This window comes from Cebidichthys violaceus, unplaced genomic scaffold, assembly GCF_023349555.1.
Source record: "Cebidichthys violaceus isolate CVI_PGR_0920_01 unplaced genomic scaffold, fCebVio1.0.p SCAF_9, whole genome shotgun sequence".
NCBI classification, from domain to species: Eukaryota; Metazoa; Chordata; class Actinopteri; order Perciformes; family Stichaeidae; genus Cebidichthys; species Cebidichthys violaceus.
In genome coordinates, this window is record NW_027176975.1 from 16,716,171 (window position 1) to 16,860,349 (window position 144,179).

Genomic DNA, 144,179 nt, shown 5'->3' on the forward strand with positions numbered 1-144,179 from the left:
CGTGTAATCATGAACCATTACAGAGCTGCATCAATGGTGCATCAATGGTGATGAAGCCACAAATGGGTGTCCAATACGCTGTTTGGGTGTTCAAATAGGTTTGGCCTTGACGTGTTGGATAAATAGAGCTCTACTGTCTCTGATCACCTAACCTTATTAGCTGTAAAATGTTTGTAGTACATTAGTATAGTAAGTTATATTATGCTTCATATTTTGTGTAACTTCTAAGCATCTCATATATAAAACTATCACAATAACCATTTCAGAATATTTACCTTTACCCTTACGTGTTACAAGTTGTCGTTTTTCTCAACATCACTGACTTATTCCTTCAAGATATAGATAAGAAACATAAGGAGAGGGATCAGCTGCTGCAGGTGGTGCAAAGGTAAGACACTGGCAGGTGGATTGACATGGGGGAACACGGGGATTCACAAATCACATCAGGACTTGCATTTTCAAATGCCTTTTCATTCTGCAGGTGGCTCCTCTGGGCGCTCTGTGCCCTCTGGAGGTGTGTTGGGGTCCAGGAAGTCTGGGTGTTGAAGCTCCTTCAGGTATATAGGGGGGGTGAGAATGTGGGTGGAGCCTAAAGGGGAGAAAAGCCTTAGAAAGTTCTGAATCCTGAATCCTTGATTATTATGCATTTAAACTGTATTCCATCCAAGTAGAAGAGAATGTTTCATCAGTAATGTTTAATTTTAAGACATTTACATAGGAATAACATTTTGCATCTACTGTGTACTGTATGTGCTATTTGACTGAACATCATTGAATATAAAAGGGTGTTTAAATGTACTGCTTTCTGTCCATTGAACTCACCAATCAGGGCCTCCCACTTGCCATTGGCCTGAGTGACCTCATAGACGCAGCGCATCTCGCTGTACGTCATCCCTCCAATAATAAAAACAATGATCCTGGGCCCCGTCTTCATCTCTGTGGGGCCCCTGTTCTTGTGCCAGTTACCATAGCGAGCACTGGAAGATGTAAAACAAGGACAAAGATAAGCATTCACTGCAACATATTGAAAAGCAGTGATTTTGTTCCAATTCAGGTAATTTTGTTCCCTTAGAGTCAATACTGCAAAACTCTTATTTACAATGACACAAATGGCTCAAATCTACTTAATCTATATTTTAGTTATTGAAGCCATTTATTAAAGTAATATGTTACCTAAAGTGTACTCATAGCAGTGACGTGCGGTGAGGTTCTTGGCTGGTGAGGCACTGACACTACATAAGTCAGATTTACAAATATATGAACCCAATAGAGTAGCTTACATCACCATTCAATTGCCAGCTTGCACATTGACTACTGGTTGTTTTTCATATCAGCATTCTTTACACACACATAGGTAAGGAACATAATTGATTCCACCGGGAGCGTGTGCGCCGCGATCTGCCCCACCGACCTGCCCCACCGACCTGCCCCACCGGGAGCGTTTCAGAAGCGGAGCGCTCGCGGGCACCACCCGCGAAAATCGTGAGATTCCGCGATAATCTGCGTAACAACCCCGGATGTATAAAGAGAACAACAAACACATAAAAGGTTAATTTACCTGTCTGACGTTGAATTGCTGTTGATTTGGTCATATTTCCTTGTTTTTTGAAACATTTTTAAGCTTGGCTATAGAATCTTAAATTTTTGTGGTCAAAGCAAAATATAAGAAGAAGAAGAGAAGTGTAGAAGAAGAGCAATGACAGAACAAGCATAAACCCGATCCGTGGGCTCTCTCATGCCTCTTCTTTGAGGCAGAGTAGTGTTTGCCTCTCTGTGCTTTTTCACTGCGGTTTCTGTTAGATCAACAACACTAAATAGGTTCTACATATAATAAAAGTGTCTACAAATATTACAATGGTGACAAACAATGAGAAAGCAAAAGGCACGCGCTCAACCAGTTAGTGAGGGATTGCGCAATCTGAGGTGAGGCACAGCTCGTTGCTGACTCACCTCACGTGTCTCCTCTGTTTGAACAGGACATGCACTAATTCAGCGATTTTGATTATAAAAATGCTTGAAATGATTGGAATCATACAGAAATTACATTTATAGCACAGATCAGGAGAGACATATTCATATTTATTTTATTTTAGAATTATTTGTTTTTTACTTGTCATGACCGCACGTCTCCCCTGACCGCACGTCCCTGATTCATAGTATTAAAACACAACACACCTTGATGGAGCGCTGGCTTTGGCAGATGCTTGTCTCTGGGAAATGTACGGGTATTGCTTAGTGTCAAGTTTGTCCTCAATGGCGTCCTGTGGGAAAACATATAAGTTATATTAGTTTGCACTAAAAACAGACCCATGTTAGTTCTTACCTAAAATACTACAGGATTCAAATTAGAGGGGGAGCTGTGTAATGAAATATTCACTAGGCTCCTGTTCAACTCATTGTAACATTTTAACCATCACTAAACTACAGGATTTGCTCTCTCATAGACATTTCAAGGGAAGAATCCAAAAGAGAATACCAGAATGCCATTTTTAGTAATCTATTATACAATACAAGGACGTAGGTTTAGGACCGGATTTATATTACAAGAGTAGCAGAGTTTGTAAAAAAAATATATGTAATTGCGGCTGTAATTATTACTTTGGTCGATGTTTAAAATATATACATACGCACTCCAGATGCCAAGTGAGCACCAACCAGGATTTTAACGTTTACGGTTGAAAACTGGGTGATATTCTGTCTGAACGTCTAAGACCTATTTTCAGCATCTCTTCAACCGGCTAAAATGCTGTTACAGTTCAGTCATAGGTTGAAAGAGAGTTTGATGTTGGTTACTGTGAACATATTTCTCTAAAGTCATATTACACTGGTCGACAATGTGGAAATGATAGAAAAAATACTGCACCCTGCTCATTGTGTGGCAATGCCACGTCATCACAGCGACTGCCTGCCAGTGGTGATATGAATGAGATATAGCATTTCAACAAAATTTGCAATAGCCTACTAGAACATGCATTTCCTGCAGAAAATGCGTGTGAATGCTGACAGCTGAGATTGAAAAGCATTACTGGAGATACAGTATTGAAGCACAAAGGCATTGCACTGCACTGCTGGAAAACCTGGGAACTGAAATTTAGAACTGGAAGAATTAGAATTGTAAACCCCTGTATGTCTAGACACTGGTGGTGATGGTGAGATAGAGAGAATGCTGCCATTATAACAAATAATGAAAAAAGTTTAATACAAGCATACCCAGAGATTGATACTTAAAAAGCATAAAGGTTGAAAATAAGTACTTTAGTATTTATGCGTTTTTATTATGTATTAAGTCTGAGTTTGTGTGAGTGAAAGAGTAGAGGTAGTTATAAACCAGAAACATTTGAAGGTTTGAATCTGTTAACAATTTAAAAAGTAGAGAGAGAAAGGTCCCAAAATGAGCTCAAGGGCAATGCACCAATAAGAAACAGGTCTAATCAGCTGATCAAAATCCATTGTGTTTCTGTTTCTGAGTCATTGTTGGGCCTTACTGTGAAAACATAGATACGATACCTCCTGAAAAGGACACCCACAGTAAAAAACTGTAAGTTCAATTCATGAAATATCTTCATTTGAGCATCCCGAGACGTTGATGAAGACGTAGACGTGTCATTTGTGGGGATACAATCAAAAATGACCGATAACTGGTAGTTTTAAAAGTGGCCACCTTTGCATTTTTTGCTCAAGACTTTTAGAGGCGAAATAAGATTACAGCAGGTTAGATAGAAGGACTTTCTCTGCGCTTTGAGGCAGAGAATTCAAAAAGTGAAGGTCCTTCATTAAATAGACACACCATCTGAAAAAAGAAATATATGTATATATATATATATATATATATATATATATATATATATATATATATATATATTAGGGCTGGGCAAGTTAACACGTTATTATTGCGTTAACGCAGTAATATAATTAACGCTGACAATTATTTTATCGCGCATTAACGCAGTTTTTATTATTATTAAGTGGACATTTTTAACACAAGAAGTGGGCAGCGAGCGGTGAACAGCTATGTGTGTGTGTGTGTGTGTATGGTGGTATGGTGTCTCTTTCTTCTCTTCCTGCCACCCCCCCCTCGCTACAGGATGAAACGTAACAATATCAAAATACATATTGTCGTGTTTTTAAATAAACATATAAGCATGTGAAAAAAAACTGCTCTTAACTCAACTCTTTATTAGCATAACTTCACATGAGACTCCCTCCAGGTTCACATGCTTCACCTACATTCCCCTGGGTCCTAAGTCCCTCCAAACAGCTTCTTATCACCCTCTATGTACCAACGCACATTTATAACAAATACCACACATATTACACGGTAATCAGCATGTAATATGCGTCTGACCAAAATACCAGAAAAAGGACAAAATAAATGATGAGTTTTTAAAGTTGTTTTTGTTTGTAATATGTATAATAATCATATCATTTAGTTATCACTACTGGGAATTTAACAAACATAAAAACATGACATAGGTTCTCAGTTTTCAAGGTGTATATTTCAAATTGCATCTATTATACACATGAAAATAAAGTTGTGAACACCGGCTGAATATCTATTATCAGAATCATTATAACTGTATTTTAACTACTGTGTAAAGGGAATACTGCTGTTAAAAAGAACCTTATTTGTTTAAAGTGTTTGCAAACCAAATGTTATTGCACTTTTGTTCATATAGTAGTACTTTAAAATACATGTGCGCAAAACACTACTTTTGAATTCATTATTGAATTTTGCACATAACAATGAGATTAATCGCAGAAAATCATGCAATTAATCGCGATTCAAAATGTTAATCGTTGCCCAGCACTAATATAGCACTAATATAAAATGCTGTCATGGAATCAAATCCATGTCACTAATATATATATATATATATATATATATATATATATATATATATATATATATATATAAGTGATATTTCATGTCAAATAGTGACAAGTCCATGTCACTAATATATATATATATATATATATATATATATATATATATATATATATATATATATATATATATAAATATATATATATATATTAGTGACATGGATTTGATTCCATGACAGGATTTTTGCACATGTTGAGACACCCCACCCACAAGAGAATTGGGTTTTGGCAGCTAGCTCGTTAGAGAGTAAAGTAACCTTATAGCTCAAGTTAATTCTATAAAGAAGTGATTTACTCCTGTTGACCAAGAAGAGCAAGGATGTGAATATCCTGAGCTTCCTTACTGGTGCTGCTCCTCACTGTGGAAACTACAAGCTAGCTGCTACCAAAACCCTGTCATCAATGTCTCTGTTCCCGTCGACAGCACTTGCATTAATTATAACTGCAGTGAGGTATGAACCAGTTTATCTGTCTTATATGTGTTTATTTTTGACATAAAATGGATTCAGAAATTGACAGCATGTGTATTTGTATTGCAAATGTTGTTGAAATTCTAATATCACCACTAATATCACCACTAATATCACCACTTATGCTTCATTCAAGAAAACAGTTTGTCTTATTTGACACATTACCTTACAAGAACCAGTGCCACATTTTAAGAACCAGTGCTTGATATGGCATTATCAAAATGTGAATGTTAGTTAAATTATATATATATTATAAAAGATAAATAATTCACAGTGCATAATGCTTGGTAACCAAAGAGCATGAAACGTACCTCAATGAGATCCTTCATGAGAGGAGTCCACCTGGACAGCTGGTAGGTCTGCTCACTGATTCGCTCCTTACGATCTGGCTTCTTGGCTTTTTTGACGGTGCCCTGTGATGCAACAATGCTGATTACTCATTGGCCTTCACAATTCACACATCATAAGCATTGCTGTATAAACCGTGTATACTCATCAACCCATTACATTCAGTAGTAGTCAAATGTTTGCATTTACCTTGTTGAGCTTTGTTGTTTCTGTTTTTAGCCACGTGTTTATTTCTGTGCATGTACATTGAGAGTGGTGAAATACCTTCTATCTGTTCACACTTACCTGTCCATTAAAACAGATTGTGATTGTTTTCATTATTTAGAAACAGTGTGAATAAGTTGTAAATGAAAGTCTTTTTAAAAACTAGGCCTTTACACTAAGAATTCTTCAGTTCGCGTTGATCGTCACCTGTCATCAGTTTCGGTGATGCCTACACATTTGTAACCATCTCATCAAACATGCTAACACTAAGGGTTTACTGTTCCCACCAAACATTTCCTCTTGGCTTTTTCTCTATTCAGGCATGCCCATAGAAATCATTTTTTACATCATACAAGTATTGTGTGTTTATCATATATCTTCTTCCTTTGTTCCATAGAGGTCCATTGTTGTCCAAAAACTATTAAAAACACAATCAATGAGCCACACTGTTGCACTGGATGATTCGTATATCCTACTAAAAGTTACTCCTCATTTGTTATGTGTTTTCCTACAAATGTCCAGCAACACATTTCAATTTCCTTTCATTACATTTATACAGTCTTTTCAAAATAAACTTCCGTCTTCACAGGAAACAACTTATATACAGGCAACAAAACTACTACGTTAGAAAGATATGGTCTTAATGTGCTTCATGATGAGACACTGAGGTCCTGGGGCAGGATAGCTCACCTCAGACACAATGGGAAGGCCCATGTGGGCCATGTTGGAAATGATGTCACTGTCCTCTGGTGGGATGTTAGCATGCTGAAGGAGCTTACACAGGTTCTCCTCAGTCACACCTGACACACACATGCAGAGACACAAACACATGCAGCATAGGTTTCCAGTCTATACACACATGCATAAGAGCATGCACACTTACAAACATGGTGAAATGCATGCAACCACAAGGAAAACTGAGAATAGATCAGAACTAAAGAAACAAGAAAAAATATGAATGCATACATATTTAAGAGTGTGCTTTTCTGCTTTTGTCACAATAATGCAGGACAGTAGATGTCTGACCATTCTTAAGGAAGATGTAGAGCAGGATAATGCGAATCTTGTCAGACACACTGACGGTGGCATCCAGTAGAATGGGTACAATGAGTCTCATGGGATCCTTGATCTTCTCTCCCTCTGCATCTATGCCCATTGCAAGATCCTTAAAAACAACGGAGGGCAGAAGAGAGCAAAGCTCAAAATGAGTTCCACATAAGTTCCATTTGAACAATACACAGGATCGGGGGTTTCTGTGTAAACATCTAGCTTAGAAGTTCCTGTATGTGGCTTCCAGTAGGGTCAGCAGGAAGCTGTCACATTCCATCAACAAACCCCTCTACTTAAACACATTTAACAATTAAATTCATCTCCCCATTTTAAGTACTTAAACATTCTATACAGGCGATGGATAAAATACTTTGTTAAGAAAAAGTTCCAGTCTGTAACTCACCCTTAAACTGCAAATTGACACATTTACATTTTGGTTTGTGTAAACAAACACAATACCGTGTGTTAATTAGTTGGCTTTAGATGTGCTAGCAGGTGTATTTTTGAACTTTTTGGACGGCATCAATCTATTAGCTATGTAAAGTTAACTTCCATAATGAACTTCCTGTTGTTTTAGAACACTGGCATGCACCTGTCCCCTCCACATCTCTTTACAACTCTTCCAGGTTTGAAACATCTGTACCAGGCTAACCATGTCCTGACTGAAGCACATTCCCCACATCAGCCATACATAAATGCTGCCTTTAGCTGCTTATGCTGGAACGTCACATTGATTTGATTCTTTCACTTTCCACATTATAACTCAGTCTATGTTCTAACCATATAACAAAGGCATCTGTTTGACTTACCTGCTCTACACGACACAGTTTGTCCACGGTGCCCTGGTAGCGGTTCATACAGTCTTCAGCCAGGTGGAGATGGGTTGAATACTGAATAAATGAGAGAGGAGAGATGCTGTTGGTAACCATTTTTAACTTGGCCTTTGTAGCTCAATGAGTGATACACCAACTCTGCACTGGTTGGCCAGTTTAATTTGAAATGCTCGTGGTGCTGTGGATGAACACACTTAACCAACTCTACTAAATACAGCAACATGACATGCTGTACAGGGACACTTCAGAGCTTACCTTGCTGAGCTCTTTCTGATACTGAGGCATCTTCTTCAGCATCTGAGCCAGTTCCTTCATGGTGGTCTGAAAGAGGCAGATGAGTGATGTACTTTAGTGATGGTGGGAGGGATGAATTGACAGACGAGGACAGAGAGACGGGGACACAAGTCCCCCAGTGATTTTCCTTTGGTGTATGCTGGACAGCGCGCACTCGGAGGAGCGCGCAGCATTTTGCGTTGGTGCTGATTCAGTGCGCGAGGCAACCAATAAAATAGGTTTGTGTGGACGTTACCTAAGGCTGTGTTTGTGCTGAGGAGGAACTGCGAGTGGCAAAGACACGGCTTCAAATAGTTATATCCAAAAATGTGCATTACAATGACGAGGATAATTCTGCCTGCACAATGAGTACTTTTGCTTTGATACTTTAAGTACATTGCACTTCATCTACATTTGAATTAAATCCATCATACCACATGCTTTTCATTTAGTTAGGACACAGTGAATGCATGTATGCAAAGGAAATCAGTGTGTGATGTGTTTCTTGAGTTCTTGAATCTGAGTCCTTTTTCAGTCTTTGTTTTTTTTGTTGGCTTCTCAACACATTCACAAATTACAGTTACTGTCTCGTGGTTTCAAGCCTAAGACAAACAATGACGCTGCACTTTACATCCATGAGTGTCCAAGATCTCATCACTTCATCATTTTAATCAATAGACATTTGTGTGAGATTTGTGATAATTAATCTCAACGATTAAAACATGGGTTGTGAGGTCAAAGTGACTTTTGATCAGTTATTCCTTTATTCGTAGTAAATATTTGAGTCAAATTTGAACACATTCCTTCCAGGCGTTCCTGAGACATTTTGTTCACAAAAATTAAGTATAATGGCAACGCCCTGCGTTTGGACGAGGGTACTACATAATGGCGTCCAAACACATTTGCTCTACACAGGGAGACACTATGAACTTAACTCAAAATTTCAATGGCGCTAATTTAGCTTTTCTGTGTTGTATCGGGTGGTGCGAATAACATACGTCCATTCGCGTCTTTGCATTGACTCGAGTCAATGCTCTGTAAACCAGAGTGATACAGTGGGTCCTCTACCTTTTCTCCAGTGTTCATCTTTTTGCTGGCAGAGAAGTCTTTCAGAGAACGAGTAACAGCCCTGTGCAGACGAAAGAGACAGAGACAGAAAAGGACGAGAAAATCAGGAACTAGAATTATTGTGTCGCGGTTGTATGCTTCCATTGACCAGTCAAGTTGCAGCTTACATTACATTTCCGTCCATGTCATCATTTTTTTACATTAGACATTTGTGTGAAATGTTCACAATTAGCATATTAATTATAGAGGTTCTTTTTTATTTTTACATCCACAATTTCATAAAAAAAAGAAAGAAATGTGACAGCAGAGGTCCAGAGGCCACAGACCTCTCCTCTACTTAGTAGAAAAGAGAAATAAGCTGGGTTATGGCCTTGTTATGAGAAAAATCCACCACCAAAATAAAACCAGTAAATTCAGCAGTGCAAGTGGATGTTTGTGGCAACTTTGTAGAAATTCCCTTCAGATATTTTGCGTTCACGAGAATGAGACGGACAACCCAAAAACATAATAGATAATTTATGCCAACAACACCTTCCTCTCCCACAAACCTGATGCTCTGTTACAGAGCTGTCACAGAGCATCTTTACGGTTGCATACAAAATGCATGGAGACATATGGGAAATGCTCATTGTCAGCTTTGTGACAGTGCTGTAGGTTTGTGTGGTTGTTTATCCATGCCATGAGTGTGTATGTGTGAGTATAAAGTCAAAGCCACCCACGTAGACACTTCTGCGATGTGTTTGTGTCTCAGAGTCAGCCACAGGTCATCATCCTCATCCAGCACTACTTCCTTCATTCTCGTCTCTCCCATCCCACTGGTCTCAAAGCTGACAGAAAGGGCGATACAGGGTTATAAATACAAAAATATGCAGATCAACACTGAAAAATGTTATCATCTTGATGTTGTGCAGGGCATTCGTTTAATTTCTGCTTATCCTTTGGAGGGCATTTGTTTATGAATCAATAGAGCATTTTTCATTTGAATAGAATGAGCTGTTGGAGGCGGAGACCACTGACACCACTGAAATATATAACTCAAAACTAAATTCACAATAATGACAGTAGCAGCTTGAGCTCAGTGAGGCAGCAGCCATCACGTCTTTACCTATAGACGTCCTTCTCCACACCCAGCAGGTCGTAGGCCATGGCCTGCAGCGTGAGCTCATGCAGGACAGGTGACACAGGATCAAAGCCACGATCCAGAATGAGCAGCTGAGTACGAGACTTGTCTGGACCCTAAATGCAGCAGAGCAGAAACACAACACTACCCATACTGTGGCGGAATCACAGATGTTTGTACTTTGTACATGCAGCTCATTCAATAGTGCATGAATTACACAGGATTTGATCAACTGAAGTCTGGTCATTTTGCTAACCACAGACGTTGGGTATCCATTCGCCTTCCCATCTTTTGAAAATGTATCATTGCAGCTGCTGAATATTGTATATATTGTATACATACAATCTCCAAAATTCCAGTTATTATGAACAATAAAAACTGCCTTAGTTTTAACTCAATGACTAGTTATTGGTTCTTTTGAACAAGTCTCTAAACCAATAAAGGAGCACATAATCCTGTCAAAACCTCAAACTCTACAAAAGTCAGATGTAGCATGATTTTACAGTTTTATTACCCAACAGCCAGAGTTGAATATTTCTGGGTATGGATCAATGTAATCTGCTTATTTTGCCAGATTGTGCTTGGGTAATGTTTATCAGATGAAATGATGAATGTCGATAAATATTCACATACAAACGGTTCTTCCCATTAGTAAATTGTCTTCCCTACCTCTCCCATGGTGGGGTCATCAGCCTTGTAGCCGTCTAGCTTCTCCTGTAGCATCTGGGCCAGAACTGCACAGTCTTTGTATTCCCTGAAACGACAGACATTCATCAATTCAGCATCAAACGTGAACATGCTGATGATATGTCTATTGATCATAATTTCCATAATAATCTGTTTGACTAGAACAACAAGGTGAGCAAACTGTACTTAAACTTAAACTCATTTAAACATGTGCTTAAGTATATTTTGAGTAGAAATGTCCAGTGGTTAACATCTCGTTCAGTTTGTGTTCCTGAGAGTCCTGTGTGGAGCTGTAATGATTCAAAGACCATCGCCTGCTGAGGCCATATTTGCATTGAAAGTTCACCAAAGTTGAACTACACGTGAATATGAATATGGGAATGTGCTTCACCACCGGAAGCAAATGTTTTTTGTCACTTTGCTCAGATTGTTTGGAACTGAACGGAGGGCAAATGTTAATTTTTAAACATGTGTGACCGTGCCTTAAAACCCTGAAAACATCAAACTGTTTTTTGCCATGTTTCAAGCATACAGGCCAATTTCACAATGCTGCTGTCGTTGGATTAAATATAGATCAGTGACTGTCAGAGTGGAAACGTACTCTGGCAATTTAAAGTGGGGTGGAATTACCTGCACTCTTGTGGCTCACATGGTACATTCAGTATAATGCACGTTTCCACGGCACTAATTCCATCACAACTAGAACAGAGTGAAGCCACGCTCACCTGTCTGCTGCTCTCCGTTTGTCTTCTCTAACAGACAAAGGGTCCGTCAGCAAATTATAGTGATTATGCTTCAAACTGCTGGACAAAAATCTATTTCAAACAGCTGCCCAGAGTGTTTAGTTTTATTGTAGTAAATAATTAGTGAATGAACATAGTATTTTTGAGAGTAGAAACTGGTGAGTGAGTATGACATGACTCTGGATTTATACTGATGGCATTAGTGCTATAGTAAAAGAGAAATGTATCATGAAAATGAGGTAAGCCTGGAAGATGTTGTGAGTTTATATTAACCAGACAACATGGTAAAATAGAAATTAAGAGCAGTGGCGGATAAGTTAGTTAAGCCGCTCTTGAGGATGTATAGTACTATGCATCTGAGCTACTGAAACCACAGCCACAATGTGAACATCCAGTTGGCTTTATCGTCTCATTTCAGACAAAACGGGGCAGAGAAACCAAAACCAAGCAGAGGAAGTTGCACGTCATGTGGGATGCAGCATACTGCAGCAAATGAAAATGTTTGCTTGTGTAATATTCCCCAGACACGCGTCAACACGACTAGCAGTCTGATCAAAACTTAAAGGTAGCGTTGATCACACCAATGCTACATATGAGGGCATTAGAGTGAAGAAAAAAGGATTATTGAAAAGGGTTGCTGGCTGCTCTCACACTCTGTATCGGACTCCAGGATACTCTTTGAGAGTGGCACAGAGGGTGGCGATCTGCTCAGCACAACGCTCCAGCATGTTGTTCTTCACGTCAGCCTTAAAGGGGCTGTAGAAGTCCTGAAAGGCATCCACTTTGTCCAGGGAGAAGACCTGGATACAGAAGACATGACAGAGACACAACATGAGATCCATTCTGGACCCCAACATCTAACTTGATTAGTGCTATACTGTTTATCTATGGGGAGATCTTAACCTGAAGTTGTATTTGACACAGGTATGCATTATTATACTTTATTATACACAGCTTTAATGAAGAGCTTTGGTGATCGATGATGATCTAAATGACGTTATAAATAATTGTTCCACTATGCTTGATTGATACTTCTTGAGTAAATACAATATTTTGGATTGAAAAAGATAAAATAATAAATACAAACAAATAGTCCACCACAAGCTTCTGTCTAAAAGTAGTGGCAATGACACTAATTAAATTCCACACACACTGACTCAAAAACACACAGATGCATATACTCATCTGTTACTGACTACATCACTCGATAACATCCCTATGCTTCATTTTGTCCCACATCTTATCTGTGCTCTCATTGGTTGCAGAGAATGAACATTGGTTCTGTCAGCAAATGCAATGAAGGGATGAGAGCGGGGCAGGGCTGGTGGGACGTGTCCCTCCCTCTCGGGATTAAAACTGCAGGACAACAGCAGAGGATTTAAGGCTAAAGCTGATCCAACTGAACACACTGCTGGTCTGATCCTCTTCAGCACAGTTTCTCCATTTATTGACGTGCAGTAAAACAAAGAATACACACACCGAGAGATAAGAATCACGTGCCAGAGACATGATGCATTCCCTTCCATGACCTGACTTAATCAGTTCTAAAAAGTCATATTTGGTTAATATGAGATATTAAATTTGCTACATGCATCGCAACATAAAATGAAGACAAGTAGATATTTTATCAGATAACATCTTTGTGACCTTGTAACCAGTACTGTAATTCATTAAAAAAACATGAGACATTACTGTTTTACTGTATCCATCCTCCTCCAAAATGTCCATGTGCAGTACACACACACACACACACACACACACACACACACACACACACACACACACACACACACACACTCACACACACACAGGGTTCAAATGATGCAATAGGAATACCCTAGACTACAAACTCCACTCAAGGGAGAGGCAGGTTTCTCTGCAGGCTTTACACACTGACTGAACTCCATCCAGACCACATCGTATCTGTGGTAGACAGTAATGAGCAGCTAACGTGGTCTAATCCCAGTCTACATCATGTTTACCTGAGATTCATAGGGCAGAAAGGCGATGTGGATCTCAGTCAAGGCCTTCATGGCTTTGGAGGCGCGTGATTTGGTCAAAAGTCCAAACAAAGTTTCTGGGATTGCTGGTGAGAATCACAGAATAACATGGTGGCTTAGTGAGAAGCTAAATAAAATAATGTCAACGTTATGTCAATCAAATCATAAAATATTGAATTTACCTCTTGTTGATAGATACAATAAGGTTGTTTATACATAGAGGTCAGTTTAACACTCACAGGGAGTACTACACAACTTATGAAAATAGTTGTATAATGTCTGATGTTAATGACAAAATAAACAACCCTGATGATGTCATCAGTCATTTAGCTCGACCTGGAAGACTTTTAAACAAAGGTCTACAAAGTGTGACATGACGTTTAAAAGAGCATATTGAGTTGCTTTATGGGAACAGTGAGATCCAGCAACACCAGATAAGTTTGAGGATCCTTCACCAGACCACACAGTCTCTTCAAGGCTGCTGGTTAATTGGTAGAGATGAATGCTGCTGTCAGGTCAGCATTTGGGTCTATTCATGTCCACCATTGTTAATTCAGATCAGGTCTGAGTGTCGTTAGGTCCCTTTCAGATTCGGTCTAATTTATAGGATTCAGAGGTTTTGTAAGCCTGTGGGGAAGTCTAATCCATTAACCATGCAGCCACACATTGCAGTTTTTATGGCAAAATATCAAATTATGATTAAGCAGTGTACTTATTGTATGGGGATAAAGGTGTACCTTAGTTATTTGAGTTATTATTCATGGCAGAATGGATTTACTCACTGTCAGTGAAGAAGACGTGAGCTCCTCGGTACCTCGGAGACTGCGGGTCTCTGAAGTCATCAATCAGACCCTCAACAGACTGAGACAGCAAAGAAAAATGTTTTAGCTTATGAACTGATGTAAAAGGGACAACAACAATTCTTCATTCTCTTCAACAAATTGTTCAAAGAAATATTGAATAAAATCCCAGCTTGTTTCTAACTTTTATCAACATGACTATTAACAGAACAACGGGGCAGTGGTGGCCTAAAGGATAAAGGAGCAAGGTGCCCTTGAGCAAGGCCCTTAACCCCAACTGCTGCAGTGGAGCTGCTCAGTGGCCAGCAGGTCAGACTGTGATTGTACAGCTTTCAGGTGTGATTATGTTACTGGATTAATGTGATCTGATCAGTGTGTTCCTGAAAAAGAGCAATACAAATATTGCAAACTTTATAACCAAACTAATAATAACACCCACTGGAACTGCATTTTTAGGTATTCAGATGACTGTTACTGGACAAAACAGAAAACACTGTAGGATGAAGAAAGTCAAGGAGAGACTGTATGTGCTGTTCCATAGAATCCTAACTGTCTGTATAGGAGCTGAATCATGTACCTCATCTGAGGGTGTGATCAGGTAGATGGCCTCCATGCTGGGAAGAGGCTCACGGCGCTTGGTTATGTCTTCTACAACTGGAGAGCACAGGAACACAATCATCAAAGCTCAGCTTTTAGCTCGATTAGACTTGAACTAAGCTTCGGAACCTCTCTGCCCTGCAGAATCCTGCACGGAGGACCGGGACTGTCCTTGAATTCCAGCAAATATTTCAAAACACTGAAACATTTAAAAGGTTGCTGAGATTTCTCTCAAATGTAACATCAAGTTTTGAAATATATCTTTGTTGAGCGTCACTTGAAAAATTGTCTTAACCATTTGTCTTAACCGGTGCCAGTAATAGTCAGGGCAGTATGTTATTTGTGTATATATAATAGTGCTGGGCAACGATTACAATTTTTAATCGCGATTAATCGTATGATTTTTGCGATTAATCTCATTGTTATGTGCAAAGTTCAATAATTAATTCAAAAGTAGTGTATTGCACACTTTTATTTTAAAAGTACTACTATATGAACAAAAGTCCTATAACATTTGGTTTGCAAACACTTTAAACAAATAAGGTTCTTTTTAACAGCGGTATTCCCTTTACACAGTAGTTAACATACAGTTATAATGATTCTGATAATAGATATTCAGCCGGTGTTCACAACTTTATTTTCATGTGTGTAATAGATGTAATTTGAAATATACAATTTGAAAACTGAAAACCTATCTACGTCATGTTTCTTTTATGTTTGTTAAATTCTCAGTAGTGATTACTAAATGATATGCTTATTATACATATTCCAAACAAAACAACTTTAAAAACTCTACAAAAATAATTTAAATGAATCATTTATTTTTTGCTCTTTTTTGTATTTTGGTCAGACACATATGCAATGCTGAGTGCCGTGTAATATGTGTGGTATTTGTTATAAATGTACGGTGGTACATAGAGGGTGATAAGAAGCTGTACATGTATATATACTATATATATATATATATATATATATATATATATATATATATATATATATACTAGCATGATGCCTTGTAGTTGTGTAGTTATCTGTGGCTCCAGGGGTCACTGAGGATGTGAATGTTCATAATCATTCATTAACACGGTCAAATTGGTGGGGAGGATTTCTACAAATTTGGTGAGGGAACGTTTTTCACATCAGCAACAGCACTTGCTGATGTGAAAAACTTTTCTCTTGCCAAATATATATATATAATATCATAGGATCTAATCTATATAGTTCCTATAGCTGTAATGCATTATAATGGTTTTATAATGTATTCGGTCACTCCTAACCCACCAGTTGGCAGGTGGATTTTAAGGTTAAATCTATGCAAGAATAACACACAAAACAGTTTGAAATGAATGTTTTTGTTCAATGTGTCATAACAGAAATTGAGTACTTCAATCTGACACAACTTTTTGATGAACAACTTAATAAACAAATTTGTCCCCAAAAACTCTAAACACTAAATCGACTCAAATTATAGACCTGAAACAATTCTACTTTACTTGTATAACTATACAGTGCTATATGCAAATTAGAAGGCATTGTTTAGGTATGTTTATAATGTTTCATAGACATGGGAGTCATAGAAAGTGTTACCAACATTTGTTTTGTAGACTAATCTTGTCTAATCATTATTTGCCTGACAAAAGTGTAATGCTTCTAAACTGTATTACTGTAATGTCACCAGCATCATTTAGCCCTTTACCACGCTGTCAGTAAATACTCTTGTATCTAATGTGCCTCAAATCTCAGTGTAAAGATCATTTTAGCATTTTCCTATTTCTCTCCTACATTACAGTACCATTCGTTCCCCCAAAAGGAGTCGCAACCTTGGCAATTGGTGCTTGATGGCGTAATACCAGTCTGGTCCATAAAACAGACAGATACTTAGGGTCTGGTATAATGTTAAAAGTCAAGTCAGGCCAAAAATTTCTATGAGGAAAAAGCCAAACCTAATACTATCTTTGTTGAGCTTCTAGAGTTGGTGACAGTGCTATGACCTAGATGTTTCTTTCTGGGTGAAATAATTGTCCTGTTTTAAAGGAACATTTCAACATTTTGTGAACTGGGCTTTATGCGTTCTTTGTTAAGAGTTTATACCATGGCCACTGGGACTTTTCAATTCTGATTGGCTGAAAGGTGTGGATTAAATTTTAGTAACCGGATACCGGCTTCATGATGTGTGTGTGTGTTGGGTTACATCTCTAAACTAGAATGTGCATTCTCTACAGAAAATGCATGTGAGAGCTGTTAGTTGCTGCTCTCAGTAGCTGCTACAACAGCAAAGTCTCAAATCTTTTATTGCCACCTACAGGGGAATTGTATCAATTGTGTGCTGCAGACTTGTTGTGTAAAACTTTACTGAATTTGGTGACCATATAATATTAGATATAATAATAATATTAATATCACCCACAACCCCCTTTGTCAGAGGAAACCTAATGTAAATGGGTATTTAGTAGTGTTGATGGATTCAGTTCCTAATCTTGATATTTTATTTGAATTCTTTATTGTGTTATAAACATGTATAGAGACTGCTCTCTACTGGTTCAAACCCGGCCTTTGCAGTAGAATCTTTCCATTTGGATCAGCCTCATATTTTGCTCTCTGCATGCACACATTCAACCATAAATGGTCAATGCATAGCTCTCCAACAATGTTGATGCGTAAATGAGCCTGCTGATCAACGGCTCTTTATGGTGAATCACAGCAACTTCCGAGAGGAAGTTGCTTTGATTAACCATAAAGATACCGAAATGGAGGTGCTTGTGGGTGCGCTGGTCCCTGAACAACAGTGCCCTCCTTAGTCCTCGCATTACAAGTGTCACTGCAATATGTATGTGTTTACAGCAATCAGACTGATTCATTGCAAAATGATTGCAAAAATAATTGCAAAATGATAGTTTTCATTTACACATATATATATATATATATATATATATATATATATATATATATATATATATATATTATATAGCTGACCACGAGTGTTGGTCGTCAGGCCCTCTCCTCTGTGCTCTGATCTGCAGACAGAGCTGATGAAATATGAAATGGATTTGATTTGCTCTATATTACATTACATTACATTACAGTCATTTAGCAGACGCTTTTATCCAAAGCGACTTACAATTCAGTATCTACACACCGAGACGCAGCTATGAGAGCAATTTTGGGGTTAAGTGTCTTGCTCAAGGACACATTGACATGAGACTAGCAGAGCAGGAGCCAGGGATTGAACTTTTCAAATTGAAAGGTGCTTATGGAATAGTTATGGCTCATCGAAACTAGTACAAGTAACACTGTTGGTTTCAATGTTTAGGATAAAGTGATCCATAATAAACGTGTGATATGAAGGGAAATTACTGTATGAACATTTAATTTCTCGTTCTGGCTTCTATTCACCACCTCACCATCTGCGTCCTATTTCCCTTGTCTCAATAACATGCGTATGCATGGGTCACAGTTTCAATTCAATTTCAATTCAATTTATATTTTATAGCCCAAAATCACAAATCACAAATTTGCCTCAGCTTTACAATCTGTTGACATGTGACATCCTCTGTCCCAGGATCTTCACATCAGAACAGGAAGAACTCTCCCAAAAACCCTTTAAAGGGAGAAAAGTGGAAGAGACCTTAGAGAGTAACAGAGGAGGATCCTCTATCAGGACGGACAGAAGTGTGATAGATGTCATGTGTACAGAATAAACAACATAACAGAGTTACAACACTATATATATAATATATATATATATATATATATATATATATATATATATATATATATATATATATATATATATATATACATGTGATCTAATGTGATCCACTGTTTCAACAAAACATGAATGTCCATAAATACTTCAACTGAACAGTCTAGCAATGAATCGCCCGTATGGTTGTGGTCATTAATAGATCCTCTTAGCTGAACTAAATTTGATGGACAGTCCTTGCACTACATTTGACTAAACTGATGTCACAGCTGCAACACAATTCAACTTAGGTGACCTGAGTGGTACTTACTAGTGATTCCCTCTGACATGATATCTGTCATCTTACAGCAGGACGAAATCATCCTCATACTCAGCTTGTCCACCACCAGCACCTAAAACATAATTGCACACAGCAGGGGCCTTCATGAGGATTTGATTTTGACATCTTAAGTGGTTTTATTCATATCCAATGTCAAGATCAAAGGGGAATGATGCCAAACTTGATCAGAATGACGGGACCATTACCTTCCATTTTCCTTTTTCTCTTGCTTTCTTGATGACATTGTTCATTATCTCTGCAAAGAAGGACAATGTTATTTCAGTTCAATTTAGACATATGCATAAAACCTGGATTTCACATAACACAATCATTCCTAACAGTATAATGTAATCAGACCCAGGATTGATTCACCATCAAAAGCAAATAGTCACAAAATGTGTGTACATGGACACAAATGTTGTTTCGTTCAGCTTAATTTTTTTTCGGGTCTTAGGACAAAACCTGGTGTCTCTGGATCTAGTGAACATCCAGCCAAAAAGAAAAACATGACTGCAGGTTATTAGAGAGATTAGGGAGGGAAGTACCCGTGGATCACTCTGCCTTACGAGATCCAAACAAAACATTTTGCATGCCAAAGTGACCACGGCCATGCCTAACTCCCTGAACTGAATCGCACCCATTCCCATCTGATCAATCTATTTGTATCGTTTAGTAGTTTTCTTACAATAAATGCCAACTTGTTGAATTTCTTTGTTTTAGTTTTAATGTTCTTTTCAGTTCTTTTTTTGCTGCAAGTAGGAGTTTTTCTTCAAGGCTAGACCGAAACTCAGGGGTGCACAGTGGGGAGAGCGATACTTGCACCCTCCGTATTGTACATAGATCACGTTTACAGCAATTCCATTCAGCAAGTTATTTTTCAGATAAATACCTGTGACCACCAGCAGCAGCAATATGTGTTTTATATCTGCAGTCTCTTGCTTTTTGATACCATGAGTCATTATTCAAATCCGGACTTTAAATGATCTTCTCTGTTTTTGAGTTACAGTTGTGGTCAAAAGTTTACATACACTTGTAAAGAACATAATGTCATGGCTCTCTTGAGTTTCCCCGTTATTTCTACAACTCTGATTTTTCTCTGATAGAGTGATTGGAACAGATACTTCTTTGTCACAAAAAACATTCATGAAGTTTGGTTCTTTCATGACTTTATTATGGGTTTTAACAGAAAAAGTGACAAAATCTGCTGGGTCAAAAATATACATACAGCAACATGAATTAGCAATTTTGATGACTTAGAAAGTTGTGTCAATGAAATGAGCTTCATAGCATGGCCTCTTAACTTCTTGTGAGTGATTATGAGTGACTACAGCTGGTGACTTCTCTGAGGCCATTTAAATAGGGCTCATTGGATACAAACGCCCACAAACGCTACAATGGGAAAGTCAAAGGAGCTCAGCATGGATCTGAAAAAGCCAATCATTGACTTGAACAAGTCAGGAAAGTCACTTGGAGCCATTTCAAAGCAGCTGCAGGTCCCAAGAGCAACAGTGCAAACAATTGTTTGTAAGTATAAAGTGCATGGCACTGTTTTGTCACTGCCATGATCAGGAAGAAAACACAAGCTATCACCTGCTGCTGAGAGAAAATTGGTCAGGAGGGTGAAGAGTCAACCGAGAACCACCAAAAAGCAGATCTGCCAAGAATTAGAAGCTGCTGGAACACAGGTGTCAGTGTCCACAGTCAAGCGTGTTTTGCATCTCCATGGACTGACAGGCTGCCGTGCAAGAAGGAAGCCCTCGCTCCAAAAGCGGCACCTTAAGGCTCAACTGAAGTTTGCTGCTGATCACATGGACAAAGATAAGACCTTCTGGAGGAAAGTTCTGTGGTCAGACGAAACAAAAATCAAGCTGTTTGGCCACAATGCCCAGCAATATGTTTGGAGGAGAAAAGGTGAGGCCTTTAACCCCAAGAACACCATGCCTACCGTCAAGCACGGTGGTGGTAGTATTACGCTGTGGGGCTGTTTTACTGCCAATGGAACTGGTGCTTTACAGAGAGTAAATGGGATCATGAAGAAGGAGGATTACCTTCAAATTCTTCAGGATAACCTAACATCATCAGCCCGAAGGTTGGGTCTTGGGCGCAGTTGGGTGTTCCAACAGGACAATGACCCCAAACACACATCAAAAGTGGTAATGGAATGGCTAAATCAGGCTAGAATTAGGGTTTTAGAATGGCCTTCCCAAAGTCCTGACTTAAAATCCCATTGAGAACATGTGGACAATGCTGAAGAAACAAGTCCATGTCAGAAAGCCATCAAATTTAACTGAACTGCACCAATTCTGTCAAGAGGAGTGGTCAAAGATTCAACGAGAAGCTTGCCAGAAGCTTGTGGATGGCTACCAAAAGCGCCTAATTGAAGTGAAAATGGCCAAGGGACATGTAACCAAATATTAGCACTGCTGTATGTATATTTTTGACCCAGCAGATTTGATCACTTTTTCTGTTAACCCATAATAAAGTCATGAAAGAACCAAACTTCATGAATGTTTTTTGTGACAAAGAAGTATCTGTTCCAATCACTCTATCAGAGAAAAATCAGAGTTGTAGAAATAACGGGGAAACTCAAGAGAGCCATGACATTATGTTCTTTACAAGTGTATGTAAACTTTTGACCACAACTGTAGCTATTCCACACAGATGTAAGCATATACAGTAATGCCATAGTGTCTGCTGCTAATACATTAAAGGGATAGTTGGGTGTTTTTAAGTGGGCTCGTATGACGTACATAGTACACAGTCAGTGTATTACCTACAGTACACGGCAGTCAGCACGCCCCCAGTTTGGAGAAGCAGAGTAATACCGGGAGCATGGGAGCAAAGCAATGAACTGCTATGGACGGGGCTGCAAAAAAACACATTTTAGGCACTTAAGAGAAAGGTTCAGCTAAAAAAAGTATGTATGCTATATTTAAAATATTTTCTGATGGGAAACTGAACAAAAAACTTAAATGTATGTGTGCTCTGTTGACAAAAAAAAAGTTTTACTTTCACTTCAGTTCCCCTTCAGAAAATATTCTAAATATAGCATACACATAAACTGATATTTACTGATTTTTGGTAGCTGGTAGAATACTTTTTGTTGCTGCCCTCATCCACAGCAGTACATTGTGCTGAATGCAGCCTACTGTAGTACATTGCTCATACAAAACATGAACTACCCCTTTAAGCAAATCTCCAAAACACTTTTCCTCAGGACTGTCAAAATAAATTGTGTCAGCAGAATTATTACAGGGAGTTCTCACTTTTTGTAAATGTCCTGACTGCTTTTGTCACAGAATGTACAATTATGGCATTGTTGAATGTGATTCTGATTCAAATTCCAAACAACTTTATTAATTCCACTAAGGAGAAATTAGTAGCCGACAGTTTGTACTGATGTTGGCTGTTATAATGTTGACTTTACCAAAAATAATCAGTGAGTCCCGATTGATCTCTCCCTTTCTTCCAAACTATGCACTGTGTATGTACTAGAAAACTGTAATAATTATTAAACGGCTGTTTCTCTTAATATCTAAGCATTTTCTTTACATAATGTGGCAGGAGAATTTATTAGAGACAGAATATCATAAGGAGGTATTCCTGAGGTGTAAATCAAACTGAAGACAGAATCCAGTATTAGTGTTGATGAGGAGCATCCCAGTTTCTGTCACTGGGGGTTGAAGCATCTGTCCTGTCTGTCCCACTGAATATGAAGGAGGGACCAGCCCACTGCAATCACTGCCTCTAATCTGCCAATCCTCCCAATCCTCTTACCCCTTCCACTGCTCCCCACCACTATTTCTGGGCCGATTCTGTGTCAGCGGATGTGACGTCGCAGGGAAGCAGCATCACTGACTCTCACTCACACACACACACACACACACACACACACACACACACACACACACACACACACACACACACACACACACACACACATCCTACAAAAATAAATCAACATGTCCCGGATCAATCGAGAGCCACGGCGACATCTCACTTGAAGAGCTGCTCCTAAAGTGTCATGAGGACAATATCATGATAATAGTAAGATGCCTTGTGGCTAATCTCAGTATTTTTAAATGACATATATCTCTAATGTCACAAATTTAAAAAAACAAGTTGATGCGATTTATAAAAAACATTTCCATAAAGGTGAATCAGATATTTCAAATCCCACCTTCTCCAGTCAGCAAGACCTGCGTGTCTGAGGAAAGCTGGTGATGACTACATGTGAATGGTCCTGTTTATCCAATTGGTCAACAAGATTAAGTGGAAGTGTTAGTGAAAGAATGGGATGCCACCTGACAAGAAGCTTTCACAGGCAGGTTCTGATCCAGGTTTATAGTATTGTATTTTATCACAATCTCTAGCTGTAACTCAAATCAGTGACATGATAGAAGAGGAGCTTGTACTGTTCATTGAAACATTAGTTACAACACTGTCTGACTGGCTGTAACCTCCCCAACCCTGCCACAAGCACTACTGTGTCCATTTTGTATGAAAAGACTGTATTCAATCTTTTCAAATAGGGTGTGAACAAACCGTACACATAGCATCTTGATTATTTCTTCTGGAATACCTGGTATTTTACCACACAGGCACACACTGTACTCAACCTGACAGCACCAACAGTACACAGTGTTAAGCTTTATTAGGCAGCGTCTTTTGTGGCCAACCGGAGGGCACCCAAGAGAGCTCGACACAGACCCTATACGCTTGTGCAAATTCGGCAAGGCCCCGACCTTTCCCGTGTGCCAAAGCGGGTGTCAATGTTTACAACTTTGATGATTTAGTGAAAAAGGAAAAGAAACACCATGAGAGTGAATCAGATCAACTTGTGTTCTCTCCTCTCCAAGTTTGAAGTCAGATAACAGTGACGGTACGTTGCTGTGCTAGCTTGCAGGGCATCTGTCTCTACGTCTGTCTTGCTTACATCTCTTGCTCTATTCTTTCTTGCATGCCCCTCAGTCACTTCCAAGGCTGTTCTGTGACTTTTTGTTTGAAAAAGTGAAATACTATTTAATACATTTGATGAATGCCAACGGACAATAATGTTTATTAATTGCAGCTCAGAAAAGATAGTTGATGGTAGAGGTGACCCTCCTTAAAGGCACACGTCATTTTAAAACAAGACAATAATTATCTCATCTCTCAGTCCAGCTACAACTCTGACTAATGCAAGATGGGAAGTTTAACATTTAAAATGTTGATAAGCTAGCCATACTGGAGGGCAATATGAGCATGCAAATCTCTCAGTAAGAATAACCATCAAGTAGCCTATTCAGCCAAAGCCTATTATAGTTTTGGCCTAGTATAGTATACATTATACTATTATAAATAGTATAATGTATACAAGTTGGGGGAGTCAGTTTGAATGGGCCTAATGCAGCTGTTAAATAATTCAAAATAATATTATTATTTATACTTTACATATTTTTTGTCAGCAGAGGAAATGCAGTACAAGCTCAGACATCCAGCGGAGACAAAGCTGTTATTATTTTCTACATTTTATATTTTTGACAATCTATTATTAATTGTTTATGCTAAAATGCACTAATCTTAAGACTCTGTAGGAAATATTCTATTTAATAAACGTTCTGCTCTGCTCTGCATAGATCTACGTATTCTTAGATGTTTTAAAGGAGGAGGATTGTAGTGGGAGCACTCAGGCGTGCGACTGTGTGGCAACGGCAAACGGTTTACATGGCTAATGGTTCAGGTAAGAGGGCTCCTTGGCAGAATTTAGCTTGGGGCCCCAGGGAGATCAGGGCTGGCCCTGGTGCAGGTACTTACATAAAACTTAACCTCTGCATTTCAACCATCCTGAACATTTAGGAGCAGTGGGATGCTGTTAAGTGCCTGGGGAGCAACTTGGGCTTCAGTATCTACAAGTCTCTTTACCATTGCCATTTAACTAGCCGATTGTCTCCAAGAAACATTATCTTACCTCGAGCTATCAACATATAAACAGGATAGTTTTAGTGTGATATTTTTTGATAATGTTTGTTTGATGTGTGCCTTTTGGAGCAGCTTTTTCAACTGACTGATTACTATAGTCCCCGTGTTGAATGTGAGTCAATTGGTATATGTTTATATGATCAATTCCAAGTCTTTTTGAGAATATGCACTACTGCGCACAATAAGTGAAATGAGGGGGGCCTTAAGTTTGATCCTGCATTATTACCTGAAGAGGGTCAAAAGTGAGGCTCATTAAAGTATGATACAGCAACCCAGTTTCAACTCACAACTCTCCCATCAGCCACATTATTAGATGCTCAGAGCAACTGACATAGAATAATCTTAGTTACGTAGTGAACGCCTATGAGATTCACTGAGTATCGGCGTTGGACCTTATTCAATTTGCATACCAGTCTCATGTGGGAGTGGACGACGCCATCATCTACCTGCTGCAGCGAGCTCAGTCGCACCTGGATGGAACCAGTGGCTCTGTGAGAATCACTTTCTTTGATTTCTCCAGTGCATTCAACACCATCCAACCAGTGCTACTGAGTGAGAAGCTGCGGGTGGTGGGGGTTAACGCGTCCACTGTCTCCTGGATCACTGACTACCTCACAGGCAGACCACAGTTTGTCCGACTGGGCCGTGTGCTGTCTGATACGGTGGTCAGTGATACTGGAGCCCCAACGGGAACTGTTCTGTCTCCCTTCCTGTTCACCTTGTACACCACTGACTTCCAGTACAACTCGGGGTCATGCCATCTGCAGAAGTTCTCTGATGACTTTGCACTGCAGTGGTCGGGTGTATAAGGGACGGATGGGAGGAGGAGTACAGGGCAGTAGTGGAAGACTTTGTGGAGTGGGCCGGTAGAAATCACCTGCTTCTGAACGTGGCCAAGACCAGAGAGATGGTGGTCGACTTCAGGAGGAAGACGACGGCTCCACAACCGCTGAGAGTTCTGGGAGAGGATGTGGACATGGTGGAGGAGTACAAGCTCCTGGGTGTCTCCATCAACAACAGACTGAACTGGACTCAATGCTGTGCCCGGAGACACCAACAGACTCAACAAACTGGTTAAGAAGGCCGGCTCCATCATCGGCTACAAACAAGACAACAGGTGGTGGAGAGGAGGACACTGAAGAAACTATTATCCATATTGGATAACCCGGACCACCCTCTCCACCACCTACTGCAGGGACAGACTGATCCAGCTCCGCTGTCACAAGGACAGATACAGGAGAACATTCCTGCAATAAGACTCTATGACAAATCACAAGACTATAACACTGTTACACTGTTGTTGTTTGTTTGTTTGTTTTGTTTAATCTTTGCACTATTGTTTGGTTAGTTAATTTAATATTATTCTATTTCATTGTATATATTGTGCATATTATATCTAATATTTTTTACTTTACCTGTACCCTAATTGCTGTTGTAGCGAAAATAAATTCTCCTTGCGGGATTAATAAAGTAACTTTCCAAATCTATCTAGCGCTTAAACTTTTTTGCTATTGGGTTCATCCCAACGCACATGCACAGTCATAAGGATTTTTGGGGTTTTTTGTGCCGTTGTGCCAGCGGGCCTTCCTAAAGTCCTCACTTGCAATAGGATGTGGCTGTGCAGATAACTGCCAGTCATTAGGAGCTCACACAGCCAGTGAGATGAACTCTGTTTTGACAGAGCCACACCTTGCGAGTGCCCTCTGTTATGAGCAGCCACTGTGTCCTTCTTTTGTGTACCGTGTATACAGCATACTGAGACAAAGCGCACGCAGGGCAGAGTCGGTGAGACACTTCCCCTGCCTCATTCTGAGGACCAAAGGATGCTCAAATAGCAATCTCTCTCTATGGCATTTGTGGCAGGATGAAATGGCTTCAGCATTCACTTTCACTGTAGATAGGGCCAAGTCGTTATCTACCAATGTTTGAAGGTAGGTTAACACGAGAGGCCTGGCCTGTCTCCAGGAGGAGGAGGGAGGAAATGTCCAGCTGTGACAGCGCATCTCTGCACCATGGAAGCTGCCCCAGCTTTCCTGCTAGCAGCTGAACCAGCTTTGGCAACCATGACACGGTTGTGTGTTCTGGTGCCACCAGAATGACTCTATGATGTACACCGCTCTGATAGAGAGAAAGTGGCTGTGAGGCCACAGCAAAAGGCTCCTGGTTGTTTGCAGCAGCCGGGCAGAGCACACGCAGCCCTGATGGTTGATGTACGTTGTCTGAGCTTCTAGTCTGCATTGAGCACTGCTCGTTTCATATTTTTTCAAGTCATCATGAGTTAAATAATTGTCAGGTTTGAGTGAAAAACTGTCCTCGTCACTTTTAACAAGCACACTGGAAGAGGGGCAGGACAAATAGCCTGCCACGAAGATATGATCAAATGTGCTTTATCTTTGAGTGTGTTGTGGGCTTATTGTGTATGTTATGCTAATGTTTTTGTTAATTGTTTTTATTATGGAATTTATGGTGTCCTCATGTCTGGAGCACTGGACCAAAATAATTTCCCCATGTGGGATAATAAAGTTGATTTGAATCTGAACAAAATAAAGGTATCCACGAGATGTTTCCTCATCTTCAAAATCTAGCCTCACAGAGCAGCAGGTGGCATGCTACATGCTTCATTCAGAGCAGCTACTCTACCTCGTGCTGCATTTTCAATTCTGCAGTCTTATTTCTGTTATTAACTTATTTCTTTGATTTTTTTATGGACTGTTGCTTTCCTTGTTCTTGTCTTCTTTTTTCCCTTCTCCGATGAAGATGTCAGTGATGAGGAGGCCGTTAGTTAACCAACCTAAAGGAGTGTTTTATTGGAAAGACGCACTATTTAATCAAACACTGAAACTAAAATGTAAAACTGCAGCTGTGAATATTTCCCGACACTTTTCACTCTCGTGGAATGATCTGTATCATTCCAAGATTTGGCATCGCCTTGAAAGAAGAATCGTCATTCAATTATATTGGATTTGTTTCAGTGTGCGGATAGGTTTGCGTGAGACCAAACTGACCTGACGCATTTAATCTTTCTCTACATTATAATAAAGACTGCATGATGTTTAATAATGGACTGCTCTATGCTGCTGTTGATATGCTGCAGACCGTAGAAACACGCGTTTGTTTAGTTGTTACAGTGGCTTTTGGAGTTGATTCGTTCCTCTTGCACGTCTCCTCTGAGAATGATGTCAAAGCTCTTAATCCGCACAGACACAGATTAGCGAGGCAGGATTTACACCAAACCAGGACTCCGTGCCCTTATACTATGTACGTCAATGAACGATAGAAACACCACCGGACATATTCATATTTGTAATTCATATCACTGACACTACAATCTGGAGAAACTACCATTTGGCGAGCTGCATGGCTCGGATGGGTCTGTGCGTGTTTTACGCATCAAACTTCCCAAAATGATAATAAAAAAAAAACTGTCACCGAGATTTGCATTGACCTATATTACAGTCAATAACCAGAAAAGTTACATAATGCAAGCAACGCTCATATCTCCGTTTTGGTAAAGGGGGTAGCACTCCATGCCTTAACAATACTTTACATGATTTTGGAATAACGCTCATTAAATCAACCGGGGATTATTTTTCAACACGTTAGTACACCAGAAATTCAAGTATTCTAATACATAAAACACACTTACTTTCTCCAACAATGGCTTTTAGTCCAAGTGGTGCCATGATGAGCCCTCTGGTGATTGTCCACCTCGCTACACAGAAAACAGATCAGGGAAGGAATTACCGTCAAGTGCGCAACAATAAGTAACACACTTCCGTTCCAATTAATCCAAAATAAAAGCCTTTGGAGGGAAAGTAGAGCAGTGCCATTTGTAACATAAGTAATCATTATTAAATAAAGCACTGTGTGTTTCAAAGAGGAGTGTATGTGGAAACGTGGAAATCTCAACTCAAGGTCCACTATGTATGTTTGACTTGACCTAAGTATGGAACTTCACTCACATGACAACATTTGGTCACATATTAGAGGGAGGTCCTCCTCTCTGTTCGAGGATGGTCTTTCTAAATCTCATCCTCAGGCTTTCTCCAGTCATCAACTGACTGCTTGTCTTGACTTCATTCAACAGGAAGTCAGCACTAACTGCAAACAACACCTCAAGCTCTCTGCTGGTACATCAGGAAGAAAGGAGCAATTATGCAGGAAGACTGTAGTGGTGTATATTGTCATGCATCATATGTGAGACCTGGGGGGAGCACTACATCAGCGAAACCGCAAGGACCCTGGAGCAGAGACTGAGTGACCACTAGAAACACACATCTGTATGTAAACACCATACCAAAGCCGCTCACACGGATTGTATTGGTATACAATCTAGCAGTGCTTGCTACCGAACTGGCTGACAAGAAACCATAATAAAACCTTTTAACATCAAAAGTTCACAACATTTTTTATTCAAAAGGAAATTATCATTTAAATGCTGATTAGATGTGACCATAAAATCCTGGACTAACAGTCAATGTGACGACAATGAAATGACAGACATGAAGCTATTTTGGAATTTAGAGAACAAGACTACCTGGTGTCCACAGAGATATGAGAGTAGGAGAGCGCTGAAGACTTCTCTTAGTCACTGTTGGGTTTGGCCTCCATGAGAGGGCAGCAGAGCAGAAGTAAACAGCACATCAGCTCCCCTCAGCACAGAGGAGGACAAAAGATTAGAGGGCTCACTCTTTTGGAGGAAAAACACCGTCGCAAATTTGTGTGCACACAATTTCTCTGAGCCATGTTTTGTCCCAGCTTCCATATTTGATGTGGATATGACTGGAATCATTTCAACCATAGATGGTCTTCTTCAGGTAGTTAAAGAAGTGAACATACACCTGCTTATTTGTGATGAAATGCCACATACACACCAGACAATGTATCCAGTCTATCTCTCAAGTGTGATCACAACAGAATATATACATTTTATACTCTTGTCAAGTTCACCAATAAGTAAATTACATTACTTGCTTGTTGTCGCCTATATTATTGAATGATTTGGCAAATAAATCAGCAAAGATGTGCATGTAGATAATAGACCATGTATGTTCAATTCAATTCAATTCAATTCAATTTATTTTGTATAGCCCAAAACCACAAATTTACCTCAGAGGGCTTTAAAATCTGTAGACATACGGCATCCTCTGTCCCAGGACCCTCTGGGGTCACGGCAGGAGGCAGGACCAGGGTCCAGATATAACCACGATCCATGAAACCTGTGAGGACAGAAATCACAAAGACTCAGAGGAAGAAGCAAAGTCAGTAATGTGCATTAATGGGACATGAATTCATACAGGAGAGAGAGAGAGAAGAGTGGGTGTCAGCAGGACAATGGCAGGAGGCAGGTCCATGATCCATGGAAACCTGTTACATCAAAAAGTAAAAGTAAAGATTGTCAACATGTTGCAGTGTCCTAAACTTTGATCATTCCAGTACAGGTGTCCTCAGTCCCAGGTCCCATCACAGACAGACACAGATCACATCCAGGCCCAGGTATCTGCAGGGTGTTCACATTCTGACACAAAAGGTTACGTTTTCTTGATTTAGGACTTCATGTTTATACAAGAGAAATGAACAATACAAATTTAGCTTAAATCTCAATGGAAATGGATAAAAAACATTTTTTCCATAAAAAATATTAGGCAGGTAATTGTGCACTGGTTGTCTTATGCCATACAAGAAAATCACCTACCTTGGAACCTGAATAACAGACTTCTGATTTAAACATGTTTAGGTCAAACCATTCGATGGTAAAAGTATTCAAACGCCCCGGTTGAGCTGACAGCGACGGACTTTGTGAAGGCAGCGGAAAGATACACGTGTAACGACGTACAGTTTTCAAAATAAGGTGTTATTAAGGGACATACATGGAAATATGATTAAATCCAAGCATGTCCCTAATAAATACAAAATAAAATACCACAACATTGTGGGGGATACATCTTTGATATTTGGTTGCTGGAAATAAATTAAATTACATATAGACACAATATCAAGAATTAGATAAGTTCTGACATTTTCCAAAGTAAAAGTGCGACATTACTACAGTGAAATAAATTACGGGGTCACTGTAATGAATCATTACAATGTCAATGTCCTTCTTGTGAAATTATCAGAGAACTGTTCGTCATAACTTTTTTTTATTTCAGAACAAAGATATTCAATTAAACTTTTTTTTTAAAGATTACTGAAAGCCATGCACTTTGGGGTCCAGATGCAACCATGAGCTGTGGGATCCTGAAGGTGACATTTTTAGTGTCTTTAGAGTTTTAAAAAGCAGTGGTTTGTCCTCGAGGAGGAGTAACTGACCCAGTTCCTCTTCTTTATATCTCGCAAACTCCGTGTTTTTATGAGCCGACAGTTCTAGCCAGTACACCACGGTGCAGCCTCTGCCAGTGATGTATTAGATAAATGCATCACCTCAAAGTGGGGCCAACGGTATAATTCATACATAGTAAGGTGTTTCATGTGACTTTTCAGTCATTTAGACTCATGACCTCATTTTCCCCACGTGACATGTACGCACCGCCGCTGGAAGGTGGGAGTCTTCCTCCTCTACTTTAAAGAGGGCGTGTCTCTCCGTCACTTTTCTTGCTCGAATAACGTTTTAAACTTCCTTCCACGTTCCCGTGTGAACTGTTTGCTGGTCTCTTCTGAACGGGCTTCCTCAGGACTCTACGCTACTTTGGGGCGGTTTACCCTGCGTTTGTCTGAAGTACTTGTTAAAGACCAGCGGAATTCATCTTGGATTTTTGAGATTCGTCCGCCATGGGGGACGTGATTTCCAGTCACCTGGATGAAGCCAAGCAGGAGATGATCACAGGTAAGCAGCGTCTTGTGGAGCTTTGACTGGTACGTGCGCAGCTCGTCCTACCCGGTGTGAGAAAGAGGGCCGTTCTACCAGATGTTAGGGTCCCTCTGCTGCTTCATCTGCTGGCGCTGTAAACGCGAGGTACCGAGGACGTGTGGATCTAAACGGTCACCCCCTCAGATACATTTGAAGAGACGTGGACATCTTAACTTGAATTTGAATTATCCCCTTGTTTATTTCATTCACCTGTTCTATGACATCTTTTGTAAAGTGTGCTCCTCATGTTTAACTGTGTGTGTGTGTGTGTGTGTGTGTGTGTGTGTGTGTGTGTGTGCGTGCGTGCGTGCGCGCGCGTGTGCTAGAGCTTCTCTTCAGCTGGTTACTGGAGCTTTTCTTTTCTGTTGTATTTCTTGCCCTCCTAACTGTCAAAGGTACACCCATCACATCTAAAACATATCCGACTTTTCCAAATCCATGAAGCGTAACTTTATATTATTAAACATGAACTGCATTTATATTAATATATCATATATTAATTTACTTGACCAACAGTGTTTGGCAGCCACAGTTCAGAAATATTCCCTTTTTATTGCATAACAGAAGCAGAACATTAATGACATGGAACAACTTCTTCTTAGAAATTGACTTAAAACCAGTAAATCATTATCAAAATGGATGCTGATACATTTTCTATTGATTATTTTGGGCTTCTCTATACAAGTTTGTGTGACTTGTCTGAGAGAAAAACGCGACAGAAAAAACCCAATGGTTGTCAGGCTTTCTATGGAACGCAGGTGGAGCTGCATCCACCAGCCCCACCCTGTCTGTGACTATATCACACCTTGGTGACCCAGCTTCACTTCATTGTCACGGCCATTTGGACTTTGATCTTGCTTTAAATATAGGAATATTGCTGACAAGGCCCAACCCTCTGATCTTGTATCTTGAGTTGTTGAACTGTGTCACTTTATTGAAATGTATGTATTTGCAAAGCAGACACAGTGACTGTCAGTCTCTTACTAGCTTCACTCTTTCACTCATCAAACTAAGAATCCAGGAAAGATGGAGGCTGCGCCCTTATCCGTTTCAGCTCTTACAAATGTTTCCTTTTTTTTGGGCCTGTTGCAACATGTTCATTTGTAAGTAAAGTCAGATTTTGAGCAGAGTTGACGAAAGCATGTACGGTAACCGCTTTGTAACTCTCGATCCTTGATGTGATATTTAGTCCAGACTGAATGATGGCAAAAAATACTGGATGGATTGCCATGGACTTCTGTACAGAAATGGATGGTCCCCTGAGGTTGAATCCTACAGACTTTGGTGATCCACTGGGGCCGGTATTTCAAAATCATCCTAAAGGATTATATTGGTCGGGTTAAACTCTGATCTGATCTGAAAATTGGGTATTGTAAAGCAGATCCAAAGAATCCTGATCTTAAAGATCTGGATTCAGATTTGGTGATCCAATCCTACCTTTACTCCGGATCACATGCTGCATTAGGGTATTCAAAAACTTAGGGTAGAGATCTGGATCAGTTTGAAGCCAAGATTCAGGATCATTTGGATCCCACCTCAGGTGGATTTGATGTAGATTGACAAATAGCCTAGGCCTCACTCCTCCCAAATATTATTACCCAAGATGTTCATTACATCTTAAATTAATTTATAATCAGTCGAATGTGCCTTTCAAATGTGAAAGTGTATTAGTTCTGGTTTAGTTGGCTAGTTTTAGTGTAATTGGATAAATGGTTATCAATGCAAAATGGTTAGGCCACATTTGTTCCTGAAAACTGCTTAAAATACAAGTGTAACAAATACAGGCAACCTATTTCTAAAGTCTAGTTTCAATTAAATATTATAACTACATTATTTGTACCAAAACATCCAACATGTGTTTGTGTTTGTGGTTTACACAGCAGAGACAGGAATGAGGGGTCCAAGAGAGGTTTTCATTGTTTAATAAAGCAACACCACCAACAAAGAAATACATAGTTGTCCACTAACAAAAACATTTCACAATTTGGCCTGTAACAAAGCTATTTTATCAAGTTCAACAGAAATGAGCCTGTACATCATCAACCTCTGAAGCAAGCTTCTTCTCCAGCAGCTGTATTCACAGCTGTGTCTCTTGCTGCTGAATCACGGTCAGCTTCAGCTGCCATTGAGTTAGAATGGAACGTGCATTGTTAACATTCTACAAAATATAATTTACACAGTTACATGCTTATTTCAGTATGTTACCTTGCTGTTAGGGTCTGGTTTGCTAGTGATGGTTTGTGTAACAGTGGGGACCGTGAGGGAGAGTGAACTCTACAAGTGTGAGGTCTTAGTAACCTCCGAGGCAGAATGTTTTTTATAAATGCAAAAACATACAAATGACAACAATGTAGCCTAAAGAAACTCAACCCCCAAACAGTCCACTTCTGAATGAACTGAGTAATTAATTGTATGTAACATCACGTTTCCAAAGTATTGAAGCAGTCTTTGCACATGTTCGCTGCGTTCACAGGCATATGATATATTCCGCTAGCTAGCTGGATAGCTAGCTGATGTTGGCTAGTGCATGGCTAGTGCAGCAAAATCATAGATTCAAACACTATGAACGGCTTGGTGTTTGGTTCACGAGTAAAATGTATGGCATAATTCCAATTAACTCCCTTTTTAAAACTTTAACCACAGACCATTGTATACATTAATCAAGCAAGCTAGATCGCTAGCCCCCTAGTTACTTATAATATAAGTGAATTGAGCCAAGTTAGCTCCTGTTAGCCTAACCAAAGCTTAAATAGAGATCATTACACGGTCGTTTTAAGCAGGTGACAATTCAAGTAGTTGGTTAGCTAGAAATGTTGGTTGACCTCTGTATTGTGTTACAAATGCCACATATCACTAACATTTAATTACATTTTAACACGTAAGGCAACACTTGCTCCTTCTGGTAAATCGTCTGCCATGTTTTTTGTTCGGAGCCAGGCGCTAAGAGACTTTGAGTTTTTTGTAAATCCCTTCCCAGTCGTATTGGGATCACCGTGATTCAGCCTGTCAATGATTTGAAATACCACACTTGTTTATTGATGTTATTTTATAATAAATTACTTGCTTATTTATTACTTACTTTCTTTCCTATCCTTTCACATAGCTCTCTCACACACACACACACACACACACACACACACACACACACACACACACACACACACACACACACACACACACACACACATGCTCTCCCATCCACTGACTACATGTTGTTAACTGGCCTGTATTTACTGTGTTAGGGTCCGAGCACCGACGTAGTCGGAGCGGAGGACCTATTGTTGTTCTAATCTTTATTATTATTATTATTATTATTATTATTATTATTATTATTATTATTATCGTACCAGTTTCATCGCAAAAAGGAGGTGCTTGAGATACACAAGCCAGTCGTGGTGAAAATGGCCGTCTGAAGGTGTCGAGCTCTGGTATGAGAAATTTGCTCGATAGCGCCCTCTTTTGAGGTGCCCCCACATTCGGTTTCACCTAGCTGTATGACATTTTGTAGGTATATGTAACATGATGGGACGTACAAAAAATCCACTTGGAGGTATGCCCTAAATCCAACAGGAAGTTGCACAGTTTGAGTTTTATGGCATTTTTTGACCATTTCAAGGAACTGTACTTTAACAACAAACTCCTCCTAGCGATTTAACCTGATTGACTTAAAATTTGGTCAGTATGATCTTGAGACCTTTCCAGTGAAAATCTATAAAAAGATCAAATAGTTATTGAACTATGCATCCGTGGCGGCAAAAAAAAACATAATTCGCCATGAAACAGGCAGTTGTAACTCGGCCATACATTGTCTAATCTGCTTCAAATTTCTCATGTCATAACATCCTGACCCTGAAGACATTTACATGACAATTTAGAATCACAGTAATGGCACCACCTAGTGGCAACAGGAAGTCATAGATTGTGTACTTTTACATCTTCCTCACAGATTAATCAGATCCCTCTCAAATGTAGTCAAAAAAGCCTTAAGACCATAATAAAGCTTCATTGTGAAAAAGTTGTTTAAGGGCGACTAATTTCAATCCTTCACCGTGAACCAATAAACTGATGTAACGCGATTCCACGTAGTCATATCTTTTCTAAATCTCACATGTTTAATGAGACTCCAGGCCTGAAGACATCTACAGACCAATTTTGAATCAGTCATAGCGCCACCTTCTGGTAACGGGAAGTTACAGTCTCTATATTTTGGCTTACTTTTCTTGGTAGGTAAATCAGATCCACATCAAATTTTGTAATGTCAGCCAACAAAGTTTTTGACCTTGGAACGCATTCTTCGACCATTTAAAAAAAGAGGTGTTTTTGAGGGCCTAAAACTGCTCCGAACTTGGCAGACACGTTTAAAGTCTTAAATGTAGTTATCTGATCTGATTTTAATGCTTCAGAGTGACAAGTTGGCTCAATAGCTCCCCCTACAGAATTTAGATGAAACAGCCTTCGCAGTATGTTTTGCCTAGATGTACAAAATTTGGTAGGCACATATATTACATGTAGACTTAAAAAAAAAAGTAGTTGGGTTCATGCTCTAAACCCAATCTGAAGTCTTCAATTTTACATTTTGTATGTTTTTTTGCCATTTCCAGGCGCTGTACTTTAACAAACTCCTCCTAGGGAATTCATCAGATTAACTTAAAATTTGCGCAGTACAATTTACAGACCTTAGTGAACTCATCAAAAGCTTAAAGTTTCATGGAACGGCATTGACGTGGTGTGGAGGCCATTTTATATGATTCACCATCATGCATCAATCTGTTATAACTCGACTGTACTTTGTCAAAACTGTCCCAAACTTGACATGCTTGATGAGAGGACTTCTGCATGCCAATATTAACTCATAGTCATAGCGCCACCTACTGGCAACCATGTCCGTAAGCAGGATTCTATAAATACAGCAGTCCAAACACTTAAGTTATTAAAAGTGTTTGTGGGCACACCACCAGGTGTCGGTGGAGTTTTCATTAATGGTACAGTGAATTGTTTTTGCTCGTTTTTATAGTTCAATTTATTTTGTATAGCCCAAAATCACAAATTTCCCTCAGAGGGCTTAACAATCTGTACACGTATGAAATCCTCTGTCCCAGGACCCTCACATCAGAACAGGAAAAACTCCCTCCAAAAAAACCTTTTTAACAGGGAGAAAAAAGGAAGATACCTTGGGGAGGAGGGATTTTTTCCACATGGAACTATACATTCTGCCATGTCTCCTCGACTCTTCCCGCTTTGATTCACTCAGCAGTGATTGTCAGAGCTACCTGCACATACAGTCGATTTTGAGACCTGCATTTACTTTGACGGTCGTTATTTTGTCGATCTTTACAGGCTTACATTTATATTTTATTTTAGGAGCTACACTCAAAACATTTAAGGTTTAAGACCTGTCAAAATGACCTGGCTAAGCCGGTAGTCCATGCAGGAAATACCATCTAACTCGTGCATGCAGTGTCTGATGGTCACAGATATGTGTCCTGTCAGTACCCTCGACGTGAACAAAGGTGCGAGGGCCCGATCAATTCTGCTTGCAGCTTTAATTCTTCTTGTTCTATTGATGTATTGTATTTGTCTTGCAATAAAATAATGAAGATAAAAGAACCCATTATGTTCATGAGCATTTTGCCATTACCATTTAGTGTCTATTTTGGCTGTATACATTTTTTTTTGTCTCATTTCATTGAGCAAAAGAAGCCAAATATCTCAATTGTGAGGTTTTTTTTCTGTATTATATATTCTGTATATTCAGAAACCAGCCCATCAAAGAACAAATAAAGAATTTAAAAATATGTAGTACAAAATGTGTTCAATTTTCTTAAGTGATACTTTTCTATACTTGGTTTGATAGTCAGTCAGCAACTGGGCAAAGCTGCTGACTGCCCTCTGGTCTCTGACACTCATGTGAACTGTGTGGTAATTTAATTATTAGTATAGTAAAAAGCTTCTTGGCAAAAGATTACACGGTTGCCTGATGGAAGTGGAAACACAACAGGATACTTAATGCAAAGTGAAGGCTCCATTTTGACTTGGGGCCTAGGGGATTAATCAACTAATTACTCCTTATCTGCCCAGATCTATGTACTTTCTGGAAAAAACATTTTTATATCACTTAAGGAAATAATACTTTATCCCACTACAACTGATGGCCTGTTGCCCTTCAAAGACCATGCAACTTTCTGTGTTGCATTCGCTTTCTATCCTTAAACTCTGAATAAAGTTTTAGAACGCATGCAGCCAACTACCTCTCAAGAACTGGAGGTAGAAAGACATTTTTTAAGCTGAGCGTCATGGTTTTTGTTAATGCCTTTAGTGTTCACAGTGAGGCACACACATGTATCAGATGTGGAATCTGAGGAATGCATGAAAAAGTGTGGCTGGATAGAAACCTCCTCCAGGCCTTGAGCTGCACAGTCAGCGCCAAACTGTCTCTGCTGCCAGGACAAGCCCAGTGCCTTGCTGGCTTTATGGGAAGGGCCTGGATTTAGCAATATGCCGTCCACACAAATACACACCCATTTATTCATTTTGTCCATTCTTGATGCACTAAGAAGCCAATAAACCACCGTGCCAGTGATCAGAGGGGTAAGATTCCTTTTTTGGACATTACTCCTTATCAGAGTTGAGGTAATCATGTTCATAGATCGCTTCATCACTCAGGACATTGTTTTCAGATGATGATTTATGACCAGCTGATGAATGGGCCACACCTATCTATTGTCACCTCACTGTTAGAAAAGACTGGATTGCTGAGCGGAGTTGTATGAAACCAGCTAGCGGCGTGTTCAACTGCCCTCATAACCTCCAGCATGAGGTCAGTGTTGAAAGGAAATGTGGGGAGGTGTAGTGAGTGGAAATTACCTCGATCACCTGGCGAACCTCTCATTTCCTCTTTTGGAAAATTGGCATGAGTGCACTACTCATGCATGTACACAGACACATGGAAGAGCTGTTTTGTTATAACCTGTCAATTTAAAATGATTCAGATGGATTTCAAAAAGTCTTAGAATCACAATAACAAAAAACAAAAAAATCAACAAAATGAGTAACTAATGAAAAGAAACTAGTAATTTAATGCCATTATAAAAGTATAGAATGAAATAATTTTGTCTCCTTTTTAAACCCTCTGGAGAGTGCTGACCCATGGGTTGGGAACTACTGCTCTGAGCACTTTGTTTGTTTGTTTGTAAAAATCTAACCAGGGACCCCAAGCTTCATACAAATGCATAAAGCAATGTGGAGTGTTTCCCTGCCTCTGGTAAATCTTCAATCTCTGGAAGAAGTGTTAGCTGGCCAGCAAGCCCGCCCTCTGTGGCCTGGTGAGGTGTGGCACGTTCACCATCTAAACACACCCTGCTCAGCACAGACAGGCTTGTTTTCAATAGGAAATTATCTCTAAAGGTAAACTTCAACAAACACCCACAGAATGTTTCTGGAGAGGTTACTTAACAATGAAACTCAAAGTAAAGGCACAACTTAGAGGAGAGATTCATGAAACCTAGCGTTCTACCTCAAATGTTTGCTAGCTTAAAGAGCCCCTATTATGCTTTTCCTCTTTTTCCCTTTCCTTCAGTGTGTTGCATATACAGTCAGGTCCATAAGTATTTGGACGGTGACACAATTTTTCTAATTTTGCTTATTTACACAACTCCAATGGATTTGAAACTAATCAGTCAATATGTGGTTGAAGTGTAGACTTTCAGCTTTAATTCGATTTCTAAAACTAAAAAATCACAATGACCGTTTAGGAATTACAGCCGCTTCTACACGGCCACCCACATTTTCAGAGGCTCAAAAGTAATTGGACAAACTAACATCATTGTGAATATAATCATTATTTGTAATACTTGGAGGAAAATCCTTTGCAGTTAATGATTGCCTGAAGTCTGGCTCCATAAACATCACCAAAAACGGTGAGTTTCCTCCCTTGAGATGCTTTGCCAGACCTTTTACTGCAGCCTCCTTCAGCTGCTGCTTGTTTGTGGGTCTTTCTGCTTCACTTTTATCTTAAGTAAGTGAAAAGCCTGCTCACTTGGGTTGAGATCAGGTGACTGACTTGGCCATTGCAGAATATTCCATTCCTTTGCCATAAGAAGCTCTTGGGTTGTTTTTACAGCATGTTTTAGGTCATTATCCATCTGCACTGTGAGGCGCTGTCCAATCAGTTTAGTATCATTAGTCTTAATCTGAACAGATAGTTTAGCCCTAAACACCTCAGAACTCATCCTGCTGCTTCTGTCAGCTGTCACATCATCGATGAACACCAGTGACCCTGTTCCATTGGCAGCCATACATGCCCATTCAAAGCACTGCCTCCATCATGTTAAACAGATGATGTGGTATGTTTCAGATCATGAGCCTTTCCTTCTCCACACTTTTCTCTTCCCATCATTGTGGTACAAGTTCATCTTGGTTTCATCTGTCCAGTGAATCTTTTTCTGAAACTGATCAGTCTGTTTCCGATGTTTTCTGTTAAAGTCTAATAACAGAAAAAGGCCGTCTCTTGATTGTAGACTTTAACAATGGAACGGCTCTGCTAATCAGCTTTAGCCCCTCTTTCGCCTAACACTGTGTAGAAAATGATGATGATGATTGAATAGAGTTGAAGTGAGGAGTTAGGTTTGTGATTACAAGCTGTAGTGTTACGGCCGCTATCCACTTTGGTTTGGCCAACTTTCTATCTATTACCATCGCTGGTTCTGATCCACTGGTCTCCTTTCATAATACTGCTGACAATAGTCAACTAGACACATCCCAGCAAAAAAAAGGTCAACATAGCGGTTGGCTTGTCAGTATTATTTTAATATAACTGTACCACTAGGGATGGGACGTGTAGTGGCATGGTTCCGTAGGCTTCGTTGTACGGATTAGGGTTAGGACATGGTTAAGCATATATGACATGGTTAAGATATGCTTGAGACAATAAATTGAAGGCTGCAGTAATTCAATATATTCAACAATACAGTGCTGTGAAAAAGTATTTGCCCCCTTCCTGGTTTCTTATTTTTTTGCATATTTGTCACACTTAAATGTTTCAGATCATCAAACAAATTTTAATATTAGACAAAGATAACCCGAGTAAAGACAAAATGCAGTTTTTAAATGATGATTTAATTTATTAATGGAGAAAAGCTATCCAAACCGACTTGGCCCTATGTGAAAAAGTAATTGCCCCCTAAACCTGATAACTGGTTTTGTCACCCTTTGCAGCAACAATTGCAATCCAGCGTTTGCGATAACTCTCAATGAGTCTTTCACATTGCTGTGGAAGAATTTTGGCTCACTCTTCTTTGCAGAATTGTTTTAATTCAGCCACATTGGATGGTTTTCGATCAGAAACGGCTCGTTGAAGGTCACGCCACAGCATCTCAATCAGATTTAGCTGCAAAGCAGCCCCAGACCATCACACCACCACCACCATGTTTGACTGTTGGTATGATGTTGTTTTTATGAAATGCTGTGTCAGTTTTACCCCAGATGTAACGGGATGCACACCTTCCAAAAAGTTCAACTTTTGTCTCGTCAGTCCACAGAATATTTGCCCAAAAGTCTCGGGGATCATCAAGATGTTTTTTGGCAAATGTGAGACGAGCCTTTGTGTTCTTTTTGCTCAGCAGTGGCTTTCGCCTTGGAACTCTCCCATGGGTGCTATTTCTGCCCAGTCTCTTTCTTATTGTTGAATCATGAACACTGATCTTAACTGAGGTGAGTGAGGCCTGCAGTTCTTTAGATGTTGTTCTGGTGTCTTTCCAGACTGATTCATGTCAGTTACTTTGTTTCTCATCTGTTCTTGAATTTCTTTACATCACGGCATGATGTGTTGCTTTTTGAGATCTTTTAGCCGACTTCACTTTGTCAGACAGGTTCTATTTAAGTGATTTCTTGATTCAACAGGTCTGGCAGTAATCAGGCCTGGGTGTGGATAGTGAAATTGAACTCAGCTTTCCAAAAAAAATCACAGTTCATTCATGATTTATCAAGGGGGGGCAATTACTTTTTCACATAGGGCCAAGTAGGTTTGGATAGCTTTTCTCCCTTAATAAAAGAAATCATCATTTGAAAACTGCATATTGTATTTACTCGGATTATCTTTGTCGAATATTAAAATTTGTTTGATGATCTGAAACATTTAAGTGTGACAAATATGCAAAAAAATAAGAAACCAGGAAGGGGGCAAATACTTTTTCACAGCACTGTATATGCTACTTTCAACAATTTGTTGTGGTAGTATGATGTGCTAATAGTGGCCCTGCTAGCATGTTGTTTTTTTTAACACTAACCATGTCCCTTGCTCATGAACAATTTTGTTATATTGCAGCATTCAGCTGCACTTTCCTGCAAGGCTTTTCTCTTTCTCCTGCACTGCCATTTTTTTCTTGGCCACTCTATGGACTGACCGATCACGGGCAATGATGATACGATCAGGTTAAAATGCAGGAGGGGCCAACGGTCTATTGTTCTGAGGGACAGTAATGTCCCCCCTAAGGCCTTCAACCCTGAACAGAAACTGCAAGAGCTTGAAATTATGTAAATACGAATGGGACAGCACTTTGCTGCTACAAATCACGTTACCTTGACAACGTCCAAAAATATTAAGTACAATTGTGGGTATTTATTTTATATTTTTTTACTCGATGATTTAAGCATCTTCCAGGCTCTTTCCTCACAACATTAGAGATAATTTTTAACTAATCATGGTGGTCGGGATCAGTGCCCATGGACTGGCAGGCCGGGGTGGTGGTTCCCATTTTCAAAAAGGGGGATATCTAAGCACAGCCGGGGGGTGGAGAACGTCAGGTTTGGGAGTCTCGGCATCGCCTCTCTGCTGTTTGCAGATGATGTGGTCCCGTTGGCCTCCTCGGATCATGACCTCCAGCATTCACTGGGGCTGTTTGCAACCGAGTGTGAAGCAGCGTGGATGAGAGTTTGCACCCCCAAATCTGAGGCCATGGTGCTCCATGCTTTCACTGGTAACTCCGTGTTTGATGTCACATTGCTATGAATTGTGGGTAATTCTCTTGGAAAGTCTTCAGAAATTCGGAATTACGGAAAGTGTTCATAAAGGGCTCAAAATGCCTGCGAGAGAGCCCTCAAACACTCAATGATTTGACGGTGGGACAGAACTAAACCCTCACGCACTCTCAAATTCTGTGAGTGTAGAGATTGGGATTGGGCCTATCTGCCCTGTAGATGGATGTCAACTCTACAATTACCAAGTGGTATCACTCATTTTTTTCAGAACTCGGGCAGTTAGTCCAACAAAAGTCTGTCTCTGCTAAAAGCTATCAGTACTGGAGCTCCACAAGGCTGTGTGAGCTCACCTGTCCTTTTTACACTGTATGCTATGAGTGGACGTCCAGGAACTCTCGGATCTCTTTAAATACTCTGACGTTTCTGCCAGCTAAGTTTAATTTACAAGCATGATGATACAAACCTCTATCATTGAGAAGGAAGTTTGTTGATTGGTGCATATTTTGACGATCCATCACCATCCACAAAGCTAATTTCTATTAGTCAGTGATTCACATCTGTTTCCTGTGATTTAGTTGAAAGAGGCCCGAGTATGTAAATATGAGCACCTTACTTTTCTGATGTTCATATGACCTCTGTTTAATTACTTTCAGTATATTGTATGTGGGCTACTTTATGTCCTCAGTTGGTTAGGATCACATTCTGATGTGGTGGTCCACTTTTGTGAGCCAGAAAGCATCCTGGAGCGGCGCATTGAAGTTTCCCTGTTGTCTAATGTTCACTCTGAAAAAGTGAAATGATGCCTGCCTCTAATTCCCACAGTAAACACGTTTGAATCCAGCTAAATTTGCATTCATTTGGTGCTCTAGATCCTTACACAGTCGCCACTCTTGCTTCAGCTCTGAAGTGAACAGTCTAGATTTATGAGTCAGCCTATGGGTCTATCTAAGTGGAATGTTTTTGTTAAGGCACTGTGGAGAAAGGAGAGGGGGGAGGTTCTCTTGTGGGTCTATTAAACCGCAGTCTGGTCTCTGCTCATTTCTCTATGACCAAGACGTGCTGAAACTGATGTCAGTGATGAGATGAGCTGCCATGTACGGCACGTTTGCTTAAATACGATTGCCACATCGATGGAAGACAAACGCTGTAGTAAAAACTGGCCTACGCACTGTAGAGGCCCCCTGGACAATTAGTCTGGTAGCTGGCTGCAGCACAACAGAGAGTCAGCCAGACTCATAGCAGCAGCTCATACAGTTCCCTATGCTTTAACCTCTAAATCTGACCAACTTGATGAAAGAAACATCATTCTGTGGAATGTGACCCCAGAGAATAGTTGCTGGCCCAAATATCACTTTAAATTTCAGCTTTATGAAATGTGCCTTTTAATGATATCCTGAATGCTCCTAAACATGGAAGCAATGAACCTTGGGTATTTTAACAACGTAATACTGTAGGTTCATCTTATTGCCATCACCTTGAATTACAACAAACAGAGATCTTTCAGCTAGGAGACCTGCCAAGTGGTTTTGTTGCCCTCAACACTAACGGAGTAGTTTTGTTGCCCTCAACCCTAACTGAGTAGTTTTGTTGCCTTGAACCGTTCACAATTGATACCATACTTAGGAGTAGGTCTTGGTATCGAACGTGAATATGTTTTTCGTACTGATTTGAAATGCAACACTGACGCACCTTGAAACACAGAAGCGTAAAGTGCTACAGACACAGATTTTTCAAATACCAAAAGCTAGCTAGTGTGCGCTCAGATTCATAATTTGGTATACTTGCCCATCAGAGAGCTTTGGATTTTATATCCTAATATTTCCAATTGTAGACTGTTGTTAGACATATTATGCAGCTTCTCCTGTTTAGACAATATTAACACTAACTTTTTTTTTTTTTTTGCATTTTTAGAAATTATATAGTTACAGAGCATGTGTGTTGTTTTCCTGTCTTTATTCATAAATATCGATCTGATTTCTGAATCTAATGTTTGAATGTAGTTTCTAATGTTTTTCATTCCATATATTATAATTTACAAAATCCTTTAATTTGGAATTTCCTTCGTCTTCTAACCAGTTCTTTGTAAAATGTTTGTAATTTTGTCTTCCTTTTATGAATAGTAATAAGTGAGAATAATTCTTCTTGTTTCCGAAGTAGTGGGATTAGTGGGTTTGTATTTAGAGAAATACCCCAAATATTTGATTGTTCTGAATTTTCCCAGAAGCCCTTCACATGACAAAAATATATGACTGTGGTTGTCATCTGCTCATTGCAGTCTATCCAGCATCTTAAAGTTACATTTTCTTTGTACTTACTTAAAACTTGGCATGTCCTAAAATATGTAATCAAATTCTTCCATGTGTATTCTTTTCAATAGTTTCTTAGTTGTTTCCTTAATGTTTTTGCACATTTGTTTTCATCAGCTGGGTATATAATGCATGGAAGTTAATTTCCCCATTCATGTTTTGCATTGACATGCATTTGTATTTCTTGATGGTTAGCTTGTATGATTTGAACCATCTTGGCTAAGAAATTAATTTCAACCCCACAGTCATACGTCTAACGCATACATTTTATCAGTGGATTTATATCTTGAATAGCCTTGATCTCTTTTTTTTTTAAAAACCTCAAAAAGGAGAAAAAAATCCTTCTTGGAAGAATCAAAGTGAGGATTGTGTAGACCATATTGTGACGATAGCTGTTCAAAAAAATAAAATTTCTGTATTCCCAAACAAATTTGTATAGACCTTTTAGAAGCCCTTTATAATGTCTGATTGGCTTTAAGAAAGAGGACTATCAGTTCCCATTTCTCAAAAAGGGAAAAAAAAATCTTCATTTAGTTTTCAATTGTGACAGACTTCCATCCAAACCTTAAGTGTAGCGACTACCCATCTATTGTCTAGATTCTCAACATATGATTTTTTTTTTATTTTATATTTGGAGAAAGGTAAAACAGTTGGAGGTATATCTCCACAATTTCATTCCAACTCTCTCCATCTTGTGTGTGGGCTCTTTAACATCCATACTTACTTGATTGTAAGTCTGCGGGATTGTTTACTCCAGGCCGCCAATTTCTTTTGCCAGTTGAAGGTATTTCATTTTAATTCTTGATTTCCGGCCATTCCATATGAATGTCATAATAATAGAATCCCATTATTGGGCCACATTGTCACATTAACATTCAAGACCATTAGCTCCTTTTGTCAGGAAAATACAATTATTTTTTTTAGCAAAACGTTCTTATATTCAGTAAATTATCAAAATTAGCATTGCATTGGTACCACAACTCATCACTTACCAAACATATTAGCTTTTGAATATTACTCCGCCTTATTCTTTAGTTGGGTTTACTTGGACTAAATTGAAATTTGCAAGATTACACTGTAAGCCATTGGGGGACATGGCCCTCAGCATGCATATGTATTGTTTACTGATTTCAGGATGCTTTTTCAGGAGTGCTTGTCGGAAAGAAACGGAGCACAATTAATCGCAGAGAAGGCAACTACAAAGTATCCCACCCTATTCAAATGTATACATCAATCAAGGTTAAAACCATGATGTTCTCCTAATCCAGACACAATTTCCCTAAAATAAACCAGATGGGTATTTAGGACCTTCTTTCCTCTGTAGGGAGGACTTCAAGTTTCCCATTGAGCTCATCAACTTAGGGCCTGCAGGTAACGGGTAATATGAAAATTGAGTTATTTTCCATATAGCTTTTGAATCTGCATGGCACAAAATCAGTGGATCTCCCTCTCGTGGGATAACTGTGGCCATCAATAGACAATCCTATGAACAATACACATTTGAATACATGATTCTCTCTCGCAGGAAGAAGTGTTTGGACATTGTTTTGAGATGTCTGTAACTTAGAATCTTACAGGTGCTAGTATACCATGAAGTGCAGGCTATGTAACCGAGTCAGTTTGCTGACTTTATAACTCTTCTCTACTTGTGCTACTGTTACACAACGTTCCAGTGTGTGTCATTGATGATATAGGTGGCCACTATTCAACAAAAACTACATAGTCTCTTTTTAAGACTGACTTTAAGACTAACTCATTCAAGTCTTTTTGGTACCAGGATGATTGGGATTTGAAGTGTGTGTGTGTGTGTGTGTGTGTGTGTGTGTGTGTGTGTGTGTGTGTGTGTGTGTGTGTGTGTGTGTGTGTGTGTGTGTGTGTGTGTGTGTGTGTGTGTGTGTGTGTGTGTGTGTGAGAGATAGAGATACCAGCAGCCGGCGCTCATATCTTACGTTAATGGAGGATGCAATTATGTGTGTTCTCTCATTGGTTGATAGCTTCTTGAGGCACTGCATTTGTTTGTAGAAGAATGTTGACAGTCTGAAACAAAATGTCAATTCACATTCATTGTGTAAATATGAAAAATGCTTCAGACCATAATGTAGAACATTTCTTCAGTGGCACTTCCGTCCTGACAGCGCATGCGTTTGTATGTGTGTGTTTTTAGCTCGGACCAGGGAGGTGATGGGGAAGTTTGGACGTCTGTATGAGCAGCAGTATGCAGTGGCTCTTTTCAGTAAAGTTCGCTTTGACATAGAAGGAGGAGGTGGCCCACAACCCCAGCTACTACACCGCAAGGTAAAGTATCCTCCTCCACGACTCTCAGCACAGATTCCACCCACTGCATCTACTCAGTAGTAGAACCTCTCGACAACCTCCAAACAAGTTTTAAATACACAACTGAACACAACAGTAATGAAGCCCAGTCCTGCTGGGAGAAAATACAAAAAGTAGATTAAACGTTAAGAATGAAAATATTTACATTAACTCCAAAGTCCACTTTTTAAGTCGAAATTATGCCACAGTAAGTTTTAAGAGGCAGTATTTTGACTTATTAACTCCTAATTTTGAATTATCATGATTTTGATTTTAGTTGGTCAAAAACTGCTTTGGATCTGATCCTTTTAACTAAAGGTTTTGAGTTCTTTTTTAATCTTTCCTAACTTCAACTGCACATCTATCACAATGGTGTAAAGTCTGTTCTCTCTGCCGTTGTCTTTTTTCTCATAGAGCCTAATGTTGGCTAGGATAGCTGAAATAAGTTAGCGTTAGCGCAATGACCAAGTGATCTTGTGAAAGTAAAAAAGATTATCTAATTTTTCAGTTCAATTCTTGTTACTTTTTGATATCAAAATTTAAAGTCACTGTCCTAGCTCCATAGGAGTCGACCTCAGCCCTTTTTCTCTCAGAATCAAAGTGAAACGATAAAAAACTGATGTATTCTTTGATCAGACAGTCAATGGCCACCATTATTATTTACATCAGGATGTTTTTAATGTTTTATTTTATTAAAATACACATGGCACCAAAGAAGCTTCTACCTCTACCGGGTAAATAAATGGTGTATGGTGCTGTGCAGAAGCTGGAGAACCTCTTATGTTGAATTCAGCCTTTTTAGTTATTTTTTTGTATTTAGGTTTTTGTCAATGGTCAAACACATTATAGATTGTCACGCTTGTAAATAGCTTTGTCTGTTATTTGCAGTCTATTGACACACAGCTAGCACTCAAACATAGACACAAAAGTTGGGTCTGCAGTCTGATAATGGCCTGGTGTACGAGTGTAGTGAGGAATGCTGTTGGCCCTCTTAAGGACAACAATGTCGGGTGATTAAGAAACGGACACTAATGGATTAATTTGAGATGCGGTGTTTTATTTATTGTAAACACAGTCTGACTTTTCCCCTGCTCCCCATATAATAAAAAAATCTCTTAATTTTTCCCGTCTGTGCAGTGTACTGTCAGGATTTGTGTTCTTGACTTTGTAGTGTGTTAGTTTTGACTTTATGTGTCGTCTCTCACAGATTCCTCTGGAGAACAAATCCATCTTCTCTGGCTCACTCTTTCAGTATCTGGAGGAGAACAAGAAATGGAGGATCCGCTTCCTCTTCATTCCAGACTCCTACAACATCAACTATTACGACAGCAAAGCGGTGAGGGGCAAAACTATGGTTGGTTTTAAATTATGCTAGTTTGATTCACTGTCTAACACGTCAACGTGGCTCCCTGTCTTAACTACCAGTCCCATGACAGGCGCCTCCATCCTAAAGGAACCATCAACTGTGCTGGCTACAAAGTGCTGACATCTATGGAGCAATACCTGGATCTGTTCAGTAACATCCTACCTGGTGAGGAGAAGGGTGGGAGAGGGCAGAAGATGCTAAAGCTGCAACATTTCATGCTGATAATTCTTTCAAGAACATTTTTAGTAAATATTATTATTATTATTATTATTATTATGTTTCAAATTGTTTTTGTTTGAATTTAATTATTTTATTATTATCAATGACTTTATTCTCATCAGGGTGGATAAACTTCAACCAGCCACGTATTAATACATGGATGAAAATAGAGCGCACACACACTCACCCTTAAAATGAATGATGTTCTGGAGGTGTGATTAGTGCTTGATTGCTGAAGACAACATTAACTTCTTAAATCCATGCAAAGACATTCTGCATTCATTATAGGAACCATGTGCTGAATGTTGCAGAAGACATGCAGAAAGTTCAAACTAATTGCTCAGTTTGTTTGTGCTGTGTACATTTTTCCAGGAATGAAAGCTAAGGAGGGAAGTTCACCTTTCCTTAAGTGTGCCACCCAGTTCCCTCTGATTCTCTGGCACCCTTACGCCCGTCACTACTACTTCTGTGTGGTGACAGAGAAAGAGCAGCAGAAGTGGCACGCTGTCCTGCAGGACTGTGTCAGACACGCCAATGACGGTGAGTCCTGTCCACTAAGGATCAACACAAATGAATGCAAAAACACATGCTTATAACTGCACTGATGAACAAACATGACGAAACATCATTCTCTCAACAGTTTTTGATTATGTTCTTATCTTGTGAATTAAACTAATGCTCTGAATCAGTTGACGATTTTAATGATATACTAGGCACCAAGACACATTAGAATGCATGGTGATACAGAACCCTTCCTTGATGTTCTCGGGCAGGTTTATGGGACAAATATTTACTTGAGTCCTTTGATTTAGTCTGTTGCTGCCCAGAACTACAAGCCAAAGGGAGTGGCTCAAATCCTTCCCATAAGTGCCCTCTAGAACGGTCTTTGAGACTGATAATATGTGGCTTAATCATATCTGGCAGTTTGCTCTCTCTACATTCTTCACAGAAGAAAGGGAGACGCAGCGAAAGCAAGAATGCCCTCATCCTGGATTGGTGCCTTCAGGGTTCCGTATTTAGCTCAAAAACGGTTGCTTGATGTTGATAAGAGCTCTGGGTTCTTTCGACAGGATAGAAATGAAAGTAGTGACTATTTGAACTATTTGAAAAACTTTTAATTCTAGCTCTCCCAGCCCCCCCCCCCCCCCCCCCCCTACTGGACTCTATGAGTCATACTGTCCTCCAATACGAACATGCATTTGGCCACTAAAAATCTGCATAAACTTAGCCAGCAAATCAGGAAGTGCCAACCCGAATATGTGCGGACCCCACAGTTTATAAGCACACACTCGTTACCTCCCTGTTCCTCTTCATCTAACGCCAATTTGCCCACTGATCTGCTTCCTTTGATGGAGTTGTTGCTTGAGTGGTGCTTCGCTGCAATGAGAAGGAGCTGGAGAACAATGTTGCGAAACCTCTGCCGGAGCCTCCGATGCCTCTGACTTCCTGTGGAAGTTCACTGCTGTCTTCCTGCTGGTGATGACATGCCCCCCCCCCCCCACCTGCAGCCCACCTGCTTCTAGAGTCAGCTGGCTGGTCAGAGAGTAGGAAGCCTCTTCCACCGCTGCTGTCTGACAGAGAGATGCTGGAATATTTTGACAAGATATTTCAGCTGGGTGTGCTGCTAGCTTTGACGCTAACACCCAGCCAAATGCCCATCGTCTCACCGTCTCTGACTGATATTTTGGGCTGCAGCATTGACTAAATTACTTATCTGATTCAAAGTGTTATAACGGCTGTGGGCCGTGTGATGTCTCTAGTCACAGTAGGCTCCTGTCATGTGCAGCTTGCCCATTCTATGTTCCTTCGGAGCATTGGTTGCATGATTCCTTTGAAATTAACACTACACATTCACGACATGCACTTAGGCCCAGTGTGTAAGATTTAGTGGCATCAAGTGGTGAATTTTCAGATAGCAACAAACTAAATATCCCTCTTCTCACTACTCCCTTTCCAAGCGTATCGGAGCACTACGGTGGTCTTCAGATGGAGACCGGTATCTTTAGGTTTGGATTACATTTAGGAGCTGCTCTTGTTAATACTCTGTTCTTCTTCATGACTACATTTATTTTCAAAACATATATACAATTTAAAAAAACAGGATTAGAATTTATATTTATAATGTATCTAAATATTGTTCATAGAGCAGTGACAGTTATGTTTACAACAGCAAAGTCACTATATAAAGTGATTAATATCTCACTGGATTTTTTTTTTTATTTAAAATGGTAGTGAAATTCAATATTGATAGTTGCTTAAATACTAACTGCTTACAGCTACTAATATTCCCAACCCAGGTTTGTCAGAGGAGAATAAAGTTCAAACACCAGCCTTCACTGATGCAGTACGACTCTACCGCCAAGCTCAAGGGCACTTTGGCACCTGGGAGATGATGTGTGGCCAACCAACTCAGGTAAGCATGCCACTAACCTCTATCCCTGGCCTCTGTCTCCTGGAGTCCATTTGTCTTTTTTAAGTTTGAATGGTGTAAAACTGGTCTGATTCCACTATTGTAGTGGATAAAGCAGAAATCTGACTCCTAACATGCTTTATATAAACACGGGTCTTCTATTATCAGAGTTCGACAGTGCTCGTTCAAAACATGCCTGTCCCGAACAGGCCGACTGCTCAGCCTTCAGTGTTGCTGGAGAACTGCTCATACAAACAAGTTCACACTAGACACTATGCTCTCTTGGGTCCTGAGCAATACACCCGCCAAGTGTGAAGACAAGGCGAGCAATGTACCAGCTTATATTGTAGAGAGCGTCTGAGAGCGGGCTGTACCCAGCATGCCATTCAGTGGTGTAACAGTTAATAGGGGTCCCCCCTCTCAGTACCTCACTTTCTGACTGTAACAAATTCAATATACAACATGATGCTGTTGCTAACACTTTAACATTCAACTTTGTGTTTTCCTGGAACAAAGAGAGCATAGTTTGCAGTAGGGATATTAATAATTAATTGTTTAACCGTGCTATCAGTTAAACAGTTAAAATAAATGTAAAAAATTTAATAAAAATGGCTCAACCTTTTAAAGGTCAGCCCAGCTTAAGTGTGTCTGAGCCCGAGCTGTTGCTAACTTTAGGGGCTAACACCCTTCACTTTAATTATCAGCAGCCAGCTGAAAGCAAGACACGGGGATTTAGCTTGGGTCTCCTCACGGTTCTTGAGACGTTTTACCATTTATTCACAGACAACTGTACAAACTGCACTGCTACATACACAGCTATAGCATTACTGCTAATTTTATACTCCTCATCACACACGCTCTCTCTCTCGACCAGACACTCTCTAACCTTACGCTGGACTTGCAATAAGCTGACAGTATATGCTATGCAGACACACAGCTGACAACCTCACAGCTAAACTAATTCACGCGGAGGCCGACTGGGAAAGTGACTCCATTTGTCCAGGGGAATGCAAGCAACATCGTGGCTACTCTCTCTCCCAGTGTTGTATACTGAGGACTGCCTGTATGCTCGTACACTGAAGCTGGTGATAAATGATGGATTTAACCTGTTTGTGCATCAGTTTATCGTTGCAGCTGGGTAGCTTATTAGACTCAACTTAAGAGAGGTTAAATGTCACGTTACCGTTAAGTGGTATCTGATGTGGTTGTGTTTGAGTAGTTTTGCGAGTACCTGAGCACAGTATCAGACACAAGAACTGACACTGGAATCTGTACACGCGCATCCCTACAAATAATCACTAAAGATGACTATACAAAGTAAATGTATTATATTACGAATTTTTGACAGTTTACACTGACTTTGAGCCTTGCTGTCAAGTGCGGTCAAAATTGCAATAGGTGCATCTCTAGTGTGCATATAATGCACTACAAATATGTGCAGATCTCAAAAGCTCACACTCAACAGTGCACTTCCTAGGGTCCTTAGCAATACACTAGCTAGCCAAATAAAAAGTTGATCGGATTGTCAAGAAACTCAAAGGACAGTCAGACCATTTTAGTTTGATTTTATCAGCGCATGTAAACACATTGTTCAAATTCCTGCCTTAAACTGATTTCTCCCTGTAACCTGGTTTCTTCTATTTACTGTCTGCTGAGTGTTTGCATTCAATAACATTTCATGCTTTATGTGCCCTGAAGGGTGATTAAAGGAACATAGGCATGATCTAGCATTGGTTCCTATAACCCTGGTATTAAAGAGGTTATTCTGTTGCTGCAAACCCACAACATTAGATGTGATTTGTATTTCTATAGACATGATAAATTGTCCAACTCCTTAAAGTCCCAGTGAAATGGAATATAGAGCGTCTTTAACTTCTGTACTGTATTCGCAAGGGAAACAGAATATTTGAGTGGTGTACAGTTACAAGAGGGATTTGGACCTCTAAAAAGCTCGATATGGAGATAAAAGCATACACTCTGATGGATTTTGAAGATTATTGAGATTATGATTGATCAATTACAGGAGACAAATGCTCACACAGAATTGGCAAACACTTTCTGATTCTCTTTTACATTTGACAACCTGACCTTTTTATAGTTTTCTGTAGAACATGAGAATTCAGCCATTGGGAAGCAAAATCTTACTCTATTGACCTTTTAACCAATAACTATTAACAAAAAACTGATTCCATCATAAGTACAAATGTATTCATGACATGGGATACCTTTTAAACCAAGCAGCATCCACCCTGGCATGCTTGCCATAGTTGTTACAGTTAGTGCTGCTAGCACGCTTAGCTATGAGCCGCAGGCTCATAGCTAAGCGTGTTGAGAGTGGTTGAGATGCAATGGAAGTTTGAAGTAGTGAACTTATCAAACCTCTGTAACTCTTTCTGTCTCAGCTTGCAGCTAGCAGCTTATGGCCACATTAGCTATTATGAGCATAACACACCCACATCTCTGGCCAAACCGTTGACAGTCAAGTTACACTGTAGGTAATGGATGATAGATGGCATGTTTGACAGGGGAGTGGAAAGAATGGCATATAAAAGATATTTCTTGTTCCTGCACAGACTTGACGGACAAGTACGGATTGGTAGCTGGTAGCTCTTGTGTTGTTATTCACCTCCTGGGTAGTGAAAAGGTGCCCTTGAGCAAGGCATCAAACCCCCAATCTGCTTCTTGGGCACTGTATAGTAGCTGTCCACTGCTTGGGAAGGATTCAATGCAGAGACTAAATGTCCCTGTGTGCTGTGCTGTGCACAGTGTGTGACAGTAATTTTTTTTTTTTACGTTTACACCGGACTTTTTGTCCTGGAGGCAGAAGAAATCTCAGTTGTTCATAGGTAAAACCCTATTTCCAGAGTGCAAGGATGCATCAAGGTTCATTAGACTGAAACCCAAAACAAGCCACAGTTTAACTTCTATGAGTCATTGGGCTCAAGCTGTTGATGGGAACAATATAGTCTTATTATAGTTAGTGGTGTAACGGATCGTTGTCGATCTGTGACCCGTACGGATCCCCCTCACGGTTAGGCACACATGAGAACCATGGATTAATTACACCGTTTATCTTAACCATCACAATGTGAAATAAAGTTTTACTGACAACATTATCTGCCAATATTCAGTCAAATATGCTATCAGGACATCTGCATTCATGCTTTCTGTTCCCTGATAATGTTACATTGTAATCAACCAATCCAGGTTGAAGTTGACTGGAAGAGAAGTAGTAAAGTGTCTAATGGACAACAATCACTTACGTTATGATGCGTTCAGGATCTGTTCGGTGAAAATAAGTACTGGTTGATGGTAAGTTATAACATAACGTTAACATGTAAAATGTAGTGTTAGTGATGAACTTGAATGAAGATGAAACTATAACCTGTTTATCTTACCTGTAAGAAGCTTATAATACATTATTAAAACTACTAATGACAAAATGTGTTTTAATCAATGAAAATACAATCTTTTGTTTACTAATCATTTGAATTGTGTTCCTTTATGAAAAACACTATAAATGACTATAACATAGTAAAATGATAACATTTAGAATTTTTGATGGTTTACACTGACTTCAGAGGGAAATGATGTTAAGGACGGTGGCAAAACAGCCTGGAGTCCTGTAGACCAGCTGTATAATCAAACAACAACAAAAGGATCTGTATCTGCCAATATGGATCATCAATGATCTGCAGTTACTATCGGCGGCAAAAAACCTAACCAGGGATCTGTAAAAGTTATATTTGCTCCCTTTTTTTCTTTTGTGCTGATCCGATTTGTGATCTGATACGTGACCGTGAGTTGTATGATCCGTTGCGCCACTAATTTCCGTACTTTATCGAGGTGAACGTGTGTATGTGCTGAGTGACATGATTGTGTTCCCATGAGTTATGTGTTTGTGTCTTGTAGATCCTGTCTAACCTGGTGATGGAGGGCCTCCTCCCTGAGCTGAGGGAGCTCATCTCCCCACGCCTCAAAGGCAAACTGCACGAGAGGCAGAGGAACTGGATGCTGGTAAGAAAGTGCTCCACACACATTCCACAGAACCAAATCAAATAATTGTATATTTCATTTAAACCCTCAGCAGCTGCTGCTTTATATCTTGGATATCTTACTAATGGTATTTCCAAAAGATATTAAATAAGAAACCCTATTAAAGACTTTTAGTCTTCACAGGGGAGGGAAGTATTCGAAACGGCATTAAAGCTAGAGTTGGTAATCGTATTCCAAAACATGTTATATTTTATATTTGTTGACAGTAATTAATACTAGTAATAATAGTAATAATAAAGACGGAAATGCATGCATGCATGCATGCTTGCACTCATATCAAAAAGTTCAGTTTTACGTATTTTTTATAGAAAAGCAGTGTAGAGTTGTATAAATGAATAGATACTTTAAATCAAATAATTGCCTTCCAACATGTACTTTCTGTGTGTAGATCAGTGATGCGGTGTATAGCCTGGTGCAGGGGCAGTGCCAGGCCCAGTATGACGCAGTTTTGCAAAAGTGTGAGGCAACCTGCTCTTCTCTAGAGGCCTCCATACGAACAGACGTGGACCAGATTATAACCTCCAAGGAGTACGTCACCAACAAGATCAGAGGTAAGTGAGCGAGTGGGCAAACAAACAATTAAAGTTCTCCAGTCAACCTAAACTGCATGTCTTTAATCTGTGGAAGCTGGAGAGCCTGGAGGAAAAAAAACACACTGAAACTGGAACTCTCCACAGAAGGGCACAGAAATGTTCTTTTTATTATGTATACAAACCACACAAAATTTTCCAAAATTAATCAGAATTTACTGATTTTACTTATTTGAATGATGTATAAATTCTTCAATATTTGGCATTGAGTAAAGATATCCTATCCAATAAAATTGATTTGTGGCGGTAACTGTTGATGAAAGAATACATTTAAATCATTAAAATAATACAATTATTAATAAAATGAATGTATCATCTGCCACTTAAACTAAATTTTTTTGCATTTGATCAAGTATTTAGCAGTAGTCTGACAGCGGAGAGCAGGCAGACCAGCAGGACTCCTCACACTGTGAACGTATGAAGAAAGATTTTAGCCAAGTCCCAGAGACAAACCATAGTAGCAAATAAGGAGACTCATCAAAGTATAAAGTATAAAAGTGTGAATTTCAAATTATATAACAATATCTGATAGATATCTGACCTATCGCATTTTGTTTGGTAATACTGTGGCCCATACTTGCTCAAAGAAATGTAATTGTATTGTCCAGTCCAGAACCAAATTACTAGTCTGCAATTTCAACTAGCAAATGTACTTTATTCCTTATGAATTCAACTTTTCCATTTGAAAATGTTTGCGCTATTTTTTGAAAGTGATATAGTTTTGCTTTAACTACCATCATTTTCAAAGTGACTCAACAATGCAGGAGAGGTTTGTCTGAAACTATGATACCTACATGTTAGCTTCTCTCTCCTCTCTTGTGCTCCGCATTCCCCCACAGAGGTGGTGCTCCCCAAAGCTGAGAAGCTGTTGAAGGTGAGCATCCAGCCCTACATCAGCTCCATCCTGGATGCCCTGATGGAGCCAACCAGCCGAGGTTTCTCTGAGGTCCGCGATGTGTTCTTCGGAGAGCTGGTGGACATGAGCAAGAACACCCTCAATGAGGGCACCAAGGAGACTGTGGCGCAGGTGAGGAGGTGGAGGAGGACTTTAGGCGTAAGCTCCTAGTGTGGAATTTCAACATGATTGATATGCAGGTGATCAGACCTTACAAGAGTAACAGCATTACATGCATGAACTGGTATTTGCATCAACAGTGATTTGAAGTCTGTGTAACGATGAAATCAAAACAATGTATTAGTCAAACAGTGAAACAGAAGTACAATTAAAATGAATACAAGTTTTTGAACGTATTTCCTTCTTTAGCACATGGAAAAGATCTCAATGCTGGCCTTCCATCCGGTAAAGATGCAGAGCTGCTATGAGAAGGTGGAGCCGCTGAGTCTGGAGGGTCTCCAGCAGAGGTTTGACGTTTCCAGCCCCTCAGTTTTCGTCCAGAGGGCCCAGATCCTCATGAGAGAGGTGACACTCTAATACTCATATTACTTATGTCAATTTCCTTTTAGAACTGGGTTTAGTCTAGTTTACAGTATGAGGTTTAAATTGGGCACTTTGTTGGTCCATAGTTACAGCTTCCTGCATTAAAGGATAATTCCCGTTTATTACAAATTGGGTCTTATTTTTGTAGGGTTGTCAATATTTTCCATCGTATAACACTGTACTCACAAAGTTAATATCTGCAATTTGGGAACACCATGACATCACTACAGTGCAATCTGATCAAGAAATATGAGCAGTCAGATGGTCAGCAAGCCAAGAATTCATCCAGTATCTAAGTTCATCTAAATGTTTATTTGGCATTAAAGCCACCTGAAGTGTCACTAGTAATCCCTCACTGCACAGAAAAACTGCGTGCAAAACTACGGTTGGCTAAGCCCCCCCCCCCCTCCCAAAGAGCGGTTGTCCAATCATAGCTTGCCAACTGCAACTAGGCTTGGCGGTCCTCAAGCTTCAGGTTTGTACGATTGCCCCAACGGTGTGCATGGGGGGGTGGTGTTATGAGTGATAATTGCTATATAAAGAGTTTGGAGGGTCATGTCTTATCAACTTTCCAAAACTAACACAACAGCTAAAGGATCAAGAATGGTAAATGGACTTGCATTTTTATAGCACCTTTCTAGACTACTGGGTCATGTTTACAATGTTTACTGAGGTAATAAATCAAGAGAGAAGTAGAGTCATTTTCTCATAGACTTCTATACAACCAGAGGAGTCGCCCCCTGATGGTCACTAGAGAGAATGCAGGTTTAAGGCATTTAAGCATTGCCTTCACTTTTCAGAGCTGGAGGCCTTTGCCTGGGTATAACTTTAGTGTTTTTCTTCTCTGTATTGGATTTGAGTAAGTTTACAAAGTTTTGGTGAAAGTTTACCAAAGATGACTTTGGTAAACTGATCGGTTTGTCCTCTTCCTGAATTCCTTTACTGAAACAAAATACAAAGAATGAAGCAGTTATCTGTTTTTTGTCCATCTAACCTCTGATGCATTCACAATCTATAGTAAAGGTCATTATATAATTGATATTACATATTTTTCTTTTCTTTAATTTCATTTATTCAATATTATTTATTTTTGAAGGCAATGCACATCAATCTACATTTCTGTAAATGTGCCAGTGTTGAGCCTGGGACACATGCTGCATATTTTACTGCCTGGACATGTGAGGCGTCAGCTGCTAACCCAATCAATGACATCTTACATGTCCATGTGTGTATTAAAATATTGCCCGTGGGACAGATCGTAAAGCTCTGGGTAGCCCTGCAATAACATGATCTTCTCCATAGCCACATTTACTGTAAACTGACATTTATGGAAGAAAAGAAAGATACCTGCCAGCTCTGATTGGTTGTTCCTTGTCACGTGACAGCTGTTTTGCTGTGTTCCAACAGTTGAACTATGTTTATCTCAGGACGCCATTCTCACTTTTGAGAGTGCCTTTGAACGGATTTGAGGGTGCAAAAAATGCGGCGCTTTTGGTGAGATGTTTTCAAACCAATGAGGTGATTGTTAATAACGACACAAAATGCCATAAAGACTGCAACAAAATAAGTATTTTACTGTACAAACCATGCAAAGCAACAGGAAGCAGCAAAACATTAGTGGAATGATACAGCAACAAAATCTACTATTCCCCACATGTAGCCATGCTAGCAACACAAAGCAAGAAAACTCAGCTAAACAATATAAAGTATAAACGCAGTACAACACATGCAGACAAGTAGAGCAGCATAAGACATAAATAAGATACAATTATAATGATGGTGTTGATAAAATGTTTAAAGATGCAGTTACAAATTTGGTAAAATGGTGATAAAATACACCTAACACATAGGAGTTGTGAGACGCAACTATAGAAGACCATAGGACGATGTTAAATAAAGTATTAGTAAATACACCATACACACCCAGCCCATGCAAATCTGGCAATGGGCAAAGAGCATGGATAATGTTAGCAGCAGGTTAAGCAGTGATAACAATAATGATAAAAAATAGCAAAAAAAATTGTAGATTGAAAATATTCACTTCTGAATTTTCAGAAGCCAGGCCTTGATACTTAGTCTGAAGGTATGGTAGGTGGACCACAGTCAGATGCAATGTGTCGTCACTCTAAACTGTAAATCTTCAAGCCATATAGTTAAATTGATAATTGTTGTATTAAAAATTTCGAAGCTGCTTCTGTTCTTTGGTTTTTGCGAGGAGATAAATAATGGTATCGTCTGCATATGTGAACTTCACTGAGTAACTGTTGAGATGATGTCAGCTGCTCAGTTCAGTCTTCATCTGTTCCGTGTTTACATTTCACACAGCAGGCGTCATTCAGCATTTCTTAAGATGCTGTACTAAAATACTCTGGTGAACTACTTCCTCTTAAAAACATGTATGTTCTATGGATTCTCCAGAATATGGAAATCTGGAAAGTGTTGAATTTTTTAAATGTCAGTTTTCTATGCTGAGACGCAGTAAACAAAATTGCATTCACCTCTATGATGTTTGGGTCAATATTAAGTTATCTAACAAAACTAGACCAATAAAACCAACACTATGCACATGGGCGTATACCATATAAAACTAGAACCCTTTTAACTATTTTTAAAAATAGTTTTGGCCAAGAGGCATGCACCCCCCCCACACACACACACCTACCCCATTCAGAACTACAGATACTCAAGCTATGAAACCTTTCCTTAAGTCTTACACTATAAAGTAAAGTCAAAGTCCCTCAAATAATGGGAATTTGAACATTTACAATCCAATGAAAAACTACATCTCCATCACTTTACGCACCAAGTCCTTGATGTTAAGGACTTCAACGTTAAAGACTTAGCTTTCGAAGGTCAAGTGTGAACCATTGCTGTCAATTTTAAACGGTAGCTTTGTACCGTGAGATAATAAGGGACAAAATGATCACTCCTCCAAAATATAAAGAAAGGTTACGTGACAGAATAATGATGTATGTAAGTATGCTTGTAGTGTAAAAGTGAGAATCGGAAGACTTGAAAGGCGCTATAAGTACAAGTCCATTAACCATTTACCAAACAATCTAATAAACTATTTCACAAATTGTTTAAGATGCTGTCTTTAAGTTAGCCACCAAAAATATACTAAGATGTCACGTTTCTGTGTATCTCACACTACAAAATACATGACACATAGAGTATGTCCTGTATTTCTGCTTTCTCAGAATCAGACTCACTTGAACTAATCTGTTGTGCTTGTTTGAACTCAGAAGAACATGTTTTCCAGCCTCTTGCTCTGATGCTAACATAGACATGCTTACTCAGTGTGTGGTATAATGATGGTTGAACTTCTGAGTCAAATTCCAGTCATTTTTCAGAAACTCTGTTTAACATCTATGTTGGTGTGTTCAGTCTTAAAGCTGATTTACAGTGGTGAGAGGTCATTTTATTTACTATGTCATTTTGCTTTTAATTAACAAAGGACAGTTATACTGTTGCTCCGTTTTTCTCAAAGTTTGTGAGGGGATTGGACAAGGTTCAGCTTGTGCACAGTAGAACTGTAGGAAGGTAAGTCCTCTAGAGGATTGTTCAGCAACTTAAGAGGACATAGAATTCATGGTGGTTACAAATGTCACCAATTCTAATGTTACCAAAAACATAGCATCTCTCTCTTTCTCTCTCTCTCCAGCAAATGGACCATGCAGTATATACGTTTGAGCAGATGCTTCACCAGTGTCTGGAGTCTCAGGGTACAGAAGACCTCTCTAAGACCATCCAGCGCTGCCAGGACAGAGTCATCAAGGTAAAGCACTAGAGATGCACTGATAGCAATATTCTTTGCTGGAATGTCTTTGTTGGAACTATAATTGACCGCAAGGCTCCAGACCATTTTTTTTTTTTACCACCATCTCTATTTTGACCAAAGTCAGTGTATACGCTCAAAAATTCAAAACGTTATCCTTGTACGTGATGTCATCTATTGTGGTTATTTGAATAAAACCACAAAGTCTGAATAACAATTAAAACAATTATTTAAATAATAATCTTGTCATTAGTAGTTTAAATGATGTATTATAAGCTGCTTGGAGCTAGTGTTAAGAAGTGAAACGGGTCACAATTCCATCTGTAATATCTATTTTATATTTCTGTGAAAAAAATCTTCAAACATCTGGATTTATTGAAGTTTCTTTGGAAAAAAATAATTTTACAAGATAACATTTGATAATGTTATAATTTACTTTGGCCCAATACTAATTTTTACTGAATAGAGCTTGAACTCATCATAATGCAAGTCATTGCATCCTCCATTAACGTAAGATATGAGCGCCGGCTGCTGGTATCTCTGTCTCACACACACACACACACACACACACACACACACACACACACACACACACACACACACACCAGGCTAATAGATCATCGCTCTCATCCTGAACCAAAGAACACACAGGACAATAATAGGACAATAGTAAGACAATGTCAATTGACTCCAGTTCTTTATAACTTGTCATAGTGGGAAAGTCACAAGGGTCACTAATAACATTAACAATGTCTCCATTGTGCTAAAGGTTCCCAGTAAGCCATGACAGCAAGCCAGCATTCACAATACCAGGACCCTGACACTGAAGCAGCTTCATGGAGTTTAGCCATCAGTTCATTTTATGATGACACAATCTCAAAACTAGGATCTTTAAACTACAAACTCCACTACCGCGATCCCTCTGAAATCTGGCTGGAATAACATCCAAACCAGTTGTTTTGTTAGTGGGTGAAGTCCGGTAATGTCCTTTCTGAGACTTGTGTATATCAAAGGCATTTAAGACAACATTTCTGCCTTTGATTGCCGCAACCAAACCAGCAGCAATTGTAAAACTGTATTATTACATCTGTCATCCTTCCATTAATCAAAACACATCTTTTATCAGTTCATAAGTGTGTAATAATGGTTTAGTCTTGGATGCAGCAGAGAGAGATGCTCATGGATGGAATGTTGGATCACTCCGTTTAAACAAACGTATCCCACCTCCTTTTTCTGTTACGATCACACCGATAGTTACCGGAGTAACCGGTAAGCTCAATTTCTATTAACAACACTGCGACCGCGACAGCGTTGGATATGATTGCAAGGTGATTGATTTCCTCAACTTGAGGCAACAAGCATTAATATGAATAACGTTAGCCATCTACTGTAATTCTACTATATTTATCTTCAAATGCTTTGCAATGTATTTCAAGAATAGAACACAAACTGCTGAATAAAATAACAGAAGCTGGAAAGGAGGCAAGAACAATGCCTCTGTGGTCTGGTTGGGCACTTCAGAAGCTGCAGATGTATCAACATGTGTGTCCTGCTGCCTTCTGCTGCAGGGATTTCATGAACTGAAGGAGAAACTTTTCATACATATAAAGTAGCTGTGGACAACAGATACTCTAAGAATCACTCATTAATGACCATTAGATAAATCAGACTGATTTACCTGCTTTAATCACATTAAACTAGTTTATGCCTATTCAAATGCATCTATGGTTTGTTGGTTGGTTGTTTCTATATATGTAAGAAATAGTGAAAAATACCAACCACACTTTACTAAAGCCCAAAGTGACGTCTTCAAATGTCCAACAGTCTAAACATTTAGAGATGTTCAGTTTGATATCACACAAGACATGAAAAAGCAGAAAATCTTCACAATTAAGAAGTTGAAATTAATAAATGTTTGATATCTTGGCTTGAAATATAATGTGAAGGAAAAGTGTGTAGCATTTAAGGGAAACTATTGGTAGAGATGGAATATCATATTAAAGTGTTTTCATAAGTGTATAATCACCTGAGAATAAGAATTGATGTGTTTTCGTTTCCTTACAATGAGCGCTTTATTTCTGCATATATCATATATCAGCTGCCATGTTTCTACAGTAGCCCAGAAGGGACAAACCAAACACATTGACCCCTGTGGTTCTCCAACATGCTTGGCACACAGGAGAAGTTTAAGTTTGCTGCAATAATCCAACCTCACTTCTAGATGGTGCCAAATCCTACACAATAGACTTTCAAAGATTAGGAGGGTATCAAAATATTCTGGTGATTAGTTTTCTGGTGATTAACTAGTTGATTAATCTACCGTTTTAGCTCTAGTTGGTCGATTAATACTAATGCATCCATGCACATACAGGAGTGTATGTAAATCAGTTAGATGTGTAGTTTAGTGGTTCCCAACCTAGTGGTCCGGCCCCTCCTAAGGGTCTCAAAATCAATCTCAAAGGTTGTGGGACAGTCAATGTGGCAGGAAAGAAGAAAAGAAACAAAGTACTGCGCCACTAATTTGTTTTCATCTTTTCGGCATTTTTCTAACAACTAAGAAGACGCTGCTTTTGGAATAGATGCAGTGGAGTGAATGAACTTATTTCCTTTCTTCCTATGGTGATATATCTTGCTCTGGTGTCAACAATCATTTTGTTAGAGGAAATGTCGACTCAAAATTCATTCTCAAAAAGCTCCTGTGGTGGTGGTAATATATGTTTCTCTCTTTGTTTTGGTTCAGAAATATGACTATGACAGCAGCACGGTGAGGAAGCGTTTCTTCCGTGAGGCTCTCCTCCAGATCTTCCTCCCCTACATGCTGAAACAGCTCAGCCCTTCCTGTGCCTCGGTGAGCATTCTGCCTTATTAAAAAACCTGGAAGATTAATGGAAATATATTAATTAATGTATGTGTTCCATGAAATTCTTGGGGAAAATATCCAAAATGTATTGGCAATGATGTTTTCTATATTGTGTGTGTATACTGTATATCTTGTTCATCTAGCTTTAGATGAACAAGACTATCTTTCTATCTCGATCTGCCTCAGACGAACACGTTTGGTGTGTTACATAGAAACTATTGTGAAACGAGGATGTTGAATTGGGATGTTGAAAGGTTTTGACTGTTGCTGTAAACACAAGGAGCTGCCGCGCTTCCAGGAGCTGATCTTTGAGGACTTCTCCCGTTTCATTCTGGTGGAGAGCATCTTTGAGGATGTGGTGCTGCATTCGATCATGAAGGACATCATGATGGGTCAGTCTTCTACAGTGTTATTCCTCCTGTGTGTTGCTACTCTCGCATCGTTGATTGTACCGTTGATCAGGACGCTGCAGCTGAGCTCTTTGGATGAGGAACCTTACTGGTAAAAAGTGGAAGCTGGTTCCACAGAAGAGGAGCTTGATAACTGCTCCATCTAGACATTGTCATCATTTCCTGGAGAGGTTGTTTAAGGGATTAAACAACAAAGCATTTTTTGCTTTCTCCACTTGTTCCCAGTAATGTAATTGGTCAGTGCTGCAATGGTCGTGTAATTTCTTAATCTTTTCTTGTTATAGTGAATGTTTGGAGGTATACTAAAAAAATATTGTCATTTGAGACTGGTTATAGTTTAAATACATCCCTACAAAACACTGCACACATTAAGTACCAATGTGTTTATTTGACTTCCCATAGTTATAGAGTTATAAGCAGCTGTTGAAAGCTTTTATTGGAAAAAAACCATCAGAAATGCTTTAAACTCCAACAGAAATGTGTTTATTTGTTTGGATTAGATCTATATTTTAATTGTATGCTTGCTGTAATTTATAATATCACATGAAGAATAAAGCACATGTTTACCTCTTCTCTCTGTACTGTAGCTGTGAAGGAGGCGGCAATCCAGAGGAGACACAACCTGTACAGGGACAGCATTGTCCTCAGCAACAGTGACCCCAGTCTGCACTTGCTTGGAGACAACCCCTCTATAGACTGGGCCAGGGACTACAGTCAAGCCCCAGGAGCGGTGGACGCAGCAGACGAGGACACCGAGGGTGAAGGTGGGGAGTCCCAGAAGAGGAGGAGGATGAAGCAGGTGGTGTCCATGATCCAGGTTGAAGGCTCCCCTGTCCTGCCCAATGAGCCGTATAAGGAGGTGCCTGGTGTAAACGACATCCCAGAGGAGGAGCAGAAGGATGGAGATGGGGAGGAGAACTCTGATGGAAAAGCTTCTGTTGACAAGAATGGATCTGCAAGTCCCAAAGCTTTGGTGAATCCTTCGGGCTTGTCAAATGGTTCTGTCTTGAAGGAAGAAGAAGCGAATAAGGAACAGGGTAAAAACAAAGTCCCAATGAAGGTTGAATCCGATACACAAAGTGCTTCAGCTGAAGAGGAAAAGGCTAAGGGAGGGGACAGCCAGTTGATGATGGAGGAACAGCCTCCCTCCAGCCAGGAGGTGTCAGAGAAGGTATTTCCACCGCCATCACCACCCGAGGAAATCTCATCTGGAGCTACAGAAGCTGCTCCCGAGAGCCTCCCGAAGACGACGTCTGGCTTCCCCTTGCCTCCACAAGAAGACGGTGGCTTCCAGTCTCCCACCAGTGACGGGGCGGTGGCTGAGGACGAGGAGGATGATGTGCCCCGAAGCACAGCAGCCTCTCGGCCCTCAGAGGTGCACCCCGAAGGGAGGGAGATATATGTTGTTGCAGTGCAGGAAGTAGAGAGCAAAACCATAGACCAAAACCAGTGACTGGTTTTTAGAAAGATTAAACGACACTTAATGCTGTTTTAACCATATCGGTTTTCAGTTCCACATCAGTTTCAGGCACAGTATTCACTCAGTAGATATATTGTCAAATATTGTCATTTTCACAACTTTCTATCTGACAGAAAATCCTCAGCAAACTGAGCTTTCACAGCACATAAGTTTTACACTTTATTTTCTCTTCACCTGGTATGAAAAATTTTGGTGTTTGTACTTATTATACATCTTTGGTAAAATGCATGTAAGTTAATTTAGCTTTTTAACTACTGAGATGCATTCAATACCTTTCAGCAATTATATATTGTTTTTTTTACAATTGTTGGTGTAAATACATTTATGAAAGCTATTAGGTTTAACAGATGAATACTTCCCAGAATGAGTCTTGGAGATGATTTTCTTTTTTCCATCTTAAAGTTGCAGTAAAATTCATCACTTGTCTCAAAGTACATGCTGACATCTTAAGACTTTGCATTATTTTGTGTTGGTGGGAATAACACTATTTTAAAAGAGTTTAATCATTTAAAAAAGTAAACTTGTGTATATTATGTATAAATAATTCTATGGACCGGTGAACTACTGTATATTTTACATTTTATATCATTTAATAAGTGCCTTAGCTGATCTTTTGACCCCCCCCCCCCCACCCCACCCATTTTATTTATTATTTGGCACTTCTTCTACAATTATTTTACTGTTGCGTGAAACAAATGACTGTTATTGATAATAAATCATTAACAATTAAATATCGGTTTGTCCATGTGGTCTTTATTGGATAATAGATGTATGACGTCTTCTCTTACAAAACCAAAACATTCTCTCTCACTCTCACTCTCACTCTCACACACACACACACACACACACACACACACACACACACACACACACACACACACACACAAATAAATTCACACTCCCTACTCATGTTGTGAACTGAGAGCTAACCCACTCAACTCAACTCATTGACTGAGGCAGTCAAAATGTGAATATCTTTGATTTTTTTTGTTTTTCAGTTGCACAAAGCCAGATTATGTAAAACAAATATTTTTACATTTCAAACTAAATTGTGGACAACAACAGAAAGATGACCATTGGAACGTGATAATAAGCATGATCATAAATCGTCTTTAGTCTTAAAATGTTAACTGAGAAAACCCTCAGGTCACTCAGTTTACCATTTGGCTGGACAGACTCACAGAAGAGAGATGCCACATATGAGGATCAATCGTCAAACCAGTTTCTGAAGAAGATCCTAGTGAGGGCGGAGCCTGCTGGGTTTTATAACTCCATGTTTCTTATGTAGATTCCTGAGGAGCAGATGGGACACACAGACGCATCCAAATGTGGACAAAAGACTGATATAAATGTGTTCTAATTAATATGTTATGATTAGCTAACATATTTATTAATGTGAAGAGTGCTTTGTCGTGTTGGTTTTGGACCTTCTGTTGACCTCTCTCCCATAGACTGATATAATCCATCCATATGATCTAGCCCTACATAGGCATGTCCTTTTACAGTATATCAATCATTTGGTAAGATCCTGCACAGGTATTTTATGCATATCATACGTCCACAGACATTTGAATGCACACTAATTCCATGTTTTAGTTAAGCTTGGTTTTATGAGCTATTAAAGTCCAGGGGTTTATACATTCAATACAATCAATTTATGTATCATTGACTTGAATAGGTGCAACACACACATTTAAAAAGGTTATTTCCACAAATAAAAGATGCAAAGGGACATAGAACAGTAAATCATGCCTCCATGTGTGTTGACTCATTAAAGATAACATTAAATGAGAAAAGTTGATTAACAGTGGAATATTTATTTAAAGGCAATACAGGATGTTTTCACCACTATTCCACCAGGAGGGTGTGTATATATATATATATATATATATATATATATATATATATATATATATATATATTGTATTTCAGCTGTCATGCTTTTAAATATTTGTAAGATTAAATTGAAGTCCTCCTTCTGAACAAAACCAAGTACAGCACTCCATGGTTTAATGGAAAGGGGATTCACTAAACAGCTTTGCTTTTACTTGTTGTTAAGCAGCTGTTTGTATCAATTATATTTCATTATACATTATTACATATTGTAGTTTTGTCAATCAACTTTGACTGCTTTTGTGCACCAAGCATCATTGATGCAAACACAGAGTCCGCGTCCCATTGGCCCTCCGGAGCAGGGTTTATGTTAGATGGTTCTTTTTTATTTGATGGTGAATTTGACAATTAATAGTCCAGAATCATTATTATTATGAACTCAAAAAAACATTACGTGCAACAGTCCACCTTCTCTTCCCCCCTCAAACACGCACAGAGCGATGCCAGACCGCCCCATTAAAACAGAATGAAAAAATAAAAGAATACCAAAAACAAAAGCAGTAATGGTATCTCCAATAGCAAGTGACTACTAATAATAATGATAGTAGCAGTAGGTGTCAGCAAGACCAGGGTCCAGATAAAACCACGATCCATGAAAACCTATGAGGAGGAGAGAAAGCACAAAGACTCCGGGGAAGAAGCAAAGTCAGTAATGTGCATTAATGGAACATGAATTCATACAGAAGGAGAGAGAAAAGAGGAGAGAGGAGCTCAGTGTATCCTAGGAAGTCCCCTGAGTCCTCCTGAGCCAGCCCTAACTATAAACCTGAGCCAGCCCTAACTATCATCCTGAGCCAGACCTAACTATAAACCTGAGCCGGCCCTAACTATCATCCTGAGCCAGACCTAACTATAAACCTGAGCCGGCCCTAACTATAAACCTGAGCCGGCCCTAACTATAAACCTGAGCCGGCCCTAACTATAATCCTGAGCCGGACCTAACTATAAACCTGAGCCGGCCCTAACTATAAACCTGAGCCAGCTCTAACTATAATCCTGAGCAGCCCTAACTATAAACCTGAACCAACCCTAACTATAAACCTGAACCGGCCCTAACTATAAACCTGAGCCGGCCCTAACTATAATCCTGAGCGGCCCTAACTATAAACCTGAACTGACCCTAACTATAAACCTGAACCGGCCCTAACTATAAACCTGAACCGGCCCTAACTATAAACCTGAACCGGCCCTAACTATAAACCTGAGCCGGCCCTAACTCTAATCCTGAGCGACCCAAACTATAAACCTGAACCGTCCCTAACTATAAACCTGAACCGGCCCTAACTATAAACCTGAACCGGCCCTAACTATAAACCTCAGCCGGCCCTAACTATAAACCTGAACCAGCCCTAACTATAAACCTGAACCGACCCTAACTATAAACCTGAACCGGCCCTAACTATAAACCTCAGCCGGCCCTAACTATAAACCTGAACCAGCCCTAACTATAAACCTGAACCGACCCTAACTATAAACCTGAACCGGCCCTAACTATAAACCTGAACCGGTCCTAACTATAAACCTCAGCCGGCCCTAACTATAAACCTCAGCCGGCCCTAACTATAAACCTGAACCGGCCCTAATTATAAACCTGAGCAGGCCCTAACTATAAGAGTTATCAAAGAGGAAAGTCTTAAGCCTACTCTTAAATGTAGTGAGTGTGTCTCCCCCTGAACCTGGAAGCTGGTTTCACAGAAGAGGAGCTTGATAACTGAAGGCTCTGGTTCCAATTCTACTTTTGGAGACTTTAGAAACCACAAGTCACCCTGAATTCTGGGAGTGCAGCTCTCTAGTAATATGGTACTATAAGCTCCTTAAAATATGATGGTGCCTGACCAATTAGAGCTTTGTAAGTGAGAAGGATTTTAAATCATATTCTGGATTTTACAGGGAGCCAGTGCAGAGAAGCTAATACAGGAGTAATATGATCTCTTTTTTTAGTTTTTGTTAGTACACGTTCTGCAGCATTCTGAATCAACTGGAGAGATTTAAGAGACTTATTAGAGCAGCCTGATAATAAGGAATTGCAGTAATCTAGTCTAGAAGTAACAAATGCATGAACTAATTTCTCTGCATCGCTTTAAAAGAGGATGTGCCTGATTTTTGAAATGTTACATTGGTGAAAAAAGGTGTCCCTTGAAATTAGTTTAATCTGGGAGTTAAAAGACAAATCCACATCAAAGATAACTCAGAAACTATATCGTTAGATAACTGATTTCTGAGGTGTTCAGGGCCTAGTAGAATAACTTCAGTTTTGTCTGAGTTTAACATTAGGAAGTTGCAGGTCATCCAGGTTTTTATGTCCTTCAGACATGCTTGAAGTTTAGTGAGCTGGTTGGTTTCATCTGGTTTGATCAATAAATATAATTGAGAATCATCTACATAACAATGAAAGTCGATATAGTGTTTTCTGATAATATTGCCTAAAGGAAGCATTTATAAGGTGAACAAGATTGGTCCAAGCACAGAACCTTGTGATCCTGCTAAATGGACCCAGGAAGCTGGTTCACATAAAAGGGTGGGGTTATCTGACCAATCACAAACATGGACATGTCTGCTGTCAGCAGTGCTGAGCATTTTACAAACAAAGACAAAGCTCTAAATAATATCAGACAAATAGAGAAGTTAAACACATACTTCAAATGCAGAAAGGACAGCTGGTAATAAATCATTGACTGTGAGAATGTGTAAATTAACAGATCTATAATATCACTGCTTCATCTAGAGCACACTATATCTGACTATAATTACACTGTGTATCCCGCCTTCAGTCGGCGCTAGTGAGGCCTCTGATATCAGTGTGCTGACTCTAATCACACCTCAGAACCTTTCGGTACCTGAAGGCAGCATGGAGGGAGCGCAGCGTGTTGACGTCACACCGACGTGCCTCTGCCACAGCCCAGCAGCACAAGTCACCATCATCAGTCAGTCAACGGGGCGCATCCATGTAGCAGATCGGCGGAGGAGAACACGCAGCCTGCTGCATACACACGTGAGGGTGCGGATGGTCGCTGCTGCTGCATCGCCTCCTCAATCTGTTTGCTTTTCAAAAGTCGTCGGTCTATTCCTGAGTCCTCTCCTCCCTCAACACCAGGGGATGGGGGAATGATCAGCAGGGACTCCCCTCCTCCTCCTCCTCCTCCTACTCCTCCCTTGCTAGGTCTCTGGGTCCTCCGTCAGTTGTCGGAGCTCCACCGAGGATGTGGGCCCCGCTGCTCGACCAGGCTGCGGTGTTTGCAGCCCTGTTGGCGCTCAGCACCTGCTTGACAGGTAAGGAGCCGCTGCTTCCTGCTGCCGTTCATTCAGACGCTGCAATGACGTCATTAGTCTACCACGAAACACTGACCGCAACATATGCGGGCCGTGGGTCCTTCGTGGTAGAGTGGAATTTGCGACATGTAGCTACAGGCCTCTGTGTTCCAATGCGCGGTGATGTTTGAAGAGTAACGTAACGTAGTCTACGGTCATTTTAGGATGGGCTAGTTTTAGGTCACGTGTAGCTTGTCATCTGACCACCAACTCCTCATCCTTTCTGACGTGCATCTTCGTCACACATTGTTTGAGGGAACAATGACGTCAGGTCAGGTCACTATCGCACACTTAGCTCCTCAGAGACTGAAGCTGTGTTCTGTTCTGTTTCATCAATTTGAGAATTTAAGCGATGCTTTCTAAATGTTTTCTTAATTATTCGTGGACATGTAAAGTTTTAATCAATATGACTTTTAAAAGATGGATAAATACTTTCCTGATCCCTTGGTCAAATTCACGAGCTACCCAGAAGTATATAAAGTAAAAGAGCTGCAACAATAATGTATATATTAATACATCAATATAGCTAAATAATATGATCAACACTATTATGAAGTGCGTTTAGTTTTTGTGCTTGAAATTAAATACATTTAATTATGATGCTAATATTTGTACGTTTACTTGAGAACGATTTTGAATGCAGGACTTGTACTTGGATTTTTACACTGTGGTATTACTACTGTAGTATTACTACTGTGGTATTACTACTTTCACTTAAATAAAAGAAGGGAGTACTTTGTCCTCTGCTAAAGGTCTACATGTGGTAACGTTCAGTGTCTCTGTGATCCTCTGTCAGGAGCTTATTATTATTATTATTAGTGACCTGAGGTCCTTCATCTGTTGTATGGCTCTATTCTGTATATTTCTATATTCTCTGATGGATTTTAAGTGTGTCTACATAAAAACATGTAATATGACCCGATTGTATTAATGGGATATACTTTGGTTTTACAGTAGGCTATATTTCAGTTGATTATTGTACTCAGCATTGTATGCCTGATTGTATTTTTTGTATCTGTTTGTATGATATTTGGTAGAAAGTTCCATTTTTGCCATGTCCGTAAATAATGTGTCTAAATGTGTTACAGCAGTGGTGGGCCGTCAGGGCCTTCAGGGCCTTCTCTGCTGGCCTAAACAGAATCACAAATTTGTAGCTATTTTATAATTTAATAATTTTTCATAAATACACAACATGTATTATAATTATTTTTCCCATTACCTTATTTTCTCATTGCACAGCTACTGTCTTCCTCAGTTGTTCTGCTTCCAGCGCAGCTTGTTTTAAGTAGAGCTTTTATCCAATCAGATTTCACCTCTATGTCTCTAGGTAAGAAGAGAGGCCCGAGGCCTGCTAGGAAGCCTTTGCAGATTAAAGTATATGGAGACGATATTGTTGATTGTCATAGTGTTCAACCAATCAGATCTTTAGTTTGACATGTTGGGCGTATTCTTTGACGTGCCAGAGCCTTCTAGCTGGCCTACGAGTACGTCGGCATTAACGTGCAGCTCAGCATTAAGGTCAGCGCTGCAGTAAGGTGCCGCGTGCGCTGTGATTGGTCAGTGGGCGAGCAGGTGACTATTGTGAAACGAAACTTAAGGTAGCCACCAGAGCTTAGTTGGAGTAGAAGAGTTCAAATTGAAAGATATGGAAGAAGTTATGACATTTTTAGGGTTTTGCTTGGTGTAGATTCTTTTTTTTTTTTACCTAGCTTTGTTTTTTTTAACAATCAATGGCTGAAGGGGGATTAGTGAGTTACTGACTTTATTAATAAAGAAAGGAGGATGGACTTTGTCTTTAAGTGAAGGCAGCTTTGGTAACTGAACTGCTTTTGTTTTTTTACATCTGCAGTAGCGTTACTACTGTGTTATTGTCTATCGTGTCGTTTTTTATGAATAATATAAATGGCTCGTGCTCTAGCGCTGCAGTCTTGCTGGGTTGATTTGTCATGCTTTTTTGTCATGTACACACTGCACAGCCTCAGCTGTTTTTTGTTATTGTTCCGAGTTCAGAGGTCACACAGCTTGTTGTCTCCACTGGAGCGCAGTCCACCGAAAACATTATAATTCCCACAATTTAAGCTTCTGCATTTTCCAAACGCACTAGTATTATTCAAATCTATGGTTCGGTTCTTAAGCCTCATACCGAACGGTTTAATACGAATACGTGTATTGTTACACCCTTAGAAACAAATAATGACCGTAGCTGTGGCGTCATAACGACTAGTAGGACAGCACTGAAGGCCCAGGTATAAAACACACAGCCCGCCACTGTGTTACAGTATTTAGAACTGGAAATCTGGAAATCAATCAAGTTGTCAATCAACAGAAGGCTATTGAATTTGCACATTGTACATCCACTGCAAATAACTGAGATTAATTGAAATTGAAGTTGAAAATTAGTTTGGTTTTTTTCAGCTGTGTGAAGGGCAGAAAGTGTTGCATATCTGTTCTAATACTCACTGAATTTGTGCTGATAAGGAGAGATTCCTTTTTAGGTCCAGTGTTATGGTACTCTCCAGCTTTAAACGGGTGCCTGAAGGATTAATCGATTCATTGATTAGTAAACTCATTCTCTGGTTCCAGATTCTCAAATGTTTTGTATCGTTGTAAAACTGATTATCTTTGGCTTTTGTTACTGGTGGTTGGAAAAACAAGACATTTTGAAGACTACTTACTACTAACGATGGGTGAATCAAACAAATAATTTACGGATTAATCTGAGAATGCAACTAACAATTATTATTTATCACCAGTCAGCCGTTTATTTTGTTGATTTAGCAATAATTGATTTGTCCATAAAATGTCCAGAAATAGAAAAAACAGCCCACAATAACTTCCAAGAGCCCGAGGTGAAGTCTTCAAGTTGCTAGTTTTGTTTGTAATTTATTGCTGAATGACTAATACATTTATGTTTCTGCTCTAGATGAATCTATGTAAAAGTAATAATAAGTTGTATAGCCTGGTTCATATAACTAAAGAATACATTATAAAACATAGAGTTGCATTGAATTTACATTCAGCCCCTTCGCCAGCCTTTCCTTTCACAATTTTGTCAATGCCTTGAAATGTGAAGTGAATATTGTTTACCTGATGAAAGAAGGAGCGCCGCATTGCTCCACAGTAGCTTGTAGTCCTAAGTATAAACTAAATATATTCTATATAGTCCTATACTATAAGTATGAACTAAATATATTATATATAGTCCTATACTATAAGTATAAACTAAAGGGCCTTTCCAGGAATTTTGTGACACACGGGGCTTAGCCCGGACTTCTGTAGGGGCTGAATTATTATTTTTTGATAAACCAGCTCTATTTGGATGCTTTGGCACCTTATTTATATTCACAGTATATATCTTTATCATTGAAACATTGTTGTGTGTACCTACACAACTGTTGTTTACTTTCCAGATTAATTATGAATTGTGATTTATATTAGTATTGTATTGAGTAGAATACTTCACAGCTGCTATCACATTTATTGACTAGAGTTGAAAAACAATTAATTAATGTATTTTTGTTAACAGTGGTAGAATGTAACTAAACATATTTACTCAATTTCTGTATCTCTCTCTCTCTCTCTCTCTCTCTCTCTCTCTCTCTCTCTATCTCTCTCTCTCTCTCTCTCTCTCTCTCTCTGAGTTATCTCTCCACTGTGACTTTAACAAAGTGTATTTGCACACAGAGTTTTCACCGATAGTAAAATGAGTTGTTCACCATTTTATTTTGGAGCAACGGCGTAAAATGTTATGCAACCTAGGGTTTGTAGATTAGATCAAAAGGCACCTACAAACATAAAGAAGATAAATGTAGCCTACTTCATATAATAAATCATAAGATCACATCTTAGCCTAGACTTTCTTCTTTACAAAAAGATTGTTTTGCTTTTTTCCAATTAGACCTGCTTAACTGGCCATTTCTCCTCTCCTCCTGCTGCTGAGAGTCACTCAGCACACACACACACACACACACACACACACACACACACACACACACACACACACACACACACACACACACTTGTTTGAGAGACCTGCATTTACTGTTACGAACACTATCGCACATCATATTACTTTTTTGTTTTGTTTTGGCTTGCTTTGAAAATAATTTTCAGGGCTACACTCTTTCTTTGGCAAAATGACCTGGTGATGCAAAATCACAGAGTATGTAAATAAACAATACAGAATGTTTGGTGAGATTTTTTCAATTTAAATCTTATTCTAAAGTGATGTTGCCTCTGTGTCAGCGCAGTCATGACCACTCATAGATCGTTCCACCCAGTGATGCGTCTGGGTGGGAGACACAACAGAAATCCCATGAGGCTATGAGGTGTGAAATGGATGATTCAGTGCCGGAGAAATCTATGGAACAAGATGTTTTCAGGGTGTGTCAGTGGGTATGCTGTGGTGTCAAAGCCTCAGTTATCCTAGCAGAGGTGTTGGCTGTGGTCTGGTCGTCCTCAGAAACACATTCCTGCTGTCAGAGCTGGAGATCTCTGTCACTGACCTGGGTGTCCATGTATTGTGACACAGGTTATTTTAAGATTCACACATACCCCTATTTAATTCAGCATGAAAACAGCAGTGCTGTAAATTCATGACATTGTGATACAAACAACCACAATATATTATAAACTATTAATATTACAAATAGGGATGTTGGGACAGCTTGCATATCTTTAAACTTTAACTCTTACTACTACAAAGTTCTGCTAGCTAGTTTCACAACAGTCACGCTAGCCCACTGACCAATCAAGCTCCACATTAATGCTGACATTCTTGTAGACCAGTTAGAAGCTCTGACATGTCAAAGAATACGCCCAACATGTCAAATTAAAGATCTGATTGGTTGAAGACTATGACAATCAACAATATCGTCCACATTTACTGAAACGGCAAAGGGATTCACTTGTAATTCTGAAGGCCTCGGGCAGATTTCTTTTACTTAGAGACAACATAGGAGTGAAATCTGATTGGATAAAAGCTCTACTTAAAACAAGCGCAACTAAGGAAGACAGTAGCTATGCAATGAGATAATAAGCTAATGGGAAAAATATTTAGAATACATGTAGTGTATTTATGAAAAATAATGAAATTATAAAATAGCTATAACTTTGAGATTTTGTCGGCCCACCACTGCCTTTACGGCACTCGTTCAGTCGTCCAGGAAACACACCGACCAATTACATACGTTATATAATAACAAGAATGAGCTAGTAGCCTGCTTTGACTGCATTGACTGGGAGGTCACTTTGGATGCAACATGCACAGTGACAAGAGATTACATCAACTTCTGTGTACAGTCTATTATACAAACAAATAAATGAGCTTTTAAAAACAATTGAACTTTGGAGCTGCAAAGAAGAGACAAAGAAACTGAGAGGCAAACTCAGGAAGGCAAAGGATGCACACAAGAGACACCTAGAGGAGGAACCCCCAAAACAAATGGGAGATGGGGTAAAACATGACTGATGCACATAAAAACACCATAAGTCATTTGTGACCCAGGATGAGTTGGCTTCTGCAAACAAACTTCACACCTTTTTCACCAGGTGTGAACACAATGGGAGTTCTGAAAGATCCAGGGAGGGGCTAGAGGGGCTATAGCTACATCCACACTACTAGGTTTCCGTTTTTAAAACGCATATATTTTGCTTCGTTTACGTCTATGCATCCACTCTACTCCAGAGTTTTAAAACCCCAAAAAATGGAAGCGTTTAAAAACGTTGGCGTATCAGTCTGAAAAACTCTGGGGTTGCGTCGTAGTGTGGATGGGTAGAAACGGGGACCTTTGAAAACAACAACGTAGACACCCACATTCACTACTTGATTGGGTCTAAGCAGTCACGTCGTGTCCTTTCCTGATTCATGCCGCCAGAAAAAGAAAAAACATCAGCCTTGATTACGATCCATTACCAGAGGTTAATTCAACATAGATACAGTTCACAGGCGTTGCTGATCTTGTTGTCTATACTAGCAGCTGTTGTTAAATTCTGCCGTTCATAATTCTAGTAATGCCGACATGCAGAGGAAGCAAGCTCTTATCGGAGCGATTAGCGAGCCGTGTGTCCAGCGGCATTATTAGCCCTATGAAGCGGATGTTTGAAGTCATGGTATGCGGCTTTGAGGAGGGTGATTGACACAAAATGAACTTTCCTTTTCTTATCAATGGGTTTTTTTGTTCTACACAACTATTGAGAAATTCACAAAGAATCTGTAAACGAATAAAAGCATAAATGCTCTCCAGTACGACAGGGACTTCAGCCACCCCACAGAGCTACTACTGCTAGAGTGTGACAACAGAAACCGAGGGAACAAGTGAGAAATGTGTGTTAACCAAATTTAGTATCATAAAAAAAAACTTGAGAGAGCAATATAACAAGACCTGCAGCAACTTGTCCGTTTGAGTATATGCGTAGAAGAAGATTATAAAGTAAAATATAATCTTATGTATCAAGCACAATCTTTTATTATTAAAGAGTAGAATAATACTTGTATTTTCTGGAACTAAGCAACCAATCTACTTCCTGTTTACACCAGCACACGCATGCCCAGTGTATGTAATGTGATATTCGTTTTCAGGTGTGTTAGTATGGAGGGAAATCATTTCTAAAACGGTGCTGGAACGCCCGTGTGAACGTAAATAGTTTTTGTTTTAATACTCCATTTTACAATGAAAACGTGTTAATGTGGATGAAGCCTATTCTGAAGACATACAGTGAGGAGCTAGCCCTGGTGTGACAGCCCATTTTCCAGCATTCACGAGACACACACACTGCCCCCACCAGGAGGCAACCTCCGGTTCTGAAGAGTGAAGCCAATGTCTTAAAGTGTGTCTTAAACTTGCATTGTCTCTACTGGCCTCACAGGTGACTCCTCTGGTTGCAAATACAAGTCTGATTATATTGAAGCAAGGAGGTGATCATGTTGTGTTGTGTCTTCTGATGGTTGCTGGAGGGTGACCTGGCAGGTATTTATTTGTGTGTTTTATGTTTTTATGTTATTCTGTTTATTTTTTGGAGCATGTAATGTTAGACAATTTTTTTGGTGTGAACCAACAATACAGTTAAACATATCTTTTCATATGTGCTTCAGTTACCACCAACTTTATTTAATTATGTATTTATTTTTTTACCTTTATTGAATCAGTTAATTGAGAACCATTTGTCATTTATAATGACGACCTGGCCAAAAAGGCAGCAACAGGAAGCAAGTCGTTACAAACGAATAAAACATAGAAACATCTTAATCAATCGCATACAAAATTTACAACATCATAATATGTACAATATATAATAAAGGGGGAGCTAGATGTGTGCAAGATGGTGTCATCGGCATACAAATGGATGTGAGAGCCACCTGCAGCGTGAGCAACGTTTATGTAGATCTTGAATACGGTTGGGCCTAGAATGGACCCCTGAGGAACACCCTTGGACAGGTACAGTGGGTCAGATAGGTAACCCTCAGCTCTCACAGGTTGTACACGCCCAGAGAAATAGCTGTTAGACCATGCCAGACCACCTTCTGAAAAACTTATGTCCTTGAGCCTGTCGAGCAGAATGATCTGGTCCACTGAATCAAAGGCCTTTGCCAAGTCAACAAACGCAGCCACACGGTATTCTTTCCTATCGATGGCACATATGATATGTATGCAGAAACACACTAATGACCAGTTCTAAAGCCAGACTGCATGGAGGTGAGAATACTGTGGAACTCCAGATGGTGGGTGAGCTGTTTGTTGACCAGTTTCTCAAAAACTTTGGACAGGCAAGACCAGATGGAAATTGGTCTATAACAGTTTAGGTCTAATATATTGCCCCCCTTGAAGAGAGGGATTTCCAATTTCCATTCATAGGGGAATAAACTCTCTGAAGATGGTAATAATTTCACTGTAACTATGTGTGGCTATTAGCGCTGAACTTTACGAATTGCGTATGTTTTTGCAACGAGGTTCATATGCATAGAAAGTGGCCAATTTTGCAGCAAATGTATGCACATTACTTCAGTTAAACATGTGCAAAATAGCAGAGGAGCACCGGTACGCTATTTGTTGGGCAGCTAGCTTGGGTAGTTAGGGGTGCATTTCACCCACTGCTGGAGCAACCTGAAAGTTGTGTGCTAATGATAGCAAGTGAATTCAAGTAGTTCCCACTTTCTGTGTGGAAGGTAGTTAGCCTAGTCTGATAGTTTTTTGTTTTTTTTACAAAGTCTGATTATAAATCTGTCAGTAACTGTGCGTGACACCTGTCATATTACACTTTTGATGGAGAGTCTTAAAGGACATGTCATTCAGTGGAGATGACGTGAAAGAGAAGAATTAAGAGAGGATTAACTTTCCTGTCCTTTGGTCAAACAAAACGCAAAGGTTGCTAGGAAACTGACTTTAGAAGAAAATGTATTTGACACTGAAAATGTCATTGGTGCTCACAGACTCAGTGAACATCAACGCTGCTGACTGAAATACAAAATGCCTAATCTTTTTCAAAACAGCCTTGATAAAGCTAATCTGGAGTCCGTTTTTTTATGTGGACGTATTCAAAGTAGTGCAGAGAGAGAGTTAAGAATTCACAGGAAAGCTTTTACAATGACTGTTAACTGTAGTTCTCTGCCGTAGGGGACATTTGATGTATGTTTTGTGTCATTATCCTGAGGACCCGGGACCTTAAAGTGATATTAAGGTACTGGGCTCTGTGTTAGCTCCAAAATGCCCTGAAATTCTTCTGATTTAATTGTGCCCAGAACAGATTCAAGGCAGCAATCATTTTGAATGATAATGTTGTTCTACAGTTTTGTTGTATTGTTATTTGACCATGCATAAAACACATTCTCCAGAAGGTTTGGTGCCTTTAATGCTGGTTGTAATCCAGAAGGATTAGAAAACAACAAATATCCAAAATCCCAAATTAAAAACGGAATAACTACCCAAACAACGAATGGTGCAATATTCAGGTTTAACCCTAAATTGATATCTTTTAATTTCAACACTGTTCATGGCGAATAATTAATTATTTTAAGGGAACCAATATTTTTGATAATGTCCGTACATTTTGTCTTTGGTTCAGGAACCAAATGCAGCTCCTTCATCTGAGACACACAGGGCCACATACTGTCCCAGTGCATTCTGCTCTCCATCGTCCAGTTGTATAGCTTTGCATAGATTACCCACCGCTGCTGTTGTAGTCACCAAGAGCAGGCCACTGTGTGTATGAATGAGGTGTACAGTTTGATAGCTGCTTCAGTTGTTACAATAAGCATAGTGCAGCTAGGGTCATTACAGAAATGCATGCACTCTAAGTAATCAGGAGTAAAATGTACTGAACATATCATTCAATTATACAAAAATATTTGTCCAATCCAAAAAGTGTTTGTATGTGAGTGCTGGGGATCTTTATACTTGGCAAACGAGAAGTTCTTGTGGTAGCATATTAAGCTGCATGGAAGAGTTGCAGTTTTCCATAATTCCATAGAAATTTGCACTTTACCTGTTTTTTGTGTTTGGAGTTACAGTTATCATTGACAGTCTGAGAGGAAACCATAAGGAATAGCTGTCCTTGCATTAGTCAGCCCTGCCTTTCTCTACATGAAACAACAGCCTGAAAGAAACCTTCCATCCTTGACTTGCATCTGTGCGGTGACTCACCTCCTGATGATGTCACACCTCTTTCGTTGCCATGGCAGTCGTCATGGCAACTAGGGTCTAGGTTCCTATAGAAGAGACATGAACAAATTTGACAATGAAGCTAAACGGGTAAATATTGATAGCTGGGTCTAATTCTTTCCCCGTCCACAGTCCAGCTTTATTCTGGTCTGCATATTGGTGTTGAGCTAAAATGTCTTCTGGTGAAGACAACGCTGTCCCACCAAAACAACAAGTCCAATACTCCCTGTGGGAAAACATGAGAGTATTGTAATGTCTTCACCTTTTGTGCTTTAATTAAACATATACATCAAAGTATTGAAGTGATGTAATGAGGGTAAGAACAATATGATATACTGTGTTTACTTCTAAATGAAGGTGATTGTATACCTTTGAGAGCGTTACTTCGATATTTAATGGTAATAATAATAATAAAATGTGTGTATGTACTGTATATATATATGTATATAGACACAAATTTGATTATTATTATTACCATTACATATTGAAGTAACAAAATCTATATATGTAATTAAAATGTAAGTATGTATGTATATGTGTGTATATATATATATAGGCATATACCATATAGCCATTATGATTTTTTGTAAGTCGCCACGATAGTACAACTATTCAATTAAATGTGTGACATCATCCTGCGTAGAGAGTGGTATTAATCTTCTTAAATAACGATTTAGGAAAATGAATTAAAGCATTTCCCAAAATTACAAATCTAGTCCTTTTTAAAAAGCCAATAAAATAAAACTACTAAAGGTAATTCTATTCTTTAAAATCAAATAATAAAAAGTTGAATTAAGATTTTGGACAGTTGGATTGAAAAGAGAAGATAAAAGTAGCTGTGTTTCAGAACGTTATGAAAAGTAATTGTGGATCCTGGCTTTTTTCCACAGGATCCCACTTGTGTCCTCGGAGTTTAGACTGTGCCCGGGCAGGACGAGTCTTCTGCCAGCCCGGCAGCTCACACTGCGGCCCCTGTCTGCGCCCTCTGGTGGAAAACTCCCATGGCCGCTGTGTGGTCAAGAAGAAACATGCTCCTCACACCTTTAAGGGTAGGTGGTAGCACAAAATCCTTGCATTGTTCATTATAGCCAAAATAACAAAACAACATAGTGCATACATGTTTTATATGATATGTGAACATCCCCTTTATAAAATGTTATGCCAATGTGTCTGTTTTTCAATGTCCTTAGACCCTCCCTGCCTGGTACCCACCTCTGTCTTTCTAACATGCCCAAAGGTTTATAACACAGACTCCCTGTTAAAAGTAATTTCACAGGATGAACAGTACTCCACCGCTGTGAGTAAACTTTCAGAATCAGATTCAGCTTTGTTGAAGTATTTTTACACATTCAAGGAATTTGACTTTGGATTCCGGTGGCTCTCAATGTCTCAAATCATTGCAGGTCCCCTTAAATTAAAATCACATATGAGTGTATCATTTTAGCCACAGCACCATGTAAATCAAAATAATACATATTGATGTGACTATAAAACACAAATGGAACAACAACCATATGAACAGTGCTTATATTCCAAATATGGGTGTGATTGCAGTGTAGCAGCCAGGTAGACTAATGGATCAGTGTTCCTGTCCCTCTCAGTGCTTCTTCTACAAATGAGTCATGCATTTTACCAGAGGGAGACTTCAGAGGCTCCCAGTGGGCACAATTCCAGCTCCTCGCTTCCATTTACCTCAGTCAACAGTGGTCTGAAGCTAATGCTCCTTGTGAATCTCTGCTTTTGGGTCCTACTCTACCAGTTCTGTTGAGAAGTGATAATGAGTGCCAGTAAATGTGGGACTTATCAGGGGGTAAAAGTGCTTTGTTTTTAGCAACATGAGTGAATGGATGAAGAAAATAGTATTAGTTTGATGAACTGAGATTAGGCTGTAAACATCACATCCTGTTGGTATCAGATGATATGTCAAACCTCAATACTTTTGTACAGACTAAAATGTGCCTGTAGCACAGACCATCGACAACTCAGATAAATCTAATGTCTGGTCATATTAATAATCTTACTTCACTTATTATTTGAGCACATAGTACCTCATTTAAATCAGAATTGTCCTTATTTTAGTTGACCGTTGTGTTAGTAAGTGTGGTTTTGTCATCAGTTCTGAAATGCTATTTATACTATTATTCTAATACAAAGACTAACCAGCTATTCTATTCACCCATAGACATTTTCTCTTTGCTCCTTTAAAGGGTTTTTGCTCTGGTCTTAAAGGAACAGTATGTAACATTTAAGGGGATTAATTGACAGAAATGGAATATAATATTCATAACTATTGCATAATGATAAATGAACTGTACTTGTATAGCGCTTTTCTAGTCTTCTGACCACTCAAAGCTCTTTAACACTACATTCATCATTCACCCATTCACACCCATTCATACACTGACGACAGGAGCTACCATGCAAGGAGCACCTACCCATCAGGACTAACTAACATTCACAGGATGGACTTGCATCCTTCATAGTTTTGTGTGTATTCATGTATCTGCACTCTGCAGTTAGTGTATTTATAGCCCTTATAGGTGTTGAGCTTCATGCAACATTTTATTTCACTTGTCAAATGTTGCAGTGTTATGTGAATATGAGGTGTTTACACAAAACAAATAATAACCATAGCTGTGGCGTCATAATGAGGATATTAGGAGGTGGTTCAACTGTAGGACAGCACTGAAGGTACACGGCCTGCCACTGCCTGAAACTAAGATTGTTGTTTTCCTTAGCATAGAAAAAGCCATTTATATCTACATCCCTATGCAGCGGGAGTTCTCCATGTTGGACCTTCATGTTTCTACAGCAGCCGAGAAAGGACAAACCAACACTGGCTCTAGAGAGTGTTTTTACGTTATATGAGGGTCGGGATGGGTACCAAAACACAATAATAAACGGGCCCCAGTCCTAAATTATTAAAGACCAGAGTATTGATAAACCTGACTTTACTGATGTTTTTATACGTTTTTTAATGTTTTAGTGTAATTTATTATTGCTCTGTAGCATCTCCTCTGCTCTCTGTTTCAAGCTCAGCTCCTCCAACTACACACACACACACACACACACACACACACACAGAGAAACACACACACACACACGGAACAAAGTCAGCATACAAAACAGAGAGGCTGCGGTGGAGACAGTGAAGTGAAGTAGGTGAAGCGATTGATTACTATGACAAACAACTACACTCGTTACATTTGCGAGTAAAAAGACAATACTTTATCAATACATCTGTTTCATAAGCATGAATATGTAAACAAATAGAAACCTAATTCAATCTGCTCTGTCTGCAATTTCTTATCCACCGCTGCTGTTTGCAAAAGAACAGCATCCCAGCTCATCTAATCTAGCTCTGTCTGTCTGGTCTGTAGTTTAACTGTTTGGATGCTTTCCAGTGTAACGTGCATGCAGTTATCAGCTACAGTGCGTTCCAAAAGTATTCTGACCTCGTCACTTTGTTTTACAATGTTGCAGCTAAAATGTTTTAAATTCATTTTTCCCCTCATCAATCAACATTCAGTACCCCTTTAGGACACAGAGAAAACAGGATTTTAGAAATGTTTGCCAAGTCATTAAAAATAATAAACCCCCAATTTAATTTACTTCTATTTCTCTTGATCATCTTTTTGATGTTTGATTGAAGACATGTTGGACATGATTGGAAAAGCACACGTTTGTCTATATTAAGGTTTCATAGCTGACTATCCATAACAGAGCAAAAACTAAGTCTTGAGGTGGAAAGAAGTGCCTGCAGAGCTCAGAGACTATGTTGAGGTACAGATCAGGGAAAGGCTACTCCCCGACGTGGTTTTGGTTGTATTTGTCTGGTCCTTAATTGATTGTACTGTTTATTCTACTGGCTGAATAGAAAATGTGTTTTCTGTATTACCCAGAGTAACAGAAGCTGTTTCTGGAAAGGGATGTTGCTGTTCACCTCCACTGTTTAGAGATGGAGGGAGAAATGATACAGATTGAGACAGATTTGTCGAAACCTACTGAATAAAACCAAAACTATTTGCATTGCTATAACACTAGTGGTAAGAGAGAATGTATGTTTTTTGTAATTGGGGTGAACTGACCATTTCAATTTCACTGGCCATATAACAAAATGACCTATGAAAAAAGCCATGCATATGGCATGCATAACAAGTTCAAACATGAGGTTGTATTCAGTCAGATTTCGCACATAGAATGTGTTCTGGCTTTCTTTCTCCTCTCATCTTCCATTCTCTCCCTGTTGCTCTAGTGATGCTTTTTGTTCATGATTTTAATGTAGACCTGAGGTTAATTCAGAAAAACAGGGCTAATATTTATTTTCTCATATGACTGTATTCTGCTTCCATACATGCACACTCTTTGATCTTGTTTTTTTTTAAGAGACTGTTGGAAAAATTCTTGCAAGAAGGAGCAGAGTTGTATCACATACAGTTGCTGCTCAGCGATCTGTCTTTTATACACAGTGATAAACAAGCTTCATAACAAAGTATGGTGAGGGTTTGAACCAGTCTGTACCAGTCCTCCTTTATCTTCCTTTTAAACAAACTTCAGTGTTCTCTGTCTTCAAAGACATCTTGTGGACTGCAAGGTTACGGCTATAATGAGATGGCTGCACAGTCTGTTTCTCAGTTACCAAACGTCGTAGAAAAAAGTACAAGCATCATGACATATACAGAGACATACACATACGGCACTTTCAGCTCTCACGCCCATGTGACTTCCTAATTAATAGTCATCAGGGTTGTAAACTTGCAGTGTGATTTTTCTCTGCAGTACAACACAGTGGACAACATGAGGACTGGTTCATTAAACAATCAATGTTGCAAAAGACGTGTTATCTTTTTTTTAATACACCGAATACCCTCCGCAGTATTCCCAAATTGACAAACGACTCCAATTCCCAGCATTCAGCAGCAGTAGTGCCATAGAGCTAATATCAGTTCATCTGTGTGACTCAGATCATTCTTTAGGAAGAAGGAGGATTTTGAATGCCAGTCTGACTCATTTGAACCATTGAAAGCAGCAGTCAGTGATTCTAATCCAATATACTTTTTGTCAAATTCAGAGAATATCTCCTCACGGACTGCTATCTGTTCTGTTTGTGGTTTCTGGTGTGTTCACACACTTCCTTGGCTCTGTAAATGGGAAGCAACACAGGGCATTGTGCTCTTGCACAGGACAGGGATGTACAAAGAGAAAGGCAGTGGGAGCTAGAGGAACAGTACATTTCAAACATCAACAATCTTTTTGTAGAATAGCTGACCACCTTTTAGACTACAGTTTTGAAGTTGCCTTTGGTTGGCCGCAGAGCTGACTGCAGTTAGTCGTAAGACACAAAAATGAGACCTGACTTGAGTTACTAAAGATTTAGTTTCATAAAACTTATTTTCGTAATATTTTGACTTATTAATTAACTTATTAACTATTAACGGTGGCCCTAAAGCTCCATGGTAGTCGACCGACTTGAATTAGGCCTTTATCTTTATCTTATTCTTTCTCTTATTTTATGGCTGTATTAGAGCAGCTTTTGCCGTGTTTATTCCAGTCCTCCCCAGGACTCCTCCTGCAGCAGCAGTAGCTCTCCCTGCACTATCACTACCTCTGAGCTAAAGGCAGAGGGTCGTCTTCCTTTCAGAAGATGCGGTTCAATCCCCAGCTCCTCCATGTCAATGTGTCTAAATATCCTGGTCTTACTCTAGAGTTTTGACAGTAAGAAGTTGGATTGTTGTGCCATTTTAGTGATCTGCATTCATAGACCTGAAAGACCTGTATCTTGCAGTTTGCTTATCCGTCCATCCATTATCTTTAGTCGCTGTCCCTATTCACGGTTGCGTGGGGGATGGAGCTGATCCCAGCTGACATTAGGCGAAGGCAAGGTTCACCTTGGACAGGGCGCCAGACTATCGGAGGGCAGGCATCCTTATGAAGACAACAAAACAAGAAAAAACAGCTGTGGCTTGCATGCTGGTCAGTTGTTCTGTTGGGTGATATCATGTATTTGTTTCAAGGAGACTTGTGGCTCCATGCTAACATAGCTATTAAACAACCAGCTTTTTTGACAGAATTCAGATGGAAAAAGATTGTAATGAGTGCTTGTCTTTTAATGGCCATAACTGGTCTTTAATATGGTCAAGATGGTTAAAAAGCTAACTCATGCTCCTGAATCTGTTTAGCTGTGCTCGCTTGATAAGGTCATCATGGTAAAAAATGTTTTCAGTAGGGGGAAGCTGATGGTCTGACCTTAGAGGGGTACTTCGCCAATTATACATTTGATGTACAGTTTACTCGTAACTGAGTTTGGTTTAGTTTCATTCTGTCATAAACAAACCTACAAAAATATAAACATCGCAACCAACAAATAAAATGAAAGAAAGGGGAAGCATTATACTGCCTATGTAAACAGTTGTATACTGTCTTCTCTGGCTCTGAAAGAATAACTCTAATGATCATTAGTCATTTCTGCTTAGACTGGGGTTGTGTAGTTTGAAAAACATGGATATTTATTAGGCATGGACATTCTAACAAAAGATGCTACTGAGTTGGATTATGGGAAGCGGGGTCATTTTTGTCAATTTGACCCATACCAGGGACTAAAAGTCAGGATATTTTGACCTGTACTGCTTCAATTGTGACTCCAACTTTGTGATAGTGCATTGTTAAATCATTGAGTTGACCTTTTACATACTGGTTCACTTGTGGCTGGTTTATAACTTGAGTAGACGCTGGTCGACTGTGACTGACCTCATTTACCATCTTCACCAGCAACAATCTGTTTTTGTTGTTGCTTCAGTTTTGTTTTTTGTTGGCTGGATCTTCCTACTATGTAGTTTCATCTCTTTGATTGACCCCTTTGTATGAATTAGTGTGTTGTTAAATCCGTGACGGATTCTGATTTCATGTTCCTCCAGGTAAGGTGAGCATTTATCCTGAACTGGATGAGGAGATCGACTTCCTCTCTGCCATCATCAGTGAACAGAGAACTGAGTCCAGGCTGCCAGGTACAGGATAGGCCACTACTAGACCCATATTCATATTTACCCCTACATCCCTGCTGACATATAACGTTTTATTCCTTATCTCAGCTCCACGCCCCCAAGACTTCTCTAACTCCAAATCCAAACAGCTCACTGAGGCTGGCGCCGCCCACAGAGCGTCTCCCACAGAGCAGCCCACAAACGTCTCGTTCAGCAGCATGGCTCCACCAACCACAAACCACACTACCGTTCTGCTCAGCGATCCCATCATCCTCCCCTACCCCTCTAATGATCATGTCTTCATCAGTAAGTCTTCATGTCCTTTGGCCATAACCTAATTTCTTGTTAGAGTTGTATTTCTTGGGCTTAACAAAGTAACTGTAGTTGTGACTTGAGTATTGTTGTGAGTGATATTTGGTTTGATTAGTTTATTTACAGGTAACACATGTATTAAAAACACCAAAAATATAAAAAAAAAAACATAAAAATATGAATAGAGGGCAATACAGCATCTGAGCAAGCATCTGAATGACAGTGATTTTAAGGAATTATCATCCAGTGGTGTAAAGTTTGGCTAAACTAGCTTGGGAAACTGCTTAGTTTAGTTAACATCTGTATTGTCCCACAAGAGGATGTTCATTTTGCAGCAAGGCAGCCTGTAATGTGAACACAGTAAAAACTCATTAAGACAAGAAGACATTTGATGAGATCAAAGTACTTAGTACTAAAAGTACTATCCACACGATACAGAACACAGCATTCTTTGTTACGGTGTCACTCGTGATTACTCGCCCCTCTCAGTTGATGCCATGCCCCTCACGCCAGATCAGGGCCAAAAGTCTGAAAGTGAAAAAAAGATTTGAAACCAAAAAAATAACATCTGAATCTGAAAAATATAAGACCTCAAATATAAATATATATATGAAAGTGGAAAATTAAAATGAATATTTTAATTAAAACAATTCCAGAACTGAAATTTTTTTTTAGTTTGAATACCGTATTTTCCGCACTATAAGGCGCACCGGATTATAAGGCGCACCTTCAATGAATGGCCTATTTTAGAACTGTTTTTATATATAGGGCGCACCGGATTATAAGGCGCATAGAATAGAAGCTACTACAGTCAAACGTTTGACTGGGGTTGCGTTATGCATCCTTTAGATGGAGCTGTGCTAAAGGGAATGTCAACAAAACAGTCAGATAAATCATTCAGTCAAACTTTATTGATTTTTGATTTCATTCACAATACGGTAACTTAAACGTAGAGGGGAACTTTTCCCTGATTCAGTAAACACGTAAAAGAAACAGTCTGATACCACTAAATCAAACGTTAGTGCATTCACAATATAGTAACTCTCGAGCGGTGTTTACCGCTATTACTTCGGCGACGCCCCTGACTACGGTAGCCGTAATGCTGCAAGCGGTGCGGCTTTGTAGTTTACCAGTCGTACTGAAACATTTTGACAGAGCGTCGTGTACAACCAGTATGGATCAACCAATTAACCAATTGATCCATATATAAGGCGCTCCGGATTACAAGGCGCACTGTCGTTTTTTGAGAAAATTAAAGGCTTTTAAGTGCGCCTTATAGTGCGGAAAATACGGTACATTCAAAGTTCAAGACCACAACTTGAACTTTCAGTTTACTTTTTTTTTTTTTCAAATGATCAAAACTATTGGCCTGGATTTGGCTCCATACAAGTTCTAGTGAATTAGAATAAAGAGCTCTTATTATGGAATAAATGAAAGCCTGAAACTATTGTGCCTATTGTCCAGAAATCTTTATCTCTAATAAAGAGGGAAGGATGTCAGGTTCCTTTAAGATAGCTCTTACAGATGTTCTATGACAGATTCAGCTCCCAATGTGATTTGACAGCTAAAAATCTAAAGGAAGACTTCAGCTCACCAGTGGTTTTACTCCCCACCGTGACAATTTAGCCCCAGTTGATTCCTGTTTCACACCTATATTCCTATTTCAAAAAATTGGTGGGACAATTAGGACAGATTAGATTAAAAACTGTCTTGATTGCATGAATAGAAGCAGGTATATTTTAACCCTATTTAAAGTTAGAGCCTTATTTATACTGACTTTCAGCAAAGGCATATGTGTAATTATCTCTTTAAGTCAACAACACATGTAGGGTAACAGTTACATTACATTAAAGTCATTTAGCAGACACTTTTATCCAAAGCGACTTACAATAAGTGTATTCAACATAGGTATTCAAGATAACTACTAGTCACCAGAAGTCATAAGTGCATCTCCTTGTTTACACAAGCATCTAAGAGCATGAACCAGAGCATAACTCAGAGCAAAAGTGCAGTGCAAAAACAAGCCAATACGAATCCAATAAGTGCAACAGACTAATACGAATACAATAAGTGCAACAAACTAATATGAATACAATAAGTGCAACAAACTAATATGAATACAATAAGTGCTATGTGGAAGGCTCAGGGTAGTACTATTTGAAGAGGTGAGTTTTCAGCCTGATGAAAGATGGGCAGGGACTCTGCTGTGCTGACGTCTGTGGGGAGTTCATTCCACCACTGTGGGACCAGGACAGAAAACAGCTGTGACCGGGTCGATTGGCCACAGGGACCTCTGAGCGACGGGGCAACCAATCGCCCCGAGGCAGCAGAGCGAAGTAGTCGGGTGGGGATGTAGGGCTTGACCATGGCCTGGAGATAGGAAGGAGCTGTTCCTTTCACTGCCCTGTCTTAAACTGGATGCAAGCTCTTACAGGGAGCCAATGTAGAGAACGGAGAAGGGAAGTTGTGTGGGAGAACTTGGGGTGATTGAACACTAGACGAGCTGCAACTTTCTGGACAAGCTCCAGAGGTCTGATAGCCGACGCCGGGGCTCCGGCAAGTAGTGAGTTGCAGTAGTCCAGACAGGAGATGACAAGAGCCTGGATGAGCACCTGCGCCGTCTCGTCAGTGAGGAAGGGGCGAATCCTCCTGATGTTGTAGAGCAGGAATCTGCAGGAGCGTGTAACCGATGCAATGTTTGCTGAGAATGACAGTTGGTCATCCAGGGTCACACCCAGATTCCTCGCAGTCCGAGTCGGTATCATCAATGGTGATGGACAGGTCTCGGTGCGGGCAACCGTTCCCCGGGAGGAACAGTAGCTCGGTTTTGTCCAGGTTGAGCTTCAGGTGGTGTGTCGCCATCTTTGAGATGTCAGCCAAGCACGCAGCGATGCATACCTCCACTTGAGTGTCACCGGGGGGAAATGACAAGACCAGCTGGGTGTTGTTGGCATAACAATGGTACGAGAAGTCATGCGAGCAAATAACAGAACCCAGAGATGTTGTGTAGAGTGAGAAGAGAAGGGGGCCCAGAACTGAACCTTGTGGAACCCCCGCAGTCAGCATGCGTGGTTCCGACACAGCCCCCCTCCATGTCACCTGGTAGGATCAACCTGTGAGGTAGGATACAAACAGGGAGAGTGCAGAGCCTGAGATGCCCATCTCCTCAAGGGTGGAGAGGAGGATCTGGTGGTTCACCGTGTCAAACGCCGCAGACAGGTCCAGGAGAATCAGGACAGAGGAGAGTTCGCTCTTGCGGCATGAAGCGACTCTGTCACCGCAAGGAGGGCTGTCTCAGTCGAGTGACTCACCTTGGACCCGGACTGGTGGGGGTCCAAGAGGCTGTTCTGGTGGAGATAGGAAGACAGTTGGTTAAAGACAGTACGTTCAAGTGTTTTGAATAGAAAGGGTAGAAGAGAAACTGGTCTGAAGTTCTTGACATCAAAGGGGTCAAGTGATGGTTTCTTCAGAAGGGGGGTGACTCTGGCAGTCTTGAAAGCCGTGGGAAAGCATCCTGAAAGAAGAGATGTGTTAATGAGGTGGGTGAGGAAAGGAAGGAGTTCAGTCGCAATAGACTGAAGAAGAGGCGAGGGGATCGGGTCAAGGGAGCATGTGGTGGGTTGGTTAGATGTAACAAGGTTGAGGACCTCGTTAGGGGAGAGGGGAGCAAGATAGGGTAAGATGGGGCATGGAGAGGGGAGGGAGAGCTGTGGGCTAAGAGCTGGACAGGGTAGAGCGGGAGAGGGCGGACAGGGAACGGGGGACTGAGAGGAGTATCTGATATCGTTTACTTTCTTGTCAAAGAAGTTGGCGAAATCATCAGGGAGAAGGCAGGAAGTTGGAGGAGGGGAAGTTGGAGGAGGGGAAGTTGGAGGAGACGCTTCCAACCACCAGCAGTGGTTAAGTACAGCTACCTACTGATTGCTCATTGTCTGCCAGGAGTGCAGGCCACTTCCCTTGCATTTACCAGAGCAATTGACTAAGTGAACCAAAGGTCACACCTCCCTTGCACAGACATGAACTGCAAAAGTATTAACACTTAAGCAGCCTAGGTACAGCTAATAACAACTTGTAAAAGCTAGAACAATATACTTAGGTCATGTCCATACTACTCCGTTTGGTATGGACGATCTCCGTCCACACGGCATTTCAGCATCGTTTTCGAAATAATGTCCAGACTAGCACGCCTGAAAACGAATATCACGTGACTCTTCACGTACACTGGGCATGCACCGATGTAAACAGGAAGTAGTTTGGTTGCTTAGTTACAAAAAATACGACAGAGTAATAAAGTAGTCTTTAATAATGAAAGGTCAAGTTTGATTCTTAAGATCTTCTCTAAAATCTTCCTCTATAAACTCAAACAGACACATTTCTTGGAAAGTTTTAGAAGTTTTATTTTTCAGTCTTAAAGTTAGTTACAGCGCTGCTCTCTCTCTCTCTCACACACATCACATTTACTTTAAAATCAACACTTACACATAAAAGTTTACTAGATTATGGGTTCATAAATGTGGTCAACACACATCTCTCACTCATTTCCTCGGTTTCGTTGTTGTCTGTTCTCACTCGTAGCTCTGCTGGTGGCTTAACTATCTGTCCTACTGGAGAGCAATTACTGCTTTTGATCCTTTACATTTTATCTGTGGACTTCACAATAGTTGTGCAGAACAAAATAAGCATTAATAAAGACAGGAAAGTCCTCCTTTTTGTGTCCATCGTCCTCAAAGCCTGCCAAATCAGACAGCCGCTCCGTAGGTCTGATAACACCTCTGGACACGCCGCTCACTGATGGCTCCAATAACAGCTGCTTCTTCCGCAGACATGCAGACTTTAACTGAACAACAGCTGCTAGTAAAGACAACAAGGTCAGCAACGCCTGTAATCAGTTGTCCACGTTAAATTAACCTGGTAGTCGATCGATAATCAATGGTGTTTAAGATTTCCGGTCACGTGATATGTGTGTTACGAATCATGGAAGGACACGTCATGACTGCTAAGAACCAATCAAGTAGCAAACGGGGGTTTGGGCGTCATCGTTTCCAAACTTATCCGTTTCCATCCGTCCACACAAATACGCTACCCGGAGTTTTCAAACGTATCCGTCTTCGGGATCGTTTCCAAACTCCTCCCCGGCGTAGTGTGGACGCTCGGTGTAAACGTAGCAAAACATATGTGTTTTCAAATGGAAACGGAGTAGTGTGGATGTAGCCTTAGTCTATAGGTGAGTCAGTAGTTCAGTATCTCTCCAGAAGCAAAATACACACTGGAGAGAAACTTTGACTGGACTCTTTATATCCTTGAGATGTGCAGGCCACTCCTCTTGCACTTAGCAGTGCAACTGACTAGGTGAAACAAAAAGTCACACCTCCCTTGCACAGACAGGAACTGCAAAAGTATTAACACTGAAGCAGCCTAGGTACAGCTAATAACAACTTGTAAAAGCTAAAACAATATACTTACCTACAATAGTCTATTCTAGGTTAAGTCAGTAGTTCAGTATCCCTCCAGAAGCAAAATACACAATTGGCCTCAAGATTGATCAAAGAATACAAAACGTCATCAGCTGGTATGACTACGTTGGGAGTCAGCAGTACAACACACTGCCATGTCATGTACAATACAAATTATGTATCTACTGTAACTGCAATGGGACTGTGATTTTAAAATTAGAACAACCCGGGAATCTTTTTTCAAGAAAATAGTACATTAGGTTCTTTATGCTAGAGCCATCTCCCTGTACAACCTGTTTCCTCTGTACACAAACTGGACTCACATACCATTCCCTAAACAAACATTTTTAGGGAATATTTTGTTGCAAAAATCCCTGCTTCCCACACACATTGTTCAGTTTCCCGGTAGTCACCAAGGCAGCAGCCAGGAATCCACTCGAACTGCCCTGATTTCAATCATAGAAATATAATTATGAAAAAAAATATATCTTTGGACAACACCCATCTTGCCGGGAACAGGCATTGAAATGTCTTAAGAGTACAAACAATTTATTATCAGAATAAGTTTACTAAAATGAGCTCCTTTGTGTGATGAAATGTTAGCACTGCAAGCTCTGAAATCTTGGGACTGACCTCAAATTTACTATGGACTTTTACACAACAGAACTTGTGTGTTACTGTCAATTTGTTCTTCCTCACTGCATTACTATTATCAATGCTATTTTTACTGTTGATACTGCAGGGCCATTACCGACACAATGACATTCAGTTATCTCTTCTTTGAGCTCCACGGTCTGCTTACAACACAGTTGCAGAGCTTTCAGTCAGGGATCATGTCTTCCATGGACGCCTACAGATCTAAGCAGCATGCTCTCCCCCTTACTGTGTGTATGTTTTTCTTCTCAGTCATGAGCAGTGTCTTCATTGCGGTGGCGTCGCTGGCTTTGATCATAGCAGGGGCCTGTTGGGTCAGGTAAGATATCTATTCCTCCCTTTCTACTTTCTTATTAGACTCTGAATCACAGTGTCATTTATCTCCCCTATTAGATTTAAAAAAATATATATATATATTTGGCAATATTATGAGTCAACACATTAAGGTTACATGTTGAATATTATTTAAAACTAACTTCAAGTTAGGCTACAATAAACAATATTTTCATTGCTGATTAATCTGCCAATAACTTTATTGATTCCATTGATATACTGTATATTATTGGTCCGTAAAATTTCAGAAAAATGCTTTTTATAATTTCTGAGATCTCAAGGTGACATCTTATAGTTGCTTGTTTTGACTGACCAGCAGTCTAAAACAAAGATATTCTGTTAACGAGCATAGACGACAAAGGAAAGTCAATACTCACATTTGAGCCACTAGAAGCAGATAATTATTGGCATTTTTGTTCCATTAATAAATCAATCCTGTTTGTGTTCTACTACAAATAAGAAAATACAGTATGCTGTGTTGTATCAAAGACTTGTATTGTTCAGAATTGAGTCCTTTAGCATATAGTGTGCTCCCCTAATTTAGTGTTGCAAAATCCTAATCTTGTGAAAATTGGATTCACTAGAAATTAGTGAAACGATCTGTTTAGTTCCTAACATCTTGGAAAAACATATTGACTTTACATTTTAAGAATGAACCTCAGAGGTTTTATTTGCCATAGTTCTAAAATATCCTACTTTGCATGCACCAGTGGTAATACAATAATAATTCACAAAGAAACATGCCAATCAATTCCAAATGCTTTCAAAAACATCAGAATTCAAGTACTTTGTAAACTTTTTGTACAGATTGCAGAAAGGTGTGCCTCTAACTGAGAAGGGGGAATACTCTGCATATAGAATGATGAGAGCCCAAGCCTTTGACAATTTGGTGAGTAGAAAAGGAAAGAAAATTACTCTGAATAGTTGTTGAATATGGTAAAAGCACAATTCCAACCAAAACATGTATGTTAAATTGTGAATCACTGCCATTTTTCTAAACACTGATATCTTTAAAGGAGCTTTATTTAACATTCAGAGCATTAATATATCATCAAACAACTATCTATGTAAAGATATAGTGGAGTAATGTCTATCTTAGCAGAGAATGAAGTCACTCTCCCTTTGTGTGTGTGTGTGTGTGTGTGTGTGTGTGTGTGTGTGTGTGTGTGTGTGTGTGTGTGTGTGTGTGTGTGTGTGTGTGTGTGTGTAGTTATCAGAGCTTCTCCTTGCTTTGTTGACATAGCTGGGCCAACCGAATGCCATTTAGTTTATGTTGGTGCATGTGAACGTGTAAACTCAGCGGTTACAGCTGTCCTGACCGTCAGCGTTGAGTAGTGTAGCACCCACCCTCCGGTTCCCACACAGTCTGTCAGCACTTTTGCAGTTGTTAGCACCGTTAGCTGTGACCTTAATCTGTGTGGTGTCAGTTCAAAACTCTCCAGAGCTCTTTTAACACAGAAAACATTTTTAAATAGGCCAGCATATCATAACATTTCAATTATAAGCTTTCTTGGTTGATGTTGGATGCCTCCTTAACAATGTTATCCAACAGTTTCTTGCTGGGTAGAACACGCTCCTAAAAGAACAAACACACAGTTCCCTTTAGCACTTTCAGAACTTGAACACGTGTAGTACGGACACATGCTGGGAAACGAAAGTCAACTGAACAGTGATACTGGATGTGGATGAATACCTCTGACTTTCTAATCTCTCCTCTACCCCTTGGTGTGTTGTAGCCTGGGGACAAGAAGCTGGCCCACAGTGCCCAGATGTACCACTACCAGCACCAGAAGCAGCAGATGCTCTCATTGGAGAAGTGAGTCACCCTCTGAACCCACACACACTCATTTCTCTGTGTCTGTCCCCTGTCCCTGGTCCCTCCCTGCCCTCTCTGCCTCATCGAATTGGTGTTATCCTCTGAATATTGTATGACACTGTGTGTTTGTGACCTCTGCAGACACAGGGATGAGCCAAAAGTTCCTGACTCAGGAGCGTCGACAGATGAGGAGAACGAGGATGGAGATTTTACAGTGTATGAGTGTCCTGGATTAGCACCTGTGAGTAAACTCATTCATCAATCTAAATCCCACAGAATCTAATTACCATTCAAACAAAGCCTGAACATAATTATAACCCTATCTGCAGAAAAATGTCAACTCTGATAATGAACTATGTTACCCAGAATATGTTCCTTTCTCTTTAGACAGGGGAAATGGAGGTGAAGAACCCACTCTTTGACGACTCCACCCTTTACCTTCAAAGGCTCTACAAGTAAACCTGGACTTTGAGATGCTTCAAACTCTGTATGCAGCATTTGTGCATACAAACAGTTACATTTACACACATACACACACTCCACATAAACTGCTGGGCTCAGTCTAACCCCTGTAATGGACAGGATGGATAGTGTAACGTACATAGAGGAGTAAGAGGATAAGGAGTGAGATGTTCATGGACCTTTAAAGGACGTCACAGGGCTGGCTTCTTGTTTGAAGTAGGAATGGCTTCTGACAAGTTACAGACATTGAATCTAATATCCTGTGTTAATAGCATCCAGCCCACAGAGAGTTGTCTGATGCTACTGAGCTACAATTAAGTATTTCTATCACTTCATTGATTGATAGATGGCCATGAATATCAATGTCTATTAATCAGTAAATATTCTTAAGTTCATTGAGTTCTCACCGCAAGCTTTGGTTTTATTCAAGCATTTTTAAACGTGATTTTAATATTTCATGAAAACACAGTGATCTTTATTAGTATGATACGTAGCCAATGTGTTGACAGTGAAGTTCCTCTATGCATGAATTGATGACACTGTTTTATTGAAACCTGAGAGTCAATATGCATTTACAGTTTATTCAGTTCAGGTTTCTTGCGTAAACTTGCTAATATATATTTATATATATACAAATACACACAAACATATACACACATGTAAATATGTATTTATATATGGCAAATGTATATATATATATATATATATATATATATATGTGTGTGTGTGTGTGTGTGTATATATATATATATTCCTAAGTGCTGCGTCAAATCTTGAACTGTTGTTTGTTTCGTTATGGTTGTCTTTATTTGCAGGGTTCCTATACATGTGGATGAGACAAGAAATGTATCAAACAAGAAGTGATGTCCAGGTTTTGAAAACATATTTTTTTCCCATTATATCTGTTATTGTGCAGTACAGTTTGTACCTGAAATGTAAGTTTTGTAGATTAAGGGGAAAACAGAGAGTATCTGCACACTATAATATAGCTCCAGAACGTTTATTAGAAGTGAACAGGCAATGTTTAAATCCTGCCAAGTCTTCATCAGGCAAAACATGAAAAAGGGGCAAGGTCTATGTTGGTATCAAACTGATGACATCATTCTGTCATCAAGTACAACCAATCAAACAAATGATTTCGAAAAATACTTTCAATATGACACATAAGACACATTATCGAAAATCAAATCAGTATCATAGAAATCACAAAAATGGATTCATAGACAATATTTAAATATAGTTGAAAATATATTTCAAAGAGAGGGAACACATCATAGTAACACAACTAACTAACCCTTCCAAGATTAAATAAACCCCACAGGCTAGAAAATACTGGCAAAGAAAGGAAAAATCTATTGCCTTCACCAGCCAGGAGGTGATTAGCTGAAAATAAATGAGAAACAGCCTGGCTCTGTCAAAAGTTCTAAAATGTCCCCCCTGACATAAAATATATCTAATCCAGTGTGTGGAAATAAGGAATGCACTGATGAACGTTGTCTTTAACAATACCAATTCTGTGGCCTGTCTTGACTAAAAGACTATAACTAAGAAACGCTGAATTTTATAATGATTGTATCGGCACTGTCACACATATGACATATTGGATTGGTGCATCCCTAATGAATATTCTACGCTTATACCTTTACTGAAACTGCTTAATATTCTATAGGACTGGATGTGCACAACTGCCTTTCTGTATTTTGTCAATGTTCATGTTGTCACACTGCGTAGATCATAGATTACATTATACACCCTGGATGATTCTTCAGCTCCAGTGACAGATGTCTGACAAAGAATCCTGGATGTTACTGTGGCCTCTTGCTGTTGTCTCTCAGGAAAGCTGTCCTCTGTGGCCCCTCTCTTTAGCCTGCTCCTGATGTTTCAGCCTCTCAGCTCTCCCAAAGTGGAGGACCATGTTAAAACTACATTTGACCTGCACACATACGCGTACAGTGTGTAAAAAGAAATATTTATATCATATACCAGGGGGTATTAACACCGGCGATCTTGAACTGTGTTGTAAAGACTGTTTTATTCAAACCTACTGAGCTTGTGGAACAAAACAAAGGACAATTTTTATGGTTGAACAAGGTTGTTTGCCTTTTCTATATGTTACTTATCTCTGCTTTCCCTTCAGGAGTGCTGAGAGCTAAACAAAAACTGAGATGGTTGTCTTGTTTTGACCTCATGAAGGTATTCTCGAACAAGTGACTAAGCTAGCTACCTTTGATACATAAATACTGTTTTCAGACAGCATATGAGTTCTACACACGAAGGAGAACTTCTTAACCACCAAGTTTAGCGTGCATGTGGATATACCAGAGCTGAAATTAAATAAATAAATATTTATATAGTCTGAAGTGAAACATGGTTTCTTGTAAAGTCTCTTTTTCTTTCTGTCATAGTTTAAATGGTTAATTTACTCAACTCAACTTTTTGGATAAGCATCAACATACTGCCAACAAGGAAAGCCTGTTGTATGGAGAAACTTGCCATTGCCTTTGGAAGAAGCACTGCCTGGTTCATGTAATTGTTCAGAAATGGGATCAATTTGATTCTGTTCATCTCCATTGTGGGTTGGAGGCAGAAGCATGAAAATCTTTTTGGATAATATGGTTGAACCAACTATTAAGAGTCATATTTCAGGCCGTTGTAAAAAATTTGAGCAATCATTTAACTTGAAAATGAAGGCAGTGCTTTTTAGACAATACCATTTAAATGTGCTTCCTAAAAGTTAAAGGTGCTAAATAACAAAAATTATTCTAAGAGTACACTCCTGCCAGGCATCTCGGGTCAAGTGGGAATAGGCTGCTAGTTGTGCCCATTGCTTAGTGAAGCAACCTTTAGTCACTACGCTTTGCATGTCTTACCTTGCATGGCAACAGGATTCTCGTCATGCCCCGCGAGAATCTGTAAATATTTCGATTTTTTACTCACTTTTAGCTAGTTATCAAACAGTCTCAATGTAATACTGACACATCTAGTTCAGTGTGGCTTTGTAGCACATTTACTTCTTCTCCTCACACAGCGTTGCCAACACCTGTGCAAAAAATTGGTTCGGCAGACTCTTATCTTTCTCATGATACCCATATTTTGGCACTCAGACTCCTGCTTTTTGTTAAAAGGAGGCAGGGGTTTTGTTCAAAATCACTGTTTACTGTAACGTTTCTTAATCAGTCTGCCTCTAACACCAGGTGCGTCCTCCCCATGGCAACCAGTTACACACACACACACACACACACACACGCTCTCTCTCTCTCTCTCTCTCTCTCTCTCACACACACACACGCACACACATGACTTGGAGATATTCAGTCAAAGGCATTGTTAGACCTCCTGTCTGTCTGTCTGTCTGTCTGTACGTCTCTCTCTCTCTCACTCACTCACTCACTCACTCACTCACTCACTCACACACACACACACACACACACACACACACACACACACACACACACAAGAGCCTGTCATTTAATAACCTCTGTGTATGTGTCAAACATTATGATTCTGTCTCCTCTCCCCCTCTCTCACCCACCCAGTCCCACCCTTTCAAAATAAAAGCCCCACAAATACAAGATTCAATCCAAGAGTATGAATCTAAAATGCAGAAACAAGAGAAGCGATATCTCAGTCGAACCTCAACGACTACATTCACACAATTGTGGGGTTAAGTGTCTTGCTCTACGATACATCGACATGCAACTAGCCGGAGATCGAACCGCCGATCCTGTGATAATAGGATGACCCTGCTCAGCCACAGTCGCCCTTAAATATAACATTGGAATACAATTAGAACCAAATACATGTACAATCAAAGAAATACATGCATTAATAAAACAAGACAATAAGTTAAAAAAAGGAAAACAAATTGAGAAAATGCTCAAGTTTGTGTAACCGAAAATGAAATGTACCCTTTGTTTCACCCAAATTGGTTCAGTTGTTAATTCATAGTTGTATTTTTGTTTGTTCTTCTTAAAAACTCCCTTTAAGGTTGTCATTCAACCTTGGGTTTCTCTGTTTTAGGTCCAATAAAAAATGATGATAGAATCCCACTAGGGGCTAGTAGCCTAGGAAGTTACATTTGTATTATACTATTCTTTCCATCACGGAGCACATTTACAAGTGTTATAGAAAAAATGTGTTCCTCTCCATTTCTGTTCTCACAGCAGCTCACAGTGATGTCGCGTCATGAAGATGATTACTGGACGAAATCTGTGACCTTTAAGTTGGACGACATATTTTGCTGATTGCTGTTGCAAGAATGCATTCAAAATAGGTCCATAGCAAGATGTAAACACTATATAAATCCAAGGAACACAGCTCTTGTGGGGAAATAGTGAAAACCTCTTATCTATTTTGTTAGATAAAAAAAAAAGTGAAAATTTAAGTATATTCTGGATTCAACCAATGAAATACTCACCATATTTAATTTCTAAGTGTAGAATGGTAAACAGCCGCATATTTTAACCACACCCTCGACCTTGTTCTGGCATATGGCATTAAAATATAAAATGTAATAGTCTTTCAATTCAACTCATTTTATTTGGAATAGCCCAAAATCACAAATTTGCCTCAGAGGGCTTTACAATCGGTTCACATACGACATCCTCTGTCCCAGAACCCTCTCATCGGTACAGGAAGAACTCCCCCAAAAAAACCTTTAACAGGGAGAAAAGAGGAAGAGACCTTAGAAAGCAACAGAGGAGGATCCTCCATCAGGATGGACAGAAGTGTGATAGATGTCATGTGTACAGAATGAACAACAACAGAGTTACAACACATTCAATGCATATGACAGAAATGATTCATATAATAAGAGTAGTAAGTATAATAATGATGGAAAAATGACAGCTACTAATAATAGCTGTGGATATAGTAGAATAATAATAATAATAATAAAAGCAGCAATGGTGATAGTAATAGAAATGCAACGACTAATAATAATGATAGTAGCAGTAGGTGTCAGCAAGACCAGGGTCCAGATAAAACCACGATCCATGAAAACCTGTGAGGAGAGAAAGCACAAAGACTCCGGGGAAGAAGCAAAGTTAGTAATGTGTATTAATGGAACATGAATTCATATAGAAGGAGAGAGAGAAGAGGAGAGAGGAGCTCAGTGTATGCTAGGAAGTCCCCCGACAGTTTAGGCCTATAGCAGATTATCTAGGGGCTGGTCCAAGAAGAACCTGAGCCAGCCCTAACTATAAACCTGAGTCAGCCCTAACTATAAACCTGAGCCAGCCAATCAACTGGTGAGATTTAAGAGACTTATTAGAGCAGCCTGATAATAATAATGAGTTGTAGTAGAACTTGGTGCTGCATTCGACACCATTGATCATTACATCCTGTTACAGAGACTAGAACATTTGATTGGCGTTAAAGGAACCGCACTAAACTGGTTTAAGTCCTGTTTATCAGATCGATCCCAGTTTGTATATGTAAACAATGAAACCTTGATGAACACCAACGTTAGTCATGGAGTTCCACAAGGTTCTGTGCTTGGACCATTTTATTCACCTTATAAATGCTTCCTTTAGGCAATATATTCAGAAAACACTCCATAAACTTTCATTGTTATACAGATGATACTCAATTATATCTATCGATCAAACCAGATGAAACCAACCAGCGCACTAAACTTCAAGCATGTCTTAAGGACATAAAAACCTGCATGACCTGCAACTAATGTTAAACTCAGACAAAACTGAAGTTATTCTACTACGCCCACACCTCCGAGATCAATTATCTAATGATATAGTTTCTCTATGTATACAGATTGTAAAGTCCTCGGGGGCAGATTTATGATTTGTCATTTGGGGCTATATAAAATAACTTGAATTGAATTGAATGAATGTTGATACAACTATCACATTCCAAATACAGAGAACATGACCTCAGTGTCCTCAATGGTAGCTATGTCCCTGACTGACTGTTGACAACTGTAAATTAGCTTTAAGCTAATTGGCAACATTTATCTTTGATATTGTACATTCATGGAGCAGCGATTTTAAACGTGTGATTGTTCTAGAGTCGGGATGTGGTTCTTTGAAGCTGGTTTAATATTAATCTGGAACTGTTGTCAAAACAACAAGTCCTTAAGGCCAAACCTGCAAAAGTGCAGGCTTATTAATAATCAACTGTATCATGAGCAAGACATTTAGAGAGAACCCCATACATTAAGTAATTTACAGATACAAATACCTTGCCTTCTTCGATCACAATCAAAGTGTATTGACATAAATGTTTTTAAGAAATAATTACAATCTGGGTAATATAATAGGGTGAGATACTGTGAGCTAAAACAAATACTCAACTAAAAAAATCTGACTTAAAAAAACAATGAAGCCAGAAGATATGACATTTAATTTGCATTATAAGATGATTTGAGTAAACCTGCTTTTGAATTGCTTTTAGAAAGATTTCATTGATACAGCAAGCTTATGTGTCTTGTCTAATGGGGCAAACCTCACCATCATGCAACCAACATCACTTCTAGTCTCGCTATATTCAAGGATTGATTTTTTTTTTAATGAGCAAAGTTGTTGAAGATGTCCAGTGAATGAAGTCTTAGCTTGATGCTGTAATGATTCACCTCATCTTTATCCACACCAAGAAATTCACAGAACTATTCGGTAAAGTTCAACCATTTACTTCGTCACAAGAAAGATTTGTACAGATAAATTGATCATTTCCAGCGTTATCAATTTCAAATGAGAATCATTACAGTGTTGCTCCATTCTCAGCTTGCCTGACTGACAAGATTAACTCGACAATACAAAAAAGTATCAAAAATAAATTAAAGGTGTACATTTACTATAGGAAAGCAAAATCATAGTGGCTATTTCCAAATATTACAAATCATTACATTATGTTGAATATAAACTGTACCTCAACCTGAAAGTGTTGTACATATTCCTTCCTCAATTACACTGTTGTTCTATACATGAACGTATTGCTAATTAGTAAAACATCATTAAACTGCATTTAGTTTAACAATATATATTTAAAGTATAAATATCCTTTCGCCCACTGGATTACTTCCCCATCAATACATGGATTCTTTTCTATTTGCTTTACTGAAAGGGAAATCATGTTGTGGTGATGGTTTTGAGTATAAAATGATAGTCTTTACCACTGGAGATTTTGATCTGATTTTACTCTAGCAATAAATCATCCAAAAAGATAACACATTACTCCAGTTTAGCTCTACGTTGACTTCCCATTGGTTTGAAAATATGGTTGAGATTCCACATGCAATGTGATCTCTCTGACCTGCTGAAAGGGGTTATGTCATATTTTACTTTTAACTGTATAATTTGATAAGTCCAAGCACTTTGTAAAAAAATGTATGCTATACAAATAAGGTTCATTTTTGTTATCTACTCACTCCAGCCCTAACCCTTATTAAACTAAATTTTGCTTACCCAAGTCATTTCAGTTGTAAAGAGATGCCTAACTGTGGTTTTAAAATGGAATATACTTATTTATGGTTACACACAAGTTTTCACTTCCGCTTTTTAAAACAGTGACCAGCCAACACAACAAACTTCTTCATATTTGTTTCTGTGTGAGCAGTTCCTCACCGTTTACCAAAACTGCACAGCTGACTGAGACACATCAAATTGTCACTGTATGGTATGTCACATTTGCATGTGGTAACCCAGTAGGATCAGCAGTCCGAATCAAAACAGTAAAACACCTCAGTGATCTGAAAGCATGAAGAGATTAGCTGTTTACCCAGCTCTCCAGGTCCCGATAGACTCTGTTGACTGGTAAACTGGGGTATTTAACACAGATTTGACACAGCCTTTCTCTCCAGTCAGTGTAGGTTTTTATTCTGTGAGTGTGATGCCACTGGAAGTACCTCTCATAGGCCCGCCTGTCTAGAGCTACATGCTTCAGATAAGCAGCCAGATCTGCTGTGCTCTTGAAATCATCCACATGGATAAAAGAACCAGGGGGGGCCAGGGCTTCGTAGGTCGCCCTGCTGGGGCCAATAACTACCGGCACAGCCCCTGCTTGGAAAGCATTCCTCCAGAGCTTTTCACTGATGTAGTCCTTTGCCTCAGAGTTCTCAAAAGACAGGTAAAAAATACAATTTGCAATTGTGGGCAACAGCTTCTTATTTGACAGAGGTTTCTTGTTCCACTTGCCATACACCTCTATTGGGATATACTTCTTTAGACTTTGATAAACACCAGCCCGAGCTTGGTGAGGCCGGTATCTGCTGACCACCCAGCCGACAAGGCAGGAGCGATTTGAAGCAGCCTTGAAACCTAGCTCATCACCTCCTAACATGGTCTTTCCATAAGGGACAGATATGTCTGCATCACGCCTGTAGCTCATCGTCAAATTGAAGAGGCCGTTGAGCTGCATAAGGTTTGCATTGTTGACAGGAGGCTCCATGGACAACCACACCCAGTGTTGCGAAGCCGGGCGATCTTGGTGCAGGGGCAGGACAGAAGACTGACTTTTTCCCAGCTCCTGGTGGTGGAAGACAACCACATCAGCAGTGGAGAAGGCAGATGTGTTATCAGTGAGGAAACAGCGACTGATGTTGTACATCTCGAGGCATTTGTCTCCATCAAGCCTGTAGGAGCGGCCAAACGGCCAGTGCCACAGCAGGATGCTGATGTTTCTCCGAGGAATAGCTGTGTGACATTTCTGCAGATAGAGTTTCTCATTCAAGATGCTGTAATAAAGCAGTGATGAGAGAGATATGAGGAGGAGGAGGAGGAAGGCTCGGAATCCAAATAATGTCATGGCTGTCGGGCGTATTCCAGGTCAAAAGGGCACAGATCACTGGTACGGAACTCTTAGAAAGGAAGGAAGGGTAGATCAGAGTAACTGTTACACTTTCATGTTCCCATCAGTGCAGGAACTGCACAGAGCAAGGTGTCAGCAACAAACACATCTCCTACTGCAGAAGATATTTAATTCTGTTACCTACCCAAATTATTATTTTTTATCTTTAGACTGTTGGCCTCTTAAAATCCACCTGCCCGCATGTGGGCTAGGGTAAGGGTTGTATTTGGTTGAATGATTGGTATGGAATAAGGGTTTGGGTAAAAAACATTTTTGATGGTGGTGTTTAAAAGGTTGTTGGCTAATTTTGTTTACGGTTAAACAAATGTGAGCTGGCATCAGAGATGTAACAAACACAAACAAGATACTTTAAAAAAAATTGATTCAATCAAATCATTAGATATTTGGAAAAAACTGAATGTCAATAAATATCACTTTAGTAAAACTCTGGCATACGTGTAGATTTAATTTAGTGTCTTCCTCTAAGTGTACAGTAAGAACTTAAATTCTGCTTCTGCTGGATGTTTCTTCTTCAAATGGAACAGTTTTCAAATCTTCACATAAGCAAAGCAAAGCTCAAATAATTATCTGCATGTTTTTATAATAGTGAGTCACTTTCTGATAAGCAATTTCAAATGGATTTCTTGTGTAGGTTGATGATAAGGCATCCTCGTAAAATGAAACTGGCAGAAAGAGGATTTATAAAGATGGTGCACCCTGATAGCTTGGTACACCACAAACACAATCATTAATTCTTCATCATAAATTTAAGAACAGAACATTAAAAAAAGGAAAAAAGGAAATACTAAATAACAATTTTAAATAAAATCCCTGTAAAACCAGATTTTTACATATTTTCCATTACCCCGACAACACATACAGTAGCATTTTGTAAATAATCTGTAATTAACTGAATTATATCTGTAGTAAAACTTAGACATCAGCAGGTGGAATTGAATTAAATAAAAAATGAGGTTGGCAGAGTTGTTCGAACTTACCTGCTGACATGGCATCAGGCCGTCTGCTTCGTCCTGCTCAACACATCTTAGAATATAAAGGAAATCCTGCCCTCAAAATGTTGACTCATCTCATGCCACACACACACAGCTTCTCGGTGGCAGGGTGTGACGGTTGTTGTACAGCGTACTCGGTGGTCAGCAGAAAGATGGCGGTAGAAAGAGAAAGGAAAAGCAGTCCTTCATTGTGCAGTCATTTTCAAATAAAGCCGTCTTGATTTTTTTCTTTTTTTTCTTCATACAAACGGTATTAAGAAAGAGTTCGGGTGTGTTCATGTTAGGGTTAGAGAGTGGTAAAACCTTTGCCCATCACCACAGACTACCACCGCACCACTCCGTTTTAAACTAATTTATTTACTTGTTTAACTGCTCATGCATATACTATTTGCAGAATAACCTCAGCCAGCAGCAAGTGGCATTTCAAAACATTAACCTTTTTTTAACCACAAGCTGGTCTTCCTCTTCCTGTTCTTGCAGCTCTGTAGAGGATACGGGCACAGGCTTGCACAACTCCTGCAGGCACCGACCACATCATAACCGTTTTAAAAAGCTATTTCACTCCCAGCCTCCCACATCTCGTTTGTTTTACAGTTAGATTTACTCCAATTTCTCTAACTCACATTAATAATTACATGTATTTTGTATGTTTCTATACAGGGCTCAGTAGTAGAGCGGGTCATCCTTCAATCAGAGGATCGGCAGTTCAATCCCCAGCCCCACCAGTCCACGTCAATGTGTCCTTGGGAAAGACACTTAACCCCAAATTGCTCTATAAACTGTGCCTGTGGTGTGTGAATGTGTGTGAATAGTCCTGATGGGCAGGTGGTACCTTGCATGGTAGCCATCAGTGTATGAATGGGTAAATGACATGTAGTGTAAAAGCGCTTTGAGTGGTCAAGAGACTGAAAAAGCGCTGGAAAAGTACAGTCCATTTACCATTTATATACTGTCATAATCCGGCATCTCGACTATGACACATATGGTTATGGAACAATGGATTACGAAGAAATAAATGTATGTTTAATTTTGAATAATTGATTTTAATTTATTTTGATGAAGTGTAGAAATAACTACAAATATAGTGTGTTTCCATGGCATGAATGTGTGAGCATAATGAAGTGAAAGGTGTTTTTATGCTAAAGGAAAACAAAAATCAAACAAGGGCAAAGGTGTGCAGACTTCGGATGGGCACTTTGCGATCCTGGTTGATATTATCCATATCATGTACTTGTTTTCAGTTTTTAATTTTGGGAGCCAACTAAGGCCATGTCCACACGCCTACGTTTCCATTTTAAAACGCATATGTTGTGCTACGTTTACACCAGTGGCGGGACGTGCATTTTATACCTGGGCCTTCTGTGCTGTCCTACTACACTTGAGCCATCTCCTAATAAGCTCATTATGACGCCACAGCTATGGTTATTTGTTTCTAGGGGTGTAACAATACACGTATTTGTATTAAACCGTTCGGTAGACTTAAAAACCGAATAATACGTTTCAATAATACTAGTGCATTTGGAAAATGCAGAAGCTTAAATTGAGGGAAATATAATGTTTTCGGTGGACTGCGCTCATGTAACAGACAACAGGCTTTGTGACCTCTGAACCTGGAACAATAACAAAAAACAGCTGAGGCTGCGGCACCGCACGTGTCTTCACGGGGGCTAAGCTAACTAGCTTAGCGGCGAAACAACAGACGAACAGATTCAATTGTCCGGACAATAACCCCGCGCATGACGGGATGCTTCGTAATTAACGGGCAATGCATATAGTCCAAATCAATGTAATTAACACAATGACAAGAAAAACTTACAAGAACCAGTCACATGTATTTATATGACAACAAAGCAACAAATCAATTCAGCAACACTGCAGCACTAGAGCACGAGCCATTCATATTATTCATAAAAATGACACGATAGACAAGTGAACACAGTAGAAAGCAGTTAACTTACCACAGCTGCTGTTCACTTAAAGACAGTCCATCCTCCTTTCTTTGTTAAAGAGTTTAAAACCGCGGTTGTACAAAAGTTTTCAAAAGCAAGTAGCTTGTGCGTGTCCTGTCATGTAGCTGCCTTGGTTAGTGTAGCGTTAGCAAAACGCTAAAAATGTCATAACTTCTCTTCCATATGTTTCAACTTGAACTCTTACTAAACACAAAGATCTGCTAGCTAGCTTTCTGTTTGACAAAAGTCACGCTGACCCACTGACCAATCACGGCGCACCTTAATGCTGACGTACTTAGCAGGCTACCTCGGTAGCTCTGACACGTCAAAAAATACCCCAACATGTCAAACTAAAGATCTGATTGGTTGAAGACGGTGACAATTACCAATATCGTCCTCATATACTTTAATCTGCAAAGTCTACCTAAAGGGCATCTGGCCTCTCTCCTTACGTAGAGACATAGGGGCTGAATCTGATTGGATAAAAGCTCTACTTAAAACAAGCTGCACTGGAAGCAGAGCAACAGAGGAAGACAGTAGCTGTGCAACGAGAAAATAAGCTAAAAATAATTAGAATACATGTAGTGTATTTGTAAAAAAATATTAAATTATAAAATAGTTATAAATTTGTGATTCTGTTTAGGCCAGCAGAGAAGGCTTAGCTGGCCCTTACAGCCCACCACTGGTTTACACTGAGTGTCCACATTACGCGTGAGTTTTCAAAGCACCAAAAACGGAGGAGTTTGGAAACACTGGAGTTGCTTTGTCGTGTGGACGGTCAAAAACGTATGCGTTTGGAAATGAGTGTTCACTACTTGATTAGTTCTTAGCAGTCACTATGTGTCCTTCCCTGATTCGTCACGCCCCATCACGTGACCCCTTCCCGGAAAATCCCAAACTGATTACAGGCGTTGCTGACCTTGTTGTCTTTACTAGCAGCTGTTGTCCAGTTAAAGTCTGCATGTCTACGGAGGAAGCAGCTGTTATTGGAGCAATCAGTGAGCGGCGTGTCCAGCGGCATTATCAGACCTATGGAGCGGACGTCTGAAGTCACGGTTAGCGGCTTTGAGGAGGACGGACACAAAACGGAGGACTTTCCTTTTCTTATTAATGCTTATTTTGTTCTGCACAACTATTGTGAAGTCCACACATAAACTATAAAGGGACAAAAGCATTAAATGCATATTTGGCAGCAATGGTGGTGTTGAGTTTGGTGGTTTGTTTTGGTCCAGTTTGTTTGAAAAGTTTATTATCGGTGTGTAAATGGTGGCGGTGGGGAAAGTGATATATTTGTACCGAGAAAATATCTAATAACCGAATGTTTGAAGTGTTTTAAAAATAGTTTTCTCAATAGTTCCAGACAATGAGTGATGTATTTGTGTTCAGGGCACCGTTGACTCCAGCCATACTGAAAATCAGACATTTTTAATCTACCAATTAAGAGATATTTCAAAGTAAGTCATACATTTTTACCGACAAAATATCTAAAAACGGAATATTTGAAGTGTAATAAAAAAAGTGTTCTCAAGAATTCCAGACAATGACTGATATGTATGTGTTGAGGACATTGTTGACTCCACCATACTGAAAATCAGACATTTGTAATGTACAGTTATTAGACGTTTTCTCAGTTCAAATGTATGACTTTTACTATGAAATATCTCTTAATTGGTACAGTAAAATTGTTTAATTTTCTGCATGGGTGGAGTCAGCAGCAAGATAACAACAATTAAACATGTGACTGGGGAGGAATGTGATCACACAGCTCCCCATCCCTCAAACATTACAAACCTCTGCTCTACTCTCTCCCTTACACCCTTACACCCTGCCGGAGCTCAGGGAGGATCTCCACAACTTTCACTGGAGGCTCAAACTAATGGACCATTTCTGGGGGGGGCAGAGGCGAGAGCTTGTCCCGTTCACTGGACCGTCCTGTTGGGAACCACATTCAGACACTATCCCACCAGAAATAACACAGTTAATCCACAAAAACCTACGAACACTTACACAATGGCGCCCCCTGACACACACACAACCCAACATTAGTCAGGAACATGAACACATTATTAAATCACAAGATACAGCACATTTTAGAAGCTAACAGTTAAATAACAGCACATATTATAAAGCACTTACACACATTACACAACTCACAACAAACATCACACAAATACTATAAAATAACAAACATATCAATGCAAAACAAAATAAATATCTAGACAGTCCTGATGAGCTCAGGCCTCGTCTCTTACCTCCTCCCCAAGATCCATAAGCCTCCTGGGACTTGGACCGTCCTCTCTGTTGTTCCAGTCCCAGCGACTGTGACTCTGAATCATATAGAATAACAGAATACATGGACCATTTCATCAACCCACTTTACAAACTTCACCCCATTTATCTCAAGGACACATGTGAATTTGTTAACAAAATAAAAGACCTTCAGGTACCGGGTCACACCTTCCTCTTTTCAGTAGACGTAGACTCCCTCTGCACCAACAGAGAATCACCACTCCAAACACCAAACATCTTTAATCCCGACCCAGCCAGACAGTGCAATATTACAGTCACTTCATATCACAATCACCAAGAACCATTTTGAATTCAACAATAAACACTATCTCCAGCTGTGCAGGTGTGCAATGGGCCGTAATACTCACCATCGTATGCTGACGTCTACCTGACCCACTGGGAAGAAACAGCATTCCTAAAAACCCAACACAAACATCTGCTGTATTCCTGGTCACTGGAACAACACAGAAAAGGATTTCCATGTATCTTTGGACACACTCAATTCACATCACCCCAGAATTAAACTCAAACACAACATGCAAAAACACACGGTCGAGTTCCTGATACACTGGTCTTCTTCCAGGACTCATGCAACCAGAAACCTGTTTTTATCAGGGACCCCCTCTGCAGTACGGTCATCCCTATTTTTTTCCTTTTTCTATTTTTTTTTCTATCATAAGAATTCCTAAATATTAATCTTAACATATTTATCCTAAATTAACTGTGTGGATATTATTGCTTGTTTTACTAACCTTGTGTGTGGATGTAATTGAACATCGTTTTTTATACACTTTTTGCATGCCTCACATTTTAGCACTTACCCTGATTTTAACAGTGTTATATTCATTTATTATATTATGACATATTGCTGCAGATCTACACAGATCTGACACATATTTAACAAATATCTTATCCGATAATAATACATTTTAATAAAGAATTCTTAGCAACCGTATGCAGACATAATTTTATGATGTTAATTGTAAAATTAACATTAGCTAATTGTAATACTTTTAAAATTATTTTATACACCTCCCCTTAAAACATTAGATGGATTGGCTGGCATAATATGCACCCTTATGGCACTTTTATTGAACCGTGAGTGTGTCTTATGTGTGTTCTATCAAACACCAGTGATTTAATATGCTTTTATATTGTCTGATCTCCCACTCCAATCTCCAATCCAATTAATTTATCACAGAAACTTATTATTTTTAATTCCTTTTAGTTTATTCTAGACAGTCTTTTAAAGATCTGGAGAGTTTTTTTAATACAATAGACACTCCCGCTGCCCCACCTGAGCCTGCTCCTATGTTCTTTTTAACCTTTTAATCTTTCACCTTTTTACCCCCCCCTTGTTTTTAATCATTTAGTCTTTTAATTTTGTTTCTCTTATATTTTTTTTGTACTTTTTTCTGGGGATTTTAATCATTAAATATTTTTTAAGAAGAAAAACTGCAAAACTTTTTTGGAGAAATGCTTCCCGTGTTATTTGATCTAGACTCTACTGGTCGCTCAGAAAATATTAACTAAAGATATCCTTCCCTTTGAACACCATATCTCTGCAACTACACACTCCAGAGCTGGTACTGTATCACTGACTTCATAAAAAGAGCACATCCCCCACCAGCTTGACGGCCCTCAATCATATCCAGCCACAAACATCCTAGCATGGCTTATTAAGCCAGGTCTCCTGTACACACATTACATCTGGTTTATACCTAAATGCATCTCCAAACCTTTTGAGCTCTTGTTGGTTGGTAAACTCCTTGCGCCCCACTGAATACATAAAACATCATAACCATCAATGTTTACATTATGATGCCTGGTTCTTAAAAATAGTCAAAGTTGATGAACAATGTTTTTCCTGATGTTGAATTTTGAATGTGAAGATATCGGCCAGATTATCTGCCCAGAGATTGGTGAGAGAAACAAGTGTTTCAAATCTACATTTCAGTAAATATTTTGCAGCCAGATCAAATTGTTGACAGGGTATTTATCCTTTGTTGCATTACAATGCATTTAATCTTGACTTTCTTTACAGGGCTTGTATAAAAGCAGTAAAGTAGTCTATGAATATAAGATCACAGATAGTTACATTTCCTCCTCGGCAGTGTGGCGGTTGGTTTATGGCGTTTTGCCGCCCTTGTTACCTGTAGCTTCTACCCCCCAATACTGTAATTTAATGGCTTAAGTCAGCTCGTCTGAATTTTTACGAAACACCAATAACTCGCCATCTTCTAGCCCTCTAGCATGATGAATGCTAACCTGCTCTCACTGCAAGGCATCTGTCAGTTGAATTGGGTTAACTGCTTCAAACCCGGAGAGTCTTTCCATGCACTTGATCAATACTTTATCATTCTGCTCTTCCTTTTGTCCCTGACTTGGCACTACTTTCTGCTATTTATTCACATCCTGGTTATCAGTTCCACTCCCACCCCCCTTGGAAACACTTTTCCTCCTTCTTCCTAGAATACTTTATTATACAACACTCGCCACCTTCATCCATCCTGAGGAATATCTCAAGATAACTTTAAGTGCTCCGCTACAACTGAACTAGTGCAAAGTTAGACCACAAATTGTGTCCTCCTCTCCCCGACCCCAGTCAACCTTTACTGATTACATTATGCCTTCTACTACTACAAGTATAACACAATGACCATGACAGGTGGAACCCATGTTAAGATGTTATTCCAAACACAGTAATGCAATGAGCTTATGAATAACTAGCTTTTCTTTATTAAAATCTTACATTCCTGCATTCTCCAAAACGTATAACAAACAGATATAACTTTGTAATTGCACACCAAACCATGTTGCATACAGCAGTTCAGGAAAACAGTCGAACAAGCATGAATTCCATTCATTGAAAATGTGTGGAGTAAAAATATATTGACTAGGTGGGCAGATTTGTTCATTTGCTTTTGAATACGAGTCAGAAAAGAAATTCGTCACATTAAAAGACAGTTGTTTATGGCCCACCTTGAGGGAACCGAGCCATCATTTATCTACACTTGGGCCTTTCCTCGTTACACCCACAATGAAAGCTCTATAATAAGAACAAAAGGTACAGAAACAGTATTTAAGTACAATTCAAATTGTTTCTAAGTACTAGAAATAAACATTATTGGTCACGTAATGATGCCAAGCTAATTCATGTCTCATCTTAGCTGTTCCTTCATTGAGCATAAAACTGTCAGACAAGGCCATAAAAGAAGCACAATAAATGCTTCATAAAAATCACAAGTAGTGAAACAAAACCGTCTAATTTCACATCTCTGACTTTCTAACTTCAGCAGATACAAATATATATATATATACATTTTATATGGCTAAATAGTTTGTCATGAAACTCACAGAGGTTGAATTATTGATCAAAGACAACAACTGTTCCATATTGATTTACCCCTTCTGCTCTGGAAAAAGAAATCACAGTTGATTGGCTTGATACAGATGTAAAGGCAACAGGTTTCCAATATAGTAATCCCACATAGGTTTGTGACTGAAACACAGTGTGTGCGTGTGTGTGTGTGATGGGGGGGGGGTCAGAGGAGGAGGTTCATGGCCGGCGGTCGTATTCGCTGATCTTTCTTTTGATGTGTGACAGTTTGGACCGGAGATATTTACACCTCTTCTTCTTAATCTGGTAGTTTGGGGACTGCAAAACAATTCAATGTTATTCACCAAACCCCTTCTCTATTTTCAGAGGACTGTTTAGAACACTGCATTTACTGCAAACGCCTTACCTTCTTGAGAGTATTTAGTCTGGTGTATTCGTCCATGGCATCCTGAGAGTAGAGAGGTAGTGGTCAATGGCTACGCTGAAGCACCATTCCAAATTCACACTCAAATTTGATTCATGCTCTAAAACCATGACACTGATTTTTGGTGCAAAACTTCTAATTGCCATCACAATCAGAGTTGTCTGAATTTGGCAATGGCATATATAACCTTATATGCCAACATTCACTGTTATTGTATTTTCAGAGACATTAGGGGGAATCGGAATTCAGTGAGTATAAAGGACAACGAATCAAACGCATATCAGCATATGGTAAATGGTAATAGAATTGTATTTATTGCCTTTCATTCTTCAGTCTACCGACCACTCAAAGTGCTTCACACTACATGTCAACATTGACCAATTCACACATATTCACACACCGATGGCAGAGCCTTCAGGAGCAATTTAGGGTTCAGTATCTTGGGCGAGGACCCATCGACAGGCTGACCGGAGGAGCCGGTGATTGAACCACAGATCTTCCAATTAATGGACGACCTGCTCTACCTCTTGAGTCACAGCCGCCTTATATCAGTCATAGAATTCTCCTGTGGCACTTTCTGCATGTGAAGACACCCACATGGTCCACAAATCTAGCTTAAGAAACTGAGACTAAATGTAGGCTAATGCTGAGCTTAGCTTTAACACAACAACAAAAATCAAATGGTGAAGGTAGCTAAGAAGGCTAACTTTTGTCTGTAGTCCTAGATAAAGGTTAAAAAAAAATATGAAAAACTCAGAAGCAGGGAATTAGGAATCATTTTCCGATTTATGTTCTCATTACTTGACCACTTTCTTATCTTTATCTTAACCTATTTATATTTGTAATCATAAGCACACATTGTACATGAGTCCTTTGAAGAAGCGTAGACTGACTCAAACTGGCCCTGCCACACTCACCAGGAACTGTGGACTGCCCTCGGGGTGCTGGTCCAGCTCTCTGCCCAGGTCAGCCAGGTCCTGGTTTATGCTGTCCAGCTCAGCCTGCAGACTCTTGTACTCCTGGTGCTCCTGGTCAAATTCCCGTTTGTAGTTCAGACGCTCTTGCTCATCCACAATGGAAGGAAACAAACTGCAGACAAGCACATAATGACATTTGGTAATGTATTATGTGACAACTAGCCATTACTAGCAATACCCTCTATTAGATACATGTGGTTTGTGTACACAGAAGATGGATTTTTGGTAAAGAAATGCACACCAACCCCCATCAAAAACCGTTAATGCTTAAATGCAGCTTTTTCATAATCATAATTGGCAATCAGATCCACTCACACATAAAAGTGCTCCTCCTCCAGGTCATCTCCAGACTCTACACCAGTGTCATGGTCCTTCATTCTGGGCTTCAGGCCTCCCACAGAACTGCTGATGTCTGAGTCTCTGCAAGAGGAATGATCGATTTAATAATTTTGTCGACTACCATTTATTTCACCTCCATTACAGTGTTGTTTAGTGTTTCATCTGGATATGAAGCCTCAACATCTGACTTCATGCGCTACATTAACAGACATTTTGCATCATTATTTGAACATTGCATATATTTTTTATAAAATGTCTTTAAGACTTTCCTAAGTCAGTACTGTATATATTACATCTCTCTATTTTAAACATTGCACAGCTCTTTTCACTTCACTTCAATTTTATATTCATGTTTATAATAATAACAACAAGGACATAATAGCCAAGTTAAATCATGTATTCATTCATTAATAATAATTATAGAGGGGAACAGTAGTACTGTAGTAATTATAAAAATAAACATACCAAGTAAACACAATTGCACATTATTTGAAATCCAAGCAGTCTTTTTTTGCTGCTATTACACGTTATAAGCATGTGAGGTTTTTGAGTCTTTTTGTTCCTTAATCACAGTACTACCAAAAAAATCTACAAAACAAAGCTTTGGAAGAAACTTGGACTACAGCTGATCTCGACCAAAGACATTCTTAGTATATTAACACTCACACAATATTGTCAACAAATCGACTAGTTGATCTCATTAAAAATGAAGATGTGCTCATAAGTTTCTTAGAAATAAGTATTCAGCACATGGTCCTGATGAAGGTGCACCTTGCATGGTAGCTCCTGTCATCAGTGTATGAATGGGTGTGAATGGGTGAATGATGACATGTAGTGTTAAAGAGCTTTGAGTGGTCAGAAGACCAGAAAAGAGAAATACAAGTACAGTCCATTTACCATAAAAAAAAAGACAAATCGACTCAAAAAATGTTAGTCTGCTAAGAACAAAATGAGCGATTAAGAGGGGGCGGTCCTAAAACGCACCCTGACTGTGTGCCATAGCAGATCTATCTGCATGGGAGTTATGTCTTCAGATTTCTGATCGGTTCACCCTGCTAACAATACCCAAAAAGAAATACAAGTGAATATTGCATTACAAGTTTTCAGCTGTCATTGTATTTATATGTAAACATCAATCTACAAATGTGTGAATATGTTTTCTGTGAATTCACATTCAGAATATATGTTTGTGACTACTTTCTTTCTATGACTGAAAGTTTCAACATACAAGATCAGATTTCTGTCCCACAACTTCCCACATCGTATTCTATAAGTTCTCCAGTCAAGTCAATCAAGTCTACTAGCTTTTGCAATTTTAAAATATATGTATTTTTTTTATAATTTCTACAGTCTTAACTGCATTGTTAAGTGTGTGTGGTTTTTTTTTTTTTGTACATATTTTCTGCACAGGATAAACACATGTCTATTGGTTTACTTTACTGTGCTGTATGTTATTGACTTTACACTTCAAAGTCAATAACGGAGTGATGGCCATCCTATTTATCGTATTCTTCACTGTTAATATTCACATAAACAATTGCTGTCTTGTTTTACTCTGACCCATTTCATTCTTTTGCTATTTATCAATGGACATTGTCCCTTCATGTCTGTTCAGGTTAGCCGACCTTAGAAAAAGCTCAGATCACTGCCAGCAGACTGAGTTCACAAAGACCTGCAGTAAACTCATTGGGCTTCATTTCAAGATGATGCATAGCTTACCCTGGCAGGTAAAGAGGCTTGTTGTGGTCCAGCTGGTCCACATAGTCTCTGGACCCTCTCACTATGGGATTAGGGTCATTCACCAGCACCTCTGGGTCACCAGACACATTTTTCACCTGAAGCAACAGAAAAGGTCTGTCATTGGAGCTCATTCGAGTTTGACAGAAAACATGTCACTGTACAGATGGATATAGTTCCAAGCTTAGTTTTGATCAAACTTCATACAACTTGAATTTTCAAGAGGACACAGATATTTATTATTAAACTTTTATTTCCAGACACATGAGTCCAAAAAAATAATAAAAAAATACAACAACAACAAAAAACCAATACAATACGCCAAAGTCACTCATGGTTAAAAAAACATACAGACATTTGTTCCAATGTTTCCAAAAACAAGAAGAATACCTTGTGTCAGTCTGTGTTGAGTCAATTAAGGCCTTTATGATTACATTTTATGAGTTATTCTATCAACATTTAAATTTGTAGATAAAATTCCTCAACACAGCACAGAAGGTGGGAACATTACGAGTCACAAACTTATCACTCGCACTTGTCCATCTTGGAAGCTTGAGCAAGATTCTAAAAGCATCATTAAATGCCACCTGAATCTTTTTCATTTTTGCTTTACTATAGCTGCAGCACAAGTGGGCTGTATAGAGTGGAGTACAGTAGGCTCTAAAGAGAGCTGTTTTAACATCTTCTGTACACATGTGAAATTTACGTGCCAGCATATTGGCTTGTGCATACAGTTTGCAACACTGCCGCTGCACATCGTCAACATCACTTAGGTCATTCCTGATGATGTGACCCAAGTATCTAATTTTCTGCACCACATTTAGCTCTTGGCCTCCGATAAAAAACAAAGGAAAATGTAGCTTCTGATCCTCCTTGGTTTTAGCTATCATGATAACACTCTTTTTAGAGTTCAATTTGATGTCATACTGCATGCCATACTGCGAGCAGACTCTGAGCAATTGCTGTAAACCAGCACTAAGGAGACAGGACCACTAAGTCATCAGTGTATATCAGATGGTTAATAAGACTTTCCCCCCACCATACATCCTGTCTTACATGCTTTTACATTTTTAGAAAGATCATCCATAGATTAAAAAGAGCAGGTGACAGTATTCCACCTTGTCGGACGCCATTCGTCACTAGGAAGGGTGCAGGTACACTCTTACCCCATTTAGCTCGCATGGTTTGATGTGAATACCAAAAGAGCAAAATCCTAATCAAATATGGAGGGACCCCTCGCTCTAGTTTGACAAACAATTTACCATTATTAATTCGGTCAAAAGCTTTAGATGCATCCAGGAAACCCATAAATATTGTAGTGTTATGTCTCCTGTACTTACTAACAACTTCCTTCAGTGCATATATACATAAGTCTGTATTATGTGTACTTTTAAAACCAAATTGATTGTCAGTGGTTATTATCTATTCTTGAAGCCTATCTAAAGAATTTGTTCTAATACTTTAGAAAGTACGCTAGCCAGAGCAATTGGTCTGTAATTTTCAATGCTGGATATTTTACTGGTTTTATCTTTGATTACTGGCACTAATAAAACAGTCAGCATGGAGTCAGGAAGTACGCCATGCATTAACAATCCAGAAAAACACATAGCAGGTAACACTGGAGTTCTGTGGCTAGCATGCTTCAGATGTTCTGCTGTTATTTGGTCAAGGCCACATGCTTTGTTCACTGCCAATTTCCCAATGGCATACAACACTTCATCAGGTCTAATAAACACACCAGCATCATTAGGAACATCACCAATATTAAATTCATCACTCTCCACACTGTTGAAAAAATTCCTATAATGTTTACTCCACAGATCTGCAATACTGTCCGAACCAGTAGCCCCATTAATGTTGGATGTCAAGGGCATCTTAATGTTATTGGCAACCTTAACTTCTTTCCCGAAATCAGAGACATTTTTCTGCTGAAGCTTTTTGGCCATGGAGTTTGCCCTCATGGCCTGTTCATTTCTTTTAATAAAGTGCACAGCATATTTAAATCTATCATTTGCGTGTTTCTTGTGTTCACACTCTGGACCATGTCTTGCTGATAAAACCCAGTTTTTAAAAGCTTCTTTAGCCTCTATATGAAGTTTAGACACATATTCATTCCATCCTGGCCTAACATTATGCTGTTTAGCCCTTTTTTTGCAGAATGATTCACTGCCATCATTTAGACAATTCACTAGTTGATCATACATTATGCATAGATCACTATTGTGGTTTTAGTTTTTACAGTTAATGTTGCAACACAGGATTGCATCAAGTGGTATTTCAATATTACTTAAGCTCTTATCCGTTTATGAATTGTAATGCAATAAATCATCTTCTGTGAGCTTTGACCAATCTACATTACATTACATTACAGTCATTTAGCAGACACTTTTATCCAAAGCAACTTACAATAAGTGCATCAACATTGGTAATCAAAAGAACTACTAGTCACCAGAAGTCATAAGTACATCTCCTTTTCCAAACAAGCATCTAAGAGCATGAAGCAGAGCATAACTCAGAGCCAAAGTACAGTACAGAAACAAGAAAAACAGTTAGTGCTATAAGTAATACGAATACAATAAGTGCAACAAGCTAGTATGAATACAATAAGTGCTAAGTGGAAGGCTCAGGGTAGCACTTCCTGAAGAGGTGAGTTTTCAGCCTGCGCCGAAAGATGGGCAGCGACTCCGCTGTCCTGACGTCAGTGGGAAGTTCATTCCACCACTGTGGGGCCAGGACAGAAAATCTACTTTCAAGTTTTGTTCATGGTTATCATTACTGGTCAACTCAGATAGACTCTCAACATTTAATGTCATAGAGACAGGTATGTGACCTGTTGTAGCCAGCTCATACAGGATTGCTACATCCTCGAGACAGTCATGAGCATCAGCTGTACATACACAGAGATCCAGCCAAAAGGTTGTATGCCATGCTTCACTAGTATATGTGTAGCTATTTACTGACAACAGCACTTTGCTGGAAAGAACCAACAGGGAGCACCAAACAGGGAGTTATTATCTGAGATATCAGCGTTCATATCCCCCACAACAAATATACTAGTATATGCACTTTCTTTGACAAAAGAACTTATAAAAGCCAGCCTATTAACTGGAGAAAAAACTTGTTTTCTAATATGTAGATCATAAACCCCTGAATATAAACAGCACCCATTGAAATCGGATGGGAAATGTAACTCAGTAACGGTCCGAATAAGTCAATCTATATAGCTGGCTTATAACGGTTTGCCTGTGAGCAACCAGGTTCAACTTTTACTTTATTGAAATACTTCCGCCATCAAGGTCATGATTTAGACCGTTTTGAAATAATAATACAATCTTTACTGATTATTAGGCCTTAATAGTCAAAGATTATCAACTGCAATAATCAATAACTAATACGTTTTTCACTCTTTTTTGTTTGTTTTTCACTTTTTCCTGACATCCAAGCATCTACAGAGCGCCAAATGACCCTGACAAGTGGTTATGCCTAAATGTTCGAATAATGTTTTTATAAAACATGTAATATTTTCACTCTTCCTCTGCTTATATGTAGGTGTCATTATGTGCCACAAGCTGCCAGTGCCAACAGTTGTCACAGGAGTGCCACCACTAGTCACAGGAGTGTCCCCAGTAGTCAGAGTAGTGCCACTAGGCGTCAGCCAGGTGCCAATACTAGTCGGGCAGTGCCACCAGTAGTCAGAGCAGTGCCACCAGTAGTCAGAGCAGTGCCACCAGTAGTCAGAGGAGTGTGCCCCCTGGTCCGTGTACCTTTTGAAAGTCTGTTTTATGGATTATCTGTTTTTTTCTTTTGAAGAGCAAAGTAAGACAGGTAGTCCGGATGTATAAAATGTCAAAATAAAAGTCAAGGCAATAGAATGACCGTATTCAATTCAACTGTTAGTCTGTGGTGCAAGCACATACCAGGGTAACATTAGAAGAACAATTAATAAATATAAATAAATAAACGTGGGCTGATGGGAGTATGCTAGCAACAATAGTTGACTATGCGATTTGATATTCATTTATCCATGTACAAAGCAATAATCACCTTTTCGATGAATCTGTTTATTGTTTGATGCAATACAGTTCGTAATATAGTTTAATCAAAATCCTATCGTGACAACAATGGGTGTTGTCAGGAAATGTGGCTCCACCCGCTCAGCTCGGCAGCTTATTGACGGGTGCCGAACGAGTGTCGCTCGCTTGCCACAGTTGTGGCACCTGACTGACGCTTGCCGCTGAAGTGCCACTGACTAGTCACTGGGGTGCCACAGTCGTGACGCCTGACTATGAAGGCAAATCACTGTCAAAATCCGAGAGCGCAAATGAGATCCACGCGCGCGCACAAATCAAACAGCCGCGCGTGTGAGGGAATTTGTCTCGCGTTGTGATGTAAATGCGCTCGTCAGAGTAAAATACGTGCGCGGCTGTTTGATTTGCGCGCGTGCGTGAATCTCATTTGCGCTCTCGAATTTTGACAGTGATTTGCCTTCATACCTGACTGACGCTTGCCACAGACTAGCCACTGAGGTGCCAGTGCCACAAGGAGGATCTCGGCCTTGCACGCGACTCGTGGCCTCCTCGTTGACCCGGCGAATCGGCGCTCCGCTTCGTATGGAGATTCTAATGAAGAGGCTCTAACTATCTAGTGCATTATGGGAAGTGTATCCAGTGTTTTTGGATCTTGAGCCATACTCAAGGTAAACGTCAGGATGTCTGAGCTTCAGCTGCTTCCATTTTGACCACTTCAATTTTATCAATATACATCACCAAAGTAATATATCTATAATATATTTAACATCCATCTTATATATTATTGTTAGACTTTTTCACCATGTCACAATCTGACACTTCAAAATACTTTAATTACTTTACACTTTGTCATGTCAAGTGAACATATTTAGTGTATGAACGTACATGCAAAACAGAAACACATGTCCTTCAGTGGCCTGCATTCTTGAATTTTACTGTGGCTTTATTATATCTATTATTTCTAATTATATATATAATAGCTATAACAACACACCAGTTTTAGATTTAGAAACTATTATGGGCTTTTTGTTTTGTTTTGCTTGATTTCAGCAATTGTGTTAAAAAGAAAGCCATTGTTAAAATCTATCTCATACAGAAGTTTGCTTGCCTGAGGTTTCCATCAGGTTTCCTGAGGCTCCTCTACTTGCTATAGCACCTTGTGCTCTCCATAGGATAAACATTGTGCTTGTATGCAGCATTCACCTGGACCAACCAGTTCCTCTACTTCACGGTGCATGCTTGAATATCACCGATACCATCACTACCATCAACAGGAAGCCTGAGACAACGTCTCTCAGTCAGTACAACTGCTGACATGTCGCGTCTGAATGCATTGCTGGGAAAGTTCCTGGAATGAAAACTATGCAGTTATGGAATTGGTTTTCAGGTTAACACTTTCATTTGTGTCACTGTCCTCAAAACACAAACCATGAGGATGTAATTACTGGAAATGTAAGAACACAGAATTGTTCTAATGTTCTTTTGTACACCTACTCATTAGGACTTCAGTGTAGTTTAGATGTTGTTGGTTCTAATAGTTGTTGGATGAGTTTTTATTTTTAGAACACATCCTCCTGACAACACAGCACATCATGCTGCAGCTAAGAGTGGCATAACAGACCACACCCAGAAACTGCAAATGAAACCATCCCTCCTGCCCTATGTCTCGCCTGACTTGACACACACACACACACACACATATACACACACACACACACACACACACACACACACACACACACACACACACACACACACACACACATTACACTCTCTTAAAGAATGTTCCACAACAAGTAGGTAAGACTCTGTGCCCAGTTCCTTGAAGTAAAAGACATTGTGTATTTCAAGTCTCAAAAAAACATTCAAATCCAAGATTCCACGCTTTTTACAGCTGCACCATCCCATCACCTGAAAATATGTCTGACCCAGGGGTGGTTAACTGGGGTTTAATACATCAACACAGGACTGGATTGAATGTTGATTGCCCAATTGAGTGTTTAAAATGACCACTTTAAAAGTACATACTGACACTTCATGTATCATGTTTAAAACTACTATCCGTAATTAGTTGAATTGATTCTTAGTTTGTTGAATAAAGGCACATTAAGTTGATCCAGGCTTTTGCTCTCACACAAAAAACTCACTCAGATGCCAAACACACACACACCCACTCACCCACTCCCCGACGCTGTTGTGGGGACCATTATTGACATCCTTCACTTCCTCCCAGAGTATGCGATCCTGGCCCCAGCGCCTGATGTTGGTGCGAGTCTTGACTGCAAACACCAGCAGGATGATGAGGGCCACAAACACCAGGAAGCCCAGGACGATAGCTATGGCCTGCAAGAACAACAGGATTCCACGTCAGCGGGCCAAAATCACATCCACTAAGATAAATAGTAAATAACATGTCTGGATGTGGGAGCTAACACACGACTCAAACTTATCAAGATTGGATCTGAGTCCACAGAGCAAACAGGATAGCTCCAAACCACAGGCTCCATGTTAAAGGGTCAGTTCACCTCCAAAATTACAAACTTATGCTAATAAGTAAGTAAGGTAAACATTGGAAATGCTGCAGTAGAACACAGAATAATCTGTTGGTAAATGGTCAGCAATGTTAAAGTGAAAGTGAAAAGCAAGCGTATCCCACCTCTTGAGGCTCCACCACACAGTAATGGTAGAGGTACTGGTTGAGGAAGATGCCCTGGGCCTGGCTCTGGGTCTGATACTGGGCACACAGTTGCTGGACCTGGCTGTATTGGACAGACCCTGTGGCCTGGGCTGTTGGGTTCACCGACACCAGGTACACGATAGTAGCGATGATCATTAGAAATGCCAAGATGGCACAGATGATGATGGTTGCTAGGTAGAACTTTGGTGAGCGGGCAGCATTTTGCCTCGAAACGACCAACACGAATATGATGAGCACAGCTATGAAGGTCAAGGCAGAGATGGCGATGATGAAGCCTTTGCCGGTTGCGGGACTCATTTCTGTTCCTCCATAGCCATAGGAGCCACCAATGCCGCCACCAGAGCCGCCTCCATATGTGTTGCCATAACCGAGAGAGCCACCGTATGATCCACCGTATGAGCCACCGTATGATCCACCGTATGAGCTGCCAAAACCTGGCACCAAGCTAGAACCACCTCCCAGACCCATGAGGCTCATGTCGTAGTCCCAGGCCAGTGTGGAGGCCACACAGGCAAACATAGCCACACACATGATGATGATGATGATACTTAATATCTTCATTACTCCAGGTGGTGAAGTCCAGCGGTAGAAGTGAAGCATCTTCACTCCTTGGTAGTAGGAAAAGGCTGGGTTGGACTTGAGCTCACTGTGCCTGTGTCTGCTGCTATGGCTGCAATAGAAGAGAACAGTGGAGCAGTTTAACACTCAACTCTGTGGAGTGCTCTGTAAGCTCTAACGTATGGCATGATAAACACTAACACTAAATCCTGATGTACAAAGACGCCTACAGTGGCCCTGAGGGTCAAAACACCACGACATTTCACAAAACAACATTACAGATAAAAACTGATCTTCAACCAGTGACATCAGAAGTGCCTTTTATCAGAACTGCTGGAGCTGGACAGATGTTTGGAAACTGAACTATGGCCACTTTGTTAAAAGAGAGTAATGTGAATGCTTTGTGAACTGAACCCACGCAGAACAACAGGTGACATCAGCTCAAAAGCAATATTAAAAAAAGCTGAGAAGCACTTTTTTAATGAACAACGTATTGAAAGATCTACCACCAGAGCTTCAGTGGCCCTAAGCCTTAAGTTATGACGCTCGACCCTCCTGCACCTCTTTTGGACGTGTCGGGTCCACTTGACTGGCTAACGAGTCACGTCACCCCCAAATGACTAGCAACTACCAATGTTTACTTTTAGTTTTACACTGGACACATATAGCAGTGTCCTGGACGAAGGTCCTGTGTTTGTTTGACCCATCCACCTCCCCTCCTGTCCACCCGGTGTGGACTGTCTGATCTTTATACTATGGCAGGTCTTCTGACTGTCTAATAGTGCTGCGGGTGGGTTTACGTTAGAGTTAATTGAAAGGTATCAGCAGGGCACTGACCAGGTTGTCCCTTTAAACAAATGTGCTGCTCAGCTAATACAGAGGTACCTGCCCTGAAGAGTAAAACGATATATATATATATATATAGTATATAGATATATACTATAGATATATATAGTATAGATATACGAGACATGAGGAGGACAGAGCAGTAGTGAGGGATACATGTAGGTCAACTTACTGTTTGCCACCACTTGGCTTGTGCCCTGTGGATTTGTGTTTGTTGATCGGCATACTGAAATCCAACTGGAGCTCACCCTGATAAAAAAAACATAAGAAACGTGACTTTTATATTATAATCAATATCAGTGTCCGATCAACTTCCTTGTGGTGCCAGAATGCAGCGGCCATCCATTGTGATATCCATCAGTACAGGAGCATCTGATGCTAATATTCAGACTTCTGTAACAACCCCAGCAACACTATCTCAAATATATACAGCTACTATTTGGTACCACTGAAAAGATGATGCAGGTAACTGAAACTGATTTAGATGACCTATCAAAGAGTTTATGTTGTTGTTATGTTGTGCAGACTTTTCAAATAAATTAGCATTTGAAACTGTATTCGATTTTTGTTTGTTTTTCCAATACATGTGCCAATAGGACAAGTTTTGGTATCGATACCAAAACAACATTGAAAAATGTAAAAATGTTTTCCTACAAAAGCTTTTTTTCTCACAAAAGAAGTCAAATTGATCAAATGTTATGTGAAACACTGCTCAAATTGTTTTATTACTATGTGCTATGGACACATTTCTGTTATTACTAAAAAAGTATCAAAGTTAAAAATGGAAACCAACATGTAAACATTCTGGTAATTACTGTTTTCATGTTAAATTGTGATACTTATATGTGGGAAGATAAAGTACCATATGCACATTTAATGTAGAGTGTGATTAATAGCTTGCTTCATTCAAATCAAATCAAATCAAATGTTCATATCTACCTTCAGCAGGAAGAGAAGAGGAGGCCTGCTGGTTTCTTGGGATTCCGGTTTGTTTGTGGTGAAGCACAGCAGCAGCAGCAGCAGCAGCAGTGGGTGGAGATATTGGAGCACACACTGAGACCGTCTATGTTCACAAACAGAGCAGTTGAAAGTCAAACAACAGTCTAATAACAGTGTCTAGTGAAACTAGACTATTCAATAGTTACATTCTAAATCATTTCAAGTTACAAAGCGGAGTCCACACAACAGGGAAATAAACAAATCAAATATCTATGACGCACATTTGAAAGAAAGCCTTTGAAAATAGCCATGTATGACGTCATCGGTAAAAGATGAGCAAGTAAAGAAAGAGAGCTTTAACAGACATTTGTGAAAACAGAACGCAGCGAACTGCTCAACCAAGTAAGACTGTCTTTAAAAATGACGTTACTTAACCTGCTATTTTTACACGAATTCAATTGTTCGTAAAGCTCGTTGGGGCTTGAATGTGTAGATACTCACAACAGAAGGAAAAACAGTTCCTCCGGCTCTCACTACGCTCTCTATCTCCGCTAATAATTGTGAAATTGACCCACCTGGTATCATGAACGTGTGATCCTGATGAGGACAGTACGCTGACGTGATGAATACAAACCACACACTAGGCGCGCGCTACACTGCGCGCTCAGACAGTACAAAGAGACGCGCCTACAGGTGTGTGTTGATCACGTGGGCTCCTCCCCGTACAGGACTAACCTGTCCTCTCTCCTCTCGGCTGTCATAAGAGCACCGCCTGCTCCTCTTTCTTTCGCTGCAGGGTATTTAAAAGCTCGGTGAGAGTTTTAACTAAACTAAAGTCGAAGTCAAAGTGTAATTAAATGTAAAGTTTATTTTTAGCTTGTACGCCAATACTGTTGTTTCATTATCAATATCGAAATAGCCTAGATGTACATACATTAATTTTCTTCAGTATCAGTACTTTGTTTTAAAATCAATTTTAGAAAATAATTGTACAAAATTGTACAGTCAATTATTTTTGGAACTGTTAGAAATCCTATTAGACACTAATTAAAGTTAGTTGTTTAAAAAAATAAGTTTTACTCGGTCAATGCTGCTTTTGAGTGTGACAAATAAGAAAGAAGTCTTACTTGCTCATTAACATTTTTTAATATAAGCTAAATATGAAAAATAACTTGAGACACTAAAAACTGTCGTGCTAGTCCGGCCTGCAGCTAAACAAAATCTACAGGAAAACATGTTGCTACACCTGATACTGGAGCCTTTAAAAGAAACACACCTCAACAAAACCAGTCCTCCAGGCTGTAAGCCGGCTGAGCCACAACAGCAGACATTTTAGAAGGGTGACAGAGTCAGAAATGGAGTTATGCATGCAGGTCACTCTAGGTGGAAAGGATACTTAGTGTTGCTGTTGTTATAATTTCTTTGATAAACCAGAATGGTCCATAATAATGGTTAACCAGGTCTATCATATACATATTCATTTATCAATCAGACTATAGTCTTACTCAAGAAAATATGTACTTATGTTACACATTTGTTATGCAAATTCATATTTCTACCAAGGATAAATCAACAAGGATCTACAATAAATAAGACAAAATGTAATTATTGTAATGGTAATTTTTTACGTAGTATATATTTCTACTCAGTATATTGCATTCAAGTAATTTTGCTCTGAACTTTGTTGAACTTCACCGTGTCTCTGTTGTGCAGAAGAAGGATTCTCCATCTCTGTTCACATAGATAACTAACTGTGTTGTATGAGAATGTTCCAGCGCCAAGGCCTTTGGGCTGCTGGTTTTGGTTGCTGTTTGTTTTTGAATGTTGTTCCTATCAGTCTGAGACCGAGATGTCTGTAACATCGGCCATCGGCCCCCACCTTTGCTCATTCTGTATAAAGAAAGCTTGTTCACTTTGTTCTTGGTTCTTCCTCACTGAGACTGTACGCATTCTGTTGTGATGATTGAACCTTCTCTGCGCAGAGAATAAATACTTAAAAGACAACCTGGTTTTTGGTATTATGTATTTCAGCATTAGAAGACTCACGCAAAGCGGGTATAGGAATATTTTCCACCACATTATGAAAATATGACTTTGTTGTGATTGTACTGTTTTTGTAAAGGTTTAACTTCATGAACTACTCTCATCTAGTAGCACTGCGCTGGGCTAACAGCGGTTAGATGTAACAGTGAATGGCAGATCTAACAGAAGTTACTCAAAAAGGACATTAAAGATGTAAAATTTAATTTGTAAAGTTTATAAAAAAGAGCTTCTTTGTAAAGCAGTATGACATATGATACAAAACAATAACACACACATATATCAACCAATCAAACAATGTACAAGTTAGTTCACAAAAGGAGTAACCAAAGCTATTTAAAAAGGGTTAGGGACAGTTCACACCAACTCACAGCAGAAATGCAACATAAAGAACACCACCAGCACACAGTGAGCGTTATAACCAGCTTAACCTCCACAGTAGAACACATGCAGCAAATAAAAGTATATCTGACCATAAACTGTTAAACTAACTAACGTGTGCTGATAGCTGTCTCCTGCAGACCTATGACTCTAATCATAGCCTCCATTAACATGACTCAGCATTATCTACATCAGCCTCAGATCAATCTATTCAGGCAGTGTCTGGTGAGCCAGTGAGATCCTGCTTTTAAAAGGAACAGTCAGACGTTTAAGACAAAATGTGCTTTGTCTTACCCACGCTGATTAAAAGATCATTTCAATTTGTGTTTAAATGTTTATGGTTTACTTCATAGTTGACAGCAGACGCAAGCATCATATTAGGTGTTTAAAAACATAATTTTCTTGACATGAATTCCAGGTGTGTTAATGAAAGTTTTAACTGCAGTGTTTGTTGCTGTTGTTTAATCCATGACTTTGTTGTACTCCTGAATCTTCTGCTTGATATGAGAGAGCTTGTTCTTTAGGTACTCACACCTGTCCCTTTTTTCCAAATACGTTGGATCCTGGCAAGAAAAACAGAAATACATGTTTTTAAATGTTTCGCTTTCTTTCCTAGTGATAGTCAACATCAAGGAATTTAATTGGTGGGTTACTGCATGGCGAATACATTAACACATACAACCCAGTACAATACATGTTTACTTCTTAGTTTTCAGCAAACCAGAAGAAAGAACATTTTGGTGATGGTGCTGACTTTATTATAACAGAAAGCCATTTAGAAGTCATATCAAAATCCCATGCCAGAACATAGGAACAACCTTGTGTTAAAGTGAAGCCAAAGCTTCATGTGTTAAAGCTGCATTCTCTCTAGTGTCCACCAGGGAGCGACTCCTCTGGTTGTATAGAAGTCTATGAGAAAATGACTCTACTTCTCTCTTGATTTATTACCTCAGTAAACATTGTAAACATGAGTTTATGGTCTCATAGTTTCAAGTCTTCTTCAATACAGCATGATGTTCATTTAGTACATTATGGTCCATTTAGAGTCAAACAGACCATAAAGCAGGGTATGCTTTAGGACGGGGCTACACAGTGATTGACAGGACTCTACCACTACCAGAGACATATATGGCTCCGTCTCTCCTCTGCAGTCCAAATATGGTCACTTCCGTTCACTGCTTGTAAAAAGCAAAAATGACGCTGACCTTAATCCAAGATGGCGACGGTCAAAACGCCAAACTCTAGGCTTCAAATCGTCAGTCCACAAATGAATGGGTGATGCAACAACGACTACGTCCACCTCCTATATGCAGTCTATCGTTTGTACTGATTAAAAGGGACATTTCACTGATTTTGCATTACACCAATACAATTGAAGGAATGAAGAGATGGATTAGAACAAGAAATATTCAAATTGAATCAGCAAGCTGACTTTTTGTTCCTTGTCAAGTCCCAAAACCCTGGATCCTACAATTCCCACAATTCAACTAGATAGCGTCTCTAAACCCAATGGCTTCTTTCAGGCTCCACAGCCTCAGTTTGTAACACTGATGCTGAATCCCTAGTGGTCTCTCTCATTTTTAAAAAACGTATTTCAGGAGGAGGATACTTGTTTAGTTTCTTCTGTGGCTTTAGAGGAGCTTTATGAAATTTGAGAAAAGAACTCTGATGATGTCATTAGCGTTATTTTGGAGACTACACATTTATCAAGCTTGAAAGATGTGGGTGTTTAACAGGTAGGAGGGATCTCATACAGGATGCTTATGGGCTGAGAGACCAAACGTCTGAATATCTTGGCCTCCGTTTAGATCCTTCCTTTTTCCATTTCTGTCTCATGCAATTCCCCCTAATTCATGGAGGTCCAATACAAAAATGTAATATAAGTAGAATTCTATTATTAATAACTTCTCAATGAAAACCAGTGGGGAAACGGAATTATCTCAGTGACGAATCATCAATTACATTTCATGATGTATACTTACAGCTTTCTTCCTTTGGTATTCCATTAAAATGCCACCGATCCGCTCCTTTTCCTGAAACACAATTAGAATGTTATATATACAGGGTGCATTCAAGTGTGTCCCTGTGAGTGTGTGTGTGTGTGTGTGTGTGTGTGTGTGTGTGTGTGTGTGTGTGTGTGTGTGTGTGTGCGGACAGGCGTGAGGGTTGTACCATTTGGCTGGAAGGCCGGGAGGGAAGGTTCTGCATAATCTCGTCCATCTCTTCAAACTTCTTGGCCATGGCCTGAACCTCAACATGCAGCTCCTTGTACTCAGCGTACTGGTCATTGAATACAGCCTTGTACTGGTCCCTCTGCTCGTCTGAGCGGATGCTGGGGTACTTCCTGTGGGAACAGGACAGGAGACAACATATTGTCTTGGCTGCTGGCTACATTCAAACTACAGCTGAATTTCTCTCAGACACCTGGCAGCAGTTTGTAAGGACGATAATATCCATTGAAAAGTCCCATGAAATGACCCAAACCAACAATGTGTCCATCTCCCCATACTTTCTGACCTTCCTGGCCTGTCTGTGTCTCTTAGCCCCAAACTCTACGGTACACAACATGTCAGGCTTTAGATTAAACACAATACTTGGTAGTAGGGTAGACTCATTGTTGGTTTGGCTATGCGTTTGGCTACATGTTCTGGTGTGTGAAGGAAGTTCACAAATTGCCACAACCTCAAGTCCAAAATAAGTCATTAAGGGACAACTTTAACTTTTGGAACTACTAACATTAACAGAGGTTGCATTGACTTGTACAGTGAGTTAAAGCTCTACTCAGTAAAACAGAGTATGGGATGAAGGTAAATTATAACACTGTCATGATGTGTTCAAACATAATCTTGTAAAATTTCTCATCTCAATGATGAGTTTTATTGTTTCTTTCACATACATACATCATACATCAAACAAGGCGTGTGTTCAACAGGTGAATAAAATGGATTTATATAAATACTAACATTTATAAATTAATAACATTACATTACAGTCATTTAGCAGACGCTTTTATCCAAAGCGACTTACAATTCAGTATCTATCTACACACCGTAGACACAGCTACGGGAGCAATTTTGGGGTTAGGCGTCTTGCTCAAGGACACATTGACATGAGACTAGTAGAGCAGGAGCCGGGGATCGAACCACCGACCTTCTGATTGAAAGGCGGCCCTGCTCTCCACTTAGCCACAGTCACGCTTAATAAGTAAGCAAGCTTTGTTGACTTTGAAGTGGGAGAACCACATAACAGTGGACAAGGTCCTAATGGTTGGACATTTAAATCTTCATATTAATGACACTACATGTAAATAAAATCAGTGAAGATCAGATTACTGCAGAAGCTCAAAGTTATATTTCTGCCACAAACATGAAAGCCACAAGCCTGAGCATCATATTTGACTTTAAACTATGGGTTACCACCACATAATTAGAATATGTTTAATCAAGAACCTTCCTACTATAATTCATTAGTATGTCGGATATGTACATTCAAAATACATAACAGGTTGAATTTGAGCCTTCCTCTCCAGGGTGTCTGAATACAGCAATGCATGTTTGGAAATGTAACTAAAAAGGGTTATACTCACGCCACATAGTCAGCTATAATGACAGGTTTGGGGATGTGTCCGGCTGGAATGTGACCTCTGAGAATCTCTGGCTCCAGCGTCATCAGAGGAGCAGCTGCAGAGTAGTTAGTAGAGTCCATGATGTCTGGCTGGATAGTGGGGAGAGGAGTCTGCTCCGAGACCCTGGAGGCTGGACCCAGCTACAGCAGGTAAACAGTCATGTGTTCACATCATGTACACCATGTGCAATCCAATGTCTGCTCAGACAAAAGCAATCCTTGACACTTACTATAGACAGAGGGACTGATGATCCAATAGTTTTCATCTAGGTTTATGGGAAGAAGAGAAGGGGAGTGATTAGATGTTCAAACTGAGTCCTCCCAGTGAGACTACTCTCACGCTTTCTTTTGTGAAGTTCAGAACATGTCAGCAAAATGTGAATAGAAATTCATGTACGTGTGCGTGTGTGTCAGACCTCAAGCGCCAGCGCCTCCTTCCTCATCCTGGCTGCTTCATGCCTCCACAGCTTCAGACACACTCCTGCACTAATGAAGTAGAGCACCATGGTGATGAAGAGGAAGACGATGGCTGCTGTCTGGCCAGCCTCGGTGCGACAAAATGCCCCATTTACTCCGTTATTGAAGACCGGTACATTGCATAGCCCCCCTCGTGTGGTGTCCCTCACATACACTATCCCAGCTGCTAAATACAGCATTGCCAAGACCAGGTTGATGGAACACTCTGTGAGCGGCCACCAAGAAGAGTCTAGAAGGATGGCTCTGTAGTATAAGCTCATGCCAAGAACGACCAGAATAACAGTCACTATCCATGCAAGACCAGCCACCACAAGGACAAAAGGTGTCTTGGGGCCTGAGTAGGAACCGCCCCCATATCCACCAGCACCTCCACCGAGCCCCCCAAACAGCTGCGGCTGGGAGTATCCATACATATTGAACCACTCGTTGTCCTTATGAACATAGGCACAGACGCAGGCGAACACTGCAGCTCCCAACAGCAGCTCCACACAGCCCAGGATCCTCAGCAGGCCAGCCCAGGACTTCATGTAGGCGTAGCGCTGTTGGTACTCCTCCACCTGCTCCTGGTAGGTCAGGGCTGAGAGATTGGTGGGCACTGCTGATGCAGAGTCGAGGGCTTCGCTACCCAGCAGCAGCCCGTCTCGCTCCTTCTGAGAGGTGTAGCTGCCCCCAGAGCCGCCGTAGGGGTCCCGATAGGACCCTAGAAGGGACGGAGATGGAGGGGCGGAGTTGGGGGGTGAGCAGGGGACTCCTGCCGTAGTGTGGCAGCTGGCGCTCTTACTGGATGAGGGGGCAGTGGTGTATGGGGCAGGTAAAGGTGGTGGAGGAGGGGGGGGGATGCCATTGCTGCCACGTTTGCCGCTATTGCCACGGAAGAAGTTCTTGACGGAGGTGGGGATGAAGCGGCGGACTGGCTTAATGTCCATGACGTCAGAGTCATCCTCCATTGGCTCATCATCGCTGGGGGGGTACAAGGATTCAGGCCCAACAGCTGGCTGTTCAGGTAGAGGGGGAGGAGGAAGGGGGTCCAAGCTTACAGCCGGCGCTATTTCATGCAAGGGATTCGGGGGCATAGGAAAATCCTGGTCCTGCCACAAGGAGCCCACAGGGACCTGGTCATAGTGTGGGATTCCTCGCACCCGGTCGAACCTGGGGACAGAACCAACCCCGCCTGAAGACATCGGGACATGGACTCTGTGCTCGCTACAGAGAGAAACACACAGGATTAAAACACATGGACCTACAGGGATTTAAAATGATAACTCAAGGTTATTAAAACTTGGTTCTTATTTTCGTAGCTTTGGACATCATTTATTTTGGTTATAATAACATTTTACTCGCCAATATCATTGCTGAAATCTAGGAACAAAGCAACATCACTACAACAAAGTCTGATGGGGTAACAAACACATGCAGTCGGAATCAAACCAAATCAGTTTTTACCGAGAGCAGCCTAAAAGCTTCCCAGGATCAGGAACAAAAATGACTGTGGGACATGACACTTTATTTTTATCTCAAACTAATGCAGTGCCTGTTCAGAACAGATATTAACATATAATCTCCAATATCATAGAAACTACGTTCCTTCCGTGAAAGCTTACATCAACTGAGCTGTCTGTGTGCACACAGTCACGGCTTTATGTATTTATATTTAAAAAGAAGTTCCACTATAGCAAAACTACATGCAGAGGTTTCATTCTGAGTTGAAGGTGACGATGCTGTGTAATATTTAAATGTGAGGGGCGGGGGCAAAAGAAGTGACTGACACACATAACACAACATGATTCTAGATAATCCTGAGTAAATGCAGGATAACCACAGCTTCACCCGGCTTCATCTTAAATAAGCTGCTGGAAGTATCAAAAAAGCTCAAAGATATCCGCATACTTAAATCTATGCAGAGAACACTGTGTGTTCAGCTTTCAGTCTAAAGGACCTTCATCACAGCTACACACTTATATCCAACCAGGATTTAGATTCTCACACACAGGAAACCTGCTCAAATGGAGCCAATGGGGACGCTTCCCTGAGAGAAAACCCGCCCACACTAGAAAGGGGAAAGGGGGGCCCGCCCCTGACTCTAAAGGTATACAAACCACTTCTTCTCCACATTTCACCGAGATATGTGCTGCAAAAGTGAGAGCGAGCAGAGCTCGTCATGTGTCAGCAAAAATGCAGCATTTGAGACTCGTAGCGGTAGATTCCAACAAAAGTGTTTCTTTTGTCCACAACTTCACGTTTTTTGATACAGGTGTGTGGATGTTGTGTTGTGTTTGTGGAGGAGAAAAAAAATCTACAAGTATACAACTCCTGAAAGGTTTTTTTCTGTGACGTCTAATATTCACACGTGTGACTATTTTCTACAACTACAAATTCCACTGTCACAGGTGCTCAGGTGTTTTGCTCCAAAAACTGCCTTCATAATAATATCCCCGCCCCATCTCGAGCAAGGGTAGATCTGATGAAAAATGCATGTGTAAAATGATTGCTTAGATATACGCTTATGACAAATTATTCTTACAGCTGCAACGGAAACGGACTTGAGAGCAGTTGAAATATAAATAGCCTAGGCTTCAACATTTCAAAGCATAAAGTAGGGCTGAACCAAATACCTTGACGCTTCATTCATAATGTTGACATTCTAATAGTTAAATAGTTGTAGAATTAGTTTGCAGTGGTGGCTGCAGAGGGTTTAGCCTTTCAGAAACATTTTCACTGAGCTAAAAAAACTAAAAACGGGTAGGTCCCCAGCATGCACCTGTAATAATAATAATAATAATAATAACAATAATAACAATGATGGGATGGTATAGCAGCAAAATCAGAGTCAGAATCAATCTACCAGCACCATGAATGACACTAAGCAGCTTCTTGAGCAGTGTGTTGCAGTGTGACATGTCTCAGGCCTCCAGTCTGTATGGATTAACCTGCTGTGCTTTGCTACCAGTGCTTTTACGTACGCTGCACGTGATTAGAAGATATTCATGCTGTTATTTAACTGCTCCCAGCTGAAAGAGTAAGGCTGTAACCATAACTTTCCCAAGGCGATGAATACAATATCTTCTATTCATAAGAACACAGCTAAGCAACACATTCACTTAATACACAAACGCAATCATGTCTAAGTCAACAATGTTGAAGTAGTACAGGCCTCTGAAATCTCTTCATCTGTCAACATGCAAAAGAGAAAGAGGAATGATTCATTCTTTTCAAACATCACCCACAGTCTCTCAGCCTGTAGGCTGATACATTATTACCTTATTATTTGCAGCTTCTACTTTCTGGTAATATCTTTTCTCCAAACACATATTTAGGATATTTCACAGATTTTATTCCCCAGGGGTGCAAACAAGAAGAATAAAGCTAGCGTCCATGCATCACACTTGTCTTCCTATCATTGTGGTACCAAACTGTCCTCATGTGTTTTCATGTACAGCATCTTGTCTACCAGCAGCAAGACTCTTTATAGAAGAAAGAAGGAAGAAGATGTAGAGTAAATGCTTGTGTCTGATTGGCTTTTCCTGTAAACATACTGTACATGTGAACAGATGTTCACATGTACAGTATGCATTCACCTCTGTATTAGTGGTGGAGACCGAAACCACAGAGACAGATACCTCCAAAGCTGGATAAATAAAAGCAGAACTACATGTACGGATATCACGAGAGGTGAGTAAACAATGAGACACATTCGCAAACTGTCTATGCTTTCAGTTGGGACAATGTCAAGCTTAAATATTCTATGTGTACAGTGTACCATGGGTGTGTAGAAGAAGGGCCGATCGTGCAGGTGACAAAATTAGTTATTGCCTCAGAAAACTGTCATGTACTAATTTTTTAACCATGATGCAACAGGAAAGAGATAATGGAGAATTTGTCTCGTGAATTGGCAAGCTGAGCAAATGTCTTCCAAGGTTAGTCCTCCATTCCATCAAAAACAAAGGACACTTTGGATGATCGGACCGTGTCTCTGGCTAGTCTGGTTGAAGACCTTGAATAGCTGCCCACAATTTATGAAGGCTGCTGCCTTTTACAGAAAAAAGCCCTTTTTCTGTTATCAATCTTAGCGTGCACTGTGCAGAGCCCACAACACACTGCTTCTCAGTCATGTGTTTATCAGAGAGAGCAAAGAAAAGCAGAAGATCACAACAATACATTTTCTGTTTTTCAGTGACGTGATGACAAGCAAATGGGAAAACTCAAGTAATATTTGGGTCGAACAAGAAAATCATAGGTAACTTTAATGATTCATGTGTGAGACTGACCCACCATATAAGTAGTGCTCAAACAATAGTGGGCACAACATGACATCTGGACATAAAAATGTGTCTACTCCATAACATATTTAAAAAATGAAAAAACATTAGAGTTCATGCATTTTTTGCAAATTATGAATTTAAGGACAAACCCCCTCCACCTGATTTCCATATTCATTTTTGACCAAAAGTAATGAAATTGTGGATACCCTTGATTGTTATCATTCTGATAATTAGAGAATCATTTATTATGTTGTTGTGATGTTATGAAGAAGATATTTGTGCTTTAGGTTGAGTTCACTTTGAGGGTCTCTGTCTCCTGGACGGTGTGTCACTGTGGTGAATCACTCTCTCACATACAGTAGGTCAGCATGTAAATTGTAAATTAAGCAGTGTGAGAAGGAGACATCCCTCTGGTTAAAGGAGGAGTCATGCCTACAGTAACAGGTAGACAACAGGTAGGCAACAGGTAGACAACAGGTAGGCAACAGGTAGGCGTTAGGAAAGTTTACATGAAGGGTCACGAGCCAAACCAGCTCAGCTCATAACAGTGTGTCAGCATACCGCACAAGTATAGAAGGCTTTCTTTGAGCTCATTCGTTACACCGTTTACCGTTGTTGTCCAAACATGAACTGAAGCTGAATTCACGTGTGTACAAAGTGCTAACGTTAGTAAACGTCGTCCTGCATGTGACGTTAGCCACTTCCACTGTAACGCGGTAGAAATGTTCAATTATAAATAAAAACAGCTTATATTGAGATAAACAACACATTACACATACGTTGATCCACGTTTATACGTTAAAATCTAAGTTCCTGTCATCATAAGAGTAAATGACACAGTTCGAGATTTGGACACGGACTCACCTGCTGATGATTCTCCGTGAAAAGTGTGTAGACACGTCCCGTGGGTTCCCCTCCCTCTGTTCTTCCACACTCTCGCACTGATCTCAGGTCAGACTTCACTATGAACTCCGGGTTCACTGAGGTTACTCAGCAGGAAAGAAAACTGATCCCAGATCCCCTCCACGGTGAAACTCACCTGGCCAGTCTGACCAGTCTCACGACGCGTTCACTGCCTCCTCTCACCTCACGACGCGTTCACGTCTCCTCTCACGTCATGACGCGTTCACTGTCTCCTCTCACCTCACGATGCGTTCATTGTCTCCTCTCACGTCCGACCTCCCACGCTCCCAATGTGATTTCTGTTTCTATTATACCTGTAATATGTACATTTACACATTTAACTAGTATTGTCCAGTGTGTTTGATGCACGCAATATTTCCCTTCTTCTTCTTCTTCTTCTTCTTCTTCTTCTTCTTCTTCTTCTTCTTCTTCTTCTTCTACACATTACATTACATGAATGTGAACATTGTGTGTGTGAGTGAAAGAAACCTATTTTGATATTTCAATAATGTCAACATACAGAGTGTGTAAGAAGTACTTAGATATACTTAAGTAAAGGTATTAATACTACAGTGTAAAAAGTAAAAGTATTGTCATCCAGATATACTTAAAGAAATAAAAGTAAAAGTTAATTATGCTTAATAAAATATATTATATCATTGGATTATAATTATTGATGCATTCATTATTTTGCTAATTTAATCCTTTCCTCTATCCTGACTGATCACACGGAACCTGGCTTGAGTAACGTTTTTTGACTCATTTATGACCTTAGAGTCTGCTGTTAAGTTCTTTGCCTGTTGGTTGAGTGCTGATAATATACTGCTGGGTAGTTTAACCATAGACTGTATATAAGAAGTAATACTAATACATGTATTACAGTAGTTGATTAAATGTAGTATATCTATAAATGTAGTACAGTAAAAAGTACAATGTGAGGGTCTTAAACTCAATCTGTTGGGTCCCAGAGTTAGTGAGTGAATATTTGGTCAGTACATCAACACTGCAGCAGTGAAGCATGAGAGCACCAAGTGAATCCCTTCAGAGCAGTGCAGGAGTCACACCTTTGCATTAAGAGCTCCATGGATTTTACAACAGAATTGGGACTGCATTCAGGGTAAGGTCTAACCCCAAACCGGCCTGCCCCCACAGAGCTATGGACAACCCCCGGGCAAACGGCAGCCTACTCTTTGACTGGTAGTGGTTACATGGAGACCGCCACTTCACTATGGAGAGCCACAGCCTCAGAACTAATGTGGAGTGTCACCCTGGATACATACACCAGGGATCAGCCTCATGATGCTGGCCAGCCAGAAGTAGTTGTAGCTGGTGAGAGTCCCACAGCGGGATCTCTTCCTTCCCATCACTGTTATGTGGTATGTGCCACTTGATCAGTAGAAGGTGCCACACAGGCCACAAAGCGCAATTCAGTGACAGCAAGCTTAATACATTATTATTAAACATATAAAATGAGCAAAGTACTTGTTTCTTTACTTTTTAAAAAGCGTGCGTTACGTGCATATTTTATTGTTTATCAGTATCAGATCATTTATAAACTACACATAGTATATAATATATATAGTTGATAGATTATCAGTGAGTTCTGCCAGATACCCTGGCGGCATGCAGAGAAGATAGACCAGACGCTGAGTCTATCGCTGAAGATTGCGAGCCGGCCGCAGACCTTTGTGCCATGGCACATCTGTGGGAACAGATTGGCTTACATGGGTGTCGAAAGGAAACCAGCAGTGCAGCTGGTCCTGCTGGGTACTGAACATCAAATTGCTTGCTGATTGTGTGTGAGTGTGTGTGAATGAGCATTTGACTTGATCAACTGAGTGCGATGTGGCCTGGTTCCCCACATCTATGACGTCCCTTCATGGATCGTCTCCTGCACTGTAAAAAAAATTCTGTGTAATATACGGTAAAATACTGGCAGCTGTGGTTGCCAGAACTTCACCGTAAAAAATAAAGTGAGAATGTATAATACATCACGGTATGTTTTTTTGCAACCGTAGATTTCACAGTTGAGAACTGTATTTTGTTTACGGTAAATTACTATAAAAAAACAGAGATTTCATAAACCTGTTTACGGTAATATGCAACTTAACGGTAAATTACTGGCAGCTGTGGTTGCCAGAACTTCACCTTAAAAAATAAAGTGAGTATGTATAATACATCACGGTATATTTTTTTTGCAACCATAAATTTCACAGTTGAGAACTGTTTTTTGTTTACAGTAAATTACTATAAAAAAACAAAGATTTCATAAACCTGTTTACGGTAATATGCAACTTAACGGTAAATTACTGGCAGCTGTGGTTGCCAGAACTTCACCGTAAAAAATAAAGTGAGTATGTATAATACATCACGGTATGTTTTTTTGCAACCGTAGATTTCACAGTTGAGAACTGTTTTTTGTTTACGGTAAATTACTATAAAAAACAGAGATATCATAAACCTGTTTACGGTAATTTGCTTAAGAAATAACAGTCATGTTATAAAAGCGTTTACGGTAAATAACTTTAAAAACAGCAACTATACTGTGAACTTAATTACAGTTTTTCTCAGTAAAAAACACAGTACAACTGTATGATACATTACGGCACTTTATTGAAAAAAGCAATTTAACGGTAAATTTCCGGCAGCTGTGGTTGCCAGAAATTCACTGTAAGAAATATAGTGACAATGTATAATACATCACGGTATGTTTTTTTTGCAACCGTAGATTTCACAGTTGAGAACTGTTTTTTGTTTCCGGTAAATTACTATAAAAAACAGCTATCATAAACCTGTTTACGGTAATTTGCTTTAGAAATAACAGCCATGTTATAAACATGTTTACGGTAAATAACTTTTAAACAGCAACTATACCTTGAAGCTAATTACCATTTTTCTCAGTAAAAAACACAGTACAACTGTACGATCTATTACGGCACTTTATTGAAAAGTGCAACTTAACGGTAAATTACCGGCAGCTGTGGTTGCCAGAACTTTACCGTAAAAAATAGTGACACTGTGTAAGACATCACGGTACAAAAATAAGGTACGACGTAAAACGTATTACAATTGGTTGGCATAGATTTCAGTCAACTTTTGATTATTGTAAATTACAAAGGAAATATCAAATAAAGCATATTGTAAATCAAGGTACAAACCATCATTGATAAACCTTAAGAAACTAACATTCTCTGTGAAAAACAGGTTGAACTGATACAATATCTTGTAAAATATACTCACAAAGCAGTGTTGAGATCTTGAAGAAACAGCACGTGTCCATATATGAAGGATATCCATGAATACACATGAAAAGATTAGCCACTTGCCCTGAGTTGATCAAGAGTAATGAGTCACTGAGTCCAGACTTGACTGAAGAGGGCTTTCAACATGGTATAGTCTCACATGGACATGAAGTTCAGGAAGCTGGAACTTGAAGTGTGTATTTTCACCAGTTCTGCTTGAGGACTCGTATGTTGACCATCAGGTATTCACTGTGGACTGGAATGATCCTCTCTGCACCCAAAAACAGAAACAAAGGCAAAGTTAGATTGATGCAGTGCTTCAGCATGATGCCTACAGAGAAACATTCACTGCCTTCTGCTGTTAAACTGAGCTCCAATGACCTAGAAGAAACCAGCACTTTGGAAAATAATTTTGTAAGTCACCTTTATAGTTAATAAAAAATAATAACTATCAGGTGGAATGGTAAACAATTACACATTTCAGCACTAAGGCATCATCAGCATGTGTTTAATTTCTGTCGACAGGCAGCCTAAATACACAGATGCCTCCAAGCAATACACTGTGTGCACAATTATTAGGCAAGTTGTATTTTTGAGGATTCATTTTATTATTGAACTACAGTGCTCTTGGTCAATCCAAAATGTTAATAAACCTCAAACCTGAATATTTAAGAAAGTAAAAGTGAGGTTTTGGCTTTCTTAGGAGAATATCTATGAGTGCACAATTATTGGGCAACTATTAGTGTGCACAATTATTATGCAACTAAATGAAAAATGTTCCCATCTCACTTGTTTATTTCCATCTGTTAAAGTGAGAATAATAAACAAACAACTACAAATTTACAAATAAACGTTATTGATATTTAAAAAAAATAAAAATAAATCTGTGACCAATATAGCCCCCCCTTCTTTTCAATAACAGTAATAAGCCTTCCATTCGTGGATTCTGTCACTTTCTTGATCTGTTGACGATCAACCACAGCCTCCCAGACACTGTGGACTGTTTTCCTTCACCGTAAATCTCCAGTTTAAGAAGGGCCCACAAGTTCTCAATAGGGTTTAGGTCAGGTGAGGAAGGGGGCCATGTCATTATTCTTTCATCTTTAAGGCCTTTACTGGCTAGCCACGCAGTGGAGTACTTGGATGCATGCAGAGGAGCATTGTCCTGCATAACAGTCATGGTCTTCTTGAAAGATGCAGACCTTTTCTTGTACCACTGCTTGAAGAAAGTGTCTTCTAAAAACTGGCAGTAGGTTTGGGAGTTGATTTTGAGTCCATCTTCAACCTGAAAAGGTCCAACTAGCTCATTTTTAATAATACTAGCCCATACCAGTACCCCACCTCCACCTTGCTGGCGTCTGAGTCGAAGTGGAGCTCTGTGCCCGTTACTGATCCAGCCACGGGTTCATCCATCTGGACCATCAAGAGTCACTCTCATCTCATCAGTCCATAAAACCTTTGAAAAATCTGTCTTCCGATATTTCTTGGCGCAGTCTTGATGTGTCTTGTTCAGTGGTGGTCGGGTTTCAGCCTTCCTTACCTTGGCCATGTCTCTGAGCACTGAACACCTTGTACTTCTGGGCACTCCAGGTAGGGTGCAGTTCTGGAATAAGACTACTGGAAGATAACGGGTTCCTGGTAGCTTCACGTTTGATTCTTCTCAAATCTTTGGCAGTTAATTTGCATATTTTTTCTCAACACGTTTCTTGCGACCCTGTTGACTATTTGCAACAAAACTTTTGATGGTTCTGTGATCAAGCCTCAATATCTTAGCAATTTCAAGAGTGCTGCATCCCCTTTTTTTCTTCCAATTTTTGACTTGTCAGAGTCAGTTAAATCTCTTTTTTGGCCCATTTTGCCTGAGAAAAAGAAGCTGCCTAATAATTGTGCACAATAATAGTTGTCCAATAATTGTGCACACATAGATATTTTCCTAAGAAAGCCAAAACCTCAATTTTACTTTCTTAAATATTCAGGTTTGAGGTTTATTAACATTTTGGATTGACCGAGAGCACTGTAATTGTTCAATAATAAATTAATCCTCAAAAATACAACTTGCCTACTAATTGTGCACAGTGTAAAGACAATCATCATGTTCGATACAACCAGGGTATCTGCACATCTTATTAATTCCATAAATTCTAATTTTTTTGTATTTATTTTTTAAATTCAATGACTTTTAAGAGCTTTTAAATATCTCTAAAAGCAATTACATTACTGTTACAAAATAAATTGAGAAACTAGAACACAGTAAGCTGTATCCTGAAATTTTCAGTGAAGCCACCAATGCAATGAGAGTTTGGTCCAAGCAGGTAGTAGAAACTGTCCCTGCAATT

At 39.7% G+C, this 144,179-nt stretch overlaps 5 protein-coding genes across 5 annotated transcripts; 2 read left to right on the top strand and 3 right to left on the bottom strand.

The window, feature by feature from the left end:
• Positions 1-379: 379 nt before the first annotated feature.
• LOC137867099 (syntaxin-binding protein 1-like) lies at positions 380-28,762 on the bottom strand. The gene is made up of 19 exons (XM_068703532.1): positions 28,707-28,762; positions 19,306-19,355; positions 19,091-19,172; positions 15,058-15,134; positions 14,463-14,541; positions 13,663-13,766; positions 12,332-12,480; positions 10,920-11,004; positions 10,236-10,366; positions 9,850-9,957; positions 9,131-9,191; positions 8,045-8,110; positions 7,766-7,846; positions 6,933-7,071; positions 6,597-6,706; positions 5,666-5,767; positions 2,176-2,261; positions 823-977; positions 380-589 (listed from the first exon to the last, which is right to left on the bottom strand). Exons 1-19 carry the CDS (start codon positions 28,741-28,743, stop codon positions 471-473), a joined length of 1,821 nt encoding a protein of 606 aa, XP_068559633.1. The 5' UTR covers positions 28,744-28,762; the 3' UTR covers positions 380-470.
• Positions 28,763-31,645: 2,883 nt separating this feature from the next.
• On the top strand, positions 31,646-66,806 carry LOC137867327 (protein Niban 2-like). Its single transcript, XM_068703864.1, has 14 exons — positions 31,646-31,886; positions 47,355-47,485; positions 48,711-48,839; positions 48,929-49,034; positions 49,461-49,628; positions 51,386-51,501; positions 55,411-55,515; positions 55,943-56,105; positions 56,984-57,171; positions 57,409-57,564; positions 61,247-61,360; positions 64,101-64,208; positions 64,501-64,612; positions 65,218-66,806. Exons 1-14 carry the CDS (start codon positions 31,832-31,834, stop codon positions 66,081-66,083), a joined length of 2,517 nt encoding a protein of 838 aa, XP_068559965.1. The 5' UTR covers positions 31,646-31,831; the 3' UTR covers positions 66,084-66,806.
• A 4,073-nt stretch (positions 66,807-70,879) lies between these two features.
• On the top strand, positions 70,880-99,348 carry npdc1b (neural proliferation, differentiation and control, 1b). Its single transcript, XM_068703867.1, has 9 exons — positions 70,880-71,273; positions 81,859-82,017; positions 87,883-87,972; positions 88,057-88,254; positions 94,620-94,686; positions 95,508-95,589; positions 96,437-96,516; positions 96,658-96,757; positions 96,904-99,348. The coding sequence occupies exons 1-9, from the start codon at positions 71,204-71,206 to the stop codon at positions 96,973-96,975; spliced, it is 918 nt and encodes a 305-aa protein (XP_068559968.1). The 5' UTR covers positions 70,880-71,203; the 3' UTR covers positions 96,976-99,348.
• A 4,260-nt stretch (positions 99,349-103,608) lies between these two features.
• Positions 103,609-107,306, bottom strand: zmp:0000001132 (alpha-(1,3)-fucosyltransferase 7). Its single transcript, XM_068703866.1, has 2 exons — positions 106,779-107,306; positions 103,609-105,790 (listed from the first exon to the last, which is right to left on the bottom strand). Exon 2 carries the CDS (start codon positions 105,736-105,738, stop codon positions 104,701-104,703), a length of 1,038 nt encoding a protein of 345 aa, XP_068559967.1. The 5' UTR covers positions 105,739-105,790; positions 106,779-107,306; the 3' UTR covers positions 103,609-104,700.
• Positions 107,307-114,421: 7,115 nt separating this feature from the next.
• LOC137867169 (uncharacterized) lies at positions 114,422-138,725 on the bottom strand. The gene is made up of 17 exons (XM_068703620.1): positions 138,563-138,725; positions 133,379-134,642; positions 133,193-133,228; positions 132,925-133,103; positions 131,511-131,682; positions 131,321-131,371; positions 129,802-129,901; positions 127,653-127,707; positions 126,918-127,041; positions 126,151-126,227; positions 124,533-125,244; positions 124,055-124,219; positions 117,831-117,946; positions 116,088-116,192; positions 115,713-115,884; positions 114,778-114,819; positions 114,422-114,689 (listed from the first exon to the last, which is right to left on the bottom strand). Exons 2-17 carry the CDS (start codon positions 134,618-134,620, stop codon positions 114,591-114,593), a joined length of 3,447 nt encoding a protein of 1,148 aa, XP_068559721.1. The 5' UTR covers positions 134,621-134,642; positions 138,563-138,725; the 3' UTR covers positions 114,422-114,590.
• Positions 138,726-144,179: the final 5,454 nt, after the last annotated feature.

Coding starts and splice junctions, on each gene's coding strand:
- npdc1b (XM_068703867.1), top strand. CDS start 71,204: ATGTGGGCCCCGCTGCTCGACCAGGCTGCGGTGTTTGCAGCCCTGTTG. Junction 88,255..94,619: donor TAATGATCATGTCTTCATCA/GTAAGTCTTCAT, acceptor TTTTCTTCTCAG/TCATGAGCAGTGTCTTCATT. Junction 94,687..95,507: donor GCAGGGGCCTGTTGGGTCAG/GTAAGATATCTA, acceptor CTTTTTGTACAG/ATTGCAGAAAGGTGTGCCTC.
- LOC137867169 (XM_068703620.1), bottom strand. CDS start 134,620: ATGTCTTCAGGCGGGGTTGGTTCTGTCCCCAGGTTCGACCGGGTGCGA. Junction 126,228..126,917: donor CTCTTCTCTTCCTGCTGAAG/GTAGATATGAAC, acceptor TTTTTTTATCAG/GGTGAGCTCCAGTTGGATTT. Junction 125,245..126,150: donor AAGCCAAGTGGTGGCAAACA/GTAAGTTGACCT, acceptor CTTCTATTGCAG/CCATAGCAGCAGACACAGGC.
- LOC137867327 (XM_068703864.1), top strand. CDS start 31,832: ATGGGGGACGTGATTTCCAGTCACCTGGATGAAGCCAAGCAGGAGATG. Junction 56,106..56,983: donor CGTCACCAACAAGATCAGAG/GTAAGTGAGCGA, acceptor ATTCCCCCACAG/AGGTGGTGCTCCCCAAAGCT. Junction 57,565..61,246: donor CCCAGATCCTCATGAGAGAG/GTGACACTCTAA, acceptor CTCTCTCTCCAG/CAAATGGACCATGCAGTATA.
- zmp:0000001132 (XM_068703866.1), bottom strand. CDS start 105,738: ATGACATTATTTGGATTCCGAGCCTTCCTCCTCCTCCTCCTCATATCT.
- LOC137867099 (XM_068703532.1), bottom strand. CDS start 28,743: ATGGCACCACTTGGACTAAAAGCCATTGTTGGAGAAA. Junction 14,542..15,057: donor TGATCACACCCTCAGATGAG/GTACATGATTCA, acceptor TTGCTGTCTCAG/TCTGTTGAGGGTCTGATTGA. Junction 11,005..12,331: donor CCTGGAGTCCGATACAGAGT/GTGAGAGCAGCC, acceptor CTGTCGTTTCAG/GGAATACAAAGACTGTGCAG.